General features: G+C 32.4%; 3 protein-coding genes and 1 long non-coding RNA gene across 12 annotated transcripts in view; 3 read left to right on the forward strand and 1 right to left on the reverse strand.

The window, feature by feature from the left end:
* Positions 1-2,271: 2,271 nt before the first annotated feature.
* On the forward strand, positions 2,272-8,079 carry LOC105228422 (fas apoptotic inhibitory molecule 1). 4 transcript variants are annotated; one of them, XM_049453639.1, is made up of 4 exons: positions 2,272-2,289; positions 6,809-7,050; positions 7,373-7,645; positions 7,714-8,079. In XM_049453639.1, the coding sequence occupies exons 2-4, from the start codon at positions 6,847-6,849 to the stop codon at positions 7,903-7,905; spliced, it is 669 nt and encodes a 222-aa protein (XP_049309596.1). In that variant the 5' UTR covers positions 2,272-2,289; positions 6,809-6,846; the 3' UTR covers positions 7,906-8,079. The 4 variants fall into 4 exon arrangements, with proteins under 4 accessions (XP_049309596.1, XP_049309597.1, XP_049309595.1 ...); XM_049453640.1 differs by lacking the exon at positions 2,272-2,289 and adding an exon at positions 2,361-2,547 and having other exon boundaries at positions 6,844-7,050; XM_049453638.1 differs by lacking the exon at positions 2,272-2,289 and adding an exon at positions 2,362-2,564.
* Positions 8,080-17,394: 9,315 nt separating this feature from the next.
* Positions 17,395-58,507, reverse strand: LOC105228480 (atypical protein kinase C). Of its 5 annotated transcripts, none has more exons than XM_049453613.1 (10): positions 58,217-58,507; positions 56,392-56,680; positions 56,210-56,330; positions 23,374-23,424; positions 23,175-23,260; positions 22,093-23,106; positions 21,830-22,024; positions 21,044-21,165; positions 17,947-18,073; positions 17,395-17,857 (listed from the first exon to the last, which is right to left on the reverse strand). In XM_049453613.1, exons 2-9 carry the CDS (start codon positions 56,569-56,571, stop codon positions 17,986-17,988), a joined length of 1,857 nt encoding a protein of 618 aa, XP_049309570.1. In that variant the 5' UTR covers positions 56,572-56,680; positions 58,217-58,507; the 3' UTR covers positions 17,395-17,857; positions 17,947-17,985. The 5 variants fall into 5 exon arrangements, with proteins under 5 accessions (XP_049309570.1, XP_049309567.1, XP_049309569.1 ...); XM_049453610.1 differs by lacking the exons at positions 56,210-56,330; positions 56,392-56,680; positions 58,217-58,507 and adding exons at positions 36,489-37,680; positions 38,601-39,327; positions 47,597-47,820; XM_049453612.1 differs by lacking the exons at positions 56,210-56,330; positions 56,392-56,680; positions 58,217-58,507 and adding exons at positions 36,489-37,659; positions 38,601-39,327; positions 47,597-47,819.
* A 528-nt stretch (positions 58,508-59,035) lies between these two features.
* On the forward strand, positions 59,036-120,722 carry LOC105228423 (CDK5 and ABL1 enzyme substrate 1). 2 transcript variants are annotated; one of them, XM_049453615.1, is made up of 10 exons: positions 59,036-59,810; positions 66,605-68,933; positions 110,396-110,773; positions 112,181-112,304; positions 112,370-112,524; positions 116,070-116,102; positions 117,824-117,938; positions 119,280-119,470; positions 119,551-119,755; positions 119,830-120,722. In XM_049453615.1, exons 2-10 carry the CDS (start codon positions 67,939-67,941, stop codon positions 119,968-119,970), a joined length of 2,337 nt encoding a protein of 778 aa, XP_049309572.1. In that variant the 5' UTR covers positions 59,036-59,810; positions 66,605-67,938; the 3' UTR covers positions 119,971-120,722. The 2 variants fall into 2 exon arrangements, with proteins under 2 accessions (XP_049309572.1, XP_049309573.1); XM_049453616.1 differs by lacking the exon at positions 116,070-116,102.
* A 22,563-nt stretch (positions 120,723-143,285) lies between these two features.
* Positions 143,286-144,179, forward strand: part of LOC105228424 (uncharacterized) — a 1,122-nt gene continuing 228 nt past the window's right edge. The window contains exons 1-2 of the long non-coding RNA XR_007422416.1: positions 143,286-143,918; positions 143,996-144,179. The exon at positions 143,996-144,179 is cut by the window's right edge and continues 228 nt beyond it. This is a non-coding gene — a long non-coding RNA (uncharacterized LOC105228424). The remainder of the gene's footprint in view (positions 143,919-143,995) is intronic.

The following is a 144,179-nucleotide window of genomic DNA, read 5'->3' on the forward strand; positions in this document are numbered from 1 at the left end:
CTTACTCTAAAAAGCCACATTTTAGCAACTCAACTCAAGACGCTTAAGCAATTGGTTGGAAATTATTGAGCTGCAGTACATAACTCTTACCACTACCGACATTTCATGAGCCTAGTTTGCTCTTGCCAGTTTTCTTTTTTAACTGCTGAGCGCTGCAAAACACAAATATGCCGAATTCACCGTTGTAATAGCCAATTATAAGGTAAGCCACTGCAGCCAAGTATTATATAAATACAATTTGAACTCAACACTTCGGTGAAGAAACCTTGCAGGCCAACTTATAGCCGACTTTTTTCACATTTTTGTGTGCAAAAGTATGCATACGAGTATAACATATAGTGAGTGTGTGTGGTAGCCGCAAAGAGGCCAGTCTTTGCGCGCAGATCAAAACCTGTCCGAAAACAAACAGACAAACAAACGAACAAGCGAATAAATAAACAAATGAACCATAAGAGCCAGGAGCCAAAATATGAAGGAAACCAGCAAGAACAAGTGCTATATAAATTGGTAAGTGAGTGTTGGTTGGTGTGCCGCGCTGAAAAGACAGTTAAAGTTGCGCGCCAATTCAGGGCAATAAATACTCATGCCACTACTAAAGCCATTTAAATATATTTATATATGCATATATTTGTATTTGTACTCATATGTGTATGTATGTGAACTCATATGTGCTTGTATGTGGGCATATGAGTGATAGCCGGTATAAGGCTATGCGCCTTACTCTGTGCTTGTGTTGGTAAAGGAAAAAAGGCACCCAAATGGAATGACGAAATGAATAGAAAGCTCAAGAGTTTTTATTGTCTAACCGCAACTAAGTATGACTTAACAAAAAAAGCTGTTTAGAGCCATTACCTTTTGATTCAAGTTTTTAGAAATCGCTAAAATAACCTTTTTCCTAGTCTGAGGTACCTAAAAACCTAGAAATAAAAACACTTTGTATTGCAAAAATGCCAAAAAATATATATTGGTGCCATCGAACTTGATCTCCAGATCCAGTTCAAAGATGGCTCAGATAGATCCATCATCAACAATTCAAACTGACTTGAGATATCCTTGAATTGTTGGTATCTGTTGGTATTAACCGAAACTGCATGCTCGAAGGTAAAATATGTATATATTTCCCGGTTTTTTGAGCTCAGCCTGAACTAAAATATTATCTCAAGCTTCCCTCTCAGAGATAAACAGATAGAGATAGATAGACAGATACTAATTGAAGTTGGCATCGCTATCGAAGGTCTATGTGCCCTCCCCTCTGTCAGAACGCCTCACATAGCCCAAGCACATTGATAAATTTCGGGTAAATGACTCCAAGGGCTTTAATCATTCGTCAGCCGACTGCTGTGCAGTATAGCATCTGGTGCTCGAAAGTTTCCGTCTGCATGTCGTAGAACCGACAGTCTGCAGAAGAGGCTAGGCCCACGTTGAATAAGTACTTATAGCAATGACCAGTGTAAAAATAGCCGGATTATGTTCCTCGGAAGGTTAGTTACCTTTCTAAACCTGCTGAGGTTGCAACTTAGCAACTTGAGCTTACGCTTGATTTGGAGTTGTTGCCAATACTTCTCCCTGCCGACTCTTTCCTCCTTGCGGAGCAATCGTCAGAGACCCTTATATACTATTTGAACGGAAAAGCAACTCGACAACATGGACTTGAATTAATTGTATCTGAAAGCTCTCAGAGTAACACCCCAAAAAGCCTTCAGTAAGCTGTATTTAAACTCATCCTTAGCTCTCCTATGCTATGCTGCTGAGAGCGAATTCCGTTGAGAGAGAAAATATTGACTTCACCCGGATACCCATTCATAGGATCGCTTTTCCTTTTCCGGAGATATAATCAAATCAAAAAGTGATTTCTGCAGATAACTGTAGTGAACTTCATTAAGAAATCTTCAAGCAAGGATGATTTACGGACTTAGTACTATTATTTCAAAATGAGACTAAGGTCTGGCTCACATATTTAGTTTCCAAATGGGTGGCAATTACAACAAAATGTGCATGTCTGACAATGATACTCCTAGTAGAGTCGCAGTTGTAGTTGTAGTAATACTAGTAGTAGTTGTAGTAGTACCAACACCGCTGTGCCAGCGTATATGTCTGCCAGCATATGTGCTAGCGAGCAGTATCGAAACTTGCCGGTTGGCTGCAGCCGTTTGGCGCCCACTTTTCATTGTGCCAATGCCACCATTAGCGTGGTCGATGCAAGGCAACGACAGGAATAGCGGTTCCATGGCGTTGTTGACGGCGGCGACAACGAGTTCAACGCGAATAATAGTTTATTAGCGGACACTTGTAACTGTGTGTATGTGTTTGTACGTGCATATGTGTTGGCTGTTGCATACCGTAAGGCGCTAACATGTTTTCACCAAAGTCCATTCATTCAGTACGTTGCTGACGGCTCAACGAAACGGTTTCGTATTTTGGAAGCGAACGCGTGAATAAAGAAAGTAAAAGAGTTTCGCTTTTCGGTGGAAATAATTTAGAATTCATTACCCTTTGTTGGCTAAATAACTGAGTGCAATTAGTAAATTTATGGAGCGCATTTGAAATGTTAGTGTGAAAAATTTGTGAATTTTTATAAAAGCGAAATTATGAATTTTACTCATTTTTTTAATGTTTTTAAGGCTTTATAAATATAACGGTAGACGTATAGAGCAAAATATGCATTTATTAGGAAATTTATTAAAGTAAAAGAAGATGCACGAAACAAATAGATTTATGTTAATAGAAATGAGGAGCAAAAATTAATTAGTTTTTGGAAAACTAAAAAAAAGAATAAACATTAATTATTAAATATACTACGATTTATAATATATAAAAAATTATATTTTTAAAATAGAAAAAATAGAGACTTTATAAAATTTAAGTATTCAGTGATTTTGACTATTAAAACAGCAATTAAATTAATTAAATGTGAAATAATAATTATAAAATTTATTAAAAAAAAAATAAAAAAATTAAAAATTAATTAAATTGGAAAACAAATTTTTATATCAAAATTAACAGATATGTAAATGTTATATAAAAAATTGGAATACATATAAAAAATAATAAAAAATATTGAATAAAAAATAAAAAAAAACTTAAACTTAAAAACTTAACTTAAAAATACATAAACTTACCAAAAAAAACTTTTGAACAAAAAAAATTAACCATAAACAATTTTTATAAAAATGTATAAAAAATTATTTTAAAAAATTTTTTTCTGAAAAAAAATATATTTGTAAAATTTTTTTCCAAATAATGAAATTGCTTACAATTTTGAAAAATCCACATTCGAAAACGGCATATTTGACGCCAACCAGCTTAATGAAATAGTTCAATATTTCAAAAATAAAAATTCGAAAAGTTTATACTTTAAAAATTTAAATTTTTCTTCGTTATTAAAAACTGAATTGTCTCAAAAAAATACATTTATTTATTAATAATTTGAATATTGAATTTTTTCGTAAACATAATATTTGAAAATTTTTTCAAAATATTAATATTCGAATAAACTTGAAAAAGTCACAAATTTGCTGTTTTAGGTAAATATAATAAATTTTGTAAAATATTTCCAAAATATTTAAATTGCTTAAAATTTTGAAAAATCAAATTTCGAAAACTGCATATTTGCAGCCGTCCAAGTTAATGAAATATCGAAAATTCTAAATTTTTTTTTTTCAAAAAATTATATTACTAATTTCAATATTTGAAACTTTTTGTAAACATTATATATGTATATGTTTGAAACTTTGGTATTCGAACGGACTTGAAAAAGTATCAACTTCTTTGTTAAAATTGGTAATTAGAATTTTCTGAAATTTTTTTAAAACTAAAAATTTTTTGTTAAAATTGGTTATTAAAATTTTCTCACATTTTTTAAAACTAAAAATTTTTTGTTAAAATTGGTAATTAGAATTTTCTGAAATTTTTTTAAAACTAAAAATTTTATTAAAAAATGTTTTTCAGAGTTCCTTAAAATCAAAAAATAAAAGTTCGAAAATTTAAATTTTTTTCTCAAAAAAAAAAATTTTTCTCAAAAAAAAAATTTCTAAAAAAAAAATTTCAAAATAAAATTGAAAATTTTTGTAAAACTTTAATATTTGAAAAAAAAATTGAAAAAGTCTCAAGTTTTTGTTAAAACTAGATATTAAAATTTTCTAAAATTTTTATATAAAATTTTAATATAAAAATTTTTTATAACTGAAAATTTTATTAAAAAATATTTTCCAGGGTTTCCTTAAATTAAATTAAAAAAAGTCCAAAGAAAATTTAATTAATTAATTTCTACTTGCTTGATGGCGACTTATTTTATTACAGAGTTATGTGCGCCTGAAAGTAGATTACTCGCTTTGAAAATCATGATTTAAATAGTTTTTAGTAACTTTTTGTCAAAAGTCCAGTAAATCACGATAACACATATTAAACTAATTGCCATCAAAGCAAATATCCACAAAAATTAACCAAAAACCAGAATGCTATTAACTATTTAATAGCACACACACGCTGATTTGCATATTTTTTGAAAGCATATTTCGCGTGGCACACAAATTCATTAACATTTAACGGTTTTCAACTTCCGTTGGTGATGCGGGCAGCCATGAACTGCATTCGCTATTAAAAATTTTAATGCCTAAAAATCCGTTTCGGCATTCATAAATGCCGTAAACATTTATAAAAGCGAGCGTGATAAAACCGTTTGCTGCTACGAACGTGTATTTCGCTTTATTATCAGCTCCCCAACGGCGATGGAAGCTATTTGCCGTCTGTCGGCTAATCAAAATTTAGCTTTGTAATGTTTTTCTTGCAGTTTCAGACGAAACACACACAAGCATAATGCCGTTTCACGTTAATCCTTTATACTTTTCACCATATGTACATATATTTGTTCATATGCATGTATGTGTGAGTGACTGTGGAAGGACGTATATAAGTATGTGTGTGTATGAGTTTCTGCGAATGCACTGTAATTGCATACGAGCCACACAAAAAGCTATAAAATCAATAGATGGCAATACTCGTGCTGGCGAAAAGAAATTAAACAATAACAAAAACAACAACAAAAACAATAACAAAACAACATTAAGCTAAATTATACATATCGAGATAATTAAATGATTAAGCAAACATGTGTACTTAGTATATTCATATGTGTATTCAAAGCATACAAAGACACGTCAACCTCCTGAGTATTTGTATATTTGTGGGTGTGTACGTATGTCTGTATAGTATGTTTGTTTACCTATGGTGTGCGAAAGCATACTGCTGTTTTATAAATACATACATATCTGCTGAAAAGAAACGCTAAGGTTAAGGCGAGCTGTTGACACTTTTCTTGGCTCGTTGGCAAATATTGAGTTTGTGGATTAAATTTTTTTAGAAAAAAAAAAAAAAATTGGATTACCAACATCTGAAAAAAAGTTCTAAAACTTTTTTTATAAAATTGAAATAAAATTGAAAATGTTAAAAAAATATGTAAAAAATTGAATTTTTTTTTTTCAATATTGAAATAAATAATAATTTGGTTTTTTAAGAAAAATATTTATAACTTTCGATTTTGTATTTTTTTAAGTATTAAAGTATATTTCATTAGGTTGGACGACTTTAAATATGCAGTTTTCTAATTTTGATTTTTCAAAAATTTTATACTGTTGCATTATTTTGAAAAAATTTTGTTTGTCTGTTTCCAACAAAGTGTGAACAATTGTGAGGCTTTTTCAAATTTAGTCAAATATTCAGATTTAAAAATGTTTTCGAATATTTTTATAACAAAAAAATTTCAAAATTTTAATTTTTAAAAATTTATTTTTTTTTTTAATTATAAATTCAAATTTGGGTAGTGAAATTGGTTTCAAGTTTTGAAAATATAAAGTTTTAGAAATAGTTATACTGGAAATTTCGAACTGTTTCAAATTCGAATTTCTACTTGCCTCAATTGTCAACTATTTCATTATTTCGAAAAACGTTTTAGAAAATTTTCGAAATTTTTTATGTTTATTTTTAAGAAAAATTTTGAATCTTATTAAAATTTATTCAGATATTCAAGTTTTAAACATTTTTTCAAATATTTTGATAACAAAAAATTTAAAAATTTGAGATTTTTTGTTTTTTATTTTGAAATTATAAATTCAAATTTGAACAATGGATATTTTTTAAAATTTTCAAATATAAAATTCCGAAATATTTGTTTTCGAAATTTTTAATACATAATTTCAGTACAATGCATTTTCGAAAAATTCTGTATTTTTAAAAAGTCTAATTGATAAATTCTAATTTGAAAATTGGAAAGTTTTAAAATTTTAAAATTAAAAAAAATAGCGTTTTCAAAAATTTTGTGTTCGAAATGTGAATAATTTCATAAATATGCAGTTTCGAATATTTTTGCAATTTCTAGTATTTGTGGATATATAGAAACTTGAAGAAAGCAAATGCATTTTTTGAAGACCCTATCGTAGATACAACCTTAAAATCATGAATTTCGATGAGTATATCAAAATTTATAGGACCTAGAAGAACATATTGCCTACATTTAAGCGCAGAGGTAAGATTATAACCGCCAAGGAAAACATATTGCCTACATTTAAGCGCATATTGAAAATTTAAAGGATTCTATATCAAGGCAAATATTTAAAAATCGTTTAAAGATCAATAAATCAACATAAAAAAATGCCTAAAAACATGCAAAGAAAACTCTTTCTTTCTACTAAAAAACCAAGCAGTGGTTATTAAGTTAAATTAAAATACTATATTTTGTTCCAAAACCAATCTATGGATGTTCTATATTAAAACATTGATTCCTCGAAACACATTGATGCTTAATATTTTATAGAATTTTGTCGCCATTAAAACTTAAGATCCCTGCAGAAAATGTCTTTCCTATCGCCATCCTTACGGCTAGAGAATCTGCCAAACGAACCCATTATGACACTCGATCATATACCGGAAGAGAAACGTTACAACAAAAACAATATTGTGGCCAAATGGTGTGCGCCGATAAATGGCAAAATGTATCGTATCGAATTGGAGCATGGAACCACCACGGGACGACGCATGATATGGGTTAACGGGAAGGTAAGTAAAACGAAGGTAAAATATATATTAGAAGCAGAGATGTCAAAAATAAAAACGGTAAACAAAAATCTTTAGAACAAAAAATTTCCGAACAAAATTGCATTAGCTAAAAATCAGTATTCTCAAATATTTAAAAAAAAGAGAAATAAAGCGCCCTCATTGGCTGAATTAAGGCGCAATGACTCTCTACAATGCTTATATTTTACTGAAAGCGAGAAAGAGCGTTTAACAAAAGAACAGCGCAACCCGTGCTTTCATAAAAGAGAGAATGGATTATGATTTTATACTAATTAAGGCCTTTACTTTCCCCACATATTTCCAGGAAGTCCTACGTCGTGACTGGATGTTCAAATTGGTGGGCGAAGATGCATTTTATATCGATCAGTCGCGTTGCATTATACGCGTCGATCCAGCACCAGGTTTCAGATACGAATATTCGCTCTACATCGATGGCAAACCGCACGAACAGTATACCGACGAGCTGACGAAGCATTATCGCTTGTGGTTGGTCAGCATAGAAGATAACGAATACCGCATAATGTTAGAATTGGATACACTCAACTTGTGTGTGAATGATCAATTGCGTGCAGAAACGGTGAGTATTCACTAACTCATGATTAAAGTTTTTTTTGCAAAAACAAATAATTTATTTGCACTCTTCAGGGTGAATTCGTCGATGGCGGCACGGACACCAAGTTTGCGGAGAATGGCAATGAGTTTGTGCTGCAAGCGCGTTCGAGTGGCAATAAATTGGATGGCTTGACGCACACTCTGCTGGCGAATGGTGAGGTGATACCTGAGGCTAAGATCATAGAAGTCATGCAGGAGCCTTTCTCGATTTTATCATCCACTTAATGCATGAGCGGTTTTTGAGAGGCCGCCGCTGTGAGTTGTTGTTTAAGTATAAATAAAGTGATGTGATAGCGTAGTGCTAGTTTTGTGCTAAAAATTTTATGAGTTTTAATGAAAATAAAGTGAATAAAATAAATGATAAAGGAATAGTCGAAATAAATAATGGAAGAAATGGAATTGGTGTTTTTGTTAATAATTGCTGAGCGCGATTTTTTATAAGGTTGAGTCCGAGAATAGTTTAACAAATCTGTCATGATTTAAGAACCTGTGCACCCACGTAATGGCTATCACTTTACGTCCGCCTAAGGTGGCAATTCGAAGTCCAATTGATGGTTTTTTGCCATCCTTATCTCCGACTTGAGACAAGATGCATTGTCTTGGAGAAACAGTACTCGATTTTTCTTCAAATACGGCCGTTTTTCGTCGATTTCATCCTTTAAATGATCTAATAACGCCATGTAGTAGTCGCACTTGACCATCCTTCCTATTTCAAGGTAGTAAATGAATTATTCCATGCGCATCACAAAATGCAGACGCCATAACCTTGTTAGCCGTCGGTTGCGTTTTTCAACGCTTTGGAGTAGGTTCATCGTGTGCAGTCCAACCGGATGACTGTGGATTAGACTTCGGAGTGAAATGATGTAGCCATATATCATCCATTGCCACATATCGACGCAAAACCTCGGGTTTATTAGACTGGTGAACCGAAGCAAATCCAGAAAAAGATGCAAATTCATTGCGAAGATCCTATTTAACAATTTGGTCCACAGTCTAAGGTTTGCTCTTTAAAATCTTTGTCTCTGCTTTTATAAGAACTAACTGTATAGAATCGCAACCGAGACCAAGAGTAAATATTCTGATTACTCTAATTTGCTTTGATTGATTTTTTTTTTTTATATTCAAAACTGCCTTAGTCAATCATCCTTGTATAATTCCCTACAAAGGCAGTCGCGTTCAAAATCCGTCAACAAATATCTAGATACCATAGTAGCATCATATAATCACACATCACTGATCACGGTGGCTCTCTGCACCGTGGGCAGGCACTTTCTTATATATGCATGGCGGCCGAGTGGAAAATTTTCATGTCACGTCAACAAATCACCAGCCGGCACGGTGCCTGGTTAGTGCTTAGGTGATGCTCACGCCGCGAGGTGAAGTGACTTAACAGTCATAATGTTATGGCTCGGGATGCTGGCTGTTAGCTGCCTCTATAAAAGTAAAGCAGACACCATACCTAGCCAGTGCTTAGGTGACGATCGCGCCGCAAAGTGATGTGATTGGAAAGTCACGAGTGACTTCAACGGTTGCTGGCTGCCAGCCAGCATATATAATTCAGTGTATATCGGAGATCTACTGTACAAAACAAGTTTTTCCTTAGCTAAGTTCATCTTTACACAGTCGTAAGTGTTCTTACTGAACACTGCCCAACACACATTCATCCACTAAGGCTAAAAATCTTGTCAGACGTCGTAGTTGTCACATTTTTGTGATGGAGTATGGAATGAAAACATCCAGGCACTTTATCCTTCATTGTCCAGCCTTCGCGAGACTGAGGTTGAAATAACTCCATAGTCTTACCTTCGATGAACTGGAAGACATATCCGAAACTGACATTGGTGATTTCAACAAACTTGTGATAGGTTCAAGTTGATTTGTAGAGGTTTTATAATCCGGTTTATAAAAATGCCTTGGGAAGTGCTGTTGAGGTAAAAATTAAGGTGAGAGGTCGATCCTAACAGGGATGAATCTTACTTGTACATCTTAGAACGCCGGTCTGTTCTGGTATCTTGAATGATGCCCTAAAGCTTTCTAAGCTTTGAGCTTTTCATGTAGTCGCTTTAAGTATGAAATTATAAAGCAAATATTCCAAACTTTTTTGAAGCTTTTAAAAATATGTTTTTCCACGATATGAAGACATTTTTTTAAAAGCTTAAACTGTAAAAGTTTTTTTTTCAAGATATAGTTTTTGAGAGCTTTCCAAAAATGTCTAACATATTGTATAAAGGTTTAATTTTTCAAAGAATCGGAGATTTTTTCAAATACTTCCATAAATAAACTTAACCTGTGAAATCGATCCAAACAGCTTTTTGATATTTTTAAATATTTTTCGTAATTTTTATTTTTGCTTAATTTATGTATGTAAGTATATATAATTAGTTCTCAACCTCGTTAGTTGTCTTTCATTATCATTTTAAATGTTTTTTTGCTTTCGCGTTTTCGCTTTCGTTTTTGTCTATGCCAAATTGAAAACTTCCTGTCAATACAAATAAAGACCTTCGCTATTTTGTTAATTATCTCCCTCGATATATATCTTTATCGTTTTGTTTTTGTATATTTAAGAATTGTATGCTTGAATGTTTATATAATTTTCGAAGTGTGTGTCTTGGTCTTTTAAGTATATCGTTAATCGTAGGTATATTGTATAATTTAATAATTTCTCCTTACTAATACAATAATAATAACACTATGTATATATATATTTAATAATAATAATAAAAAGAATAACGGTAACTAAAGATGAATATACGATCACATACAAAGATACGAGTTTGCTGTAATATACAGTTACATAGCTTTAAGTTAATTAAAATTCGAAGGCATGTTAGCAACGGACGAGTGAGTACATCAGGTAAATAGTGTGTGCAAAAAGTATGAGTATGAGAAATACGAACTTAGTAACACACATACATAGATATTTAAGGAGATGCTGTCGGTTTTGTTCGAAATAATTCGTTTTATTTTAGAACAGCAATGAAATTTCAATATTTTTGAAAATTATTTAAGGAAAAAAAATCTAATAATTTTGAAAATTATTTAAGAAAAAAAATCTAATAATTTTGAAAATTAATTCGGGAAAAAAACTGACAATTTTGAAAATTCATTTTCGAAACAAAATCATTGCTGTGTTGCTAAGCCTGGAAGCGGTGTGTTGGAATAACGCTACTACGATTTAAAACTGAAAAATCAGCGTTATTTTAAAAAACCCGTAAAATTTCGAATTTTGAAATCAAACTGCACATCTTTATAAATAACGTATGTATATGGAATAGTCAAAACTTTGAAAAATATTTAACACACTTGTTTACAAAATTCGAACCTCAAAATTTCATAGTATTCGTTAGTATTCGAAAATAAAAAAATTAAAAAAATTTCGAAAAGAAAATTTTTTCGAACAACCGGAATTTAGAAATACATTTCATCACTCGAAAAAATTCGAAAAGTTATATTTTCGAAAATAGAAATAGAAGTAATTTTTCCGAATAACCGAAAATAAAAATAGCTATTTTCGAAAACAAAAATTTCAATAATCGCAGTTTTTGAATAAAACTGCTGAACGCTTTTACAAAAACTTCGTTAAAAACTGAAAATAAAAGTATGTTTTTGAAAAAAAGTTGTCGGAAAAATAGTGTTCCAAAAAACTCAAAAAAAAAAATGCGAATAACCCGAATTTTAGAATTTTTTTTCTTATTAATTGAAAATTAATATTTTTTTTTTTTCGAAAATGAAAATAGAAAATTTCATGTAATCGGAAGTTTTGAATAAAGCAACTGTGTGCGGGTTTTTATATTCGAAATATGCAAAAAAAATGTTTGCTCCCACATTCGGTAATAACGGAAAACAAATAATTTTTTGAAAAATAAAATTTTTTAAATATTTTTCGAACACCCGAAATTTCAAAATTTGTACTCGTTAATAACTGAAACCAAAAATAACTTTTTTTTTAATAAAACAAAAAAATTTCGAGCACCTGAAATTAATATTCAAAAATAAAAAATAGATCAACCGGAAATATGCCAATTCTAAAGAATCTTACCTTTTTTGTGAAATCCTTTCATACCGCTTCAATTTTTATGTCAAAAAATCTGCAAGAGTTGTTTTAAAAACAGGTTTCGCAAGCCCAGTAGGAATTACTTCCAATTAATGGTTTTTGAAAAAACTTTAAAATTCCACTTTCGAAATTAATTGATTTGAAAATATTTTTTTTTTTTGTATTGAAAATTTATATACATCCATAAATCAAGTATTATTACAGAATTTTGTGTATACGTTTTTTATCACCCGTTTGATTCCTTACACACCGCTCCCTAATAGTCAAAGTCCGATTTTTTGTTTAATAAAATTACATTTTTTAATTTTAATACTATTTAGTTTTATAAACAAATATTTTTTTGTGCATAACAAATATTTAGTTTGCATGAGTTGAGACTCGGTATATAATTTTTTTTGTGTAACTTTTTAACTTAGCCTTAACTAAAACCGCATTTATGCAAGCCATATATGAGGGGTGTTACGTTTTTAAAATTATGATTTTTTTGAAGTTCGAATTTTTTTATTTAAATTTTTGGTTGAATTTAGAAATTTTAAAATTCAAAATTTTGTTTAATTTCGAAAGAATTTTAATTTCGAATTTTTTTTTTAGTTTCGAAAATAGTTTGAATTCTGAAATCTTTTAGTTCATAATTTTTTTTTTATGAAATTTTTTTTCGAATTTCGAATTTTCTTTTGTAGATCAAACTCAATTTGAATAAAGACAAATGTATTTTTATAAACTCTACAGCAACAAATTTTTACTAACCACAGTGTTAAAACCTTATTTAAAATAATTATTTTCGAAGTTAAAAAAAATTTAAATTTTAAATAAAAACAAACATCTTTAAAAGCACTTAACCATTATGTGGGGCCTAAAATTTCTTTGAGCTACGCATCTCCCCTATGTACATATGTATGTCTATGACTTGCATAAATGTGACATTATTACATTTCGATTTCACCTCCTTCCGCTGGCAAAAGTCTCAAATAATAATGCTGACAACTGGTGCTCACAAATTTCTCCATCCTGTAGGTAGTATGGTGCACACACAAACACATTGTTTAACAAAAACAAAAATAAAAACATACATGTATGTATGTATGTGAGTGTTGAAATTCACAGTTTACTTTTAACTATTTTCGGTTTTAGAATTATTTTTCGAACTTAATTATCGAGTTGTTAGCATAAGAGTATGTATGTAATTGTAATTATGTATTTTTTATGTCTTAGCTTAATCGAAACATTAAAAGTTGCCCTTGCACTGCGCACTAAACTTTGATTTCAAGTTTTGTTTATCATTAAGTTTTGTGATTTTTTTACTTTGTTCATCTTGTTTCTAGTAATAATAATAATAATAATGTTAAGGGTGTTGCTTCTTTTAGAATATTCATGTTTTATATTAATTTTACGCTTAAATCACTACTACTTAATTAAATTATATTCATAACATTGCATGTGTGGATGTAGTATGTGTGTATGTAATTTACGTGTAACATAATATTTCACAAAAATACTTTTTATTTGGGAGTGAAATTTAGATAAATATATAAAATAACACCGCTTTAAGTACAGTTGGAATGTTTTTTCGAAGTTCGAAATTTCGGAATGCTTTTCGAAGTTCGAAATTTTCGTTTTTTTTTGCAATAATTACATATACTTATGAGAATATAAATTTTTTTTAGAAAACGCACTTGTTTTTCGTTAGAATTGTTTAGAAACATATCTTTCGAATTTATCATTTCTAACTTTTAGCTCTCTGAAACAGATTTCGAACGTATAAACAAGAAAACACGATAACGGACATAAATTTTCAAGAATCTGCGCATGTGTACTGCTGAAAATCTGTAAATAATTTTAATTTGGTTGATTTACTGAGTACGAATTTCGGAAAATCGTTGGAAAAATAATGCATAAGAATAAATAAAATATTAACTCGAAAAAGGTGTTCAAAAATTGTTGAAAAATAAGACATAAAAATCAACAAAATTTTAACTCGAAAAAAGTGTTCGAAACATTTTCGAAATTTTAATAATGTTGGAAAAGTTAATTTTTGGAAAATAAGACATAAATAAAATTTCAGCACGAAAAAAGTTTTCGAAATATGTTCGAAATTTGACTAACGAAGTAAAAGTTTAAGATTGCTTGAATAGCTAATAAACTTAAAAAAAAATTGATTTTAATTCGGAAATAATGTTCGAAAGATATTCGAAATTTTCCTAACGAAGTAAAAGGTGATTTTATGCTTGTATGGTTGATAAACTTTTTAAGAGAAATAAAATTTCAGCACGAAAAAAGTGTTCGAAAGATTTTCGAAATTCGACTAACGAAATCCATTATATTTTTTCCGCCCAACCGTCTGCCGCTGTACACATGTGCATTATGTAATATTGCAACAAAAATTAAAAAAAATTATGAATAATATATTTGCGTTTTTTGAATTGTTTTAGAATTTACTTTCTGGCTTACATATTAATATTTAGTAATAATAGTAGTTTTGCTGTAGTCGTAGTTGTAGTACAATACATAGTTTTATTTAATTAATTTGTTTTTTTTTATTTTTCATTTATTTAGCAATAAATCTAGACTAAAGTACCATCGTATGTGTGTGTATATGTGAGTGAATGTGGTGTTTTAAAAAGTAAAATATTTTGAAAACTCTATTTTCACATAATTTTCATTACTCGCGCTAATTGTTTTCGTTTTTTTTTTCTTTTCTGTTTTAGTGTTGCACGCTTGCCGCCTATTCGCTACAAACATACAGTTCAATTGCAATTACATAATTACTTGGCATGCCTTAAATTAATTTTTTGTGTGTGTGTGTGAAATTTTTTTGAATTTATATGTGTATGTAAGTGGTGATTTATGTTAATTTACGCCAACATGCTTTGCTAAAATGTCACAATATTGTATTTAGTTGTTCGTTTTGCGTTTTTAATTAATTTTCTATTAATTTTTTCTTAATTTTTCTTAATTTTTTTAATTTTTTTTTTAATTATTTTTTAATTTTTCTTATTATTTCATTAATTTATGTTTTATGCTAATATTAAAAAACCTTTCAGTTGCGTCTTAACATTAACTGCCACTAACTCCGCATGCACACATAATTGTAACAGCTGGTTTTCTTACAAATTTCCTATTGACCACTTTATTTTTTTGTTTTTCTTTTTATTTTTGTTATTCAGCAGCTGCAACAACGTCAGTTTTTTACCTGTAGCATTTTTAATTTTTTCTTCATTTCATTTGTTTAGTTAGCAGGCATTGAAATTTCTCACTAGTTGGCAGCACTGTCCAATGTTTTCCTCAATTATGCATTAGCTCGCGTTATTTTAGGTTCAATTAAAGTTTGCTTACGAAAAATAGGGCTGAAATACACGCCAGCCTCTAAAATATATCAAAATTTCTATAGCGTTGCATACTTTTCAGCTGAAAGAAAAAAAAATCGACTAAATTTGCATCTTGCCGCCATAACTCTAATTTATGAGGCTGCAATCAGTCAAAACGGTTCGAAATTTCTAAACTGTTGCATACTTTTCAGATGAAAGAAGAAAAAATTAACACAGAGTTTCAAATTTACACGGTAGAACTACAATTCGACACGATGACTTTTTTTCTCGACTAAAAAAGTATTTTTCATTTTTATAGAATATTAAACATATTAGATTATTTAAAAACGCAGCCCTAACCTATTATAGAAAAAATTAAATCAAGTCTTTGTGATAAACTTTCGCATGCATAAAATTCCTACGAGCAGCTAAAACAACAAATAAACTTAATAATAATTACAGTTAAATTTTTTGGCATAAAAATTCACCATAAAATCATGGAAATTGAATAAAACTTGGCTTACTAAAAAACGGTAAATATCAATAAAAAAAAAAATTTCCATAGAAACAATATTTTCGAATAAATTTTTAATTTAATTTTTAAAATTTAAAATTCGCATCAGCCAAAAATCTAATTTTTGCATGACCAACCCTAAAAGTATGCAAAGGTTTTAAAAACATTTTAGGCGCAGTGAAAAATGTTGTTTGAAAACATTTTTTTCGACCAATGCATTGCTCCGTTTGATATTTTCGAATTTAATGCTTAGAACAACATATTATTTTAGTATCCTTATTTTCAAACTTCGTTTTTAACTTTCTTCTGGTAATAATAATTCAGTGGAAAAGTCTAAAAATATACAGATTTTTGAAAAATACACAGTAAAAGACTTCAGATTTGGAATCACTATTTCCGTCTAAAATTTTAAAATTACGAAACATGCATTATTTTAAAATTTTTGAATCTCTGTACTTAAAAAAATGTATTATTTTAGTATCAGACTTTGCTTGCATTTAAACAGCCTAAAACTATGCAACGTTTTATGTAACAAGAAATTTTCGAACTTAGTTTTTAACTTTCGTATTTTTTTGTACCGCAATAACTTTTCCGTAGGAAATCCTAAATATGGGTAAGATTTAAAAAATTGTTTTGCGTAGTAACAAAAATTTGGGGTCTGAAAACATTTGTTTCGAACATTTAATTTTTTTTCTTTAAAGTATCGAATTTCTGACTTAGAGCATTAAATTTTCAATTCCGAGCTTCGTATTTACTTTTTTCATGGAAAAATTTGCTTGCATGCAAAACCCTGAAAGTATGCATCGGTTTGGGTAACAAGAGAAATCTCAATAGTGTGAGGATAAAATCTTACTCTCGGCATTTGCTGCATTTTCCTTAAATAATTATTTTTCAATACGACAAAACATTTTTAAACTAAATTCGAAACAATTTGAAAATTTTCAAAACCACAAAAATAAAGCACCACCTAACAATTTAAAACAAAATTATTTCGAAAATTTTTTTTACTGTTTTTGAAAACTATGTAAAAATTATTTTTGAGCATCGCAAAACAATTTGAAATAAAATGCGAAACAATTTGGAAGCTTTTGAATTGTTTTTGAAAAATTGTGTTAAATAATTATTTTTCAACACCAAAAAATAAATTCGAAACATTTTGAAATGGTTTTTGGAAATTTGTTACGCTAGGCTTTTGCTGTTTTTTGCTTAAATAATTATTTTTCAACACCAAAAAACATTTTAAAATGAAATTCAAAACATTTCGAAAATTTTTGAATTGTTTTTGAAAATCTTCACAAACGGCTTTTGCTGTATTTTGGTTAAGTAGTTATTTTTCAACACCACAAAACATTTTAAATTCAATTTGAAACATTTTGAAAATTTTTCATTTTTTTTTTGAATTTTTATTATATTTTTTTTTAATTATTTAAAAAATTTCAAAAAATTTTTCAAAATGTTCCACACCATTAAACAGTTGCAACAAATTTCGAATGTATTTTTTCGAAAATTATTTTTAAAAAATTTTAAGTATTTTACTCTACAATTATTTACACTTTACTCTTAATTTTTCGAACCTAATGCTTGCTTTCTCTCTTTCTTCGTTAAAAGAACGCTAATGCACGTTTAATTATTCTTCAATGCCTTTCGAAAACTCCTAATTGCTGCCTGCCTTAAACTTACACACACACACGCAACAAAAACATATACAAATAGCTGTTGTTGTATATTCGTGTACGTAGTAGTAGTAATTGTGGTTGTTGTGGTTGCTGCGCTAGGCTTGTTGTTCATATGTGCTGTTAGTGTTTCATCCGCTCTAGCTGTTTTTGTTGTAATTTATTTCGTATTTTGTTTTTATTTTTCGTTTCTTACTTGCATCTTCAATGTTTACTTTCACTTTATGCTTGACATTATTGGTTTCTGATTTACTGTTTGCTTTTTTTATTATTTTTGTTTTCATTATTTTTTGTTTTTTTACTTTTTGTTTCTGCAATTTTCTTGTTTACTTTAATTTAATGGAAGGCAAAACATGTGCTGCAGTAGACTTTTATTATTATTGGAATTATGATTATGATTATTATTGTTACCGTTATGATGATTATTCTGACTATGATTGGGATTCTGATTTAGCGGCGGCATTTGTTGATGCTGCTGTTGGTGATGTTGTTGTAAATGTTGTTGTTGTTGCTGCTGCATGCGTATATTCGTTAGATTATTGTTAGCGGTTGTTGGTGGCGGTGCGTGCAATTGCAAAATACTTAAATCATCAGCTACTGAGTCATAATCACTGGAGTCCTCGCCATACAACTGCAATGAGAGCAAGGAGCATATGAGGAAATTTGAAAATAATTGTGGAAGATTTAAAATTTTGCGAAATTATAAAAGTATACACCTACACGCATATTATAGGGATGCAAATCACATGACTCGTGGTGTCAGACGCAATCCTCTAAGGACATCAGCAGCGGATTCACATACTCGAATCCTTCGAACTCCGATTGATCTATCTTGTCAATGACACGACTGCGTAGCGAAAGAAAAAAAATATATATTTAATATTAATAAAGGAATATAGCAACAAGTTAGATGACAAAAACAACATTTATGGCAATGAGTTGTGATTAAAAACTAAAAACAAAAACAAAACAATTCGACTTCCAACATCAAAACAGAGAATAAGCAAAAATATCCGATTTACACCCAAAAAACCAACAACAATTACGTGCTACTTACTCATCATCGGGCGTCAGCTGCACAGCTTCCTCTGTGAATTCGGGTGGGAAATTGGCTAGATCGCGGTCAGAGTCTAAGCGTGGTTTGAATGGTGGCGAAACTTGTTTGCGTTCGAGCTACAGTTGCGCACAACGCACGTTCGGCAATGGCAAATGCATTTAGGTGAGTGCCAATTAATGATGGATTGCATAGTTGTATGTGTGATGGATGGTTAAGACGATGTTTGGTAGTAGAAGAGATTGATATACGATGTGTGTAACACGTGACAGTTCCAATAGAGTTAGATGGTTTTGTGTGGCGCAGAAAGAAAGTCGTAGGCGGAAAAAAAGAAAATCAAATTAAAATAATTAGTGGCGAAATAAAATATAAACAAATAAGGTACAGTTTAGCAGCGAGTTGCGAGAAATTTCGAAAACTAGTCTGAATTGCATAAAATAACTGTTGGTTTGGAAACTATTTGAGTTCAAAACAAACATTGATGAAAATATTTTATAGTTCAGTCCAAGAAAAATATATGCCGATGAAAATAATAATTGCAAAGCGCTTTTTTTCGTTGGAATTTCAATTTTTTTACGAAAATAATACAGAGCTTAGGTTGTCTTTAAAGTCTTCGTTAAGATTTGTATTTTTTAATGCGTTCTTTTCGTTTTTCTTTCTTATGAGAAGTGTCTCAAATGCATTTGTGAAATAATGATGATTATATTTTGGATTTTAGTTTGCAGTTGAAAAACTTGTATGTAAATATTAAACATAATCTTAAATAAAAGTTTTCAAATAAGGTACATCGCCTAAAAGATGCTGCAGTAAACGTTTGTATGGTAATAATGTGAAAATGCAATAATGCTTGCTTAATATAGGTATACCTTTAGGCGCACATCTACTACATAAGTTATCGGGAACAGGAAAGCTATGACATACACATATATTTTAAAAATAATATATTTTTTAAACTTGAGGAAAAGTTGAGTTTTTAAAGAAAAATATATTTCTTTAAACTTGAGTAAAGTCAGTAATAATTTTAATAATTAATTTTAATTAATATTAATATTTTATATTTATTTTTTAACTTATATTTTCTTTCAATTTACAATTTTTTGATGAATTTTATTTTTAATTAGCAACTTTTTAAATTTTTTATTTTTTTTTTGATTAAATTTTCTTTTATTTAAATTAACACCGATAAATTTTTATTTTAAAAACGTATAATATGTGGGTGTGCGAATTCAAGCGTTTTTTTTTTGTTAATCGAATTGGAATAAAATCTGTTTTCGAAAAATTGCATTGAATCAAAATCTGAAAATTACCAGAACTTGTTGGAATGTTTTATAGAATATATCGACTTGTTTTATTTTAAAAGGTTCATACACCAAGGTTTTTACTATATCTGAAAATGAAACGGAATCGAAAAACCCGAATCTATTTTCGAAAAATTTCATTGAATCGAAACGCTAACTTACCAGAATATTTATTTTTTAAATAACCCTATATACTAAGTTTAATGTTCTGTATAATTATTTAAACTAATTTTATAATTAATTATTAAAAAATAAACAATAATTATTGAAAATATAGTAAATTAAAGTTATTTGCGATTTAAGTAGAAAGATGTGCTACTAAATGATAAAAGAGGAAAGACAATGTGTTTACATTAATAAAAAGCAGCATGCAGTTATTATTTTTTAATTAATTATTTTATGTACCAAAAAATTAAATTTAAAAATTCTTTAATTTAGTTTAATTTTATAAAAAAAAAATTTAATATTAAACAAAATTTTGTTTGATAAAAAATAATTATTTTCTTTTATTAAATTAAATTAATTACATATTTATTATATAAATATTATTATTTTTTAATTAAATTATTTTTAATTTTTTTTTTTTAATATTTTTTTACTAATATACAAAATTTTATATAAATAATTTTATAGTATGTAACAAAAAAAATTATTTTCAATAGGAAAAAGAGTAAAATTTATATTCAAAACTAAGTTTCTAATTAATTTTTTTTTTTATAATTTTATTTGTATTTTTAAAACAATTTTTTAGTAATTATTTAATAAAAAAAAACTATTTAATTTTATTAAATTTAATTTTTTTTAATAATTTTTAAATATTTGCTATTTTGTTTTATATAAAACTTTATTTTTTAATTAATTAAATTATTTTTTTTTTTTAATATTTACTTTTTTCTTATAATATAAAATATATAATAATATATTTAATAAAAAAAAACATTTACTTTTATTAAATTTTTAACTTTTTTTCATTTTTAAAATATTTCTTTTTTTAATATAAAAAATATTTTTAATAATATTATTCAAAAAAATTATTTTCAAAAAGAAAGAAAATTCTAAAATTAAGTTTCTATTAAAGCGAGTTTTTACTTGCTTTTTAGGCACATTTAAGACACAGTAGTGGACAAAGAAGTGAAGTTAGTGAAAATATATTGAACACTTACGTTTAAATTTATAAGAAAAAAATCAATTAAACTTATTACTGACATTTTCACAGAAACAATTGCATCAAAAAACTAGAAAGTAATTTCTTTATATAAAAAGAGCTTATTAAGCAGATACAAATTTACTTTATAATTAAAATTAATTAATATTTCAACAAAAAAATGTTAAATAAAATTTAAAAAACTTCAAATAAAAATTAAAAAAAAATCAAATAAAAATTTAATTAAAAATTAAAAAAAAATATTCCAAAAATTATGACAAGCGCATAAACCAGCTCACACGACCCACTAAAAACACTTACGGATCATCTGGTGTCAGCTCGGCTGGCTCCCTAGTAAATTGCGTATCGAAATTTGTGGCCATATATGGATCGCCAGGATCAAATGTTGGCTTATATGGTGGCTGTACCTCCTTTTGTGCGATCTTAGTGGTATATATTAAATATTGTTTTTTTTTTTTTTGTTTTCAACATTTAAATAAAATAAAAAACTTTGCATAGTTAATTTGTTAATATTGGGAAAACGCTGAAAAACCAGGTAAAAGCGCGTATTTTGTTTTCGAATGCTTTAATGGGAATATTAAAAGTTGAATTTATAACAGAATTTGTATAGAATTTCGAATTCATACATTTTTTGTATTGAATTTCGAATTAATAAAAAAATTGTGTATAATTTCGAATTTTTAAAAGCTTTCGTACACAATTTCGAATTTGTAAGATTTTTTCTACCGATTTTTGAATTTATTAGATAACTTAACCCTTATTGCCACTCAAAAAGTTTGCCTTAAACTTCTGCTTACTTTGCCGCAACTTCGGCTTCGTGTACGTGCGCCGAGTTATATAGAAAACCTGAATATTTTTGGTTTTTTCAATGCATACAAATGTTAACTAACTACTATACATATGTATGCATGTATATAAGTACATTGTGCTATAATCATCAATTTTCACACATGCAATTCGTTTTAGGTTGCTTCTCAACAGTATGCGCAGACCCAGCCGCACACATTTAATCGAAATTTTCTGCACTCGACTCGCATTTTGAAACCAATAATAAGTAAAGCATAAACTAGCAACAAACTCGCTTACCATTTCCCAGTCGATACTCTTGAAGAACGGATGATTCACAATGTCCATGAAAGCGGACTCACGATGGCAACCCAAGCGATCAGCTGGATTTTTATTAAGGAAACCTTTCAATACAGACGCGGCCTTGACGCTCAGCGAACGCGGTATACGTATGGTCTTTTCCAAAATCACTTGGAACAGATAATCTTCAGTGTTCTGCGTGAAAGAGAGAAAAAAAATATAAGCAATTTTAACAATTTAGAGCAAACTGCACAGCCACTTACCTGATCGGGATTCTCCGATGCGCCGGCTATATCGAATGGACTACGGCCGGCCAACATCTCGTACAATAGCACGCCCAGCGCCCACCAATCCACTGAGAAACCATAGTCTTCGCCACGCAAAATCTCCGGCGCTATATAGTTGGGTGTGCCGCAGAAGGTGGAGGTCGTGTCACCGGGACGTATACCCTCCTTACACATGCCATAATCGGTCAACTTAATGTGACCCTCATGGTCGAGCAGGACATTGTCCAACTTCAAGTCACGATAAATAATGCCCTTCTCATGCAAAAAGTTCAATGCCAAACTGATTTCCGCCGCATAGAAGCGCGCATGCTCCTCGGGTAGACGACGTTGTCGCTGCATATGGAACATAAGATCACCGCCGCGCACAAACTCAATCACAAAGAATAGACGTGACGGTGTCTGGAAGCACGAATGCAAACCGACCAAGAACGGATGATTCGATGCCGTCTCGAAGACATGCTTCTCCGTTTGCACCCAATCGATGTCCTCATCGTCGGTGACGAGCGCCTTCTTAATCACTTTCATGGCATAAATACGCCCGGTATTCTTCAGTTCGACCATCAAGACCTTGGCATAGCTGCCACGTCCAATGACGCGTATCAATTCGAAATCGTTAATGGAGTATTGCCGTTGAGTGCCCGGCTCCAATTGTTCTTCAATATTTTGATGTTGTTGCTGTTGCTGCTGCAACTGTCCATCGTGCGGCTGTAGTTCAAGCGCTGCCAACGGATCGCTGGCATCCACCATGCCACTGTGACCACTGCCACTCGCCTGCGACGCATAATCGGGCAACGGTGGCAACACCTGCGGCAGCTGTTCGGCGAAAGCGTCGTCACGCTCCTTCACTAACGGCTCCACATGTTCGTTGGTGCAGTGCTTCTGTACGAGTTTATGGCATTTTTTGTGCACCAACAATTTGCATTGTATGCACTTGAAACCTTGCCGTCCCAAGCCCCAGATGCGGTCCTGACAGTAAGCGCAGAAGGCGCGCTGCGCGATATTATGATGAAATTGTACATTGATTAGTGTGTTATTAGCGCTTGTTGTTGTGTACTTACTCGATTGAAGCGTTTGGCTTGGAAAATGTGTCCGTTGACTCGATAGAGTTTGCGCCATCTGCGTGCGCCACGTCTGTAGATGCTGCCTGCAAGTGGGTGGAGAGTGGTGTGAGTGTTGCGTAATGTAAATTAGTTTAATTAACAGTTATGAAATTAAAAAACTACAACAACAGCAACACTATGTGTGTATTGGACTTACGATCTTCGCCATCACAGGACAGGCCAGGTGCAGAAGGTACATTTGGAAATACTGTAAAACGTGAAGAGCAAAGGTAAAATTGATTAAAAAAAATTATTTAGAAAAATTATTAAAAAATTAAACAAAACAATTTTAAAAGTTTGAAAAAAAATTATTAAAAAATGTATTAAAAATAATTATTAAAATAGTTATAGAAAAAAAACATATTAATAAATAAGAAAAAAACAATTATTATATACATTTTTTTTAATTTCTTTTAATTTATGTATAATATATATATTAAAGCATACATTTTCATTTTTAAAGCACTCACACTGCCACAGCTTATTATTGTTGCTATGTACATATTTTTATTGAAAATTATCAAGGAAAAAAATTCTCGTAATAATTTATTAGTTCATAATTCCCCGAATTACTAAAAGAATAATAAAAAAAAAATAAATAAATAAAATTTATAGTATAAAGTAAGAGCGTCGCGGCGAATGAGTAGTCTAGCTGAGTGCCATTCAGTCTACACATTCAACAATCGAAACAATTAATTTATGGAATTATTTTTTATTCAGCTCTATATACACGTACTTTCGGGGCAACCCCATTTCACTTGCGAGCTTATGCGATTAAAGAGTTTATTTCCTATTCATTGACTCAATATTAATTAAAACGTCAAATTGTCAACTTCCTTCTTCAATACAAATGCATAAATTATTTAATAAAAAAGACAGTAGGGAACATACAAGACTATATACAAACTGTATAGCATAGATTAGAGTATATGTAGTGCTTTGCAGCCATGTGGCGCATAAGTGCATGCTTTTGTGGGCACCACATGGGGTGTCAACTGTCTGTGCAGTGAGTATAGCTGCCTTAAAGGGTTTTATAAATACATATGTATGTGAATAAAAAAATCGATTTTTCATTATTTTAAAATTCGTAATTTATTCTTCAATACCTATACTTTAAAGTAATAAAAATATATATTAAAAAGTCTTACTATTTTTTGCCCACACTAATATACCAAATGTACTATGCATACTATTTAAAAAAATATTCTAAGAACAATTGAAAATCCGTCGGCAAATATTGCGGATATCAGTGTATTTGAAAGACTTTTTTTCAACTGAGTTCCAACAAAGCGTAATCGGTTCCCTAAACTGTAAACGCATTTTTCGCGAAATGCTGTTTTCAGAGTCAGTATTAGTTCTGGTTATCAGGTAGTAGCCGAAGAAATGAGACTTTTAGTTTTTTTAGCCACTCAGGAGTTAAATTTTTTTCACAAAAAACTACCTTTTTTGGAAATCTTCAATTTTTTCAAAAATCAAAATTTTTTAAATCATTGCTCATCATCGAGTCTTAAAGTACATTCAATTCTGTAAATGTATATTAGTTTTATTAATTTATTAAATAAAATGTTTATACAAAAAAATATCGAAAAAAGCATTTGATCTGATTTGTATGTGGATATAGCCTTTTAATAAGAAACCGAAGTCCAAAAATAATTTTAAATATAAAAAAAACTTTGAATAACAATAATTAACTAAGAAACTAAAATCACTAAAATACGTTTTTTTAATAAAAATATTGGAATATTACAAAAATATTAAACTGCATACTCAATATATTTTTTTTATATGTAAATGTTCAAATTTTTTCTAATTATTATTTAAATAATTTCCAATTAATTATTAAAAAAAAAATAAATAAATTTTGAAAATTCTAATAATTATTATTTTTTATTTAAATAATTACAAAAAAAATATTTTGAAATTATTTAAATAATAATTAAAAAAAATTTTAACATTTACATATAAAAAAAAAATATATTGAATATGCAGTTTAATATTTTTGTAACATTCTAATATTTTTATTAAAAAACGTATTTTAGTGACTTTACGTTTGAAAGTTTAAATAATTAAAAAAAATTGTTGAAAAAATATTTTTAAAAATTCCATAATTCACAAAAACATTTTCGAATTATTATTTAAATAATTTCGAAGTAATTTTTTTTATAATTTTTTAAATAAAAAAAATATTCAAATTTTCAAAATTTATTTATTTTTTTTTTTAACTTTGAAAATGTTTTTTTGAAGTATACAATTTTAAAAAAATATTTTTTCCAACAGATTTTTTTTGATTATTTAAACTTTCAAAATATTTTTTTACTTATATAAATTTTGAAAATGTTTTTTTAGTTAATTAAATTTTCAATTTTTTAATTATTTAAATTTACAAAAATTTTTTGGAGTATTTAAGTCTTAAAAATATTTTTTTTTTTTGAATATATATAAATTTTCAAAACATTATGATTTTTTAATAATACAATATTTTTTTTTATTATTTAAATTTTCAAAATTTAATTATTTTTATATTTTAATTTTAAAAATGTTTTTTTTTTGAATTTCGAAATTTTTAAAAATATTTTTTAAATTATTTAAACTTTTAAAATATTTTTTTTTTTAGATTTTTAATTTAAAATATTGTTTTTATTTATTGGAATTTTATAAATTTTAATCTGGTTTGGTGTGGAAGAATTATAATTTTAATCATATAAAATTCTTGGTATTTTTATTTTATCTTTTGCTTTATTGCCGTTTCATTGGATGAGTATTTTCAATTTCTAATCGTCCTGTCGGTTATTTTTAATGTAATTTTTCGCTCATAATAATCTTTCAACTGTACTCGCTATTCGTCAAATTGTTGAAAATTTCGATCGTACATTTTCTGTACACAATGTTCCAGTGCCAATAAGACAAATAAACGCTCGAAGTAATGAAAATATTGCTGCCGTTCAGGCAAGTGTTTCAGAAGACCGTAATTTGTCGATTCCATGACGTTTTCAAGAATTGAACATGTCTCAAATCCGAACCTGGTGGATTTTGAGAAAGGTTTTGGGCTTGCATTCTAATAAAATTATTCACACTCAAGAACTGAAGCCATTGGACTACCGTAAACGTCGTGAATTTGCTGATTTTGGCTTGGAACAACTTGAAAACGATAATGATTTTTTTAAGAAAATCATCTTCTCCGATAAGACTCACTTTCATCTGAGTGGTGCGATAAATAAAGAATACTGTGTAATTTTTGAAAATATCAATCACTTTATTATCTTTATAATGTGTGTGTCATAACAAGAGCTATATCACGAAATATGCGGAAATGATCACCTATAAAAATATACCGATTACGCTATTAAAATCATAAAATAAAAAATAAATCATAAAAAAAAAAATAAATCATAAAAAAAAAAATAAATCATAAAAAATAAAAATAAAAAACTGCAATAAAACGCGAATCAACAAACAAAATGCACACAAGCGCAATCAGGATAAATGTCATTGAATTTAGTGCCTGAAGAGGCGATTGATGGGTTCAAAAGGCATGTTTTGTTGATAACTCAATCAGAGTGACCAAAGTGCTTCGAAAAATTCGTTCAAACGCTTACAAAAGTATAAAGACCTTTAAGGAGAATATTTCGAAAAATCACAAAACTATTTTTGATGATTAATATTTGTTTTTGTTCACTAATGCCGAAGTATAAAAGACAACTCTCGTACAAAATATTAAAAAAAAAAATATAAAAAATATATAAAAAAAAATAAAAAATATTAAAAAAATATTTAAAAAAAAGCAATAAAATATATGAAAAATAAAATGAAATTATTTTTCACGTGAATTTGAAAAAAAAAATTAAATAAAATGTTAGGTTGTAAATAAATACATATAAATAGATATATTACTCCATTTATATGGGACGAAAATGTAAGTAACCAGTTTCATGCTTAAAAAAAAAACAAAAAACATAAAAATTTCAGTCAAAGTTTTCTAAGACGACCCAATAATATATAATTTATTATATCAAATAATGGAATCAATAGTCATATGAAGCGAAAATAGCGCCTTATCAACTAAACACACACACAGATAGGCACGCACAAGCGCACACAATTCACACCAATCAATGGCAGATACTTATAGTTAAACATTTGTAGCTGAGAGCGTTGACGGCGTCCAACCGGCGAGGGGCGCCCCGCGCAGATGTAGTTAAAAGGCAAGCGTTTTACGACGCTTGAGGATTTGTTTGGCACAAAATATATGTATGCGTATTTAAATATGTATGCGCATGCAGTTAATAACGAAGATAACAGCAATAAGACCAAAATGTATATAGAAGACGGACTGATTTCGATTTTTAAATTTCCACTAAATGCACTGCGTCTTGCCATACATTAAAGTGAGTCTTCAATAAATTTGTTTAATTTTATTTCACATTTTATTTTCAACACTGTACTATATACGCGCGTACATACACACGCACACAAACAACAAGGTGTGAGAGAAAAAACAAGTTTTCGCATTGTTATCTGCGCCGCGACACATTTGCATGCATTTGGTAAACACAGTGCTCCAAATCACCGCCGTTAGGATCACGCCGACGGTACTAGCGGCCCCTTGCTTCCTGCTCGCGTCGACAACAACACACCGGCCGCCGATATTCGTAACTGAAGTGGCCGCCAAGCAAAACTCTATCGATATGCAGCTAAGGTACAAAAATGAGAGTTGCTGGCAAGTCGACCGAAGTTGCGGCAGCGTGCGCGAGTGGAGCAACACACACACATATATATATATATATAAATATATGTATATATGTATATATATGTAAGTTGTTTGGCTTTGAGTGCCTTTACATTTTACCACAATCGAACGGCATTTATTTGTCATTGATTTCCTTATCACTATATCAACGTGGGCTACCCACTACGCCGCCGTATGAGCGCTTTGCTCTCTCTCTCGCTGTGCACTGTTATATTTTTACCCTCATTAATGTGTATGAATGTATGTAAAAGCCTTAATGAGACTTGCTAAACAATTGTTCAATTCATAAATGTAAATAATAAATGTGTGTCTGACTTTCTGGGGACGACAGTGTGTCAAGCGGTAGGGGGGGGGAGGAAGTGCGACGCAGCAACTAAACATGCACTAATTTGTCGCTACAGATGCAAGCGCCGCACGCCAGTGACCGATTTCGGGACTGTAAGTTCAAATTTTTAGGTTTTGAAAGCACTGGTTGAAGATATCGAAAAAATTAGAATCTTGCCAACAGTTTGTTACACAGAAAATTATATATATAATCCATTATATTATAATAAAAAAAATACAAGCGACCTTACTTCTTACCAGCAATAATTAGTTTAATAATTTCAAAGTTTTGAAAGCACTGGATGAAGATATCGAAAGAATTAGAATAGTAGAAAGAGTTTCTTAAACAGAAAATTGTCCTTATATATAAATTGTGTGGTGTTTTATAATATAATCTTTCTTCTTTATCGGACTTTGGTTCATATTTGACCCACATCGAACTGTAAATACGAAATTCTTCACTTTTTTCCATAGAACGACATCTATCGAGCATTTTTTTAATTGTGTTGAAATTATTCTTTTATACTCGCTGTACACATAAAAGGTCCTCAATTATCGAAAACGTCCATATTAGACCACTATAGCATATAGCTGTCATACAAAGTGCTCGTTCACTCAAGTCCTTTTATGAAAACTTTTTTGCTTTACAAGGTATCTTCAGGAAATTTGACATGCATATAGCTGTCATACAAACTGCTTGATGAAACTCAAGTCCTTGTATGGAAAACTTTTTTGCTTTACAAGGTATCTTCAGGAAATTTGACATAAAGTATTGTCCAAAGGGATGCTAAGATCTCCGAAGATATTGTTTCAGATCGTACCACTTTAGCATATAGCTGTCATACAAACTGCTCGATGAAACTCAAGTCCTTGTATGAAAAACTTTTTTGTTTTACGAGGTATCTACACGAAATTTGGCAAAAATTATTGTCCAAGGGAATGCCACAATCTCCCAACATATTATTCAAATCGGACCACTTTAGCATATAGCTGTCATACAAACTGCTCAATGAAACTGAAGTCCTTGTAAGAAAAACTTTTTTATATTTCAAGGTATCTTCAAGAAATTTGGCACAAATTATTGCCCAAGGAAATACTACCATCACTGAACATATGATTCAGATCGGATCAATATAGCCATACAAACTTAATGTTTTTTCTTATTTGAAACTTAAATATTGAGTTAAAAAAGACAAAATATCTTTAATAAAAAGCGAAACGCTCGTGAAACATTTTTTAATTACATATTTTTTTACTTTTTTAATTATTCTTTTATGAAATTTATAAGCTCCAAAGTTTCTGCATGAATATTGCTCATAAATAATCGTTACATACCCGTATAAGTAACCGCAACATACCCGCTTTATAACCAAAATAGAATATATACTCCGCAACAAACTCAAAACTATGTAACGCATATTTTGAATCCCTACAAAAACAACAATTAAATAGCTTAAAGTGTAAAAAAAAATTATCAACTTATAAACCACAACGCCACAACGCCACAGCGATCTACTACTTGACTAACCCACGTGCACTTGACTTGTATAAAATTCACACACAATTTTGCTGTCGCGACTTTTCCCAAATACATGTACGTATGTATGCGTGTGCATATATTAAATTTAGCATTAAATTACCGCGTTTTTTGCGTTGCTTTCTTTCATATCTGTAACTACCAGCGGTCAATCGGTTCATTATTTTCCTCTTTTATTGAAGCAAGGTCATTTCAATTGCGCGCCCAACAACACTGCTAACTACTACTTGCGTATATATACGAAAAAAAAACAAGAAATTATATTATCGTAAGAATTACTTGATCGATTGTGCTTTGCATTTGGCGTATTTTATTTTAATTTATAACTGTGCGCGTTGCTAATAACGGACAGCATATCTGTTGTTGTAAGAAATGCATTTCCGGTTAATTAAAAATTATTGTGGCTAGGATTTGTGTGAGCTAGGTAGTTTTACTTTGTGTGTGTGCTTGTGTATGTGAGTTTTTATGAAGAGGTTGTTCAAGTTGAGATTAATGTTTGCTTGGTTGGAAGTGAAAAATTTTTACTTAACGGCATAAAATTATTTAAAATATTTTTTTAAATTTTTTCTTGTAAAAATGAAAACAAATTAAAAAAGATTGATAGCATTAAAAAATAATAATAGCAAATTAATTTTAATATTGTTTAATTAATTAACTAAAATTAAGAAAAAAATTTTAATTTTTAATTACATACCAAAATTTACTAATTCGTAAATTAATAACATTAAAAAATAATAAAACTTAATTAAATTTAATTTTCTTTAATTAATTAATTAAAATTAAGAAAATAAATTAAATTACAAATTTAAATAACAATAAAAATAAACAAGAATTAAAAAAATATAATTAACTAATTTTTAATAAATTAATTTAAATAAAGAAAATTAATTAAAGTTACAAACAACAAACGTTAAAAAAAATGGTAAAGAAAAGGAAAAAATATTAATATTAACTATTTTTTTTAACTTTTATTTACGTACCAAAATTTACTAGATCGCAAATTAATAAAATTAAAAAAATAATAATAGTTAATTAATTTTAATTTTGTTTAACTAATTAATTTAAATTAAAAAAATTATGACCTAATTTTTATAATTTTTTATAAATTAATTAAGATTAGAAAACTAATTAAAATTTCGAAAAAATAACATAAAAATATATGGTAAATAAAATAAAAATAATAATTAACTAATTTTTTTACCATAATTTACTAATCTTAATTAATCAATTTAAATCAAATAAAATTACGAAAATTAAATTAACAAAGAAATTTTAGTTTTTAACTAATTTTTAAAATGTTTTAATAATTAAAAGTAAATAAAACTACAAAAATAAATAACATAAAAAATAAATTAGATTAACAAAAAAAATTTAATTAACTAATTATTTTTAATTTTTATTAAATAACATAATTTTTTAATTAATATAAGTAATTTTTCTTTTATTCATAGAACACTCCAGGAACACTATAAAGTCAATTATCCATAAATTTCCAACAATTTCGACCCTCACCGGCAACTATGCACTATGGATTATTCGCCGAAAACTTCAGAAAAATTATGAGCATCATCAATATACCCGACATACACAAATATTATCCAATGCAAACCAGTTAGTATCGGTATTTATTGTCACAGCACAAAATTAAAATTAAATTTGGTACAATATTTTTAGCAATTTATTCAAACGAAAATGTTGAATTCGGCACGAATATGAGTTCATAAATGAATGTAGAACACTCGTTTCAACATTTTACTACTGTCACTTTAATTGATGTCTTCAAGTGACAGCATACGACGATATCAATAACAAACAGTAATTGTCTGCACAAGTGCCTAAATTAAGATGTTATAAGATGGCGAGACGAAAACGATGAATAAGCAACGGCCACCGGAGGCCTGTTTGGGTATAGACAGAAGTGAGCACATAAATATTTATGCATGTCGGTACACATTAAAATACGAATATGTGAGTATGTATGTGCGCATGTATTTAGATAACCCGTTAGTACTAGTTCAATCCTAACCCAAATTAGACGATAAATTTAATGAAGGATGGAAATTTAGCTTGCAGAAGAACAAATAAGAATGAGGAGACTTGAAAAAGAGGGTACTAAACTTTATGACGGGATGGGTAATGGGCTGTAAGGAGCCAAATAGGCCATGTATAGCTTTGGAGGAAATTAAATAAATTATAAAAAAAATATACATATGTGACCTGGCCTACGGAAAGGGGGCTTAAGTGTCAAAAAATCAATTTTCACTTTTTAGTTGATTCGGATGGAAGATGAGATGCTTTTTTCCTAGAAAACTAGTTTTCGCACGTTAGCTCCCTTTTCGTAGACCAGGTCACATATAAAAAATTAAAAAAATATTAAAAAAAAAAATGTTTTATTTGGAAAAATTTTAATGATTAAAAAAAATTTCAGTATGTATATTAATGAAAAAATGTATACTTTCGAAAAAAAATTAAAAAATTGGAAAAAATAAAAATATAATGATTTTAAAATAATTAATAAAAAAAAATTAATATAAAAAATAATTTCTCTTTTTCGATAAAATGTAATGAAATTAGCGAAATTTTATACAAAAAAAATAAATAAAAATAAGAAAAAAATTAATAATGATTAAAAAAATTAAAAATAATTTTAAAAAATTGGTAAAGTTTTGGAAAAATTTTGGAAAAAAATAAAAATACAATGATTAAAAAATAATTAATTTTGATTTATCCAATTATTTAACTACCCATGAAAGGAAATAAAGTGGAAAAGATGTAGACTTCAATATTAACGCAGAAATTAAAAAAAAAAAAATATTACCGAAAATAAATATCACAATTATACAAGCATTAACCCATCGACATCGTTTTTAATCAAATTTTCTATAAATATGTTTTTATTAGAAATACAATCCGTGAATAAAAGACATTCTCGCACTTATTAACTATCCAACAAACACACAGGTGTCTTTTTGGCACACTTCAAGCAAACACTGAAAAGCTGTGCTGAAACTAACGGAATTTTCGAAAATGTAACGCTTTCCAAATTTTTTTCAGTATTTTAAATTATTTTTAATATTTCCTAATTTTTTTTTAATAATTTCTAATATTTTTTTAATAATAATATTTTCTAATATAAAAAAAAAATTGAAATTAAAATTAGTAATTAGAATTTTTTTTTTTTAATTTTTTTTTTTTTAATATTTTCTAATAATTTTTTAATATTTTCTACTATTTTTTTAATTTTTCCTTTTTTTCATTATTTTCTAATTTTTTTTTAATAATGATATATTTTTAAATTTTTTTCCAACACTTTCAACCTTTTTGTTGCTTTTTCTAATTCTATTTTCCAATTGAAAAATCATTAGCATTGTAATATTTTGAGCACTTAATTATTTACTATTTTATACAAATTGGAATAATAACACAGATACTAACTTACGCCACCGCCGCTCATGAAGAACGCTGACGTTTGTAGGCCATAAAGCGACGCAACCTCACAAATACCACTCCACATAATCATCATTTGCGGCTGCGCGGGTGCGTGAACTCTAATCCCATCAGCGGCGCAATGACCGCAAAGCAGCACAGTTTTCTTTAAAGCGCTTTTTTACTTATTTTTTTTTATAAATATATTCTTGCAAATATTTCTTTTTTATTAGCACAATAACACAAACTTATATTAATGCTCATTAAAGGCAATCGTGCCCTGTGGTTGGAGCAAGCTGGACACTTTGCAGCAGCAACAAACACAATAAAATTTAACCGATTACCGATTTGCTATTATTTTTTTAACGCTTTTTGCATTTTGTTCAGCGCTTCTATTTTGTTTTTGTTGTTTTCTTTTCCTTTACAACGCGCTTATCAGCTGATTTACACACTCAACACTTTCTTGTGACTAGAGGTAGTGGTGATTTCCCTGCGATATGTTGATAAGACTATTGTGTGTTTACGATCTTCGTTTGGCGAACGCAACGCAAAAAAAAACTAAAACAGTGTAAAAGAATTGTTTTTATTCTTCTTCGGCGACATCTGCACTTTCTACGCGTGGCGACAACGCGACTTCGCGCACGAAACACGCTTACTGGAGAGTTCTTGCCCGACAACTAGTTTTCAATTGATACAATAATCGAGCATAAACCCACCGAAAATGTGGAAATAAATTATGACAACAATAAACAACAACAAGCAAAAGCAATCATACAATACAAAGTGTCGCCAATACAAATTTCGAGTGCAAAGACAGTATGCAGAAGAGAATGAGCGTTAAGATGGGACACAAACAAATAAGAAATGAATTGAAATTAAATGCCAGCGATATTTTATCACATCGATATGTGTGTATGTGTGATATGTGTGAGGGAATGTATGGGTATAATTGAGTGTTGGGTTAAGTATGCATATGTGGTGGCTTGATGATTCTATTCATAAGAATTTCACTCAGGCGAAGGGGACAAAATGTCTTCAAAATTATAGACCCTCCCCCAAATGTTTCATTTTGCTTTTTATGCAAAATAAATGAAACAAGTAAAAATGTTAGCCTCAAAGCTATAATACCCTTTACAGGTGCAATTTTAATAGAGTAAAAGAGTATAACAATATATTTTTTTTGATTTTGGTCGGTCAGTTTGTATGGTAGCTATAAGCTATAGTGGTCCGATCTGAACAATATTTTCAGATATTGTAGTGATACTTGAGATAATAATTTATGCCGAATTTCGTGTAGATATATTTTCAAATAAAAAAGTTTCCATACAAAGACTTGAGTTTGGCCGATTAATTTGTATGGCAGCTATATGTTATATTTGTCCGATTTGAACAATATTTGCGTAGATTATAGCAATACCTGGAATAATACTATACGACGAATTTCGTGAAGATATCTTTTGATATAAAAAAGTTTTTCATATAAGGTCTTGAATTTGACCGATCAGTTTGTATGACAGCTATATGCTATAGTTGTCCGATCTGAACAATATAATCAGAGATTGGAGTGATACCTAAGATAGTAATTTGTGCCAAATTTCATGAAGATATCTTTTCTAATAAGAAAGTTTTCCATACAAGGACTCAAGCTTGACCGGCAAAGAAGGTTCTTTGTAAAATAAAGAAGTTGTTATACCGTGTGCAGGGTATAAAAATATTGTAAAATGGTTGCAGAGTTATTTGTAGCCACAATTCTTATTACCTAAGCAATCAAGAACAACTAAGAAGTTCACTGTCGTTCTTGGTTGTGTAAGATATGTTTAGCAAGGTTCCAAACCATAAGCCAAAAATGCAATCCATATAAATTTGACAAGAACGGTTATGGTAGATAACGATTTTAAGGTTTATATACGATACATATTTAGTATTAAAAGCTATTTCTAGTCTAGCATTACTCTAGCAGTAAGCAAAGATAATTTTCTACAAGATAAGATATATACGACGTGCTTGAAAATATTTTAGAGTACAAATATGAATGTTACACGTGAACACTGCTAGGTAAAGTGTGGGTTAATAACCTCAAAGTGTCTAACTAGACAGTTTAGATGGTTCGTATACCAAGAAATTATTAGAAACTCAACTGCACCGCCACCTATAGGTTAAATTGTTTAAGTGACCGCTCTAATTCAAGTTCTTATATGAAAAACTTTTTTCTTTGACAAGATATCTTCACGAAATTTGGCATGGGTTATTGTCTAAGATAATGGTGTAATCTGAGAAATTGTTCAGTTCTGAGAATCTTTTTCCAAGCAAGTTATGTGCGTATGGCTACCATACAAACTAACCAATCGGAAGCAAGTTAAAAATACTTTTATACCCTTCACATTATACAGAATTAAATCGTGAAAGGTTTTTTAGCTTCGATACAGCCGAAGTTGATATTTTTTTTATTATTTTTTAACCTTTCATATACTTAAAATATATATATATTTTTTTTTTAATTATGACGCAGAGTACAAGGGTTAAAGTTTTCTAAACTTTTTAAAATCAAATTTCGTAGCAAAATTTGGTTTTTATCGTCTTTGATGATTTTTATAAATATACATATGTATCTATATTTTAAATATTATGTCGTAGAATGCAAGGGTTAATGTAATGAAAAATATATAATTTTAATATTTTCTAGCAGATTGTAATGGTTAATATAACAGAAGTGCTCCTTACACTAAAAAAAAAAACACTTTTTAGAAAAAAAAAATTACAAAAAAAAAACTTTCAAGGGTTAATGTTTCCACTTTTTTCACATTTAATCATTGTGTTTTCGAATTTTAGTACTATTTAAGCAGAGATACACCAATTAAAACGCCGTTCTTCTTAAAAATCTATGCGTAGATAAACTTTAGGTAGTCAAGGGTTAATGTTTAGAGCATGAGAATTTTTTTTAAATAAACTTTAATCGCACTTTTTCTGAGATAATCGAAAAAAATATAGTCTTAGAACTTTAATACTACAAAACTACTACTCACAACACAACAACAAAAAGTGAAAATGTACCGCAAACACACAAAATCTCAACCACAACACAAACATTAAGCCACACAATGAGGAGAAACAAAACAAAGAATGCCGTCAAGTGGTTTGAGGACATACTTATCGCAATTACACTTGGTGGCGATAGTAACCACAGACATGTGCAGCCACACACGCCTACGCACACAGTCAAACTTACGTGGGTACCTACCTGTTGCATAGGCTGGTTCGATTTCTTCTTCGGAATGCAAGTGTTGTTGCTGTTGCTGTTGTATTGGCACAGTCGGTATAGGAACAGGTATAGGTAGACGCTCGTAGTGTATACATTCATGGTGATATTGATGATGATGATGTCCATTATGTATGGTGCCGAGTGTGCTGCTGCGACCACCAACACTACCGCCACTGCCACCGCTACCGCCCATGCCACACACATTTAAGCCGCTACCTTCGCTGCCGTGCAAGCTGCTGCGATGTGGATTCTCCATTATGCCGCCAACCATGCCGCCACCGCCGACATTGATGCCAACAACGCCCACACCGACACCAAGGCCGACGCCACCACTCGTGGCTGGGCCCATGCGACAGCTGCCCATGAAAACGCTGCCACCACTACCACCGCTGCCACCGCCCGAATCATCAGTGGTGGTGGTGGTGGTGTTTGTTGTTGTATTCATTGTATTATGACAACGACTAGAACAGCGTCCCAACGAACCGCTGCCACCGCTATGATGATGACCACTCATGCCAGCAGCGCCAATCATGCCCATGCCCATGGCCACACCAACACCAATACCACCACCGCCACCGCCCATCATATGGCCAGCATGACCGCTGCCAATGCTCATGCCGCCCATGCCATGTACAACACCACCGCCGCCGATGCCACCACCCATTGTAGAGCCGCAACCTTGACTCGAGTCTGAGCCCGAATCATGACCCGGACAAGCACCGGCCGAGCCGGGTCGTGAACCGATCAAACTCATTGTGGAATGTGGCGGCGTTATCGATGTCGATGTCTGCATATAATGATGCGTATAGGGATGCGGATGCGGTACATCATAGTCGCCGGTATCAATTGCGCCCGACAGCATGCCGACGCTGCCGCTGGTGCTAGCGCCACCCATGCCGCCGCCAATGCCACCGGCGCCCATCAAATGTCCCATGCTGCCCTGCAGACATCCCATGGAGCCGTGCGCGCTGCCAGTTCCACCGCCTCCGACGCCGCCGCCATAGCTGCCGTGATGACTGCCACCATGAATACTGCCGTGGGCGCTACCGCTGCGGCTGTGCAGTGAGACGCCGCGCGTCAACGTGTTGTTGGCCGATTGTATGGATGAGACGACGGCGCCGCGACACAATATATCCGACAGTTGATTGGCCTGCAGACCAAAATATTTCGACTGAGCATATGGTAGTAACACAAAAATATGGTGATGTGGGAACGATGGAGTTGAAGTCGGATGAAATGGTCGTCCAAAACATGTTTTCAGATTTTTTTGTGAGTTTTCCAATCGATGAGCGCCGATGAGAGTTGTCAATGAGCAATGTTGAATCCATGCAGCAATTAATGAAATGTTTTATTGAAATTGAGTGTGTGTGTACGTATTACTTCTGGGTTTTTATATACGAATAAGTCTAAGTTAGAGGCGGATTTGTGATTTCTAATGCATTTTTTTAGTTTACGACGGTGAAAACTTAGTCACCAAGGAAGATATCGTGACATAAATTTATCACTCGTGTCAGCAAAGCGCTGGCAGACAGTTCAAAAGACTCTGTGGTTCATTATCCTGTACGAGAAAGCTACCAGTTTTTAAGACAATTCGACAAAGCTGCGGCATCGTTTCAAGACCATCGACGAAGCATGAATCCATTGTTAAACGCCAGCGACCAAGGAGTAGTCGAACAATTAGACTTCACTAGCAAACTCGATCCGCGGAATGCGAAGGTTGTTCTATCGTTAGGGAAAGTTAAGACCGCTATTTCTCCAGATTTGATCCAAGCGACTGTGTTATCGGGCGACCACCGCATTCTCAGATTTGTTCCGAGCGACTACTTATTGTTTCTAAACTTGAAAAACACAGTCGCCTGGTAAAAATTAAATAGAGATCTTATTGCAGCCATAGATAGAACTTAAAACTTTAATATAAGAAAAGTAGGCGTGGTTATAGACTGATTTCGTACAATGCGTGCATAAAGGAATCACAAATCCGCCAAATAACAACTTGATAGACTACTTTGCAAGTTATCAAGTCTACGTTGTGGATATGAAGGTGCTCGTGAGTAACTACAATGTTCGCCTCTCCATCACATGCACACTTACCTGTGGACTATCCAGCCGATCCAACGATTGCCGCCGCGACGGATAATCATCCAAATTGAGTATTTGCTGTGCGGCCGGGCAATTCTTATTCGAATGCTGATGCAAATGCTGTTGCGACGATGTCAATTGTGGCGGCGGTGGCGGTGTTATCGAGCCGCATGGACTACCCGGACACGGACTGCCCGGGCAGGGACTACTGCAGCGACTGCGACACGTTGGACTGTAGCAGAGATTCGCTTGCGTGCCGGATGGTGTATTCGGGCAAGTATTCGAGTTGCCACCGCCGCCACCACCGCTGCCATTGCCGGTATTGCTGTTCGTTGCCGAGGCTGCAGCGGCTGCTGACGCATTTTGCGTGCTGTTGTCCTCTTCTTGTTGCATCAAATTCACCGGTAACGGTGTACATTGCGTATTGCGTCGTGGCGAACGTCCACGATCTACTGTAGTGGCGCTCCAGTAACCCCAAGCCATGTTGCGGTCAAATACTACGATTGCGTGTTGTTGCTGACGCTTACACACTTATTGTGTGGGGTTTTGGGTAGGAGAGTTGTAGAAAAATTTATTTGTTTTTGTTGGGTTGTTTTTGTAGATGTATTGCACAGCGCGGTTGTTTCTTGGTTTTTAATCACTTTATTTTGCTTTAATCACACTTCGGTTTTTGTTAACAACACGATTATATATAGATTATATATATAATATTTTTCACAACAAGCAGGGATAAAGCAGCCTTTAAAGAAATTTTGGACTTTTTGTTATATATATTTATTATTTATACATATAATACATGTCGTGTTACAATGAAAATCACTCATACGCCACGATGCACAAAAATTGCTATAGCACAAATGTTACTCATACCACGTGTAGCACAAAAACTTGTTTTCGGTTCTTGCTTTTTGGAAGTTTCAATAGTTTTATGTACATATAGGTTCATATGATATTTATTATTTTATTTCATAAATATTTTGAAATACCCAAATATTGAGAATAAAAATAAATAAATAAATTTATATGCATAACAACCAGCAACGTCAAAGCAAAGTAGAAAAATAAATCAGAACTATTTAACATAAATATGTTAATTTATTAAAACGTACATATGTATATGTATAGGCAATAAAATTGCATACCAATAATTTTTTAATTTTTCTAAAAGCAAATAAATTTTGAAAAAAAAAATTTCTATCTTTCTTGTTGGCAACTTTTTTATAAATTTTTTAGTTTTTCTCGTTATCGTATTTTATTTATTTTTATTATTTTCAAAATTTTTTTTTTAATTTTTATTTTTTATTTGTTTTTTTTTTTATTTTTTTATATTTATTTTTAAATTATATATTTTTTTTAATTTTTATAATTTTTAATTTTTTATAATTTTTTTTTTTAATTTTTTTATATTTTTATAACTTTTTATTTATATTTTTTTATAGCTTTAATTTAATTATAATTTAATATTTGTTTTCAGCATCACTCATACGCCCAGTGGCCCTCGGAGCAAATACAAAATACCAAAAACAAAAATCATTTATAACAAACTTGACTGCAGTCACACCTTGTTGGCATGTGACACCATAAGAAATGTCCAAAAAGTCAACGAAGAAAAACAAATAACACGTAAAAACTGTCGAACAAGCAAAAACAGATGCCATCCTACAGGCCGTTAATTTAGACAACAAAAATAAGGCATGAACAAAAACACTGAAACTAGAAAAATAAAAACCAAAATATATACGCTGCGAAACCGGGTGGATGGAATACCGAAGAAAGAGTGGCAGAGTGGCTTACAGAATGAGAGCGTGTTTAAAGGACATAGAGAGCAAGAGAGAGAGAGAGAGAAAGGGAGAAATATAGAGTTTGAAATTAAAGAGTTAGCTCCGAAATTCAATCAGAGTTGCCGAACAGCAAAATTTGGTGAAGGAAAATATAGTTTTAAAACGCCAAACTTGAGACAATTTTGAACTAGGTTAAAAGAAAAATTAAAAATAAATTAATTTTCGCAACAAAATATTTAGTGAAACTTGGAAATAAAAACGGTGTGAAGCCAGAATTATTTCAAAATATTTTTATAAAAATAAAAAAAAAACATCTGGCAACCTCAACCCCCAATTTACATGAGAAAATTCGGCAATTTGTTAAGCACAATCAAAACGAGAGAGCGCAGGCCACCAGAGAGAGAGAGAGAGAGTGAACATGTTGGAGCATACGACCAAGTAGCGAGTGCTGAAGAAAGTATGTGCTCAGGTAGAGCCATAGAGAATTAATAAATGAAATATATATGTATATGTTGCAAGTCGCACAAATTTCGAGCGATTTTCGATAGAACTGCTCAGATATCTTTAATTTTTCTTCAAAAATTTCAAAGAACTTATATTAACGCGAGAAAAAACAAAAACAATTGTTTGTATTAAACAGAATTTTCAAATAATATTTTAGGGTGTGGTTCACGCAGTGAAAAAAAAACGTAAAATTTAAAGTAGGCCAAAGGAATTAGCTTTCAGCACAAGAAAACTTAAAAAAATTTTAATTAACTTAAAAAATTAAAAATTAATTAAAAAAAATTAAAAATCGATAGTTAATGATATTAAATAAAGTAAAATTTTGTATTATAAAATCAAAAAAAGTTTAAAATTTTTCCAAAAAAATTCAAAAAAAAAATTTCAAAAAAATTTCAACGTTTTTTCCAAAAAAAAAATCTTCCAAAAATTTAATATTTTTTAACAAAATACCACCTATATGTTTATAACCACCTTTAATCTTCATTTTCATTGCTATGCCATTTAATTATTATATGTTTAAAACGCCAGCAAAAACGGCTGAATTCCCAGGTTTGCGCTGCTATTGACGTCAACAACGTCGACAGCAAAGTGCCAAGCGCCAAAGGAAGGACGCCCAAGCACTTAAAACAGATGATGTTGGCCAAAATGAGTGAAGCGAGAAAAACAAAAAACACTTACACTTACCCATACACAAACACAAACAAATGTACCTAAAAGGCATCCACGACTTCACCACCAACCGTCAAGTAAATACAAATATACTTGTAAACAGTGGTTAGAAAATTTGTATGCAAACAAATAACTTCTGTTGCAGATTTCATTCGTATGCATTGATTGGTTTGTGGCAAGCGAAATTTTTCCAGACGACTGCATTTAAATGTCACAGCAACCACATGAGCTTATGGGTATATATTTTAGTGAAGGTGAAAATGACAAAGTTAATAGTGTTTTTTGGGAATTTACTGAATTTTTAGAAATTTAAGGGATTTTTGGAAATTAGCGAAATTTTTGGAAGACTTTGGAGATTAGAGCCAGTTTTTTAAATGTAAATTTCAGTTCTTAGAGAATTAGTATTATTTAAGAAAACCTAAACCTTGCTTAAATTAGTCTTCAATAAGAAAGAAAATCACCGTACCTGACAAAAAAGTTTAATTTCTAGCTTTATTTAAACGAGTTTTTGAGCTTCGAATTCGTTATTGACCTCTATCGAAACATTTTTAACACTTATTCAACAAATATGGAATATCGTAAGTCGGTTCTTAGAAGCAGAACGAAGCGACAGAAAGGTTATGGTATAACCACATTACTGTTAGAAACCTTTGGAAAGAGGATTGCATTCAGAAATATTGTTCTATTACATCTACTGAGTTCATAAGCTTCAACACAAGTTCTGGTTCGAGGGAACGAGTTAAGAAACAAGGAAAAATTAAAAAAATAAAGTCTTCGAAACAAGTTTTGATTCATACGAACAAGCCAAAAGGCATAAGAAAAATAAAAGAATATAAAATTATCGAAACCCGAGTCAAAGTTAACTGCTTTCGTACCACTTTTAAGGAGTTTTTCGAAAAATATGGATCACTTGAAGTTTATTAATTGTAACAGAACGATGCGACAGAATGTTAGATTACTGAGAAACCTTTGAAAAGAAGATTATATTCCAAAATTTTGCGCTACTACATCTTGCAACTTCGTAAGCTTCAACACAAGTTTTGATTCGTTCACACGAAAATGTGAAAAAATTTAAGAAAAATCAAAGAATATAAAATTTTGAATTCCGGGTCAAAATTATTCACTATCGTACCATTTTTGAAGACTTTTCCGAAAAATATAGAACACTTGAAGTTTCTTAACTGTAGCAGGGCGATGCGTCGTAAAGCTTGCTATATAACTACATTACTGTTATAAACCTTTGTTATGAAGATTATATTCAAAAATTTTGCTCTATGACATCTACCAAGGTCATAAGCTTCAACGTAACTTTTGCTTAGCACGAACAAGTCAAAAATAAAATATAAAAATATTCAAAAGAAGTTTTCGATTTAAAAAAAAAAAAATTCACTTGATTCTCAGACTACTTTTGTACAGTACAAGATACTCAATGGAAATAGAACTGCCAGTTTATATTGTATCAAAATATTATGAGAGAACAGCACCACTTGCAGCTGCTGTTAATATTATTTACTAAAGAACTTAATTCTTAAAAGGTGATCTATTTATAAATAAAAGAAATAAAAGACTGTTTCTATAAAATTATAAATAAATAAGCAGTCAATCAGCGTCATACAAGTGTTTATTTTTTTAAATGCGAAACCATTTTGGAAGCGGAAGTATTCTTAGCGCCCTTAAATCTATTGCCTGATACTCGAATACATTATGACTTTGTAACACACTATCGCAGCGACTAAAACAAGCGAAACCCACAACAATTAATCTGCACAAATATGTTCGGTGTCCGACTCATCAATTTTTCACGTTATTGGCGTGACCCTATTACGTATTTACAAGCACCCACAGAGTCACTAATATGCGCTAAAAAATATCATATCAAATAAGAACCATCCCAACGGGATAACACATATTTAGGAGAATATGAGAACCCACTACATTTTCCATGGAATACTCAATAGGGCGTGAAGAGTGGGTTGTATACAGTTACAAGTAGGCAACAGACGTTGAGGAGCCAAAAAGGTAACGAGCCAATACGCCAGTTGGGCGTGAGGACGAGCGGGTGGGCCAAAATGTATCGTTAAATGAGCGCAAAGGATAAGCACGACGACTTATGTACATACATATGAGCGAGCGAGTGTATTAGTAAATATATTACAGAAAGCGATTTGTACATTATTTATGCGAAGCAAACAGGAAAATAAGTAGTAAAATGAGGAGTGAAAACGCCAATACAACGATCAAGCTGAAATTTAAGCCGAACACAAAAAAAATGCCAACAAAAATGGAATGAAACAAATAAACAGCGGCAGAAGAGGACCACTACTGCGGCCACTCGAGCGTTCATTCTCAAAAGGCAGTCACGATTGAGATTTTTTTGTTGTTGCTTTTTTGTTTTCTTCTTAATTGAAAAAGGAGGTGAAACGCTCGTAAAATAAAACAGAAATGTTGCGCTATAAAGGTTGCGTTGCGGTTGGCTGAATTGTGAAAAAATTAATACCTTTTAAATGGAACGAAGTGTTTGAAGCAAAAGAGGTGGATTCGGTGAATCGATTTGCAATTCGCGCAACATAAAAACGCACATAAAAAGCGATGAGTTTAATGTGTAGTACGAAATGAGCTAAAATCAAGGAGGATTCATAAAATCAAATATGATTTGATAGATAAAGAGAATATTTGATTTAAATGTGAAAATATCGAAAGGTATGAAAAGAAATAAAAAAATATGGCTAAAAAAATAATAATCTAAAGAACCAATCTGAAAATTACAAGTTATGCGAAACGATACTTTGACTAAACACATCTAGTACTGGGTGCATCCACGGGTTGCCAATATGAAAAAATTAATTGATTAAAAATATCCTATGTCAGCTTTAAGGTTAATTGAGGCCGGACAGTTCCGACGGCAAATGAATTCTTGTGAGACGTTTGCATGAGTTTCAAAACTGCATAAATCAAATTTGTATAACAATCTTGAGAATTTCAAATATAGAAAAAAACTAAAAAAAAAAAAAAAATTAAATAAAAAAAATAATAAAAAAAAAAAATAATAAAAAATTAAAAAAAAAATTAATAAAAAATAATAATAATAAAAAAAATAAATAATAAAAAAAAATAAATAATAAAAAAAAATAAATAATAAAAAAAATAAATAATAAAAAAATAAATAATAAAAAAAAATAAAAAAATTGATTAAAAATATTAGAAAAAATTAAAAAGCAAATTTAAACCGTTAGGGTGTAAATTCCAATATTTTTTCTTCTCAGCAAACTAAAATAAGCTAACTGAGGAATAAAAGCCAAATTTTCGTCAAAATACATAAAAAATTTGAAACAACCCTAGATGTATGCTATGAATGAAAATCCGCCTGAAAGTAGATTACACAAAATAATAACTTTTGTACAAAAATTTTTAAATAGCTGTAAGTTTTCAAAAATCCGCCTGAAAGTAGATTAGTAAACTGTAACAAAAATGAAGAAAAAATATGCACGATTATTTTTCGTTTAAAAATTTTTTAAATCTATATGAATTTAGAAAACAAAATGAAAAATAAATTTTAACGACCCTAAATGTATGATATGAACGAAAATCCGCCTAAAAGTAGACTAGTAAACAGTATCAAAACTGTTCGTTTCAAATTTTCAGAAAATTTTGTGAATTTAAAAAATAAAATGGGAAAAATCCTAAAAGTATGCTATAACAAACCGTCATAAAATGACAAACTTACTTAGTTCCCCTAAAAAATTTATCAAAATTGTACAAAATTTTCACAATTAATTTCTAATCAGCAATATCTAAAATATTCATTATTTTTCATCCAAAAAGATTAAAAAATTATGAACAAAATTTTAATCAAAAAAATTTTAATACAAAAATTTTTCGAAACAAGCGAAAACAAAAAAATAAATTTGAACTAAAATTCAAATAAAAACACTTTAAATAAATTGAAAAGAAATTTAAAAGTATTTGGATACAAAAATGTTCGAAAAAAATTAAAAAAAAAATTAAAAAAAAAATTAAATTTAAAACATTTAATACAAACAATATTGTTTTTTATACTAACAGCTGACAATTACAGCAAAATCACATATCTATATACGAGTATATGTAAGCCAGCGCAAACCCCGCAGCAGCATAAGCAAGAGATTTACAAACTCATGTAGCCACATACAGTACTAAAGTCAAGGACATCTTTGGTGATAAATTACAACCAAAGAAGGCGGAGGTCAGTCGACAATTCCAAATGCTTCGCAGGCGGACAACAAATGCGTTATTTGAGGGAGGGCCAAGTGCTACAAAGGTGAGTGTGCAAATATGTTCGTATATAATACAAGTATGTATGTATGCGTGTATGTATGTGTTGGACATTCGTTGTAACACTCGGCACAAATGAACGCGAAAGAAACTTGATTTCAAAGTAAACGCCCAGGGTATTGCTGCTTTGGCTGTCTGTGACTGTGTTATAAATATATGAGATATATGATTTGACAGGGAAAAGAAAGTTGCAGTGGGAATATTGAGCAGATATATGTAGTATAGTGTAAGTGAATGCATTGAGGATGTGTGAAAGTGTATCTAGTGATAAATAATTATTTTTTTTTTAAGAAATAAATCAAATTTTTTTTAAGAATAATTATTACTTTTAAAATTCATATTTAATATGTTTATTTTTATTTTTTAATATTTTTTCTTTAATAATATTTTTTTTTATTTAAAAAAAATTATTTTTAATAATTTAATAATTGTTCTATATTTTAGTAAATGAAATTTAATTAATTAATTTTTTATTTTTTAATATTTTTTCTTTAATAATATTTTTTTTTATTTAAAAAAAATTATTTTTAATAATTTAATTTTTTTATTTCTTAATAAATCAAACTTAATGATTTATTTGTTATATCATCATCATAAATCAATCGTTTTTTAAGAGTTACTATTTTTTTTAAGATACTTTATATTTAAAACTGTCAATTTTATTTTTTAATATTTTTTCATTAATAATATTTTTTTTGTTTTTAAATAATCTAATTTTTTTTTATTTTTTTAATAAAAGAAATTTAATTATTTATCTTTTTTTATTTTAAATAATATTTTTTTCGTTTAAAAAAAAATAATATTTAATACTTTCATTTTTATTTTAAATATTTTTTCTTTAATAAGATTATTATTTTGTTTTCAAATAATTTTATTTTTAATAATTTAATTTTTTTATTTCTAAACAAATTAAATTTAATGATTTAATGATTTAATTTTTTATTTTTTTTATTTTTTGTATTCTTTTATTTTTTTTTTAATTTTTAATTATTCTTTTTATTTTTTAATACTTTTTTTTTATTTTTTAATACTTTAAAAATATTTCTTTGTATATATTAATTTTTTTATAATATTTTTTTAATATTTTTTTTTCAATATTTTTTTTGCAAAATATTTTAAGTTTTTCATTTTTTTTTTAATTTTTGCCTTGCTAAAACTCTAGCTTTCTTGCTAAAAAAAAACACCGTTAAAGTTGTTCCGCCTCACTGCATTTGAGTTGCTGGCCAAGTCAGACCCCGTTTATTTTTTATTTTATTTTTTACTTCTGCAACGCGCTTATGCAAAACCGCCATCGATTAGCGTGAAAATGTAACGAAACGAAAGCCGCCCGGATATCGCCAGACACACACGCACCAACACACGCCAGTATATGTAAGCGCAGATGCATGAGACAGACAGCCGAAAAGTATGCAATGCTTGAAAATTTCACTGAATTACACTACTTGCTGCTTTTCACCGTTAATTTTCCGCAATGCATATAGCAACTTTTGCACTTTGGCCGTTCAATTCATCATGTGAGCACTTCAACTTGGCACAACGCCTAAAAGTAGGCACTCGTTTTAATCAATACACAGCTACACCAACGCAGGCGTGTTTTCTGCATAGTTTTGCAAAAAATAATTTCGCGTGAAAACGCCTTTTTCAAAATACACAAAAAAAATAACCGCACAGCACTTCACTTGGAGAGGTATTTTTCGGAAGAATATTATAATTAAAAATCACACAAGATTTTGAAAAGTATACCTCAATAAAAAAATAAAGCCAGTATCGGTGTATCGCAATTTGCCCCAAAGCGCTCACGAAACGTCCATTTTCAGCTGAAACCCGTGCGCGAATGTGCGCCGAGACGATGGCACACAGAGTGCCTAAGAGTGTTTTTCGGCGCACAACGGAGAAGTGCCAAAAACAACAACAACAACAACAATGATGATGAGGATGAAAACAACAAAGCTAACGGCAACAGCAGCAACTTCGCGAGCGTCCAAGCAATGCGCAGCGCCAAGTGATTGCGAGAGCAGCGCTCAGTGCACACACGTTTTGTATACATATGTGAATGTATGTGTGTGTGTTTGTGGGTATATGCGCACTTGTAAGGACATGTATGACAGCAAAAACAAGCAATAATAGAGCAGCTAGCAAAAGAACATTGAATTATTCAATGTCAGTCAGTCAGAGCCAAGTAGCAAAGCCATCAACAACAGCCAAACACACACGCGCCCACACACATACACTGGCAGGCAGCTTGCTTTGCCTCGTCACTCAACCACAAGTCCAGGCGCGTTGGTGGCAAAGCTGCTGCAATTCAAATAAAACACTCGTCATAAAGCACATGCCGTCTGCCATTCACGCAGCAAACGCGCATTGTGTGTGCGCTGCTCGCGTTGCTGCTGGTGCTGGTGCTGGTGCAGAGCGCAGCATTTGTGTGTGCATCTTTTAGGCGCTCTCCGCAGTTGTAGCCAAAGATATGTGTAATTACATGAAGACACACACATACATATGTGTATGTATGAGTGAGTGTGTGTTTGTGTACTTGTTGTTGCATTTGCTTTAGCTGCCCACAAAGCCGCAAGCTCGCCTGGGCGTTTTGTATAGTTGATTGGAGGCGACGGCGCCTAAACAACCGCTAGGCGAGCGCCAGCTACGCTGTGGGGAGCGTTCAAAGGTGAAGTGTATGCTGACGCTTACCGTTATGTCTACACACACACCCAAGCAGCATTATGCAAAATGAAAACACAAAAATAACAAAAAACAACAAAACTTAGCATAGCAGTGGGCACAACAACAACAGCAAACACAAATGAAGTACAGCAGTATGTGGCGCGTCTGTAGCGAATGGGCGAAAAAACATCAACTGCAGCGCAAAAAACGTTTACAACAACAACAAATACAATGCGACCCAGCGATAGCAGGCGAGAGCGCAACGACAGCGTGCACACAAAGAACTTTGAAAGCACGGCGAGAGTCGATAAGCGGAAACTCCTTTTTATGACTGCGAACACAAATATACGAACCGTGCATGTGTGTGTGTTTACAACTGTCCGTGTGTGTTGTTGCATGGTTGTGCGTGCGCTGCATTGGCAGCCAGCCAATACAAGTTCAGTGTGGCACCTAAAAACCAAAAATATGCAATGCAGACGCATAGTTGCACAGCGTGACACACTTACCAGATGTTAGGGGACGCTCCTCAATGCTGACCGTTTAATGTCATTAAGCTTAATTAAGGTAGGCTGGAGATTTTTAAAACCCACCAACAAATTTTTTTTCTTTTATTTCAAGTAGTTTTTCGCTAAACAAGTGGGTGCGATGAGGTCTAATGGTTATATTTATGACCGACTTCTGCCAATAAACATTTCAATTGTACTTCTAGTATTTTTCAAGCAAATTTCCAATATTTTTTTAAATCATTTTCGAACTACTTTCTCAAACAAGTGTCAAAAACGTGACAGAAAGCAGAAGTCGAAGGGTTAAAATTAAAAAAACAACAACTATAATAAATAAATAAAAGCAAAACCGTTAACTTTGGCTACATCGAAGCTTAATACCCTTCACAGCTACATTGCTTGTAGCATAAAAGAGTATAAAATGATATTTTTCTGAAATAACCTGTACATCGGTTACTTTGTATGACAGCTACCTGTACAACGGTTACTTTGTATGCCATGGTGACCCGAGATGAACAATTTCTACGGAGATTACACCATTGCCTTAGATAATAACTCTTGCCAAAATTTCATAAAGATAGCTTGTCAACTAAAGAAGTTTTCCATACAAGAATTCGGTATGGATGGGTTAGTTTGTATGGCAGCTATGTACCATAGTGGTCCGATCTGAACAATTTCTTCGGAGATGAGAGTCTTGCCTTGGATAAAACTCCATGTCGAATTTCGTGAAGATAGCTCGTCAACTGAAAGTGTTTTTCATACAATAATTTGATATGGATCGGTTACTTTGTATGACAGCTATATACTATAGTGGTCCGATCTGAAAAATTTCTTCGTAGATTGTAGGGTTTTCTCGGAGAATATTTCTTGCCTAACTTCACGAAGCTATCTCATCAAATAAAAAAGTTTTCCATACAGGCACTTGATGACCATCGTTCAGTTTGTATGGCAACTACATGCTATAGTGATCCGTTATCAGCGATTTCGACAAATGAGCAGCTTCTTACGAAAAAACGGAAGTATGCAAAATTTCATATCAATAACTCAAAAACTGAGGAACTAGTGGCTATATATAGAGAAGGTTGGCCAGAGAGGCGTACCATGAGCTATTCTGAACTCGAGTTTAAACCGCATAAGTTTCAGAAAATAAATTTCAAGCACCGTTATTTAACATCTCTAAAGAAAAATATCATCAAAATCCCATAACCTCAAATAAAATCCTCAAGCCTAATGGCAACACTCACGTCTCGCCATGGAGCTTTCACAAAAGCTAAACACACAAACATACAGACGCCTTTTATGCGGAATAGGAGATAATACGTATAAAACCTGGTCAGCTGAGAGCCTCGAACTCGGTATAGACGAAGTATCTGTAGAACGGATTATGCGTAGGAAGGAAACACGAAGGAATTGCGCCACTTGTCGGCTTGTTTTTGTTTTACTGACAACACGAAGGGTGTCCAACTCGGACGAGACATGCGTGCATTAGCACAAAAATTGAGCGCGCTCACGCGGCAACTCACACTGGCACTCTCGCGCACTCTCACGCTTTTCTTCACGCTCCGCTCGCATTCGGCTAACTTCAATTTTCACTCGCACACCTGGACGCTGCTGATAATATAACGGTATATAATGGAAAAACACGTATAATCGCCACTTTGGCGTGGATTTGTGAGAAATCGAAATACATTTAATAGGTATTATCGACCAGCTACAAGCAGGGTCTTACATATACACACACACATACACCGGTATATATGAATGCGAAGAAGTAGGGCAAAACAGGGTGGGGAGTTGTCGAGTTTCGAATGCGCAAAGCGAGACCTACAAAGCGCCACCATTTGCTGCATGCAACTGCACCCAACTTGCTTTGTGCCATGGCATACCGTTACTGCAGTGAGAGCGCACCCAACGCAAACCTCCCTAAAAAAAAGTACGTAAGGCAGTGACGAAATTCTAGTTTCGCCTTTTGTTTTTGTTTTTTCTTTCGTTTCGGAAAAACTTTAGCGTCATTGCAAGTTTAAAAGTGCCTGTCCCTTCCACCACACCCTACCCCCGCTCCTAGAAATGCAGTGGAGTGCATGCATTGGCGGACTTCTGCGCGTTGGGAACGCCAGCTCCCCTTGTGTGGCCATTAATAATGCAATGGCATGACACGACGCGCGTACGATTTCGTTGCGGCAGGCAGGCAAGCAACGGCAGGGCTCTGCTGCGCCAGTGACAGGATAATCGAGAGACAAGTGGATGAGATATGCTGAACTATAGAAATTGAAACAATTGAGGTTAGTAACAGCAAATTCAACGGCAGCAGCGACAGCGACGGCGACGGCAGCAACGGGGTGAAAAAAGAGGACTAATGCGACAGTTAAACAAACAAACAAACATGCACGCACACACACATACAGAGGCAACATATTTGCACAAAGTGCATGGCACGGAAATGGGTATATGGTTTAATGCAGCGTTAAATTTAATCGTATCCCACTTAACTATTGAGTGGAAATAATACAATCAGCTGGGGATCCAGTGAGTTTGCTGGATTTAAAAGTAGACAAGATTAATTGGAAAGTTTTGAAGTTGAGCTGAGTAGTATTGCATCGCAAACAAACGGCTATAATACCCTTCACAGTTGCATTTCTGATAGCATAAAAGTATATAAAATGGTCTGCATCCTGATTTTGATCGTTCAGTTTGTATGGCAACTATATGCTATAGTGATCCAATCTGAACAATTTGTTCGTAGATTGTAGCGTTGCCTCGGACAATGAGCCATGCCAAATTTCTTGAAGATACCTCGACAAATAAAAAAGTTTCTCATACAAGTACTTAACTTTGGTCGACCTGTTTGTATGGCAGCTATATGCTATAGTGGTCCGATCTGAACAATTTCTTCAGAGATTACATTATTACCTTGGATAATGAGCCATGCCAAATTTCGTGAAGATTTCTCGTCAAATAAAAGAGTTTCTCATACAAGTACTTAACTTTGGTCGGCCTGTTTGTATGGCAGCTATATGCTATAGTTGACCGATCTGAACGATTTCTTCGGAGATTACATTATTATCTTAAATAAAGAACCATTCCAAATTTCGGGAAGATATCTCGTCAAATGAAAAGATTGTCCATACAAGGGCTCGATTTTGATGTATCAGTTTGTATGGCAGCTATATGCTATAGTGGTCCGATCTGAACAATTTCTTCGGAGATTATATTATTATTTTAAATAATGATTCATTCCAAATTTCGTGAAGATATCTCGTCAAATAAAAGAGGTTTTCATACAAGGACTTGTTCCATAATGGTCCAATATCGATTCGACCAATGACCGTCAATTCGGTTAAATTCATCGAAATCACTTCAGTCAGTGTAGGGGGGATAAAGCTAAGATCCAGATTTAAATCAATTTATTTTCAAGTTTCTGAAAATCGGAAAATTTTAGCTTAATTTTGAAATCACTGCCAGTTTTAGCATTATACACAGCCAACAAACGACTTGGGTAGTTGCAGTCTCAGGATAATTTCCATGGCGAAAATTTACTGTTATAAAAAGTGAGTTAGCTGCCAAGCTATTGTATTTTTAAACATCCTTCATAACATAAATTATTAAACGAAAAACCGCTGATGACACCATTTACGGGCGTTTGGCATAAGCCAGCCAAGTGATATCAAAGTAAATGACACACACACACATGTGCATAAACAAAGGCAGGCAAGTAACGGAATGCAAAGTGATATACGTATGTATGAATGTTTTTAATGGGGAGAAAAGCGCAATGTCAGCACTAAGCGCTTACATATTATGATGAGCCTTGAGGCCACGAAAACAGCAGAGGCAATAACAGGCATAGGCGCAAAAATATAAAAAAATAAGAGAAAAAAACAAGAAAAAAATACAAGAACTTAAAAAAATACAAAAAACTTAAAAATAAATTTAAAAAATTAATACAAAAAAAATTAAATAAAAAAAATTAATAAAAAAATTTAAAAAAATTAAATAAAAAAAATTAATTAAAAAAATTAAAAATCGAATTACAAAAAAAAATATATTAAAAAAATTAAATTAGATAAAATTAAAAAAAAATTTAAAAAATTACAACGAAACAGCAGAGGCAATAACAGACACAGGCGCAAAAAAATAAAAACAATAAGAAAAAACAGCAAAAAAAAAAATACAAAAAACTTAAAAATAAATTTAAAAAATTAACAAAAAAAAATTTAAAAAATTAATAAAAAAAAGTAAAAATCGAATTACAAGAAAAAATTATATTAAAAAAATTAAATTAAAAAAAATATAAAAATAATTTTAAAAAATACAACGAAACAGCAGAGGCAATAACAGTCACAGGCGCAAAAAAATAAAAACAATAAGAAAACGACAACAAGAAATAAATACCAAATTAAACAAGCAAGAACTTAAAATAATAGCAAAAAATTTAAAAACAAAATTAGATTTAAAAAATTGTATTTAATTCAAAAAAAATAAATAATTAAAAAAAAATTAAAAAATTACAAGAAAATAAAATTAAATCAAATATAGAAAAATTAACTTAAACAAATTTAAAGAAAAATTACCAAAAATTAAAAAAATGCAAAAAAACTAAGAAAAATACAAAAATTAAAAAAGGACAAAAAATATAAAAACATTACAAAATAAGGAAAAATAAAAAAATTAAAAGATATTAAAAAAATTTTAAAAATTATAAAAAAAATAAAATAAAAAATTACAAGAAATTAAAAAAAAATTAAAAACTACAAAAAGTTATAAAAAAAAACAAAATTTAAACTAAAGACAAAGTTCGCAAAAAAATATAATTGAATATTAAAAAAATTCCAAAAAATTAAAAATAATTACAAAAATTAAAAAAATATAAAGAAAATTAAATACAATTTCATTAGAATTTCAAAATTTATAAAAATTATATAAAAAAATACAAAAAAAAAATTAAATTAATAAAAATTAACTTAAAAAAATTAAATAAAATTGAAAAAATAACCAAACATTAAAATTTGCAAAGAAAATAAAAAAGTACAAAATATTAAAAAAAAACAAGGTATTAAAAAAAATAAGGTAAAATTACAAAAATTTTAAAAATAATAATATAAAATTACAAAAAAAATAAAAAAATAAAAAAAAATAAAAAAATAAAAAAAAAAATAAAAAAAAAAATTATAAAAATTAATAAAATAAAAAAATACAAAAAATATGAAAAATAACAAAAAATTAGAAAATAGCAAACAAAAAAATTTAAAAAATAACCAAAAAATTACAAAAACAAACCACTGCAATGTCAAAAGTTGAGAAAAAGTATAAAGGAAACGGCGAGCAATAAATCACTAGAGCGTACTTATAAACAAAATAAGGCGATTTGGAAACAATAAAAGAATCGCGAGGAGAACAAAGAAAAATCAACGAAGGATAGGCCTTTATAACTACATATCACAACATACAGATTTATATACATATGTATGTATATGTATATAACCTCCTCCAAAATTTACATGCCGCTGAAGCTGCGCTTCTCGCAATGTAGAAATCAAAATACCTGCTACCAAAGTGCTAAAGCATAACAACGCTGAGACACACATACATACAAAAAAAGGTATGCATCTGCCTATGCATATGTATATGTAAATCACACGCTATGAACATTTGTACATATTTATATACCCCCAGTTTCACACACAGGCTCTGCATTACAAAGATAGCTACATTTTAAATTAAGTTTTCGCCACTCAACTAAACCAGTTGAGGAAAAGTCATTTGCACAGCGCTAGAGTGGGTGGTAATTGCTTGTAATCTCACTTTCATTTCAGCCATATATGCGTTATGTGCCCATTACATTGTTGTTATACGCATATTCATAAACATACTTATGTATATATGTATATCTTTATGCAGGCATATAGTCGCACACATTTACACGTACTAATAATTTAAAATAATAGCGGAATTACTGAAAGGATGTGCGTGTAGTTTATTATTATTTGTGTAAGCATATTTATATAACGGCGCTTTTAAGGCTTCAATTGTAGTGCGTTGTGACTGCCATATGCAAATAGTATGGTATTACATTAAAATATTATTTATACATGCATGTTTAAAATTTTTATTGTTGAAGAAAATCATGAAAAGTGGATGTATGTACATATGTATGTATATTAAATAATATGTATATATGTATATTAAATAAAAAAAAATGTTTTCATAGAATTTTTCAAATCAGTTTGTATGGCAGCTACATATGTATGTATGTACATAACATAGTTTTCCGAACTGAGCAGTTCGTTCGTGGATTGGAGCGTTGCCTTGGACAATAAACTAAGCCAAGTTTCAGGAAGATATCATGTCAAATAAAAAGTTTTCTATATAAGAACTTAATTTGGAGAGATCAGTTTGCATGGCAGCTATGTGTTATAGTTGTCCGATCTGTACCAATTCTTCGGAGATTGTATCCTTGTTTTAAGCAATAATATATGCCAAATTTGAAGAAGTTATCTTGTCAAATATAAAAGTCTCCCATACAAAGACTTTATTTTCAAGAATTAGTATGACAGCTATATGCTATAGTGACCCAATCTGCACAATATACTCGGAGATTGCAGTGTTGTCTTCGACAATAATCTGTGCAAAATTTAATGAAGATATCTTGTTAAATAAACATAAATAAACATAAATACACAACTTCACTTCAAGTAACAACGTAAGCAATTGTCGTTAAAAAACCATATTTTCGGTGAAACTTTGATTATAAATACGCAATAATATTCAGTGACACTCTAAAATGTATGCAGACAAATGTAATTGCATAAAATACATAAAATAAAACTATACAAGCTTACGCGTATGAAAAAATATTTCCATGAACTGTATTTGTCGGTGAATTAAAGGAAACTACCACAAAAATTTAGATTAAAATAGATAAAACGGCTGCTATCAATTCGTACAGATAACACACTGACATACAAACATACATACAATATACACATATACACTGTTAACAATAAGCGGATCTTATCTCCAAATAAAGGAAGGGGAGCACAGTATAAAGGCGTAATCTTTTCTATTATAATTTCGGATTTCCTAACAAAATCAAAGCAAAATTAATAGAGCTAGTGGCAGTTGATAGCACTCCTCACTTTCCTCGTCAACACCTTACTCCAACTTAGTTACTAACTTACACAAATTAACTACTCACCATGAATAACCAATTCGGAATCGCGATTTATTTCGTACAGACGTATAGCTTCGTCCAATTCCATTTGTGTTGATATCGTGCACGGATCATTCTCTTCGTCCACCCACTTGATGGTGAAGGGCTGCAAAGAATTTTAAGTAAATTTAAATAAATATTTCCCAAAAATTTATGTAATTGTTTACCTGATCGGATGGAAAGCGGCATATACCACGTATCTCATGGCATAGATTTTCATAAGTGATATTTTCATCTATATAAGTGATCATTATTTCGCCATTGTAGGCAGTTTTGACCTTAATCTCATTGGTGGCACTGTTGGCATTGGTGCCGTCCGGAATAATTTGCGAAGGCATTTTCTGCATTTGTAATTAAGCGTTAAATGGATGCGTATTTCTTTGATGGCGTGGAATATGCTTAAAGCAGAAGATTTTCGCTGGCGACGTTTAGTTTCTGGTCACAAATAAACAGTGGCTGAAAAGAGAGAATAATTTATAAATGTAATTGTTATTTTTCATCTATAAATAAAAAGTCTTGTTGTTCTTTTTCATTGGGAGCGTTTTTTACGTGGCGGGTCCCAAGCCCAGCGCACAACCCTGCGGAGGAGATGTTTCGCCTTGTTACTTTAGTTCGCCTTCAAACGAATGTTCTTAGGCTACCCAGAGAATACTTGGTCAAAGACCGGAAGTCGTGAACTACTTAGGCCATATGTAAAAGAATCGTTTATGGCCACTCTCTGGTGATCAGAGAACTTTCCTCACTTGCGTGAACTTCTACATATGATTCCAAAAATAAGACATAATTTGGTGAAATGGTTCTTTTTTCTACACAATTTAATTTTTTTAATTGAGAAAAAAATAGTCTGCATTGTAAAAACTTAAGTTTTTCATAATAACTTTTGGTATAATTTTAATTTTTCATTTTTATTATTATTTTCATAGTTTTCTTCATAGTTTTAGTAAACACTGTAATTCACATGCTTCTCTGCCGCTTTACATATACAAGATTCGAGTGGGCGATAAATACAAGTACATTTACGCCAGCAGCATCCCACCTCCCTGCATCAGTGTGTATATGTATGTATATTAAGCGCTACAACAAAAACGTTCATGATGTTGTTGAAATACGAAATGTAAACAAATGCGTGAATCCACAAGTGGTCATACGGGTAAGGTATATAAATATAAACACGACAACGCGGCAAATATGTATGTATGTCACAAGCTAGCTATTATTTAGTTTTAAACAGAGTGAAATTGGCGTATATTTAATCAAAACTTTTAATTACAACTATATAATTTTTTGCATGTTAATTATTTTCGCACTTTAACACACATTTAAAACACTGTGGCAACACTTGCGACAGTAATTTGACTGCCCTTCATTACTGCCTTTCGTTGCCTAGCCAGCCGGCAATGAATCATGCAACAAGTTGATTTCGTTAAAATGCCTCACTGTGCTGACGTAAAACACCAATAGTACAACGATTAACACATTCCAAATCTTAGATAAATTAGTATTTAGCACAACCACCAACTGCACGCAGTTAATAAATACACGTTTTGACTTTTAACACATTTCTTTGCAAATAAGTGCTGATATGCGAAAAATTACAGCGGTCTCTAATTATTTGCTATTGCAATACTTATACCAGCCAGCGTGGTGTTCCACTTAATTGATTGCATATTTTGTCGTACATTGACCACTTGTGGGATGATAATATATAGAAAGTCGTAGTGCTTCCGATCTGTTTGTGCTTGTCTATAATTCGCAGCTTATTTCTTACAGCTTATTGGTACTTATGTTACATTACTCAACAGCAATTCTTCCATTATAACGATTTCCTGCGTATTAGTTGCATTCTACCACACATATTTTATGCGCTTATTCCACACCCCAACTATGTACTGTTGGCCAATAGGTATTAAGTAGTATGTGAACGTACTTGGTTAACTTGCCGTTTTAGGCCAAGTCTACTGTTATTCCACCTTTTTTCCACAAATTTTTTACCTTTCTTCACTCTGCGTACACTTCTTTATGTTCACATTTGCCACTGCTTGCTATTCTTATTTTTTTCTATTCTCATTCACAAATTTATAGCGAATATAATGTCTCAAATGTAATTAATTCGCATTATTAGAATTTAAAACAACATAAAACAAAAACACAATAAACTCAAGTAAACAAAACTAAAATTAATTAAGATTTTAATTAGAAAGAGGCCAACAAATTTATTTAGTTTAATTGGGTGAGCGGCACGACAACCGTAAACAAGATAAAACTTCGAGTGTGCGAAGAAAAATGGTAGATGTGCAGAGTTGCCAGTTATTTGCAGCAAAGTTGCATGACAGTGGCACATCCTCCTACGAGCGAAAAATAGTTATTTTCAGAAATAGTAAGTTTATTAAAGTTAGTAGACCTTAAAAATAACTAAAATTTATATAATGTCTAATCCATAACCGTCAAGTTTTCGCTTAAAAAAATGTAATAGCTAAAGGTATATACTTGACAGCGTAAATAAGCAGAGAACGTAAATGATATACGTTGTCTGTAATAAGCCCAACCAATTGGCAGCATATGTAAAAAATAGATATATTTTGTGTTTGTAGCTTTATTAAGAAAGATATTACATTCAAATATCAAATTGTAATTATTCTACATATATTCTTATTATTTTTGTATATTACATCCAAGTTTAATAACAGTTATTATGCAAATACGATAAATACCCTTTTGTCATCCACGGTTGGCAACGCAACGCGGCACCTAAACTTGGCAGCACTTTTTTTGATATTTTGTTTTGCACTCTTTCTTCGTTTAGAGTTGTCAGATTATTTCATCAGTCCGAAAAATTCTCTCTCCTGGAAAAGTTCACATCTGTTTTTAGTGTTGTGTGATAACAGTTTATAATCTGTTATTTTCCATAAAATTATCTAAAAATTGCATATTAAATACGTGTGTATTGTGTCTTAATTGTATATGTAACATTTAATGTTTGAAAAATAAAACAACGAATAAGCTAAATTTGTATTTTGTGAGACAATCGTAATCGTAAGGTGGACATTGGCACGGGTACGTACGAAGAGACTCGCAACGAGTAGATAAATAGCGAAAGCGTGTGCGATTTTCGTAAATAACAGAGAAGAAAACGAACTTGATGTCCACCGTTTTTCCGGAGACCAAACTTGTGGGCGTAGAGTACAAATTAGTTTGACGAAAAACGCAAGGAATTACTGCATCAGTAAAGAAACTTACTGTTAAAGAATTATATTGGAAATTAGCCGTGTTGTAATAATGTGCAAGTGCAGTAATTTAACAGCAAATTTCCACTTACGGTTTTGTGCCGAACGCGTATTGTAAACCTTTGTCAACAAGCGATTTTTCATAGCAAGTGTATACAAAAATAGACAAAATGATTCGCCTGAAACAATTTTAACTTAATACAAAATAAACCATTAAAATATATATAAATAACGCAACTTTACGTCACAACCACTGTTGCTGGGCTAAACGAACGCGTGTGCATTTATATTTTAAAACAAAGTGTGTGGTTTCTTTTTGAAGTGTTTGCCAAAATATCGAAAATAAATTAGAAACATTGTTGGTAAGTGGAAACAAATATAAGTTATGCAAATTTTCTGCTTATTACATATGTGCATATACATATGTATATTTGTATATATAAAATACATATGTATTTATGTCGTATAAACATTTCTAATCCTACTTCACACACCCAGTAATTTTCTTTGCCATTTGGCTGTAATTTACATGAACACGTAAGTATAACTGCACGTAGCAGGGTAAAACTTTCCGGAATTTTCCACTGGTCATCTCCATCTCCTTTTTATGCCGTTTTGCCATCCGCTATTTGCGGCTATCGTTCGTGCATGAGTTATACTCTTCCCTTTTTTGTTTTGATCTTTTTATTCTATTTTGTTTCCATTACTTTTTGTTGCAACCTTCGCCACTACGACAGCGGCTGCTATTTACGAAGGAATGCAGGCGAAGAAAATCGATTTTCTTCACAAAAATAAAGATGATATAGTGGAAATAGATGTGTACACACATACATATGTTCGAACGTATGTGAATACAGTAGAGGCCCGTTAATCCGGATCAATTAAAACCGGCCCCTATCCGGAATATAAGGGAATCCGGATTACCAAAGACATATCAGAACTACGTATTAAGAAAAAATATTTATAAATTTCTGTTTGTTTATTATAACAAATAATACACATATTCCAAAAAAAGACTTAAAACAATCCATTGAAAATAAACGTTAGAAATTTGTATGTATTAAGCGGTGTAATATAAATTCTAAATTTAATTGAAAAAAAAAACGGTTAATTTTGTTGGGCGAACGCTTTTTTGTTTAGCCTCCATTGCTCGCTGCCGTAGCGTTCTAAGAAGCGAATGTAGTGAATAATAAACGTGTGATCCGGAGTAGAGAATACGGATAGAGAATGTCGGTCCGGATTACAAGGGACATAATAGAAAATTTGAATTTTTTAATCCTGTCCGGATTACAGTGGAATCCGGATTAGGCCGTGTCCGGATTAGCGGGCCTCTACTGTACATGTGCAGACCTGAAATGTGTCGTCTTGGGTTTAGTGATATTTTTGCTTGCTATCAGATTTTCAAAAGCCCTTGAAAATTTGCTAACAGTTTTTAATATACATAAATGTTTCGCTTTCCGTATCATTCACAAGAGTTTACCTTGTATATCATCTGAAGCGAATTGGAAAACCATTAAACCGCAGTTCACATATGTATGTTCCCAAGCCTCCTCTTGTATGTAACTAAATTGCAAAAACAAATCTCCAAACAAATAATCGCAAATGTTGTGTTGCTAAGTGCCAACATGGACTTCGGAAAATCGATCAAATTCATAATGAGCAAACATACAACAAATGCGAACAACCGTTACATTGTAAAATCACATGAAACTTTTCGCCAATATACAAAAGGCAATAGCAACAAACCAACCGACTGGCTGCTTACTCCACTACATGCCTATCGTCATATATGCATACTACACATTTAGGCATATAAGTGAAATTCATCGTATCATTCCTGTTTTTCTGGCACGTTCCATTCAACGAATCGTCAGCCAGTCGGCAAGCCAATAAGCCGGTCGATTGTCTAGCCTGACGGCGTTTCAGTATTGTCTGCTTACATCGTTCGTTGTCTTCTGTAATATTCACAAGTCTTGTGACTGCATAACTAGTGCAACGTTCCCAACAATAATAAAAAAAAAATCTATATGATGAAATTACTAAAAAAAAGAAAAGACGTTAACTATACCTTTCACAAATGAAAAAGCTTTAATATACATACATACATAAGAACTAGATTTTCAACAATCAATTTGTAAGGGAGCTGTAGGCTACAGTAGTCCGATATGGAATTTTTTTCTGAGATTATAGTATTCTCTTAGACAATAATCTAAGCCAGATTTTGGGAAGGTATCTCGACAAAGGAGGATGGAGTCATGTGTAGAAGTTCACGCAATTAAGGAAAGTTCTCTTATTGTCATTCACTTGGGAGTGGCCAGAAACGATCCTTTAACATATGGCTCAATCAGCTCATGACTCCCGGTCTTAGACTAAGTATCCTCTGGGTAGGCAAAAAACATTCGTTTGAAGGCGAGCTAAAGTGAGAAGGCGTACCATCCCGCCCCTGGTTGTGCGCTGGGTTTGAGACCCGCCACGTGAAAAACGTAACCAATGAAAAAGATACGAACTTGGTTCTGGATATAAATATATATACATATGTATGTGCGTTAAACCAAATAGGGAGCGAGGCCACGCCCATTTCTTTAAATTTTTAGAACACAAGATCCCCTGAATCAAATTACAGTTCTATATCTTTCTTTACAAGTTTATTTAAACCTATTCTGGAATACTGATTCTATAAATAAGAGACAATCACGAAGAACAATGACTCACATATATAATTCAAAACCTCAGACACCTAGAATTTTGCCCGTCAATTACATTTATAATGGATTCACAACTAAATAAATAATGCCGTGATATATTATCAACACCTGTAAGCTAAACTAATTGAAAGATGCGCCCATATGCCACACCCACTAGTTCACTAGCACACGCTAGTTCAACACCTCATTGTTTGTAGTGCAGCCCAACGAGTTCGAACTACGCAGTTTAGCTCGACACCTCACAGACAAACCTGCAATTGGCTGACTAGGTGGCGTGTCGGTTTAGTATACCTTTAATGCCGATTAGAGCCAGTTGTTATTGATATGAATCGAATTGCAGCATAGAAATTATCTCATTCAACTTTATTGGCGCTCCCGCTCTCACCTTCCCTACTATGAGTATAAAAGTTTGCTCTCAATGCAGTTTTTGTGGACAAACACGCGGACAAACATATGCAATTTGCTTGTCAATTCATTGATTATTACTCATTTTACCCACATTCGTCACATACTTCATAACCATTCGTCTGCACATAGTTCGCGTATATTTGTTCGGCCGGTTGGTCGGTCGGTCGGTCGGTTGCTTCTCAATGATGGCCATGTGAAGCTCATTGCACTTTGTGCAGCAAAAATGCATGCAACTTTTTAGCCGGCCTAGAGTGAGTGAGTGCCCGGCCGCCGACGCCGTTGCCAAGAGACCGCAACAACGACGTATTATTCACGAACACACAATGTTGTCGAACTTGGTCAACGGACATGCGTACAAATATTATAATATATACATATGCGATAACATTCCTATGGTTCCACCCAGCTGTCTGGTAGTGCAGTTTGTGAAATATAGGGTGTTCCAAGAATTATTATAGAGAGTGAAAAAGCGTAATGTCAAAGTTGAGGGAAGGAGTAATCGATCGAAATGCCATCGAACTATTTAAATTAAGTTAGGTTGTGTTGGTAATAGGGTTGATCCAAAATGGATGGATCTCATTTGACACTTATTTGTCAAGCAGGATAATATCAATCTGGTAGAATCGGAAAATGTGTATCTATTGAGATATTTCAATCTCAGTCTAGCAAAAGCCGGACAATAGAGGAAGTGACGATATGATTCCACCTCGCCTTCCTTCATACAGCTTGTGTGAACCCATGAACCAGAAGAATCATTGGACAACTGACGCCAATCATTACTTCTTTTCGCTATTTGGTGCCAATTAGAGATACCAAGTGCAACCAAGTCCTTCACCTGATCTCTTCAACAAAGTGGAGGTCTTCCTCTGCTTCATGTTGTTGTGTTCTCTTCCCTCCAACTAGGCCAATGTCGCCGTATAACTCGTACAGCTTAGCATTCGATCGACTGCGAAATTCACCCTTGTCAATGCGCAAAGGACCATAAATCTTCCGCAAAACCTTTCTCTCGAACACTCCTAAGGCCAACTCATCGGATGATGTCATTGTCACTTCCATTCGGATGAAATTGGAATAAGTTCCCTAGCAAGGTCATCGGCTTTGCAGTTTCCCGCGAATCCGCTGTAACCGGGCACCCATACAAGTCGAATAAAGAAGAAGCTTGGAGATATTACTAATCAGGCCATCAAGTATAGGCGCTCGGTAACGGAGTGAATGCATAATTTTCCGAAGGAAGCTTCGGTACATCTACTGCTGTTTTGATGGCAGTGGTCTGGTAGTCTGCAACCAGAGTTGATGGAGAACTCCCGATAGAAGATCTCACCACTTACTTTCCCTTTTAACTTTGATTCGTGAAAGAAGCTCTCTGTGGACCCTTTCTCCAAGCGCTTCGACCCGCCCACAAATCCTTCGTAAGTGTGTAAGCCGAGAAGGAACCGTCAGGAGATGTTTCTGCGATACAATGACCCCGTAAAACATTATTGGCTTAAATAAGACCTCTTTCTAATAATTGCTCTTCTACAACAATATAAAATGACCAATGCCTTCCTCAGTCTCTCCTCGATGTTTGGCTTCCATTAAAGCTTCTCACCCAAGTATTTGACCTTGTCCAACGGTTAAAGAATAGAGCCTGCCACGAAAGGAACTGTTCATCGCTTGCGGAGAACAGTTCTTTCAAATGTTTCAAGTTCTTTTTGGTTTCGTCCATGATTCTGCGCCGTCAAATACGACAGGAATGATAAAATACTTATAGAGCATGATTTTTGTTTTTACCTACCAATCCCAAAGTAGCAGCGGTTAGCAAGAGGTTTTATGCGCTTGATCTCTAAGATTTAGTGTTTATTCTGGTTCCGATAAAGACAAAGTCCTACAGTTTTTCACACATTACACTCCATGACTAATTTTGAGCGCACCTTGTATCGATTTGCATTACTTTTGATCACACTTTATTACATACAGTGACTCACACGTCTAACCGGACGCGCGCATTGCCAATGATGGAACCCTCCAATCATATAGTGAACATCTTAAAAATGATACATATGATACATCAAATTAAAGGAAAAATCTTCTATTTTATTTTAAGAAACTTAAAAATAGTAATAAATTTATTCACTGCGTAAAATTTAGAGAAATAGCTCGCAACATATAAAATTCGTTCCACACAACTAACCGGATTTTTTAAAAAGCTAATGATTACTTATATTTCGTAGCATATCCTTTTGCAGATAAAACTGCTTCTAGTCGCCTTGGTATAGAGGCGACAAGTTTTTGACAAAATTCTGGTGGTATTGTGTTCCAAGCCTCCAAAATAGACCTTTTGAGCCCAGCAACATTGGAATACTGTCTTTAGTACACTTTTCGACTGACTTCTTGTCATACGTGCTCAATAACGTTCAGATCTGGGGATTGGGCAGGTGTCCCCAGTACATGAGGGCAGTTGTATATTTACCAAATACGAGCAATCTCCGATTTGTGCTTCGGATCGTTGTCTTGGTAAATTGTAAAATTGTCTTTAATTCCCAATGTGACACATGACTGCTTTAAAATTTCCTTTAAAATGTCGACATATTGGAAACCATACATAATACCTTGCACAAAATGCAGGCTGCCCCTTCCTTTAGCCGATATGCATCCTAAAACCATTACTGGCCCACCACCGTGCTTAAGTGTTGCCCTAGTATGTTTTGGCAAGTAAGCTTCGTTGGGACGCCGCCATACAAAACTTCAGCCATCAGATCCCTGCAAGTTAAACTTGCTTTCGTGTGTGAAAAGAACCTTGAAAAAGAAGTAATAATACGGTTTTATGATTACTAAATCAAAATTATGCCATTTGCCCTTTGTCAAAACTCATCAAGCCTTTTTAAATACAATTTCGCAAATTCTAGCCTATTCATTCTATTTTTTTCGTGTATGTACGGCTTTTTTACAACTGCTGTACCATGTAAATCGAAGCTTCTAAGTGTGCGGCGAATTGTTTCAGCTGAAACCTTCTTCCCTTTTTCATTTTCCAATATGTTTCTTACATTTTCCGCAGAGGAAAATGGATTTTTTTCAACAATTTTCAGTGTAAACTTTTCTTCGGCTTGTGTTAGCTTCTTTCCTTGACCAGCTCTACTAATATTATTGATCCTATTTTCCTTCTCAAACTTTTTTATAATATCGAAGACAGTTGAATTAGTTCTTTTCACAATCTCCGAAATATCTTTAATGGTTTTTCTTTCTTCCCATAACTGAATAATTAGCTTCAGAATTTCGATACAAGAATGAGCACGTGGGGGTGTCATATTGTTGTGTGGCTTACTCACAGACTTACCGGTAACTACTAATATGCTGAAAATAATATTCAGTGTTTATTCCAGTGGAATTCCACAACGATCAGAAGTATCGTTACTTGTAGAAGGTTACTTCTTGTAATTTTCCGGTTAGTTGTGTGGAACAAAATTTATATGTTGCGAGCTATTTCTCTAAATTTTACGCAGTGAATAAATTTATTACTATTTTTAAGTTTCTAAAAATAAAATAGAAGATTTTTCCTTTAATTTGATGTATCATATGTATCATTTTTAAAATGTTCACCATATGATTGGAGGGTGCCATCATTGGCAATGCACGCGTCCGGTTAGACGTGTGAGTCACTGTATATTATATGCTTCTCTGCTGTTCATTGTCGACGCCGTTGCCATCGCACGCAGTGGTGTGGATGCCACAACAACCAGAACCACCTCGACATAGCTCAATTGTTGTCGCGATATGTATGCACAACGGCACGATGCTGTTGCATGGTCCGGCTCATTCATGCCAGCTCTGGCTCTCTCCAAGTAAGCGCGCGCGTGCTCACTCTCAAACGTTTTCTGCAATATCTCTGGCCACATGCATGCGCTGCCTGGGTCTACTGCAGGCATATTTTCTCTACCAATTGCTGTCTGCACTATCCACATTATTTATACATATGTATGCACGCTTTGTTATTGTAGTACTTGTTGTTGTTGTTGTCAGTGCTTATAATGCAACTTATATAGTGTTTACTTAATTTTTAATTCTAGAATTTTTCCGACAACCACCACTCTGAGTTTGCATTCGAAAGCGTACACACGAAGCGCACGACGCAGCGAGCAGCAGCAGCACAACCACGGCGAAATCCAAAAGCGCATAATAAATATTGGAAATTTCCAACTAATGAAGCTGAAGCTTGTGACAGCGGCCAACGACCAGTGAGCAACAACAATTCGCATTTTATTGCAATTCAACGAAAAATCATAACTGTGTATGTGAGTGTGTGTTAGTGAAATCTTAACTGTATTTGCGTAGAAATTTTCACGGTTTAAAGAAAATAAATATTATTTTCGATAATTTTACATTTTAAGTTTTGACACTTCGAAAGTTGTTACAGTTAGAAAAAATCAGCAACAAAATGTCGCGTTTAAGTAAATCGAATTTGTCTAAAAAAGTGTCGCTTTTAAAGACTAAAAAGTTTATGTGATATTCGTATACGTTCGAAAGTCATATAATAACAACAGCAACAAGCAGCAAAATAAGCAATTATTTAGCGAAAAGGTCGTGCAGTCGAAACACTGCGTATATAGCGAGAAATTTGTAGCAAAACGCTAAAGTCGACCCAACACTGTGTGGTAATTTTTACAAAACGACTGGGCGCTTTAAGAAAATTTTGCGAATTTTATAAAAAAAAAAAATTTGAAAATTCCAAAAATTCTAAAATCAAAGAAAAAAACAATAAAATTTCATTTAAAAAGTTATAAATTTCATAAAAGAAAAGTTTTGAAAAATCCAAAAAATCAAAACTCTTAAAAACAATAAACTTTCATAAAAACATTGAAATTTCACAATTTAATTTTAAATTAAAAAGTGCGTTTTTCGAGCGAGTCTGCGTGAGTTTCGTTAAAAAGCTAACGAAATCAGACCCAAAACAGAAATTTTCAACTTCGAATTTCTGTGTGGTAGAAGCTCTACTGAAAATAAACCGTTAAAATAGCTAGATAATTTTTTGAAAAAAAAAAATTGTATCAAAAAATTCCCAAAAAAGCTCTTTTGCACCACTTTCAAGCACAAAAGTTTGGGAAAAACTTTAAAGAGTGCTTAAAAAAAGCGAACGGCCTTTAAATTGCACCGTGCCCCCAACGACCCTAGAGTTACAGACCCCCATACATTCCATAACAAGTCTAGCACAGAGTAAACACTGCGCGACAAGCAAGACCAGCAAACATAGCTGACAGACCGCGGTACGTGGGCAAAAGAAGAAGAAGAGACAGCAACAGTAGCAGCAGCAGCAGAAGCAGCTCAAGTGCAAATATCAAGCGACGCGTTCCATAACCAAATAGACGCCTTAAAGTTGAAAGACACCAATTGCCGTCACTGCCTAATGGCAAGTTCGCTCAATAAAACGAGACACAGGCGCAGATTGACTGCGATCTCGTTTCTATCGAATATTTCATTAGATGGCACACATCGGGATACTAAATTTGGAGCAACAATTGGCATTTGTGGCAACGCGGCTACAACGTACAACGCAACGGCAGCGGGATTACAAAGTGGCGCAACGACTGGCGGCGGTATCGGATACGGCGGCAGCGGCGGCGGCGGCGGCAAACAGCAGCATCAGCACCAACACTTCAACTACAATCGCAATAATCGACATCCACGGCAACAGCAGCAGCATCAACAACATTACCATCAACATCACTACTATACGCAACATCATACGAATGGCGCAGGTTGCAATGTGGGTAACGGCAACGCCGGCGGCACTGGCATGGCTTCGGCAGCCATGTATCTCGCCAATTGCGATGATACGCACATGGACCTCATGGGCGGCGGCAGCGGTAGTTGTTGTGGTGCTGGTGGTGAAGGCGGCGGTGGCACTGGCAGCGATGGCTGTGCCGATAGTACCGGCAGCGCCGATGGTGATGGGCATTTTAGTGAAATTGAAAATATGGGTCAACACTTGATAAATGCACGGCCAGGCAACGCTTACAAGGGCGATGGTGGCAATACAAAAGCAGCAACAGCAACTGTCGCAGCCAGGTCGACAGTCAAGCATATGGATGAATCCGCTGGTGACTACGACATCATCAGCGGCAGCGATGGTGGCGGCGGCATCGGCGTTGGCGTTGGTGGTGGTGCAACTGTGACTGAGAAGCGCAATGTTAAGCGACCAACATCGAGTAGTCGGCAACAGTGCAATCATAATTGCAGGCAAACTTCTAAGCATGGCACAATGGGTATTGCCAGCAAGCAACAGTTGGCCGGCGGTAGCGGCGGTTCGGGCGCCGAGAGCGGCAGCGATTCGGATAGCGTCAAAATACCAATGAAAGTTTCCAGTTTGGGTGCTGGCATACTAATGCCGTTGCGTGAAAGGTGAGTGCAAATAAAACCGTTATTACTTTACACGAAATATCAAATTGCTATTTAAGTGTGTGTTGGAAACGCAATGCTTCCAAGACATGTGTTTGAAATGATGCCAAGAGCGTTGACTTGTCATAAATCGTCTGTCCTTTTCACTTTACTAAATATAGCGGGAAAACTGCGTTGGGAAAAATCGAACGAAGTCGAATTTAAAATTTAATTTAAAAAGAAATTATGAAAATTTAAAAAAATATATTATAAAAATTAACAAAAAAACTTATAAAAATTAAAAAAAAAAATTATAAAAACAAAAAAAATTATAAAAAAAAAAAAATTATAAAAAAAAATGAAACCAAAATTTATAAAAAAAATTATAAAAAAAAATTAAACCAAAATTTATGAATTTAAAAAAAAATTATAAAAAAAAATGAAACCAAAATTTATAAATTTAAAAAAAAAGTATAAAAGTTAAAAAAAAAAATTAAAGAAAATTTATAAATTAAAAATAAAAAAATGTATAAAAAATAAAATATTTATAAAACAAATAAAAATGTTTATAAAAAAAAAATATTAAATAAATATATTAAAATTGCTAATGTGAAGGAAGTTTTAAACGAACACTTGCTTGTAACGGGTGATTTTTTTGAGGTTAGGATTTTCATGCATTAGTATTTGACAGATCACGTGGGATTTCAGACATGGTGCCAAAGAGAAAGATGCTCAGTATGCTTTGACATTTCATCATGAATAGACTTACTAACGAGCAACGCTTGCAAATCATTGAATTTTATTACCAAAATCAGTGTTCGGTTCGAAATGTGTTTCGCGCTTTACGTCCGATTTATGGTCTACATAATCGACCAAGTGAGCAAACAATTAATGCGATTGTGACCAAGTTTCGCACTCAGTTTACTTTATTGGACATTAAACCAACCACACGAATGCGTACAGTGCGTACAGAAGAGAATATTGCGTCTGTTTCTGAGAATGTGGCTGAAGACCGTGAAATGTCGATTCGTCGCCGTTCGCAGCAATTGGGTTTGTGTTATTCGACCACATGGAAGATTTTACGCAAAGATCTTGGTGTAAAACCGTATAAAATACAGCTCGTGCAAGAACTGAAGCCGAACGATCTGCCACAACGTCGAATTTTCAGTGAATGGGCCCTAGAAAAGTTGGCAGAAAATCCGCTTTTTTATCGACAAATTTTGTTCAGCGATGAGGCTCATTTCTGGTTGAATGGCTACGTAAATAAGCAAAATTGCCGCATTTGGGGTGAAGAGCAACCAGAAGCCGTTCAAGAACTGCCCATGCATCCCGAAAAATGCACTGTTTGGTGTGGTTTGTACGCTGGTGGAATCATTGGACCGTATTTTTTCAAAGATGCTGTTGGACGCAACGTTACGGTGAATGGCGATCGCTATCGTTCGATGCTAACAAACTTTTTGTTGCCAAAAATGGAAGAACTGAACTTGGTTGACATGTGGTTTCAACAAGATGGCGCTACATGCCACACAGCTCGCGATTCTATGGCCATTTTGAGGGAAAACTTCGGACAACAATTCATCTCAAGAAATGGATCCGTAAGTTGGCCACCAAGATCATGCGATTTAACGCCTTTAGACTATTTTTTGTGGGGCTACGTCAAGTCTAAAGTCTACAGAAATAAGCCAGCAACTATTCCAGCTTTGGAAGACAACATTTCCTAAGAAATTCGGGCTATTCCGGCCGAAATGCTCGAAAAAGTTGCCCAAAATTGGACTTTCCGAATGGACCACCTAAGACGCAGCCGCGGTCAACATTTAAATGAAATTATCTTCAAAAAGTAAATGTCATGAACCAATCTAACGTTTCAAATAAAGAACCGATGAGATTTTGCAAATTTTATGCGTTTTTTTTTAAAAAAAAGTTATCAAGCTCTTAAAAAATCACCCTTTACATACATACATCTATATTTTTATATACATCACAGTTTCAATTTAGTTTTTCCCATTTCCTTGTGACGCACCAAAAATTCGCCAATTATCCAATTTCGTACAAAATCATAAAATCATTGTTCGCAGCGCTTCACAAATAAAATATGTCGAGGACTTATTCAAGCACTGCGCATAATTGATAAGATAAGGAAGAACCTGTTGTTGTTGTAAATTGTTATAAAATATAATTCTTTTGGACAAATTTAATAAAATTGGCAGCAATTTCTGCTTTCCAATTTCATTTGGCAAAGCCACTTAAGCCTTAACTACCGCACAAAAACGGCAATCTCAAAATTTCCACTTGAATTGTATCGCTGCTCGATTGTAATGCGAGTATTACGTAAATAATTTGCGCTACCGTATTTTTTTCTACTTTTTTCGGCGAAACAGACGACAATGCAACGCACGCCACTTGACAACACGGAAAATTGCGCTTACCTGCGTAAATACAGATGTTTGTGTGCATGTGTGTGCTATAATTGATTATATTAATCATGTGATATTTATTTGTTGTTGTTACAATAATTATTATTTTTATATATTTGCCATAATTTGCTGCCTCGCGTTGGCTGCACTTTTTTCCATGGCACACGGTACTTTTATTATAAAATTCGTCATATACTCCACATATTTGCAAATAAATTCTTAAAAAAATTCAATAAATTATGAAATTAGAGTGAAATGCCAAATGACCTTAAATGCTGACATAAATATGCATGAGTGTGTCATTACTGTCGATATTAGCCCTGTAGGAAAAAATCACTGTTATGAAAAATACTGCCAATTTGTGGGAAATTGTAATTTAGTTATCCTAAATTAATAGATTAAAAACTAAATTTTGTAGAATTCTTCCAAAATAATTTCTATAAAATTTAAAAAAATTTTGAAAGATTAATTTTTTAAAATTTTTGTATTATTTTCCATTTTTAAATTTTTGGCCTTAAATCAAATAAATATTAAAATATCAATTACTTAAAATTTTTTTTACTAATTAAATGTAGAAAAATTAGATTTAGTAGATATTTATACAACTTTTAAATTTTTACTGTAATTACTTTCAAACTTAAAATGTTTGTTCTTAAATATTGTCGAAATGAAAAAAAAATAATAATTTTACAAATACCGGAAAAATTTTGTTTGATTATTTTTTTAATAGTTTTTACAAAATTTTTGAAATATGAATTTTAGAAAACTTTTTAAAATTTTTGAAATTCATTTCATATTTTTCAAATTTTTACTGTATTTATTTTCAATCTCAAAATTCTTTTCCTTAAATTTTTGCCAAATTTAAAAAAAAAAATTATTTTACAAATTTAATAAAATTTAAAAAAAAATTGAAATACGAATTTTTGAAATTTGAATTTTATAAATTTTTTAAATTTTTATACTAATTATTTTAAATTTTATAAATTTATTTTACAAATACATATTTCAAGAATTTAATTTTGAATAATTTTTTTGTATGAAATTTTAAACATTTTTGAAATTTGAGTTTTATAAATTTCTTAAGTTTTACCAGTAATTATTTTCAATCTCAAAATTTTATACAAATTTTTTAAATTAATTTTACAAATTTTTCAAGATTTTAATTTGTAGAATTTTTTCAAAATGTTTTTATAAAATTTTAAAAAATTTTGAAATTTCAGTTTTATAAATTTTTTTTAATTTTTTTTATCTTAAAATTTTGAAAACTATCTTTACAAGTTTTTTTTTAATTTAAATGTTCTAAAAATTTTTCAAGAAACTTTTTTTAAAAACTCATTTATTTATCGTTATTTTTAATCTTAAACCCATTACCATGCCTTAAAAATGATCATTGGGTGGAAAAATATGTTTTAAATAGTTGTAAATATTTCTTGTAAGCAAAAACGAAAAATATATTCAAAAAATCCCCCCTTCAGCCACGCTCGTATGACTTTACTTAATTGTTATCAAGCTTCGCTCTCATTGAAAGCAAATTTTCTTTTCAAGTCAGCACTTTCCTACAGGGTATATTTCCATAAAAATCCATACATATCACATTCACTTGATATGCTATTTTGTCTATGCGGCGCCGTAAAAATTCACATGAATCATAATTGATGCCGTGACGCATGGTAGGCACGCGACACAACGCCAGTCATGTAAAGCGTTTAGCTTACTCGCATTTAAGTCGGCTGACCACTCACCGCTTGGTTGGGAGCGCACACTGCCACACTGCGATATTTTCATGCTTATTTACATATGTACATGTGACTGGTATTTGTTAACTATTTATTTATATATATGTATGTATGTATTTCTGTGTAAATTTCTACGCAAAGATTCCGTCAATAAATGGGAAAATCATTTGACGCTTTTCATTTCCAACTGTTTACCTTTAATTGAAACTGCAATTTGTTTAAATCGCGTATTTTCTATTTCCTGCAAACATGTGTGCGTGTGTTAGTATGTATAAATATATTTTTTCGTTTTCCTATTTCTTTATCCGATCTTAAATAATCCACCACGTGTTTTGCAAATGCATATCAGAACAAACATACATATGTATGTGTGCTTATGGATGTGTATGTGCTTAATTTACATTCAGCTAAATTTAGCCGCAAAATTTCAGTTCAAAAATTTAATTCAACAAATTAAAAATAATGTGACATTCATTGTGACTTTAATTGGAATTATAAATTTATTTCATTTGACAAATTTACGCTAAATACTATGTATGATGGGCACAGCTATGTAATCTATAGTATTAATTATTATTATATATTTTTTTGGCAAATGCATTTCTTTCGAAAGTATTGATTAACATAGAAAACGAATATACTTATGTATACTTTATTTGTATGTAATGGCCCTGGAATAGCTTAGAAGGCCCGCTTGTTGATTTATCATAACCAGTATCTAAGGTATTCCACCTGATCAAATTTGACTCGGACTGACAAAAAAAACAAACATTTTCATGTTTTTGATGATATTAGACAGCTGATAAATTGCAGAAATGCATATGCAAATTGCAGACATTAAGAAAACACGCTTGCCAATCATTCCACAGCAATATTTTGACCAGCAAACCTTTTTTTGCAAAAAAAAATTAATTCCAACAAACCAACTGGCAAACGGTGAATACAATTTTTAAGTGGCATAACTAGGCATAACGTTTAGAAACTTATATTACAATAATTAGGCTTTGAACTGCAAATGAGCATAAAGAAACATTTTGTATAGCATACCTTAAGGCGCTGCAGTTTCTTTGTGAATTGAAATGTGTGTTTTTTTTAACTGTAGAATATATAATATTTAATTTAGCTTTAGTTGTGGCAAAATATATTGAGCTCTCACTAAATTTCGCATTTTTATAGCATATCTTCAGGCGCAGCAGCTTTTTTAAAACTAAAATGTATGTTTTTATCTGAAAATTACATTATTTAATTTATATGTATATTTTGTGTCGTAATGTCAGTATATTGGGCTCTCACTAAATTTAACATTTTTATAGCACATCTTCAGGCGCAGTAGCTTCTATTTGAACTAAAAGTATCATTTTTTTAATCTGTAAAAAATTCAATATTTTATTAGTTTTTATTTTTGTCAAAACGCCAGTGTTGAGCTGTCATTTAATTTCGCATTTTTATAGCGTATATTCAGGCGCAACAGGCTTTTTTTTTAAATAAAATGTATGCATAATTTAATCTGTAAAAATGATATATTTCAATTATAATTTTTATGACAAAATGTCAGTGCATTGAGCTCTCACTAAATCCCGCATTTTCATAGCATATCTTCAGGCGCATCAACTTCTTGTTTATAAATAAAAACTTGATGATTTTACTAATTTTGTTTTTAATACTTCATTTACATAATTTTTGTTTTTAAATGTCAGCATATTGAGCTCTCATTAAATTTCGCATTCTTAGTATATATTCAGGCGCTGCAACTTTTTGTACAAATTCGAGGATTTTTTAATTCAATATTTTATTTTTATATATACATACATATATTTTTTGTTAAAATGTCAGTATATTGAGCTGTCGCTTTATTTCACACTTTAAAGCATATCTGCAGGCGAAGCAGTCTTTGCTTTACATTTTTAAAATTTATTTGAATATGTAAAAATAACTTTTTTTCTATTAAATAATCAAAAAATAGATTATTAACATCAATCCGTTGCGCTGTCAAATAATTTCTCATTTTTTTAGCATACATGCAGGCGCAAAATTTTTATTTTTTATGAAACAGGCTTTTTTTTTGCAGATTTCAAAGCATTTTTTTATTTTAATTTTTCCTGAACTCATTTCATCTCATCTCATCTCGATTCAATATCAAATTCGTTTTTGCTTATTTAGCTGAAAATTTCGCAAATCAACACCAAAATCGGTTGAAATGTTTGCCAAAAAATGTTTGCTATTCAAGTAAGAACTTTGGCACCGCCATAACCTTACGTCGGCAAGCGCCTTCACGAACATAGCAAAAATTGTAAATTTCTATGAATATTTTTGTTGTTTTTGTTTTCTATTTGCTTTTTTTGTTTTTATTTTATTTTTTTTTATGTTTTTTATTTTATTTTATTTTTTTTTATATTTTTTTTTTTTTTCTTGTTTTGTTCAGCGACGGCCAATGCACTGGCGCTTGATTTTTTTTTTCACTCGGTATTTTGATTTGCAGCCAATTTTCACTGGCTATTTGGTGCATACTTGCAGTTTGATGCAAAATAAGTGCTACAAATTATACTAGTACTTAGTTATACGTATATATGTATGTATGTATATTAGGGTGCATCGAAATAAAACGAATATTTTGAATTTTTGCTTGTTACTCCGAAAAATTATGCGATTTATAATGATTCTTTTTTCATGCTCAATCACCCAGCTGCCAAATCTGCTCCACAGCAATACCTTGCATTATTTATGCCCGCTCTTTGTATTCACTTTTAAATTGCTTGTTTATAAATAATTCAAAAATAATTGCAGTAAATTTTTGCTCGTTTCAATTTTTTCAAATTTTTCTTTAATGTATGCGTATTTTATTGCTCGCTATTATATCGTCGTTAATACCGTAATTCGTGTTGAATGGAAGTGTGCGCGACGCGAGTCTGCATGTATGTATGTATGTGGACTAGAAGTACCCGCCAGACCGTTAAACAAATAAAAAAAGAACAGCAACAACACAAAACATTTGCCATAAATTTGCTAAATTGAATTATTTTATTCATGGCAATTTACTCGCCTGAGCACAATGTACTCGTATCGCACTCTAAATACTAAATTAGAAGCACAACAAAACGCAAACAAATTCATTTTCAAGTCGCCGCAAGCTGGCACTTTTTTAGCAGAATGATGTAGTGTAGTTTATATTATTGTGTATGTATGTACATATGTACATATGTGCTAATGTGCATACCTTTTGACGTAGTGCGCCAAATTAGTAAAAAAATGCTAGTGTTTTATTCGGCTCGTTTATTTTTAGTTAATTTTCAGTTAATTGTACTGAATGTTGCACGTTCTTTTCGTGATTTATTACCCGTTAATTCGGTATGTTTTCAAATAAAAAATTTTAAATATTTTTTTGACACGCAAAGCGGCAATCAATCATTCAATACCTGTAATTTGAAAATTAAATCGGATTTTAATCTAACTGTTGCTTTCTTTAACTAAGTAGAGGAGTTAACGAGGTTGTGTACTCGGTAAGAGCTCGACTAAAATTTTTTAAAGGCTTTTCCTAACGAAGAAACACTTTTTTTGACAGAACGTGGCACGTAGTGGACTAAAGAGTAGTCTTTGTTTTAGTTGGCTGTCATTACACATAAATCTATAAACTTCTAGAGGGTCTTGGCACCCAAACTAGCATTAGACTTGAACATTTTGTGACGTTTTCTTGCGATTTCCCTCTTAGATCTTGTATATTGGGTAGTCGAAAAAGTCTTTTCGTATATTGGTCGACCACTTTTAGTCATTTTTTCGCTTGAGACATTATTCCATTAGTGTAAAACTTTTCTGGTTTCTCGGCGAAAAGCTGCGGCAAGTAATTTTCACAGGCTTCACCATTAAAAGAGTTCTGCATTGACCGAAACAAATGGTAGTGCAAGGTCAGCACTATATGGTGGCTGCATCAAAACTTCCCAGTCAAGCTCTCCCAGTTTTTGCCGAGTCATCAAAAATGTCTGGTCTGGTCTAGCGTTGTGCTGATGGAAGTCGAAGCCCTTTCTGTTGATCAGTTCTGGCCGTTTTTTCGATTGCTTGCTTCAATCTCATCGGTTGTTGACAGTAAAAAGCAGAATCAATCGCTCGATCAGGCTGGAATAGCTCATAGTTGATGATTCCCACCAAACACTCAGCATAACCTTTGGAGGCGTCAATCCTAGCTTTGCGACCATTTGTTGAGCTTCACCACGCTTGGATCATGACCTTTTTCACACATTGTTGTCGTGTTTGATACACTTTTCGTCTCCTGTTACCATTCGCTTCAGAAATGGTTCGATTTCATTTCGTTTTAGCAAAGAATGGCAGACTTTAATTCGGTCCATTAAATTTTTCATCGAATTTTTCAACGATAGGTCGACCAAAGCGTGGTGCATCTTTCAATTCGAATTACCCGAATACATCGAGGATTTACTAGCAGTGTATCCTGGGTTCTAGAAAGCATAAGCTTTAAGTTTTCAGCAAAAGTTCGAAAAGTTCTGCCTCCTATAAAAGCTTGCTTTAATACAATCTTTTAGAAAATATTACCTAAATACATCGAGGATCATCTGGCAGTCACATAAAGCACACTAAGCTGCTTGCGCCACTGTTTGCTCAGTTAAGGGCTTTAGTATGTCCAGGATAAGTCCTCAACCAACTCATAAAGTCGTTGAGTGCTAACAATTTAAGGCATTACATAACCTCTCCGTTTTTTTCCTTCACATTGCCGTTTGTTATCGATTCTCGCCGCTTTCATTGCACCGCGTGAACTAGGTGTCGGGCTAACTGCCAATGGGTCAACAAATTTCTCAACCCAGTCGCTTCGACGTTGCCTTATTGCAATACACAGTCTACAGTAGCCAAAAATAAGTCGAGAACACAACAAAAAAAAAATACAAAAACAACTGTAGAAGACTTTTAAATGAGCACAGACAAAAAAGTGTCGCTTATTTTTGCCACATTCACGAGCCTGCAACATACATAAATCAACGGCAAATTGCATTAGCATTACAACCTCGTAGCGCTGAGGCGACGAGGGTCTTTAAACTTCCTTGAACTCGTCGGCCGCGCCAAGCAATGCACTGCACTCAAAACATGCAAGTATGCAAGACGCCTACCCAGCTACCCCGCTAGCGGCGCACTTTTTGCTACTGCAACGCTGCCAAATGGAAAAGTGACAATAAAAAATGCAACATTCAAAAAGCTCTCGTGCATTTTTCTAATGCTTACTGCGAGCTCTGACGATGGAAAGAGAGAGTGTGAGATACCATGCAGAGAGCGTAAAGCTGCTGAGCGCATAGTGCAATTTTATTGTTGTGGCTGCGACGCTGCAAAAGCGCTTTGCCGGCACGACTGCTGTTTCGCCATTTTTTATGCTTTTTGTTACTGTAATTCTGCTAAATTCTTATTGTTTTTGCATTGTGGTAGGTCCAGGGTTTCGCCGCTGCTTTTGCTCGCGTTTCTAGAAAGCTCTATGGCGAAATTTCCAAAACGGCTGCATAATACTGCTGTTCTACCGCCACACCTGCGCTCTCTCACCTGCTCGCCAATTTTTCAATGCCTCGGCAGCTGGGAAGCGTTGAACTCTTTGAAATCTCCGTATGTCTATGAGGTACATGTGAACACTTGCGGCGAGTGACATTGATTTTCTTTTAGCGACACGAGCGAAATAATATTTTTTTGTGTTTACAATGTGCAACATTCGGTGGTACATTGTGACTAGTTGTGGACTAGTTCATCACTGCCAAATGAGATTTGAAGTTAACTCCTAGCTTCTGACTAAAATTTAAGCTTCAAATTAGTTTTCTAGAAAACTATCAAAACAAAGTTTTGAGTTTTCATTCAATTCTTTTTCTTCGTTCTGTAATTCTCAACCGGTTTACAAAATGAAGAATTCGTTTAAAAAATGCGCTAATGAGCACATTATCACTTATATTTATTAAAATCTACAAATTCCAAAAAATTTCAACCAGTACTTGTCGATATTTTTTCAACTAACAAACTAGGAAAAGCCTCTTACGGCCGGAGGTCCGATTTTGTTGTGCTCCAAGGGCAAAAATATTGCTACCAACCCAGCCACAACTTCGTTCATTTGATCTCTTATTGACGAAAAACTTTTGACCAACAACAAAAGAAAGCCCTTTCGCAATTCTCACATCGTTGCATTTACCACACTTTAACATTTTACCGTTAAGTCTCAACGATTTGCAAACTGTCAAACAAGAAGAAGCAGCAATAAATCCCAAGTTTTGTCAGTTTCAAACATTTCGTCGGACTAACCCAACAACACAGCGCACCACACCCTTCGACACAAGTTCACACCTTTTCTGTCGCGTATAAAATACCGTTAAATGCAATTATTAAGCGACTTGCTTGCAATGCTTGGCAACAGCTGCTTCAGATTCGTAACCAAAACAAAACAAGTCAACTGCCATCAAAGCTAATCAAGACAACGGCCACGACATCGTTGTCGATGCGAACCGACACGAGCGTTTAGCAGCGCCAACGAGCGCATAACCGTTGTCATATATCGTTTTAAAAACTGTCAGCAGCAGCTGTGACAATGTTGTTGACACCAACTTGCCATATACGATTGTTACATATTTATTTTGGCCGACTTTACCGAACATGACAAATTGGTGGTTGTCGGCAGACGCAAATATTTGCTAACACAAGTAAATAGCTGTATAATTTCTATGGCTACGACAAGTCGGCTGAAATGGCGGCGGCCACGAGTCTTGAGTTAGATGTGTTTATGTATGGCAAACATTGCTGACTGCGTTTATATAACTGTTTGTGTGAAAAAGATGCAGTTTAAAGCATGCCATGAGCCTCTATGCTGTTTTAGTTGGTTTAAGATTTTTTGGAAGTTTGTGCTTTGAAGTTTGTTTGAAAACACGTTGGGAAAGATCTGTGTCTAATAATGAGTTTTTTAGGCAGTTTATTTTTATTTTTGATGTGCAATTTCCCACATGTGTTTTTCTCCACAAGAACCTGCTCATTTGTTGGTACCGCCGATATGCAAACACTTGGAGATATAACTGCCTCACAAACTGATTGATCAAAATCAAGTACTTATATGAAAAAGTTATTTATTTGGAAATATATCTTCGCGAAATTTGGAATAGATTATTACCTTAAGCAGTGCTACAATATCCGAACATATTGTTGAGATCAGAGCATTATAGCTTATAGCTGTCATACAAACTTATCTATAAAAATCAAGTCCTTCCTAGAAAACTTTTTTATATGACATAATATCTTTAAGACATTTAGCATAAATTATTGTCTAACGGAACGCTACAATCTCCGAACATATGGTTCAGTTCGAAACACTGTAGCATAAAGCTGCCATACAAACTGACCGATCAAAGTCAAGCCCTTCCATAGAATATTTTCTTATTTGACATGATATCTTCACGAAAAAGATCTGACTGATTCTTTTACTTGACAAATTATCTTCTCGACAGAGATCTGACTGATATTTAATAGATAATTGTATATAATATTCAGGCAACGCTGCTTCGAACTACACACAGTGAGGTGTATGAAATGCTCCGAATCTACAAATATACCTTCAAGCACAGTCTCATCAGTACCTTTAAGCGTCTGTGGCGGGGTTTGAATGCTTTTACAACAAAAATAACAACAATCGCTTTATATAAAGACAAGTAGAATATTTCTGGAATTTTCTTATCGCGTGAGGGTACCACTCAAAGTGTTTCTTATACGTGTTCTTCGAATTTTTGCCTTATAAATTCCAACATTTATGATTTATTTATAATTTTGATGGTCAAAAATATATTTTTCAAACATAATGTATATACATATATTAATATGACATATCGCTCCTTTGCTGCAAGACCGGCATAAGTCAAAAAAATCGATTCTCCAGAAAACGCGTTTAAAGTTTTCAACTGACTACAACCTTACACCTCTTCTCAAGCGGAACATATACTTAAGAGGTATTTATATGAATTTTTCACTCAACATGAAGTATGATATAACGAACAATTCTGCAGCATTAACTCAAAAATCACGTTTTTTGATTTATGCCGGTCTTGCAGCAAATGAGCGATATGTATATGTATATATTATAAGTATAAATTATATGTATGTACCTATGTATGTATGTTCCTATTGGCTATACAACTCATAATTTTGTCTTGTCTGTAGAAAATATTCACTTTGACAATCAGCAGCACGTTTTTGTTGTATTTATTTTTAAATTTTTTATTGCCTGATACTCGTATTTTTACGCTCGAGCGGCTTAGTTATTGTTTTTGTACAGTGAACCATTGTATAATGCTTTTTTTTTTCAATTCAAAAATAGTTACGTACATATTCATAGACCTTTAATCTTATATTGAGCTTTGCAGTCTCTAATTAAATGCCTAATGCACCGACAATACTTTTCATTATTAATTAGCTGCCGTCTGCTGTGGCCCAGTCACTGCGCGTATTTTTTTAATTAATATTGTTTTATGCATGCTTGCAGATTTTTGGCTGCCACTCGTTTTTAATTTATATATTTTAACGCGTCAATTAGTATAAACTGCAGCGGTATGGGGTAGTAAAAAATTTAAAAATTTTAAAATAAAATGTATATAAAACTTGTTTTGAGAAGATTTTCGTATAAATATATGCATGTTACTGCATGTCTTATAATAAATTTGAAGTTTTTTGACTGCTGCTAACAGCTGTTTAAAATGTAATATTTTGATTATAAAGCTGAAAAATGTTTGTAAATGAAAATACTGCCTTTTCATTTATATTTATTGTTGTTTAATATTTTTTATGCATTTATAATAAAAAAAATATTTTTGATCCATTGTGAAAATAATTTTCTGTGTTAATTTTTTAAAATAATAATAATTATTATTTATTTCTTTTTTTAAATTCATATATTTTGTTATATAAATTTCTTTATTCTTTTATATAAATGAAAATATAATTTACAAAAAATTAATATTTTAATTTATGTAAATTTTTATTTATAGATTTTTTATTTAAATAATTCTGTTTACATATTTTTTGTTTCTTTTTATATTTCTTGCATTATTTTTATAATTATATAATTTTTTTTTTAATTAATTTATTTTATTTTTAATTAATTATAATAGTTTTTTATTATAAAATTATTTTTTTAATTAATTAATAATTTATTTTTTTAATTTAAGTACATGAAAATAAAAAAAAAAACATTTTTGATAAATTTACAAAAAAAATTGCATATTTTAATTTATGTAAATTTGTAATATATTGCTGTACATCTATATACATATGTACATATATTTATTTATTTTCTCCAAAAAATATTTTTCCAAAAAAATTTTTTTCTAAAAATATTTTTCTTACAAAATTTTTTTCTAAATATATTTTTCCTCAAAACTTATCAGCACAACATCTATCAATGCACTTTTCTAATTCTTGAAACACACTTTAGTACAAACATGCTTTCATTAATCAAACCAAATTAGCAACCCTTTTTCGATTTCGCACAAAAACATGCAGAATTAATTCGAACAGCTGCATCACTTGGCGGCATATTTACAAACAAATTATTATGCATAAACAAATTGCAAAATAAAAGTGAAAATTTGCATGCTAAAATTAACAAAACGGAAAGTGGAACAAATGTTGGCACAGAGAAAATGCGATTTATGCAAATTTGCCTTATATGAAGAGAAAAACCAAATCACATCACATCGATTCATGAGAGTCACTCGAGCACTGTCCAGGCACGATACCTTCTTTTCTTATCTTACCTAACCGAACTTCCTCCGCTTGAAATTCCATCTCCAATTGTTGTTTATCTGTTTATTAATTGTCACATCTCGGCTTTGTTTACTGAAATTAATTCAAATTCCCACAGTAGTCATATTGGTCGTGGGGACGTTTCATGCCAGCCATGGCGGCGTCGTCACAGCAGCGGAAGTTTTTATTATTTTGAGTTTGTTTTGATTCTTCAGTCAGCAAAATGCTGACTATAGCGCATTCCAATGCAATGAAAATATTTTGAAGAAAAAAATTTAAGAATAACAACAACAATCATTGCAACACAATACCGGTGAATAATAACTTATGAAAACAAATAACGAAAAATTTGCATATGTGATGATTTTCTATCACGAATCGCATAAGCTCGTGTGAAATTTTGAAAAAAAAGTTTAATAAAATTTAAAACTAAAAAAAAATTAATTAAAATTTAAAATAAAAAAAAATACTATTAAAAAATTTTAAATTCACACGAGTTTATGCGGTGCGCAAATTTAAATTTCTTTTAAATGAATTTAAGATTTGTTAAAATATTTTTTTTTTTATATTCTTTTATATTTTTTTTTTATTTTATTTAAATAAAAAATTTGAAAATTTTATAATTATATTTTTTTTGAAAAAAATTTAAGTAATCCATTATAAAAAAATTTATTTACATTATTGCTTCTAAAAAGTTTAAATTTTTTTACACTTAAATTTTTTAATACATTTTTATGTTAAATTTTATTTTTTTACTGTTTTTTTTATTTTTTGATATTTAAAACTTTCCAAACGCTGCACTCATTTCAGCCTCATAAGTATTATTTCATTATTATTGTTATTTTAGATTGTTAAATTGTAAAATTAAAATTGTTTTTCTATTTTTTTTCTAATTTTTTTTTTAATATTTTTTTAATTTTTTTAATGTCTTTTTTCTATTTTTTTTTAATTTTTGTATAATTTTTTATATTTTTTTCTATTTTTTCATTTTTTTTTATTTTTTTTTTAATATGTTTTCTATTCTTTTAATTTTTTATTGTTTTTTTATATATTTTTTTCTATTTTTTTTCATTTTTATTTGTTTTTGTAATTGTTTTCCTTATATTTTTTTTATATTTAAAATTCTAAAAATCATTTTTTTATTTTAAAATTAATCTTTGTTTGTTGATCCTAAAACTTAAATTTTTTCAAATAAGTTAATTTTTTATTCTATTTTAAATATTTGTGTGCCACTCACATTTCAGTTCCCAGCTTTGCGTGGCAGCTTCTGAGGTATTATTATTTCATTTGTATTGTTTTGCCACAAAGTTGTTTACTATACAACTACCCAATGCTGTTGTTTTTGTAATTTGATGTGGCATATACAAAATAAAATAAGCTGAAATCACAAAAACAAATCAAAACAAAAACAAGCACTCAACGGACTTCATTCATAATTGGCTTTCGCACAACTTTTGATTCTTCGAGGAACTGCAGAATTGACGCACAACCGCAGCGCGCAAAAGAATGCCGTGACCGGCATAAGAACGTAAACAAAGTTTGCCATTTTTCAAATTCATTTTTTGTTTTATTTTCATGGGTTCAACTTTTTGTTTATTTCTACGGCACTTCACTTAAGCCTTTCTTCATGCTTATGCGCGCATAAATTTTGTTACATACTTTTGTTTTGCAGTGTTGAATTTCAAAAGGAGGAAGTCTTTCAAGCGTTTTTCATACAAAAGCACAAATCATTGGCGACTCTAAATCACTCGCTGTCTTTCGTGCGAAATTGCGTCATAACTTTATATAATGCCTACGAACTTAGAATGTTCGTGTGGCAAGCGGAATGGCAATAAAAAATACCGGCTTTACCGGCATTTTAATGCTAATTTTTTACACTTAATTTTATGATTCTCTTTTTATGTTGTTTTCGTGATTTTTGCAAAACAACAACACCTGAAAAATATTACGATTTCTTTTGTACTGTGTCGCACCTGGAATTAATATTTTTGTTATGTGAAATTCTTCTTAAGTTTCAACCCTTCTGCATGCGCTTTTTTGATTATGTATGCTGCTTTACAAACTCCAACTTGAAAAACTTCAAGGTTAACGCGTTTTTAAGGCTTCATGCGTCAATGCGCACTGCATTCGAACTTGACCGAGAACTTGAAAAGACATGCATAAACATATGCACAGCTTTTAAGGCTTTGAAATGCGTTGAGAAACTTAATAATATGTGGTTGCCACATTATGGGATACAGTAAACTACTGCATACGCCTAAAAGTAGGCTAGTGAGTCACTTGGCGCTCAATATTCGGGGGTCTCGCGCTTACGAACAACAGAGTAGTAGTTTACTCTACCGCTTGTATATTCCTAAAATACATCAGAAAATTGTTTTGACAATTTTTTTTATTTATAAATAAACCAGAACTTTCTAAAAACTACTAAATCAGCATCAATACAGCTTTTGTCAAAGGTCTTACGGGGTTTGGCAAAAATACCGAATAAAAAACCGATCATTACCCAATAAAAAACTGATCATTACCCAATAAATAACCGATCAATACCTAATAAGAAACCGATCATTACCCAGTAAATAACCGATCATTACCCAATAAAAAACTGATCATTACCCAATAAATAACCGATCAATACCTAATAAGAAACCGATCATTACCCAGTAAATAACCGATCAATACCTAATAAGAAACCGATCATTACCCAAATAAAAAACCCCCAAAAAATGGAAAAGTACTCAAATTTTAAGTCGTATAAAGCATGAAAAGGCTTCAGCTGACTACCCAAAGAATTTCGTGCTAATATCTTAAACTTCAGATCTTTAACACTTTTTAGGCTTTACCTAGTGATTTAGTGAAATGCTCAAGTGTCATTGTATGGCGAAATCTTTTGCTGTATTTTCACTTTTTTATATAAATTTTGCGCTTTAAAAACCACCAATCTGGCTACCTTCTTGCAACCGCACTTCATTTATGCATACTTTGACATCACATACACACATAAATCTGTTTACAAAATTTATTTGAATACTCGTTAACCATTTTCAATGTCACGGCTTCCTGCCGCCACAGCCGCAAACAAGTTGCCGCTGCAGCGCTCGCTTAAGTCTCGATTCTAGCTTTTATTACGTGTTTTGCTCAAGCATATAAAATTATTTTTTTTACCCTTTATTATATGCATTTTATTTATATTTTTTCTGCATTGCTTTGGTGTGCTGGCATGCAGGCATATTTCTTTCATACCTTCCACCACTTTTGTATGACACTTGAAAAGTGGGTAACCTTGAAATGCAGCCACCACGACCGTGTGCTGCCTGAAACTTGAGCACATGCCTGCTGAGCTTTTCTTTTTTCATCCTTTTAGTAAATTGTTGCATCTACTGCGCAGACATTTGCCAATCCTTGTAGCCTTTCTTTCCTCTGCTCTGTGCACTCCCTGCAAGTCCTCACTTTGCTATTGCGCCGTACTTTTTGAATTCCGCAGCGTATACTCGTTTTCTTGTCCCACTTAATTTATGGTCTTAAGTAGGCAAGCACATTATGTTCTCAGGAAGAATTCTTTGCCAATTGCAGGTGCAAGTTTGTACAATGCTTTACTTCGTTTTATCTCTGAGATTTGATAGTTTTTTTGGTTTTGAACTTGAATGAGTTCTTTTTGTATTGATATAAATATACATATGTATACATATGGGATTCTCTGATTTTTAGTGCCTAATAAAGTTTAGTCTTTTAAAGATTTATGGAACCTACAAACATCTGAGCAAATTTATATTGCTTACAATATTCTTACATTAAATTAGTGACGATATTCTTTACTTTAGCGGCTCCCCTCGCTCACTGAATTCGTTCAATATAAGTTATCGAGTTTTAGTCACACAAAAGACGACAATGCTCCCACGATATCATTGAGATATTGTACATATAGGGTTTTTAATAGAGAATTACAAAGCTAGGGCTGAAAGAGGCATTTGGGGCCGCAAAACCAATTAAAATTCTCATGAACTACGTAACAGCACTCCATCTGGCATCACCTAGGACCATAGCTGGCTATGCGTGGCTCACGAGCCTATCAGACTAATTTAGCTTAACTCAAATATGTTGATAGAGGTTTTCCAAAATGGTTATTGAGGTATATGCCAATTTTCGTAATTTCAAATGTCAACCGGACAGTGCAGTATCAAAGGATCTTTGAGTCAAGCTTCAATAGTTGGGTGATTCATTTAAATACTATATCTTGGCATCTTGTATTGAAAGTCCACAAAGTAAATCAATCAACTTATGAATGTTCAAAATGGTATATATTTTTCCTCAGTTTTGGAGATTTGTAGCTAAATTTTACACACGTCCGTTTCTCCACAAGAAGCTGTTCACTTGGTGGAGTCATCGATATTGTACCATTTTATAGATAATTTGTCGAGATGATTCACGAAATGACTTCACGAAATTTGGCATAGATGATGGTCTAAGGGAATATTACAATTTCTGAACATATTTTTTAGATCGGACCTCTATAGTATATAGCTATTATACAAACTGATCGTTGAAAATCTAGTTCTTATATGGAGAACTTTTTTATATGATGAGATATTGTCTCAAAATTTGGTGTGGATTATTTTCAAAAGCAACGCTATGATCTCCGAAGAAATTATCTAGGTCGCACTACTATGTCATATAGCTGTCATACAAATTCTTCGACCAAAATCAAGATAACGAAATTTGTTACACTTTTAGGCTTTAAGAAAAGCTCCTGTGTAGGGTATTATAGCTTCGGTCCAGCCGAAGTTAAAAACTTTTTTATTACTTTTTATTTTTGTAAAAGTCGTTAACAAACTTTACTTACAACTAACAAATGACTAGTTGAGAGAACAGCAATTACTTAATTATATAGCTGATATAAAGAAAAAGTAATAGATTAGTATATAACGGTATATATACATATGTATGTATATGCATTTAAGTATGTGTGCATTGACTTGTAAAGGACTTTGCTTTATCAGCAGCCGCGGAGCCATAAAATCATGCAGCCATCGAGAGACCTTCCTTCTCTTCACACAGCTGTATTTATTGTTATTATTGTGTTATTGTTGGTTTTGCATTTATTTATGTTTATTTCGCAAACAGTACCGTCGCTGATAAGCATTTTATATTTTATGAGTAGCCAACAATTGCAGGTTTTATATGAGCATTTGCTGGCGTTTTTACAAGCGTTGTGAACAAAGCGAGTTGAGTTGAGTTGAAAAGCAAACGCACAAAATCAGCACAGATGATAAAGTGCGAAAACATACATACACATACACATGTGTAGTTACATATATATTTGCACGGATTTATTGGTACAACATCATGATAGCGAAAATCTGGCAAAGAAGTCAATGAGTAAATCACAGGCTGACGGACGGACGGACGGACAGATAGACTCACTGACTGACGAGTGCATGTCAAGCGCGCTTTCACAGCTGTGTGCGTGTACCTGTGTGTGAAGCACGAGCTTTGTGGTTTGTCGACCGACCAGCAGACAGACAGGCGCAACAACAAACAACAAAAGCAGTCAATGGCTTATTTTTGCAAAAATTTTTGCATACTTTTGCTAACTGTTAATACTTAAAAATACATATATTTGTATATATATATGTATAGTATGTCAGCCAACAGCAATCTCATGTGATGATCGTCTGTTATATACATATGTATATATAGCTAAAGCACGGGCAACCAGTTGTAATCGGTTCTGATCGGTTAGCAGCGGTCACAGCTGGTTCGTTGTGTTGACTGAAGAAGTTGGAGATTTCTTACTGCATCTGTGTGGGTGGTGTCATAAAAAATGAAAAATTGCCAAGTTGTCGATTTGCGTTGTTTACGCTTAAAGTTTTATTTATTTAATTTTTCTTTTTTTTTGCACTCTTCTTGTTCATCTTATTTGGCTGCTTTGCCCACTTTTGGCATGTTGTTTCACTAATTATTTTGCAGGTTTGTTGTTTGTTTGTGCTTTGTGTGAACACGCCATAAAGCCACATGTGGGCGTTGTTAGTAAGATGTGAAGTGGTTTTTGGCCATTTTGCGAATTTTTTTGCATTTAACCGAAAGCTTTTGCGATATTTTTTTACAAAAAAAAATGTTTATCTAAGAAATTTTAAATGTTTTAAATAAGTACATATACATATATTAATAAAAAATATTTAAAATAATTTAAAAAAAAAATATAAATTATTTGATTTAAAATAATAAAAAAAATCAAATTATTAAACAAAATAAAATTTCTTAAAAAACTTAAAATTAATTTAAAAAATTTTAAATTTTTAAAAATGAAAAAAAAAAAAATAAAATTATCTAAAAAGTTTATGAATTACAAAAAATATTTAAAATATTTGTATGTATACATATATCGCTCATTTGCTGCAAGATCGGCATAAGTCAAAAAAATCGATTCGCCAGAAAACGCGTTTAAAGTTTTCAACTGACTACAACCTTACACGGTGACTCAAACCTTACACCTCTTCTCAAGCGGAGCATATGAGAGGTATTCATATGAATTTTTCACTCAACATGAAGTATGATATAACGAACAATTCTGCAGCATTAACTCCAAAATCACGTTTTTTGAATTATGCCGGTCTTGCAGCAATTGAGCGATATGAACAAGTTTAAAAAAATGAAATTATTTAAAAAAAATTAAATTAATAAAAAATATTTAATATACAAATTAACGCAATTAATAGTTTATATTTACAAAAATAAGACAAAAAATAATTTAAAAAAAAATATTTTATATAAAATTATTTATAAATTATTTAAAAAAATTATAGTTATTTCAAAAAAAAAAATTAATTTAAAAAATAATATATACATATAATTGAAATCTTTTATTTTTTTATTTAAAAATTTCTTTAACTTCGGTAAATATTCTGAACAAAAGTAAACTTGACTGCAGCAATCACCTAATAATATTTTCCATAGTATGTAGTTATGTATTTATAAATTTATGACAGTTTGTAGAATGCCTTGTCAGCATGCTTCGATTACTTAAGTAATATTTTTATTATTTTTTATTGCTTTTGTATTATTATTATATTTTTTTATTCTTTTTTTTAATTACTTGATTGATAAGCTGGAAGTAGGTAGGAATTTTCAATTTACTTCCTCAACAATATTTATATAGAAATAATTATTTTGCATTTGTACACTATAACGGACTCTTTTCTATAAATACATGTATGTATATTATAACGGTACATATTTCCGTTACATTTATTTCCTATTTGCAAAGCTACTTATTCCATAATATTTTTTTTTACTTTGACTATTCACCACCCGCGCTTAACCTTGACTAATGACCGGAATTGCGACTGCGGTTAATTTTAGCTCTCGCATTAATCAAGTAATGCACTATATAAGCTGTAAATAGAATGTAAATAATATCGATTTTTTGCGCTATTATTGTTGCAACGTATTCAAAAGGCAACAAGTTAGATATAAACTGTGTAAGCCAAGTTTTAGGCAGCGTTTGGGTAGCTGAGCGGAAGTATTTTATATTTTTTTAAATATACATATATTTTATATATTTTTTTTTTGCTTTTTTTATATGTATAATTTTTATATACATATTTCTTATCATATATTTTTTATATTTTTTTCATGTGTATTTTTAATTTTTTTTATATATGTTTTTATGTTTTAAATATTTTTTATATTATTTTGCCTTACTTGTTTGATATATTTTTATATATCGTTTTTAATCTTTTTTTTAAATATATATTTTTATATATAATTTTATGTATTTTTTAAAATTTTTTATTATAATTTTTATGTTTTTTTTTTAATATTTTTTATTATAATTGTTATTATTTTAATTTTTTTAATATTTTTAGTTATTTTTTATATTTTTTAAATATACATTGTTTATTAATAAATATTTTTATATTTTTCTTTATTTTTCATATTTTTCATATTTTTTTTAATTTTTGTTTAGTTTTTTGTATATATTGTTTTTTTTAATTTTGTTATATATTTTTCTCATATTTTGCTTTCATTTTTTTTATATATATTTTTACGTTTTTTTTATATATTTTTAAATATTTTTTTTTAATTTTAATACTCTTTTCTTTAATATAATTTTTATGTTTTTTATTTTAATTTTTATTTCATATACTTGTCCTTTTTTATATTTTTTACTTTTATTTAAGTTCACTAATTTATTTTTAGACACCATGCTCACAGCACTTTTACGTTTTGCGCCAATCTACTATTCACACCAAGAAAAGTGGTTATCTAATAAACACGCAAACGCTCAGAATTGCAAACATTTGTACATAATAGTACATTTTGTGACTAATTTTAGTTATTTTGTCATTGAAAGCCCACTAAATAAATCAATAGCTCTGGAAAAAAGAGGTGAATGCTTAAAAGCTAAAATATGTGCTTGGGCACTAACTTAAAATAGCCTAAATCGGCTTAAGGCAAGGCAGGTACTTGCTTGTCTCACAAAAATGTAGAAGGGTGCGCTTACATAATTTTGACATAATATCAAACTTTGACTACTCAGATATTATATTTTATGAAACCCAATTTCGACTTTCAAATAAATTGTTGAAAGAGCTCAAATTGCAGCCATTTAACTAAAGTCGACTTATGCTCTATTAACAGATACTCACTGATAATGTATATCATCATATTTTATGTCAATATAATATTGTACATTTTTATATACGGTTTTTACGTTCATTCTCTTTGGACCAAAAACAACAACTGCATGAAATTCCACTTAATTCGAAAAAATCCCTTTGGTTTCCATTAATTGGTTCTGTTTAAAAAAGGAACAAATTTTTCAACAAGAAAAACTGGACAATTTAGTAACCGATGACACTCAGGTAATACAGGGGTTCATGAAAGCTGCCTTGTTGCTTAGGTAGAACGCAAAAATTGCGTGTGCAAATTATTTTAAATATCTTTTTCTCGTTTTAAGCTGAGTTACTGCTCCGATTGCGTAAGTTCGCTAATTATTCGGTCACCTTTCCATGCCTTAATAATAAATTTAATTCATACATATGAGTCATCCGTGACGCTGGAATTTCTTTGAAATTGTTTAATAATATAAATTTGGTGCAGCACAAAAAAAGGCAATCCCAAATGCAGCAGTGACGTCAATAATAAGCACAAGTAGGTAGGTAGGTAGGTTTTTTAACAGTTGAAATAAAATTTTTGCTGTAACTGGAGTCTAAAGGACTGTGTACTGATTATAGTGATCCTTCAACTTTTCGATACCATTTTTGTAGTACGTTTTGTATCTTGAGTCAAAACAAATTCCAGTTTCGGTGACCACCTCTTCATTCGACGAAAATTTCTTCTCAACGATTTTTTCTAGATCTCAGAACAGACTCTGTGGTCTCACTATCGATACCTCCTCTGGTGTATCATACCGTGGGGACCCCAGATGCATACAGCGTAATCTTGCTAATGCGGGACAAGCGTACAAGAGATGTTCCATTGTTTCTCTGGTGCCTTGCTCTAGACATTTTCCGCAGTCTTCTCGATCTGCCAGTTTGAGAAATGTTTATACTCTGTAAATTTATCATCTATATATAATTAGTATAATTATTTTAATACTTTTTTCCTTCATTTTAATGCTGTAACCTTTGCAGAGCTACTTTCAAGCACTTTTTATTCTTGCTTACTTCAAAGCACATCTTTCCAAATAGCAGCTACCTAACATGGATTCACTTACTTATGTATGCATATGCTTCTAGCTGTCAATCTGGATCAAATAACCAACCATAGCAACAACAAAAATTCCTATTTTGTTTTCACTTTGATATTTGTTTACGAAAAACGTGCATAAAGCATAAGCGCCAATAGATATTATAAAAGGAGGTATACTCCATAGCATAACCAGCCGGCAAAATTTCAAAATTTGTAAGACACAAAGCTTGTTGTTCTTGTTTTTTTTTTTTTTTTTTTTTAATATCAACTGAGCAAATCTATATATTTTTTCATGTTATTATTCATATTTTTTTCTAGTTGTAATTCATATTTTTCCATGTTGCTTGTGAATTTTTATCTCGTTTTAGTAGTTAGATTGCAGCCTTGTTGTGAAATCGTGAAGAAAAAGATATATGTATATATAATTGTTTTTGTGTTATATTTCTATGCAATGTTCTTGCTTTCATGTTAAGTGTTTTGCTGCAGCCTTATTGAAGGCTTGTTTACACTTTTCAACCACTACAACGCATTTGGAGTGTTGTGTAAATTTCTTATCGACTGCTTTTTATCATTTTGCTTTTTGTTTTATTTTCAGTTTCTACTTCATTTCTATTTTTGTTTTAAGGTTTTACCACAAAAGCGATTAGTAATTTATAAATTAGATGAAGTTCTTGCCTCATAGCTTACTGATAAAATTGTTGGTGGCATTGTTTATATGCTTACGTACTGTACTGTTGTCGGCACGTGCCTAGTTTTTGCCGTTTCGTTTATTTCTTTATAATATTATATACAATTTATGAGTACTCACCAATTTTAATATCGATAGTAATACTTAATAGTTTACAATTATATCGATAAATGTATCGTAAGTGTTTTTCACAGCAGCTGTCAATATACTTGAAATATTTTATTAATTTTTGAAATGTTCTCATAGTTTAATCGTTAGTTTAGGTTAGTTTGGTAAGCCAATGAGTAACGCATAGACCAGTTATGGTTCTATGCGCTACTAGATGGGATCAGTTACTAGGTCCATGAGGAGTAGTCATCATTTACGTATTTCAACAGACTCTGTAGCCTCACTGTCGATATCTCTTTCAGTGTATCATAATGTGGGGACCTCAGATGTTTATAGTGTAATCTTGCTAATGCCAAACAAATGCACAAGAGTTACTTAATCATTTTGATAGTATAATTTTTCTTTACTAAAATTGTAAATTTTCAAAATCGTATTCAAAGTTATTTTTCGGTTTATAACAATTTTAATTTTTAATATTTGTAATATAAAATGTCTAATGTACTAGTTCGCGGAGCCACTTGTGTGTATATTCAAAAACATTTGTATAATTTTTTTCGTTTTTCTTTGTTTTCTACGAACCGCCTTGTTCCCAATAGTCTCTTTTTGTACCTCTTTCGGCTATTATATTCGGCTTACTACTTTTTATAGCAAATCTTTTCAATAACTTGTTTGAAAATATTAAAAATGATAATGTATCTGAGCTCACTGACAGCTTTTTCGCTCTTAAAACCTATAAAATTTACTTCTACAACAATAAATTTAAATTATATTTATACCCATACATAAATGAATATGTATATAAAGAATGAATAATGACAATGGCAAAGTATAAGAATAAAAAAGTTAATTTCGAAGCTATAATACCCCACACAAATACGAGAGATGCCTTAGAAGTACTTTATTTCAATTGTGCAGCTTGTATGACAGCTATATAAAATAGTAATCCGATCTGAACAATTTCTTCACAGTTGGCACCATTGCCTTAGACAATAACCCATGCCAAATTTCATGAAGATATCTCGTCAAATAAAAAAGCTTTCCATACAAAAACTGGATTATGGTCGATCAGCTTGTATGCCAGCTATTTGCTATAGTGGTAAGATAACGTCAGTTCCGACCAATGAGCAGCTTCTTGGGGAGCAAATAGCGTGTGCCGAATTTCAGATCGAAATCTCAAAAACTGATGGACTAATTCGCGTATTTACAGGCAAAATTAATATATGTATTTACTTCAGGGTATAAAATTTGTTATATAAAACTGTGAATAATTGTGCAAACAGTTTATTAAATACATTTATTATTATTATTTAGTTATTCATATGTACATATGTATACAACAAGAATAGTTGACTTTAGTATGTTCACAAACAAATATTGTATAGTATTTGAACACGTGATGATAGCATTAATATTCATTGGGTATTTTGCATACAAGACACAAATACATACATACTTGTACTTTTACTCAGTACTGTGCAGAGTCATACAAAGTTATAAAATGCACCTTGTAGGAATATGCGACAACGCTGAGCTGATGTGAAATTGCACGCTCTTGTACTCTTTTTACCAAATCTTCACAGCTCGTGCTAATATGAATTTTGTTATAACGAATGTTTTTTTTTGATTAAAAATAATAAAACTAACAAAAAAATTTTGTATGAAAAAACAAATTTTTTATGGCGAAAAAGAATAAATTTCAGTGTGAAAAAAATGTTTACCGTTTGTGAATTCAAAATATAATTTGTTTCAACTTTTTGCTTTGCTGTATTAATTAAATTTTTGTATGTAAAAATTGCTGAGCTTTTGAAAATTCAAAATTTTAAATATTTTTATAAATTTCCTACAGGCATTTTGTTTATAAACTTTAAATAACAAAATTACCGCAACATATTCAATTAAACTGGTATGTCTACAATATGTCTACAATAAAGCAAAAAACAAAAAAAAAAAACAAATATGAACAGTTCCAAATCATCTATTTGTCTTCACAGTTTTCATTTCCAATGGTGTCTATAAAAACTTACAAATTGACAGTTATAAGTGAGTGAAATTGGTTCTAATTTAGCACATTGCGCTCAATGTTATACAAAGCTTTCAAATTAATTATTTGATTGCACAATTCTATTGAAATCAATAAAATAATTTGATTATGCAAAATATTTTGATGGCTTTAATTAAATAAGTCTAACAAAAATGTGTATTGTTGTTATTATTTTTGGTCAATTATATGCTCGTTTAAAATTTTCCGTCCATAATTAACTACTAAGTATTTTTTATTTGTTGAATTTTGTATATATTAATTTTTTTTATATTTTCATTTATTTATTTATTTTTTTTGGATCTTCTATCTTTTTTAATTTTTTCTTATTATCTTATTTTTTTTTATTTGTATTCTTTGTTGTTTTAGTATTTTTTATATTTATTTTTTCAATATTCTTTATTTTCACTTATTTTTTATTTTCATTATTTTTTTTATATTTTCATTTACATATTATTTATTTTATTTTGGATTTTCTATATTTATTTTTTTATATTCGTTAATTTTTTTTTAATATTTTCTTATTATTATTATTTTTTTTTCTTCCTGTTAATTATTTTTTATTTGCATTTTTTGTATTTTTTTTTATATTTTTTCTTATTATCTTTTTTTTATTTGTATTTTTTATTGTTTTTGCATTTTTTATATTTATTTTTTCAATATTCTTTATTTTCACTTATTTTTTATATTCGTTAATTTTTTTATATTTTCATTTACATATTATTTATTTTATTTTGGATTTTCTATATTTATTTTTTTATATTCGTTAATTTTTTGTTTAATATTTTCTTATTATTACTTTTATTTTTTTCTTCCTATTATTCATTTTTTAATTGCATTTTTGAATTTTTTTATATTTTGTTATATTATTTAATTTTTTCTTATTATTATTTTTCTTTTTTTACTATTATTTTTATTTTTTTCTTACTATTCTTTTTTTAGTTTTTATTTTTTTGTTGACCCCCTGCGGCTTACCTTTCATTTCACTGATTTTGTTTTGCTCTACAAATTTGTTTACGAAAATTCGTGTTAACTGTGCCTCAGTTCGACCTTCTTTTTGTGATTTCTTGTTTCGCCATTGTTTACCTTTCTACAACTAACGAATTTACATACATGACAAGTAACTGTAATTATGTGCTACGTGCTTTAGTCTATGAAATAGTTGCCATTTCGGAAGTTTCTCCGGTCACTGACCACTTGTTTACATCGTTAAAGTGTAGTGATCTGGCATTTTCACTGCGATCGTTAGTTTGTTTACACAAAAAGGTACTCTTCAAGGCTTTTTCTTCAAAGTAATTGAGATGTTTTTGGACGTAATGTATTCAGAGAAGAGTAGTGGATATTTGTTAATAAAAACTTAAACAAATTTTCTGTAAAGCTCAGCAAGATCACTAAAAGCTTACGACAAGTAAGGAGAAGTATTCAGGCTTAATTTCTAAAGATTTTGATATGGAATATTTATATTCTCACTAGTCTATTGAGGATTTTAGTTCATTACCATCAGTTAGCAAAATTTTGACACATAGTATCTATATTCTAATTAGTCTATTGTGGCTGAACACCTTTAACCCTTCCTATGGTATTGAACTAATCATCAGTCAACAAAAGTCTTGTTATATAGGGCTTGTAGCCGCTCTCAATCAATAAAGTAGGATCCTTCCCTCAGCCTCTCTTGCTTTCATTGCGAACTTTTAACCGCTAGATTATGGCAAAAATTATAGCAACCTGTAATTGATCCTCGCTGAGAGCGTACGTTCTCTGATGCACTTTTCGGACAGTGCTGCCAAGCGCAATTTTTTAACGCCTGCTGAAGAACTGTTACAAAAACTTGTCGCTAGATGTCGTTTCAACTATAATGATACAATTTCTTGTGCAACCAATTCTGTGCTATAAAAAGTTGTTTTTACAATATTCTTCAGTGGTATTTTTTGAAGGTATACAAAATTTAAAAACTTCATCTAAAAGTTTGATAATTATAAATAAACAAGCTGTAGTGTTTTACAAATTTTTCTTCATAACCTGCAAAAAGTCGTTTAATACGTCCACTTAAGCGCTACCAACCACCCCAAGCGTTGTTAATACTATAAAATTATCTGTCCCATTTGAAGTGGCCAATAAATTCTCGACTTTTAAATCACTTACTACTAATTTTTGCAACACAATGCAAATATCCACTTTTTAAAGCAAATAGTGCGAAATTTTACTCATTATATTCACATATTTTTTAATTATTTTTACTACTCATGCCAGCTGCTTGTGAAAAATGTGAAATTATCACGTTTTATTGCTTATGTAATACTTTTGGCTACCAGTTTCAGCTGATTTGCATTGGTATTAACCGATTAAAATATTTTTTTATTAACTTTATTGTTTATTTGTGCATTGTATTTGTAGTGATTTGCTTTGGTTTGCTTTTTATAATTTATTTCGCTTTTTTTTTTTATATTATTATTTCTTTTTTCATTATTATTTCTTTGTGTTTTTTGCATTTAAAATCGCAATTTTTTCACATTTTATTCAAGAAATTTATATTAAAAAAAATTCTTGTTATTTTTATACTCTGAGCAGGGCATATTAAATTTGCTATGAAGTTTGTAACACACTGGAAAATGTCGGAGATGCTATAAAGTATACGAGTATACATATTGAAACGATCAGCGTCACGTGCTGAGTTGCTTTAGCGAGGTTCGTCTGGCTATCCGCCTCTGCGTCTGTAGATCCAGAACTAATCACTCAGTTTTTCTGTTCTTTTCTCTTTAAAAAGCTACTCATTTGTTGGAATCCCCGGCATCTGACCATTATAGCATATACATATGTACTGGGCACAATAGACCCAAGGTCGCAGTGCATACTTCAATTAATTCTATATGTACTTAGCTGCCATACAAACTGACCAGACCAAATGCAGTCCTTGTATGGAAAACTTCTTTATTTAACAAGATATCTTCACGAAACTTGACATAGATTATTATGGAAGACAGGACTACAATGTCCAAACAAACTATTCAGATCGGCCCTCTATATGCTATAGCTGCCATACAAACTGAGCATCCAAAAGCAAGTTCTTGTGTGGAAAACCGTTTTATTTGACGAGATATCTTCACGAAATTCTGCATAGATTATTATAAGAGACAACACTACAATCTCCGAACATATTGTTCAGATCGGTTCAATATAGCATATAGCTGCCATACAAACTGAGTGCTCAAAATCAAGACCTTATAAGGAAAACTTCTTTATTTGACGAGATATCTTTAAAAAATCAAATTCTTGCTTCAAATTTTTTTTGTTATTTGTGTAGTGTATTTTACCCTTTGCGATTTTTCTATTTTTTTTTATTGTTTTCCCCCACCTTATTTACAATCCATTGTTCGCTAATCAATCGATTGTCACCGTGATAATCACGTTTTGCAATCAACAAATGTTTCATTTCTCAAACAGCTGTAATCTGCCAACAGCATGTGTGTGTTTTATTGTTATTTTTGTATACACAACCTTTATGTAGATACAATTAATTTATTTATGTATTAAGTGGCGATGTCACAGTGCGAAAATGATAAACAAGACTTTTTTGCAAATATTATTGCGCTAATCAGCGCTGTTATTGAAGGTAATTTATATGTGTCCATAAATATACAAACATACATACATATATTCAATGCTAGCACTGTATTTATATGTGTACATACATTAGTGATTGCTTTGTTTTGAGTGCTGTGACGCACAGTGCGGACTTTCTTATCGCATTGGCTCTTTAAATAACCTCAAATAACACTTTTCTACTATGTAGTATAGTTCATAAACCGATCACACACACATACACACAAAATTATATTTATAATTAAATTTAAATATTTATATTCCATTGAGCTTTCTATTGCTCTCACCAGCAAATCGATTTGTCAATATAATTTGTGCATATGTAAGTACATATGTGTGAGTAAATATATTTTCCGCTTTGTTTACTTATTTCGTTACAAACTATGTGTTTGCTTTTGCCCTTATCAGCCCTGTGTTGTTGTTATTCTTTACAAATATGACATTCGATATGTGTAAACAGAAGCTTATTGGCTGCAAGACAGATTTGCTTAACATATTTTCGATTTATTGTGCTCGTATTTAATATGTAACAGCTTTGTTGTTGCAATCGCACATTCGCTTTGTGCTGAGTTTTTAATGGACATGCCCAATTACTTCCTCTCGCACCAATTTTGGCTTCGCTAATCGCATATAATTACTGCTTTGTATTTAAAGTGGTTTAAGCCATTGAAATGTGCGTCAGGTGTGTATGTATGTATGTATGTATGTGTGCGGATTGACTATAATTGTTCTAATAATTTGTTTGTGCTACGATTAGAGAGTACAAATGAATAGAAGTAGTTGATAGTCACGTGCGTCATTTTCGCACTTTTAACACGTCAATTGTTACCGTTTTGGTCGATTGCCATTCAAGAGGGTTTGTTTTGTATATATGTATGTATGTACATATGTATTATAGCTTGTTTGTATTATAGCTTTTATGTACTATATTCTTTGCTTTATTTGCTATTATTGAAATAATTTTGTTCTACTTAATTTATTTTACAATTAAAATTTCAAATATGAAAGGATTTCAGACAAAGAAAAGCTCCAAAGAATTCGGTAAAATAAAATCAGTTCATATTATGCACATTTTTTTACGAGAATGAAAAAAATTGAATTCAATGAACGTTCCGAAAAAATGAATAAATTAAAGATATTTTTTGCCATCGATTATTGTCGATTACTAATTCGATAACATGTTATCGATTTTTTAATTTCGATTTTTACAATTTTGTTCTACTTAATTAATTTATTTTTATGAAAATTCCGTGTGTGAAAAATTTTGAGAGGAACTAATAGTGTTCATTTTATGCACAATTTTTTCCCTAAAATTAAGTAAAATTTAATTCAATAATATGTACTAAAAGAAGATAAATAAATAATATTTTTATATTCACATTTATCGATTATTGATTGCTATCGATTACAACTTCGATAACGTGTTATCGATTTTTTACAATTCAATTTTACAATTTTTTTTTTGTCCGAAATCAGTTAAATCAACTTTATTTATTTTACTATAAAAATTCCTTGTGTGAAATGGTTTCGGACCATCAAAAGCTTCTTAGAAATTGATCGAACTAAAAGTAGTTAATTTTTTGCATATTTTTTCACCAAATTTTAATAAGCATTAATTTAATAGAAGTACCAAAAAAATAATAAATAAATACTATTTTTTGTTATCGATTTTTGTCGATTACTAAATCGATAACACCCTTTTTTAATAATTGGCTATGATGGATAAAATTACCGATAAATTTTTGTCGATATTTTATTTCAATAATCGGATATGATCGATAAAATTATCGATTAAGGGAACACGAAACATTTTTTTTTTGAAAAATGGCGACTGCCTGAAAATTAAAATAATTTTTTACGCTTTTTTTTTAATTCTTGATTTTTTTTTAAATATTAAAAAACAAAGGATTAAGGATTATATGTATAAAGATCAAGGATAATACCGGGCTAGGTACTTCGTCCCTAAAGTAACTGTAGCTCTTAAAATAATTTCAATTTTTAAAAATCCTTTGGAGGATATGTTCTTAAGGGTCTAAACATTAAATATATGAAAAAAATCGAATTCAAGTCAGAAACTTTCAAAAATATGGAAAAAAATGTAGCCTGGATTTTCGTTCTTAGTTTGTCGCAAGTTAGAGAATGTTTTCTACTTCCAAATTATTTTAGTATTCAGAATAACGCTTTGACTCTAAATACATAAACTTCAAAAAAATTATTTTTCATTGTAATGTAAGTCAATTAAGAAAACTTAAAAACATTATTCAAAAGTAATTCGAAATTCTTATACCTCCAGAAACTCTCGAAAAAATATTCGTGGTAAGTGGGATCGTGGTTGAGTATTTAGTTCTGCTACAATTTATAGTGACTATACAAGTTATGATAACGATATATGTTCTCATTTTCTTTATTTCTAAAAAAATCACTAAAAAGTCAGCGTAGTCAATTGCGATTCTTATGATTTTTTTTTTCTAAATTTTCAAAAAATTTTTCTAAATGTTTACATATTTTTATGAATTTTTTTTCTAAATTTTTATGAATTTTTCTAAATTTTTATTAAATGAACATAAAAAGGCTCTTGACAAAAAATGTTCATTCGTTAAGGCTCTATGTTTGAAAATAAATCTCTTTGAATAAATCCATTATATTCAATTCTCTCTCGTCTTTCAAACTTTTTAGGTAAGAAATGTGTAAAATATATTTAAATTTCTTTAAAGTTTCAATAGGCAAACAGAAAATACAACAAGCATTTGCTTCGGTTTGCTTTTTTAAGAGTTTGATAGTGAAACAACAATAGCAAAAATAGTGTATCAACTTTAAGAGACTCCATATGAATTGCATAAGTGCGTCATGTGTATGCACGCCTACATACTATATACATACATACAAAAGTACATACTTGTATTGTATATGTGTAAGTTATCAAACGAAAATCGAAAACACACTTGTGAGGTCATCAAACTACAAGCATACACACATATACATACTTATATAAGTATATACATATACAAACATACATACGTGTGCATATACGAAAAGTCAATCAGTCTCAAAGGCGCTGCTTGTGTATTTATATGCTCTTCTTGTATACATATGTATGTGTGTATATTTTTAAGTATATGTGCACTTGTACTGCACATTCGAGCAGCTAACAGCAACTAGACTTTCAACAATAGCATTAGAAACCAGCACAATGAAGAATCTCAATTCACTTGCAGTCGACTGTTCTTTTGGAAATTCCTAAGCATTTGGTATTAAACATTTTGTGTGTAAAGCGTATGAGTATATACTCAAAATATACCCTGTGAGAAATTTTTCGGTGGAGGTCTTCCTCTTCCTCGACTTCCCCCCGCGGGTAGGGCGTCGAATACGTTCAGAGCTGGCCTTAGCCGCTGTCTCTTAACTCACTGAACGGTGTCAATGTCGTCGAATATCTCGTACAGTCCATCGTTCCATCGGCTGAGGTATTCGCCGTTTCAAATGCGCTAAAGAACCATAGATCCTCCGCAGAACCTTTTCCCCGCCGGCCCCCGCCGCTTTGTTGTTCTTCAGACGGGTAATTGCTATTCAGACATCTTCATGGCCGGCAATGGAACGTCTGCTCCATCGTTATTGATTGAGGAATCCAACCTGCCATTCAGCAGGATGGAGAACTCTTCCCTCCATAATTTCAGTATGGTCTGGACGCAAATCACTAGATTATCTCTGGGGGTTCTTCAAGAGTCTTGTGGAAGGTTTTGAAAAGGTCGGTTTCTTGAATATAGAGTCCGAAAATTAATGCTCGGATTTCGCTAATGTCTCCATGGTTTAAAATTCCTATTTGGTCATGTACAAAAAATCGGTATTGTATTTTTGGAAAAGAAAAGAATACTTTCAAACGTAGAATGACGAAAACAAACACTTGTTTGAAATTGGGATCTCACACACACACATTTACACTCCCATATGTATGTATGTGGAAATACGCTTAACGGAACAACTAGTGGTCTACAGAATCGCATACCGCTCACTTATCAACAATTGTTTTTGTTTACTTATATGTATGTTGTTGTTGAAACTTCGAAGTCTCAGTTATATATGTATGTACGTACGTACTACACTCAAAAATCAACCGAAAACTAAACTGCGTACCAACACGCACGCAACACTGTCCCTCCGTAGCTCCCCCGCCACCACCAACACCAGCACAAACGCATTGCATTTTTCCATTTCTCGCTTGATTCGCTAAGCGTGCAAGCGACTTGCTGTTTGTCCATTCATTTGTGCGCTCGCATTTCCGCTTTCCACGTAAAACATTTTCCATACACCTACACACACACACACATATGTACATACATATACATATATACGACTACATATGTATTGCCGACCACAGAAGCAAGAAAATTTTTCGCGTTGCGTCGAGTCGAGTCATCGCGCGCTGTGCCACTTGTGCCGCATTGCTGGGCGCCTGTTCTTTTACTCCAACTAATTAACAGTTTATAATTGTTACCTCAAACCGTTAGCCGACCGCCAACGCGCCCACAATGCGGGTGCGTGTGCTTGTGTGGCCGCCAATGTTGACACTTGACACCCGAGTCTTAATTAATTGTTAAATGGCCGAAAATGCAGCAGGAGTAGCGGGGAAGCGGGCGGTGGTAGGTATAAGAAAAACACACACACACACAGGCGCGCAAGCAGAAATTGCATTAATTGCCTTTTCCAACACACATACCCACCCACAATCTCGAAAGTTGCTTTTAGCTGTGATGGCTGCGTTTTCGGTTGAGTGTAGGTAAGTATGTATGAGTTCGTGCTTGTATGTGTGTAAGCACGCCAGCAGCAGCCATTTTTAATTGTTACGCCCCATGCGTTGTTGCTGCCTCCTCACACAACTCCCCAACTAGACAAAACTGCCATCGCCAGCAAGCAAACAAACCTCTCTCTCTATTTCCACCAGCCTTCGCCACAAGTTCGTCCAATTAGCCGAGTTTTGTTTCCACATCACAAAGTCCAAACTCCAATTGGCCATATCAAAGTATTTTTATGCCATTTTTATATGCCTCTTCCCCTTCGCATACCGCTTAATTGCTACCACAATACTTCCCTCAGCTGTTTTCCGCCTCGCTGCACCCGCTTTTCGTCGTACCGCCTGAAGATTCGTGCTCATCGCAACGCATCGCTTTTCTCACTGCGAAAGCAGCTTTTCCATCACACCCTACCCCACTGCATTTCCGTCTCAACACACACTGTTATCGACACACTTCTATTCTAACCGTTATTTACCGCATACATTCACACATCCACCCAGCTGCTGGTCTAACTAACTGATCCAACACTATCTCTTTGCCCTTCAAGCATACACACATACACACATATGCATATCCATGACTCACATCACTATCTTTCATCCAAGGCATGCATGCGTTGTTCGCATGTCCATCAGTTTAGTTTCGCTATTTGATTCATTAAATTTTGTAGCCTCGACCTAGACCAATTAACTCAGGGTGATTTGCTGGGCGCTCAGACTTTTGTGCTGCACTGTTTTTCTCTTATTTTTTTTCCTCAAAATATTTTTTCCCTTTCATTTTGTGTGGTGTTTCTTCTTGTTTCGTCACTAAGTTTTTCATTGCCAGCAAACCATTTTTCGGCTACACACTCTGCCTTGCCTTGCCTATGCCGTGCTATGCTATTTCGGTTGGTTGGCCCACCACTCGGCTCCACCGCACACTCCATGCGGCTGCGTTTCGTTTCGTCTTGTAATTAAAAACACAACTTTTCTTTCCTAATACTGATAACGTCATTTAGCTTCGCTTCGTCTCTCTACTTCTCTTTCCCCCTATAGCTTCTTTTTGGCGTTTGTAGTTATGGTAGGACGCGGTCCCTTGTTGAATAGCCAATCTTTTATCTTCGCTCATTCAATTTGTAAATGTTTCCATTCTGCGTGTGTAGCGTGTTTTTGTGTTTTCCTTTGCTTCAATTTAATTTCATGATTTTAAGTGTCCTACAGTGAAGGTTCTTAAAAGTGTAGATTTCGTAGGAAAAAAAATCTTTGAAGCTTTTTCAAGACAGCTTTTCTCAGTTTTATATCATTGTTCCAAAATGATTTGCAATGGACGACTGTCCAAGTGAGATCCCTGTTCCGATCAATCTCTTAATCCTAACCTAACCTCTGAAAATATCTCTAGATATCTTATTTGTTTGAGGTTATAAATGAAAAAAATTAGTTTTTAATATTTTAATAAGATTGTGTTGGTTATATCTGATAAGTATTTGGAGTATATTCGTTTCAAACCCTGTTCTGTGCCATCTCAAACAGGAAATCATCATAATTTCTGCTTTTCACTTCGAATATTTGGTTTAGCCTTTTTTCATTTTCCATTTTCTTAGGTTCTAAATATCAGTTTTTTTATCAAGTACTATTCTAGTCAACAAAAAGATATTGGGTTTCCTTCCTTTTTATTTGAAATTTTCAAGTTAACTACAATTTCTGAAATTTTGGAAAAAATTTTACTATAGAAACTACGGAGTTATGTACTATATGTACATATATATAAATAGTCATCCATTTCGATGTTCCCTACTTTTTTGAAGAAAAAACACAGAAATTACAAATGTAATGGGGAATGTCGCCATTGACGGTTACGTTCTTATCGACACCATTTTATGGACCGATGAATTCATCCGTTGCTTTTTCTGGATAAAATGACAACTCTTGAATCCATCCAGTGTGCTCTTCGTCTTAAATGCGCCAATTTTGCCCGGTTACATACCCGTTGAGCCAGGAATCACATTCATCCTCATGGCTGAACAAAATTAGGCTCGAAAATATCAGATCTTCCTAGAACTTTCCAAGAGCCCATAGAACGAAGAAGTTCGAGCGGCTTCGGTTCTTACACAAGCTATATTTTGTACGCTTTCAATCTTAACGTAAAATGCGGCAAGTTTTTCCATATGTCAGTCCGAGTTGCTGCGCACAACGTCGAATCGCCTCTCCGCAGTCTCAGTGTAAGTGTCGCGTGATCTGTCAAAAACGGCTACTGAAAAAGTAATATACAAAATGTCTTAAGATTAATTAAGAAACAAATTCACTATTTAAATATCTACGACCGCCACTGTAGACAAAGTAAATAAAAGAGAAAGACACGTTGCAGTAAAGAAAAGGCAATAAAAAATAAGAATATATACTCGTGTGTCTATCCCATTGGATCTCTAAAATTGAATGCACCTCTGTGCCCATAATCAACACTATTTAATGAGCAGCAACAACAAGCGTCCAACAACCACCATCAGCTAGCAGTGAAACACTTGCTTACGATCAACGACAAGTGTTTTCGAAAACGAAACAGCAAAATGAGCAAGAACAACTTATTTATGTACTCGCCTTGTGTGTAGGTCGAAAATAGCCGCGCCGCCGACTGCGCAAAGGGCCACTACATGCAATTCGATAATGAAAATTGCCGACAATCGTAGGGAGCGCGACGTTTGTGGTGCTGTGTCTGCTTGTCGTCTCTTCTGTGTGCCTGGTTGTGGCTGTTCGCTCGACGGCTGCCAAATTCACCATACGCCACGATCACCCAAAACGACGTACGCGCGTCTCGAGCGATCGCTTGGGGCCAATTTTGGGGCGTTCGTTTCAGCTGCTAGCCAGCAGATAAAAGTAGCTGTTGGTTGACGTAAAAAGTGCGTGAGGTCATGCAATGCCCATACGATTTTTGTTGTTGCGGTCTCCAGCTGTACGCATGATCAATCGATCGATCGCTTGATTGCTTTGGCCCCCACTATTATTTCCCTTACCGTTGTTGTTTTGTTGTTGGTAGTGCATTCCGTTGGTCGTTGTTCGATTATGTTTTCGTATTGACTGTTACTGCCTATGACTTGCTGTGTGCCTGTTCGAAAATCGATCGATTTGGAAGGGGTGTTTTTGTTATTAGTGTCCCAAATCAGCCATTTGCATATTAGTGACATTTAATGGCGCATAAATAATTTTTTTCGAGTTGTGAACATACAAATTTGTTGTACAAAAGTCGTTTAGTAATATTTTTAATATTGCTTTTTTGGTTTTTTTTTGTGTTTTTAAAGTGGATTTGCGCTCTTAAATGGTACACTGAAAAAAATTATTGGTAGGAATTTAAAATTTTTTAGTTTTCCCCCAAAAAAATTAATTGTTTTTGCTCGAGCATGTGTTTAACTTAGTATACATACACTGTGGGAAATTTTGGAAAATTTTGTTTAAAAATAATAGTAAAATTTAAATAAATTATCTGTTTGCCTTTATATACGCGTACTAGCCTCAAAATTTTTGAGCTATCTACCTGAAATTTTCCACACACCCTTTTCTGCTCAAGAAGCCGCTCCTTAGTTGGAATTGTGGATATCGGAATACTGTAGCATATAGCTGCCATACAAACTGATCTATCAAAATCAAGTCTTTATATGGAAAACTTTTTTATTTCCATAGATATATTGATGAAATTTGCCACGAATTATTGTTTAAGGCAATTCTATAACCTCTGAAATTTTTTGTCAGATCGGACCACTATAACACATAGCTGCCATACAAACTGAGCGCTCAATATCAAGTCCTTGTATGGAAAACTTTTTTATTTGACATGATATAATAACTAGATTTGGCACAGATCATGGTTTTAAGCAATGGTACAGTTTCCGAATATATCAATCAGATCGGACCACTATAGCATATAGCTGACATACAAACTGATCGATCAAAAGCACAATAAACATCTTTCTATACACTTTTATTCAATATAAAATTTTATTTTCAGTGTATTTATCTTGTACCAAAATTACTTAATTTTTATTGTTGTTTTTGCATGCAAGTGATCCTCTAATGATCTGCAATCTCTTTCTGAATATACAGAGCACTGCATACTACTATTTATGTATATATGTACATACCATCATGTGTATGCACATACTGACTTATCATATGTATGAACATAAGGTTACTAAGGGTTCAGCTAAGACTATATTACTTGCTGTTGTTGTTTTTTGTTTCACTTATTGCCTTCGCTTCCTCATTCGCGCATTGTATGCTATTGACTTAAATTGTGACTGCACACAAGTCAAACACAATATTTATAAATAAAAACAACAAAAAAATCTCAAGGCCCTTTATCACGCTGTACGCTGTGTGTGCGGGGCATTATTATTTCATTGCTACGTTTACTAAATGAAAACTTTTCGGTTAAACGCCCGGCATTTTGAAAAAACACAGACACACTAAGGCTGCATAACATAAAATAAGGTTTACCTTTGTTTTTGTTGTGGGTATATTTTTGGTTTTGATGTTTAACCAAAAAAAAAACACACAAACATTTTGAGTTTCAGTAACCTTAAGAAACACGCATGAAATTATGCATAAACTCTGCGCACACAAACAAACACACAGACAGACTCATTGTACTCATAGTTTTTGAAGTACTTTAGCTGGTTGCTGTTGAGTTTTGGGCGCCTGCTGCCCGCTAGATTGTTGCGTAAGATTAAAAGTTCTCGCCACACAGAACGGAAGTCGATTCTAACAAGAAAAGCAACACATACAAATCATATGCATGTATGTATGTATGTGTATGTATTACTTATGAAGCGTGAGGATCGCTTGCAGTTGCTCGATCGCGGGCTGCTTACTGCTTCTGTCGAACCTTTGTTCGCCTGGCACGTTTTCTTGACCAAAAAGATCTGCTTTTTGAGTGTTCTTCTGCCGTATTCTTATGCTTCTTCTTCTTCTTTTGGCGCATAACTCACAGCTCATTAAGCGCTGGCATGCTTCTTGTGCTACAAAATGTTATAATTTGTTTACTTTTGTTTACTTCGCCATCTCGCCAAAATCTTTTGAGCAAAAATTATTTTTTCTGTTACTTTTCAGTCCTGCGATTATAAGAAGTTTTTGAAGCGCGCTCCATTTCCAAAACAACATTTTTTTATTTAATATATTTGGAGAAAATTTTGTAAATTTTGTTTTTATTTTAATATTTTTGGACTTTACAAAATTTGTGATTTCAAAAATATTTCTCTATAGCTGCGAAACGCAAATTTAAGAAAATATTAAAAAATCAATAAATTAAATCACGAAATGCCATTTTTTATAAAAAAAAAGTTGATAAAGTTGCCAATTAAAATAGCTATAAAAATTATTTGGCAACTCTACAATTTTTTTTAACAAAACTGAAGTTTTAGCAATTATTTTTTTTACATAATAATATAAATTTTTGTAAAAAAAAGTAAAGACTTGCCAACTTTAAATCCAAACAAAATTGGTTGGCAACTCTGACATTTTTTTTTTAATTTTGCGTTTCTTAAATTTTTTTTCGCTTAACTTACAAAACATCAATTTTTGAAAAAAAAAATAGAGTTGCCAAATTTTTGTAAAAAACTGAAAGAGTTGCCAACTTAGCTATACAAAATTAGCTGTCTGCTCTACCACTATTTCTTATACTGTAATGATGTTTTGTGAATTATTTTATATCTGGCTTTATTCAAAAATATCAATTAAAAAAAAAAGAAATTATAGAGTTGCCAACTATAATAACAATAAAAATTATTTGCACTTCGATCAAGATTTTTTTCATACAAAACTTAACATTTTGTGAATTTTTTCATAAATTAATTAAACATTGCTTTTAATTTTAATGTATTTTAGGATATATGGCAACTCTGTTTTATGAAACTTTTGCTTTTTATGAAAAAAAAATATTTTCTGGGATTTTTCTAGGATTTTTGTAATAATTCTATTTCGATTGCTCTTTTAACAATTTTAATAAAAATTACTAATCGAGTGTATGGCAACCCTATCAAAAATTCACGAAACATAAAAACATTTCAAGGCAAGACAAGTTTAAATTTCAAACAACAAAATATTTTCAAACAAATTTCATTAATTTTTTTTTTTAGTTTTCAATTGAAATATTAAAATAGTTGGCAATAATGTTGGGAAACAGTAAAATATATTCAGCTTACTGGCACTTGTGTGTTTTCTTATTAAAACAATTTGCTTTTGCGAAAATATGGCATTTATTCGTAATTGTTATCTGTAATGCGGTTTGGCGCGCTCTTTCTGGCTCTCACTCTCTGTTTACATAAATTCTAATTAGAAGCTCGATAAAATGTTGGCAAGATAAGAACTTAATGCTTAGCAAACTGGTGCATAGCACACAAAGCAAATGATTTCGCTGCAGAAATTGCGTAAAACAGCAGTGTAACATATTTTGCGGATTAAACGAAAAATTTATTTAGAAAAATGTATTAATTTCTTTAAAAAAATATAAATTTATGTTAAAAAACATGTGTATCGCAAATAAATAATAAAGTTTAAGGAAAATCATGAAAAAATTAATGAAAAAGTAAAAGCAAACGCACACAAACATGTTGACCAATTTTATAGGTTATGTGGTGGTGATAACTCATATAAACATAATAACAATAACAAATATTGCAACATGAAATTCAAATATCTTTTTGTTTTGTTTCAGAACTTTCAGCAATGGCGCCAACGATGCCAATATCATGCCGGAGCGTCGCGCCCGCCTCAATACGGCACCGGGTATGCGTATCGGCGTCGGCGGCAGTGCTGGTGGCAAGCGACCGTGCAACATAATACACGGTTCCACGCACATAACCGACGATAGCAGTACGGAGAGTTTGACGCCCGGCAGTTTTCCGGGCAGCTTTACTGGACGCGGCAGCATCAGCAAGAGTGTGCAGATCAACGATGCTAAGGACTTACGCATCCTCAATGCACAAGCGCACAAACAGCATCAGTACAAGGATGAGCGTGTGGTGTTGACGTCACGTAAGGTGCCATTTTTTATATTCTCGGCATTGCCATACTACAAGGGTAAAAATGGCAGGTGAGTTATAAATTGTTTTAATGTTTTTTTAGTTAAATTTTTTTTTATTAAATTTTAAATTCATTTATATATAATTTTATATATGTATATTTAATATAATATTAAATAAATTTTCGATTTTATAAAATATTTCTAACTAATTTTATAATTATTTGATTAAAATGTTTTTTTTTTAAATATATATAATTTAATTTAATTAATTTTTTTTATTAAAATTTTTTATTTTTTACGAAAACATTTTAGTTAAATAGTTAACTTTATATTTTATTTAATTTTTTTTACTTTTGTAATTAATATTTTTTAAATAATTTGTTTTTTTTTTTTAATTTTATTTCATTTTGTTTTGAGTTTTAATAATTATTTTGAATATTATTAGTTTTTTTTGTTATTATTAGATATTTTTTTATTATTATTATTTTTATTATTATTCTTTATTTTACTTATTATATTAATTGAAATATTATTTTTTTATTATAATAGCATATATGTATTTTTTAATTTAATTCTTATTTAATTTAGTTGTGAGTTTTAGTAATTTTTTGAATTTTATTTTTTTATTAATATTTGATTTGTTTTTTAATTAATATTTTAGTTCAAATATTTGCTTTTTAATTAAAATATTTCTTGATTAGTTTTTTAAATTGTTTGAGCTTTAAGTGCTATTTTTTAAAATTATAATTTTTTTTAGTATTAAATGAAATATTTAATTTTTAATTAAAATATCTTATATTAATTATTATTTTTATATTTAATTTTTATTTTTCTTTTATAAATTGTTTTTAAAAAATTTTTGTTCAGTTTATTATAAGCTTTAATTATTATTTTTTTAATTTGGTATTTTTTTTTTAATTTTTTAATTATTGTTGGAAATTTTTTTATGAATTTTTATTTAATTTTGTTATTCTTTTTTTATATATGTATATATTTTTTTTTTACTTTCTATCATTTTTAATTATTAAGTTTTATATACATACATATATTTAATTAAAATAATTCTTAAATATTTTTTCACTATTTTTGTTATGCGTTTTAATTTTTATTTTGAATATTGTAATCCTTGTATTATTAAATAAAATATTTATTTTTTAATTATTATTTTTTGTTTAATTTTTAATATTTTGTATATATGAAGATATTTTTTTGGCTTATCAAAAATTTTAATTATAATTTTTATGCTAATAAACTATATTTTATACATTTTTAATACTTTTTTTTTATTTTTCTTACATATTTTTTATTTTTACTTAACTTGAAAACTATAATTCTTCCTTATTTTATTTTATTTTTTATTATATACTACACAATTTTATTTTTTATTAATAAAAATATTTAATTTTATTAGAAGTTTTATTATGTAACACTACCTTTAATAATGAAAATATTACATATTTCTCTCCTACTACACAGAGCCGAACTACGCAAGGAGGGTCGTCGACGCAATCCATCCGGTTCGCGTCCCCTATCCGCAATCAACGATGCACCCTTCGATCCATTCGATTTGCTGGGCATCGAAAAGGGTGAAAGTGGGCAGGTGGGTAACCGTTATTCTGCACATTACACATTTATCACATATTTCATGCCGTTGCTGCTTTACAGGAAATCTCCTATGGACATCTACTCATACCCACACGCCATTATGGCAAAGAGAGCAAGAGCAAGCATGGCGGTGGCACTTCAGGCAACACATCGCTATTGGATAGCCAAATCGAAATTACGAGTACAGCAGCACTTAAAAATCACGGCATCGCCAGGTGAGTGTGTTGTTGGGTTTTTAGGGGGTGGTGAGGGGCGTCTGTGTGTGTCTATATGCAGATACACAGTGACCTTGAACTGTGCTGTCACACATATAGCGCTCCTGCAGAAAAATCTCACATATACACGCACACAACCACACTTTTCCATATACATAAGCCGCTCTTCGTCATCACTCAACGCTTTAGCAGCTTTCGCCACCCATCTAATGTGCTTACAGTACTAACCAATCAGCCTCATGTTGCTAAAACTATGCAAATCATCTAGTTTAATGTTCATAAAATTGTGCAGAAACATCCATCAGTTTAGTTTGCTTGCATTCAGTGGTAGTTAAAAGCGAGAAATTAAAAGCGAAACGCAATAGCGAGCGCCGCGCAACAACGCATATACAAGTTATTGATTTCTACGCTTTTGCCGCCGGCAACACAGCACACACTTTCAACCGCATACAAATGTTTGTACGCCCACGCAACCGCATTGACGTCGTGTTCAAAGCATTTCATTGCCAGCATTTACAACATTTTCATGTTTTCAGCGTTTTGTTTTAGTCTCGTCGCTCAAAAGCCGGTATTTGTGCGAAGTGTGAGCTTTAGCGCCACCAAGCGGCTTGTACATATGCATACATATGTATAGAAATATAGATAGCTTTCTCATGATATATACATACATATACTTATATTATATATCGTCTTGCATTAAATAACTTCTATTACGAGCCTTGTAGCTAGACACGCAATTTCTTTTTATTTTTTGTGGGTGTGTTTATACCCTATTTAAGTAGCCTCAAATCGTTGACCAGCCTGTGTGCCTTCGCCTAATCTAGGCATGACCTCACCCAATAGAGATTTTATAGCTAAAAGAAAATTGTTTCTTCAACTGACAAGTCAATAGCGTTTAAGGATATATCAAGTGGCTTAGTATTGCTCTGTCAGTTACTAAGTGTCAGCAAGAAAGTGAAGCGCAGAAAAGTGAATTTCTGTTCCAGTTTTGTCGGAAAAGTTTTGTAGAGTTTGGACTTAATTAAAAAAGGTTTTACATTTAATAAAAAAAACAATAATATTTTAATTTTTAAATATTTTTTTAATTTGTTTAAATTTTTTTGTAAGAGTATTTCTTTCCATAAATGAATTTTGTATCACTGATGGGTTGATTTAATTCAATGTAATTTAATTTTTGCTCTTTAATTTAATTTTCTATTTTTATTTTTTATTTATTTATTTTTTTTAATTTTAATTTTTTTAATTTTATTTTTTTTTTTAATTTTAATTTTTATTTTGTTTTTTATTTTTTTTTATTTTTATTTTTTATGTTTTTTTTGAATTTTCTTTAATTCATTTTTTCTTAATTTTAATTTTTTTTAATTTAGTTTTTAACCTTTAATTTTTTTAAATTAAATTTATTTGTTTTTAATTTTTTTAATTTTTTTTTATTTAATACATTTTTTGGTTTATTTCGTAGACATTATAAAAAGTCTATCGTCTACTTGAACTGAGTGATTTTTTCAGCGTTATGCATAGAATTCTACAGAGATATATAAATATGTGATCAGTGACCTTAATCGATTTGTTACTATATAGCAAAACTTTAGGTGAATTGACTAACTCCAAGCATTTTTTGTTTTTGTAATTATATCCTGAACCGCGTATATTAAGCTTGCCATGAAGCTTGTAACACGTAGCAGGAAAGGTTGGAGCATTTTTTGTTTTTGTAATTATACCCTGAAAAGGGGGGTCTCTCGTCCGAGGCTGTTTTTTTCTATGCAGGGGATGTTTCGCCTTCTCACTTTAGCTCGCCTTCAAACGGATGTTCTTAGGCTACCCAGAGGATACTTGGTCAAAGACCGGAAGTCGTGAGCTGCTTGAGCCATATGTAAAAGAATCGTTTCTGGCCGTCCCATGTGAATGGCGATCAGAGAACTTTCCTCACTTGCGTATACTTCTACACATGACTCCATCCTCCATGGAACGGAACGATGGAACGAGCTGTACGAGATATACGACGACATTGACATAGTTCAGCGAATTAAAAGACAGCGGCTACGCTGGCTAGGTCAGTAAAGAAGAAGAAGAATTATACCCTGAACCGCGTATATTAAGTTTGCCATGAAGTTTGTAACACGTAGGAAACGTCGGAGACACAAATACAAAAAATATTCGTATATGTGATCAGCTGAGTTGATTTTGCTATGTTCTTCTGTCTGTATATTCGCGAACCTAGTCCCTTAGCCTTTCAGAAATCATATAGCTGTCATGCTAACTGAATAATAGGAATAAAGTGTTTGTATGGAAAACTTTTTCATTTGACGAGATATCGTCCCGAAATTTGTCATGGATTATTGTTTCTGGCAATGTTACAATCTCCGAAGAAATTGTTAAAATCGGAATACTATAGCATATAGCTACCATACAAACTGAACGGTCGGTATTAAGGGCTTGTATGGAAAGCCTTTTTATTCTACGAGATATCTTAACGAAATTTGGCATCGGTTATTGTCTAAGGCAATGGTGCAATCTGCGAAGAAAGAAATTTTTAATATCGAGTTACTATAGCTCTTGTAAAAAATATTTTGTTTTAGTGAAGGCTTCAGTACAAACGAGAAGAATGTTTTTCTTCTTTTATAAAAGACTCGCAATTACCGAAATATTTTGCATCATCCAATAATTTTTTACTTGTTGCTGTTATTTCATTATTTATTTTTTCTTTTTTTGTTATGTAAATATTTTTCAGTAAAAAGTGTTGGCATCAGCTGTACGAGCCCCTTATGGCGTGGTTTATTATTGCTTTGCTGTTATTTTGTTCTGTTGCTTTTTAATTATTTTTTTTTACTACTTTTCACGCTTAACTACGCCGTAACTTATTGCATTTTGACACCTTGGTTTTTGTTATTGTTTACTTGTGACTACTTTTTTCACTCTTCAGTTGCCATTACAGCATAAAATGCTTTAAAAAAAAAAGAATTTAATTGCAAAGAAATATGAATCCCTTTGCTGATGCAAACTGTTCTACATTGTTTATATTTTTTCGATTTGGAATTTATAAAATTTTTTCATTGCTTTATGGCAGTAAAATTATGCCTTCATTGTTTTGGGCGTCATGTGACAAATATTTATGCTAATGGAAGTAGTGGCTACATAAATTTTATGATTTTTTTTTAAGTTTTCTTAAAGCATTTTTTTTATTTTTAAGTATTTTTTATTATTTTCAGTCAATTTAGCAAAAATGTGAATTTTTTTTTAATATTTTTTTGTTCATTTATTTTTATTATTTTTTTGATATTTAATTACCAAGTAAGTCACATGTTGTCGTAGGGCTTATCAATTCTGCCTCTCTTTAGGTATTTGCGCACAAAGCAAAATATGTCTATATGTACATATTTTATTTTAGTTTTCTTCTACGCTATCGCATTGCAAAGTGCACATTAGGCAAAATAATTACTACTAAACACACAAACAACTTGCAAGCACGGTATTATGCTGCCAAACTCAATAAAATGTAATCAAATTTTAATTTGGATTTTTTTTTTATTTGCGCTCTACATTTGCAGGACAAAAGTTATAACCTGGCAAAAGGGAAAATGGTAATTAAAAATAAAAAAATATTTTTTTACATTATTTAAGTGTAAAATATAGTTGCTGCCGCTAATCGTTAGAAGTAGAAGTTGTTGTTTGTAATAGTAATCAGTTGTCAGGTGTTTGAAGGAAAAAATTAAAAAAATATTTGAAGAAACCTAAAGTCTGTAATTGATTTTTAAACATAAATTGTAGCTTCGTTTTTAAACGTGATTTACAAAAAAATATTGTAAAGGAAAAAATTTAAATTAAAATTTTGTTGCATAGTGTAAAAAAATATTAAAATTTTAATAGTTGTGAATAAAAAAAATATATTTATTTTAAACTATATTACATTTAAAAATTAATTAAGTAATTTCAAAAATTCATTAAAAAGTAATAATTTAAAAATTAATTTTAATTAACAAAAAAAAAAATATTTTAATTAAAATTTTTTTTTAATTTTGACTTAAAAATTTTTAACAAAATATTTTTTTATTTCAAAATTGTTAAATTTTTTAAATTAAATAATTTATTAATATAAACATTTTTTAAAAATTTTAAATTTTATTTCCTGAAATTAATTTTTTTCCTCATTTTCGCAGATTATTCTTATTTTTTTAAAAAATCCTTTTTTTATTTGAAAAATTAGTTATTTTTCCTCAATTTTCCAAGTTTTTTAAACACTGTGCAACCATTTATAAATACAATACATAAACAGCTCTGCGAGTGCATGCAAAAAGTAATAAAAAAATTTATACAAAAATTAAATTGAAAACTAACATTGGCTACTAAAACAAAATAAAAAAGTAAATTTTATTAATTACAAAATTTGGAATTAATCTCTATAATTTAAATTAACTTGGCTTAGAGCAGTTAAATTTTAATAAAATAGCTTTAATAATGGAATATTTTTTTAATTAATGGAATCAACTTAATCTATTTTTAATTTTAATTAAATTAATTATTTTAATTAAAATTAAAAGTTTAATTATAATGTATTAATTAAATTGAGTAAATGCTGGTTAATAATTTAAATAAATTTTAAACATTACGATGAATAGAATTAATTAATTTCAGTGCATCAAATTAATTAAATCTAATTAATTAGAAATTTAGTTTTAATTGTATTGTGTTAATTAAATTAAGTCAATTAGAGGTAGTAATTTAAATAAATTTTAAATATTGCAGTGAATGAAATTAAATATCGCACAATTAAAGTACCATTAATTTCAGAAAAGCAAATAATTAATTAATTTTAAGTAAATTATTTATTGTATGTAGTTGTAAAATTAGCAGACTGTACGCAGCGCTCATAGTTTTGTATAATTAAACTAATGTCCGTCCTAATTATGTAATATAATATAAATTAATTAAAAGTATAGTCTACTTATAGGCGCAGTCAGTGGATTTGTTCACTTTTACTTTTCTTCATTCATTTGAATTTTGTTTCTATTTTGTTTTCAGCTATCAAATCACTAACATTTGCATACAACAAATACTAACAACATAATGTCATAACACACAACAACAATAACATCTTTGTAGTTCGGAAAATTTCGTTTTATATTTTTATATTACATAACACACTATCTTGATTTTCATACAAAATAAACAACAACTTTACTATATACTTTTTATTATTATTATTTTTTTTTTTATATTTGCATGTGTCTGTTTGCTAAACTAATCGAATCGTTTTTGTTTAATGTTAACATTAATTGTATTTTTTTTTTAAATTTCGCCTTAGGTGTTTTACTTATGACAACAACAATCGCAATAGTACCGCAAGTCCGACACCGGACCTCAAATTAGATTTGGATGATAGTTTATTGTTGAATACGGACGGCACACGCGGCATGCAGGTGAGTTGTGGAGATTGATACTTAATTTTTTTTATTAATTTTTTTAATTAAGTATTTTGAGACTCCATTTTTGAATTGTAATTAAATTTATTTAAATTAATTACTTCTTAATTATTATTAGTTTATTACATTTCTTTAAAATATAAATAATTTTTGTTTAAAATTTGATAAATTACTCTTTAATTAATATATAATTAATTTGTAATTAATTGAAAGTTTTGAAATGTAAAAATTTGATTTTTAAATTAATTAAATAACGAATAATTACTTAACTAATTAATTAATACTTAATTTATTCTTTAAAAATTTTACTATTTTTTGATTAAAGTTATATAATTAACTTTTTATAATTAATTTCAAATTTTGTAATGAAATATTTGAAAAAAATTTTGTAAACTAATTAATTATTACTTATAAATTAATATGGTATTACTAATTTATTGTTTTAAAATATAAGTACTTTTTAGTATATACTCCTTAATTATTATTTATATAAATTAATTACTACTTAATGACTATGGATTTGTTCACTGTTTAAAAATTTAAATAATGTTTTAATTACTAACTGCGAAATTACTGCTTGATTATTTTATAATAGTAATTAATTTGAAATTTTATTAAGTAAATAATTTTATTTTAATTAATTAACTGTTTAATTATTACTTTTAAATGAATTAATACTTAATAATTCAAATAAAATTATGAAATTTAAATATTATTTAATATATATTCTTTGTTTATTACTTACAAAATAATTACTACTTAATTAAATAAAAATTACTTAAAAATCTAAATAATTTTTTATTAAATATTGATAACTTACTCCTTAATTAATAACTTTTTGTAAGTAAATTTTGTTTTTTAAGTAAAAATAATTTTTTAACTACTTATAAATTAATTACTTCTTAATGACTATTAATTTCTTAAAAATCTAAATAATTTTTTGATTAAATATTGATAAATTACTCCTTAATTAATAACTTCTTGTAAGTAAATTTAGTTTTTTTAAGTCAAAATAATTTTTTAACTACTTATAAATTAATTACTACTTAATGACTATTAATTTCTTATATGATTTTTGATCAAATATTGATAAATTACTCCTTAATTATTGTAATTAATTTTTTTTTAAGTCAAATTATTGTTATTAATTAATTTACTAATTAATTATTGATTAATTACTACTTAATTATTATTAATTTTTTACATTATTTAAATATCCAAATAATTTTTAATATATACTCGTTAATTATAACGAAATTAATTAAAATTTAATGAATCTTAATTTACTATAATTTTTAAATTATTCTGTTCAATCTTTTCTGCCTTTCCGCCTTTCAGTTCCAATATTCCGCAAATATTTTGGATGATCCCGAATTGATTGCGGGCAAGCATCGCACTTTGCTCACATTCACGTCATACATGACTTCGGTGATCGATTATGTGCGTCCATCGGACTTGAAGAAGGAGCTGAATGATAAATTCCGTGAGAAGTTTCCACACATACAATTAACGCTGAGCAAATTACGAAGGTGAGCGCAAATCAACAATTTTAAGCTTGCACAAGTTGCTCACTGATATTTTGTTTTTGTTTTCTGTTCCACTCACACAGCATCAAGCGTGAAATGCGTCGCATCAACAAGTTGGACAGTCGCATTGATTTGGTCACCATATCGCAAGCATATGTCTACTTTGAGAAATTGATCTTGGCCAATCTGATTAACAAGAGTAATCGTAAGCTATGCGCGGGCTCTTGTCTGCTGCTAAGCGCCAAAATGAACGATGTCAAAGGTGAATCGCTGAAGAGCTTAATTGAGGTGTGTATGAGCTGCAATTAATTGCGTAATAAGTTAAAATGCTTAACTTAATTTAACGTTTTCTTTAACAATAGAAAACCGAGAGCGTTTTTCGTGTCAATCGCAAGGAGCTAATAGCTTCGGAATTCGCCGTGCTCGTGGCGTTGGAGTTCAGCTTGCACGTGCCCATGCATGAGGTATTGCCGCACTATCAGCGTTTGCTCTACGAATCCTAGAATTGGCCAAAACGCTTTGCCGAAAAGCGCTTAGTAGCGGTGACATCGCGTTATTACTTTCGGCATCGCAATAGCAGCAAGAAATGAAGGCGCTATCGGCGCGAAATGTATGTGGTAATGTAAAATGGAAATTTATGCGCGGAATGGTGTTTTAGTGGAAGCGTTGGCATGCTTGCATAGAACTTTAAGAAGTTGAACGAATTGATATTCAATTTGTTTGTGAGTCAGCTAGCGAAATATGTCAGCTGCATGCATTTTATGTATGAAGAAGTGTTTGAAATATGGAAATTTCGTATATAAGAGCAAGCAAAAACTATAACAAAATCAAATTTGTGGAAAAAACTTTAGGAGTGAAAAAATATGACCACACAATGATTTTTATCAAACGAAAATTTGTACTTAAACGCTAAGAGAGCAAACAAAAAACATTTTTTATAGCAAATAAGTTAGTGAAATAAGCATTTTGATTAAAATTTTTAACACTTTGTAAGAGCGCAAGAGAAATTTAAAGTTTGCTGTAGAGAAAAACGAAGGTTATATACAAATATTTTGTTTAATAAGTAATTTTTGACTTTATTATGACTATTTTTAAAACTTTTTTTTTTAATTTTTATGCCGATTTGATTAAAATTATTTTTTTGTGTAGCTTTTTTTTTAGATGTTTTAAACGTGTACGGCGTTAATTTAAGCTTAATTTTTTTTATGCGTAAACTGTGGTCGATTTTTCTTTAATATATATAGTAATGTAATATAATAATGTAAGTGAAAGTTATAAAGGTGGTAAAGGTTAATTTCAAAGATTACATTTTTTTATTGGACCTTTTTTTTAATTTTAATCTAAAAAAAAAATATATTTTTAAATGTAATTAAAAACATTTTTTTTTTAATTTCAAACTAAAAATATTTTTTTTTTTTTCAATTTCAAACAAAAAATATTTTTTTTTTTCAATTTCAAACAAAAAATATTTTTTTTTTTTTCAAATTAAAAATATTTTTTTTTTTTCAATTTCAAACAAAAAATATTTGTTTTTTATTTCAAATTAAAAATATTTTTTTTTTTTTCAATTTCAAGCAAAAAATATTTGTTTTTTATTTCAAATTAAAAATATTTTTTTTTTTCAATTTCAAGCAAAAAATATTTTTTTTTTCAATTTCAAACTAAAAATATTTTTTTTTTTTTCAATTTCAAACAAAACATTTTTTTTTTCAAAAAAATCTAAAAACATTTTTTCCTCTGAGCAAACGTATATATTTACATTTTATAAATTAGCACTTAATATACATAATATACACACATAAATATCTAGCTACACATAAATTAAGTGAACAATGAGCGACAAATTATTAGATAACACAATACAAAAACTTTTAAAAAGTAAACGAAATTTAACTGAAAATTAATGCAATACAAATGCTTTGCGAAAGTAAAAAAGAAAAAATATTAGCAAAATTCTGTTTTCGTCAAAAATACTTTGTAAACACAAACGAAATTTAGAAAAAAGATACCTGAGTCTAATTTTTTTAATTAATTTTGGAATATTACAACAAAATATAAAAATTATAACTTTCGAAAATTTAAGGAAATTAAAAGAGTTGTAGTATGTTAAGTAAAAAAAAATTTTTGGGAAAACTTAACGATGTTATACAAATAAAAATAATTTTGGAAAATTAAAAAAATAAAATAAAAAATTATAACTTTAAATCTTTAACTTTGAGGAATTTGAACGAAATTGGAAAAGTAATAATGTTATTAATTTGGAAAATTTAACGAAATTATGCTATAAATTAAAGTACTTTTGAAAAATTTTAGCAAGCATATCTATCGAAATTGAAAAAAAAAACTTTAATATCAAAAATATTTTTGGAAAATTGCACGAAATTTTAAAAATAATTTAATAACAACAGAAATACTTCGAAAAGAAATATACGAAATTTACTAAAACCGATATTAGAAATAAAATTTTTTTGCTAGGTGTAATTATTGAAAAAAAATGCAGAAACAAATTAAATATAATGCAAATTAAAGAGTTATTGTAGCCAACTTAATTGAAATAAATAGATCGAGTAAGCAAAAATTAAAACTTATTTTCGGGTAAGCAAAAAAAATGTAAAAAATTACTTAACTGAATATTTGCGCTTACAAGCCAAATAAATAAATAGAGCTGTAAAGAAAATGAGTATTCTATTTCGCAATTAATTAATTAAAAAAAAAAATTATTAAAAAAAGTAAATTATAACAAATTAAAAAAAAAAATAAACTAATTAAAAATTAAAAATAATTATTAAAAATTAAAAATAATTAATAATTAATTAATTATATATTAAAAAAAAAATTAAATAATAAATTAAAATAAGGCAACTTAAAAAAGTGAACTTCGTGTAAAAGCTACAAACTTAAATACAGTTTACAATAATATTTTTTTATAAAATTAAAAATTATAATAAATTAAATTAATATTTTTTTATGAAAAAAAAATTAAATAATTACTTAAACCAAGCATATGTTATTGAAATGTTAAGCACCAAACTATTAGCTACACATACATACATACATTTATATAAATAAATATATATATATTGATTACTAGCATAAAGCTTTCTTAATATAAAACACAAATAATCAATAGACATACATTTATATAGCATATAATATACATATATCCAACGTATTTAATGCGATGTTTACTTAATATTATGGAAAGGCGTTTTGATATTTGTATGTATTTAAGCTTAACTGTATAAAGTCCATGCCATGTAATTAAGTTTAGTGCGTGAGAGCAGAGCGTATGTACCACACTTGCAAGTTATATAATGTATTTGTATGTACAATATGTATTTGCTTGTTTTTGTATGTAAGAAATATATATACTTTAATGTCATTTGGCTTTGTTTTTCTAAAGTTCTTTATTTCGTACCAAAAAAAAAAAATTAAATCAAAAGGAAATGAAAATTGCATAGTATGTAACAAATATTTTAGATCAAAAAAAATTGTGAACTTTTTAACTGATTTTTTTATATGCTTTTAAAAATTCAAATTTTTTTAAATAAACTTATTTTATATTAAAATTTTTCCCGATTTTTTTTTTTTTTTTTTTTTTAAGTTCAAAAATTTTTTTTTGAAGTTCAAAATTCTTTTTTTTTTATTTTAAAACTTTTGTTTAAATTTTAATTCAAAAATTTTTTTAAGATCAAAACTGTTTTTTTAATTTCCAATTTTTTTTTAAAGTTCAATTTTTTTTTTTAAACTCAAATTTTTTTTTTTTTTTTAATTGAAAATTTTTTAAAATTGCAATTTGTTTTAAGTTGAAATTTCTTTTTAAATTCAATTTTTTTTAAGTTCAATAAACAAATATTTGAACATTTTATAATTTTTTTGTAAACATTTTTTTTTTAATATTATTAAAACATATTTTCTGTTTTGGTGCGTCTTTTATATGCCTTTAAAGCATTAATTTTGTGTATTAAGTGTCTTCTTTTTATTTAAATGTTTGCTTATATAAGCTTGTACTTAGCATATTTATATCATTAAGTTTGCTTATTTTGCTCAAACAAGTTTTAATGAAATGTTAATCATTTTATTGTGAGTTACAAATATATTTTTTATTTACAAAGAACAAAATTTTTCAAAATAAAAAGACAAATATCTATTATAAACGTTGTTTTGTTTATTTAGAAATACTATATGTCTTATGAACCATAAAATGCTGGGCCATTTTCAAGTGCTGGCAAGGTTCATTTGAAATTATAATAAATATAAAAAATATATATGTAATTTTTTAAATAATTAAAAATTATATACATATGTACATATATTGACGGAAAAAGGAATGCTGTAGCGTTTCTTAAAAATGAGTTCGAAAAATATGTGTAAAGGCAAGTTCTAGGCTTACAGCAATATAAAAAGTAAAAATCGTAGCATACACAAAGGGGCAAAAGCGGTGTAATATGGGTATGCTGTGTATGTAACTAAGCAAATAACTCAGTTTAGGTGGAATTATATATTAGATACATGATAACTACGGGTTTAATACAAAATAATGTAATACTTGTAAACGTTCTGGTCTTCTGAGAGGATATAAATTGTACTTTAATCCATGTTTTAAAAACCCAAGACGGGCCTTGGTTTTCAATGATCTTTCATTGGTTGGTTTATAGCTTAAAACATTATTCCATTTGTAGCATAGTGAAGGAAAACAGTCAAATATTTGCTGGTCCTGTAGTATTGAAGCGTTCGAACCAATAAAGGACATGCATAACTCTCATAAGAACTAATCGATGAAAGTCCTTCTATAGAAAACTTTCTTATTTGTTGAGATATCTTCACGAAATTTGGCACAGATTATTATCCAAGGCAAAGCTACACTCTCCGAAAAAATTGTTCAGATAGGATTACTATAACATATAGCTGTCATACAAAATATTCCACAAAAACCAAGTCCTTCTATGGAAAACTTTTTTATGTGACAAGGTATCTGCACGAAAATCGGTATAGTTTATACTTAAAGGCAACGCTATAATCTCCGAAAAATTTTGTGCAGATCGGATCACTATAGCATATAGCTACTATATAAACGGAACGATCATAATCAATTATTTATATGGAAAGCTTTTTTTTTTTTGATGAGATATCTACACAAAATTTGGCATGGGTTCTTTTCTAAGGCAATGGTGCAATCTGCGGAGAAACTGTTCAGTTCGGATTGCTATAGCATATGGCTGTCGTACAAACTAACCAAACAAAACCAAGATAAATATCTTTTAAGCTATAAAAATTGCACCTATGCAGGGTATTTATACCCTTTACGACATATTTGTTTTACCTTAGTGCGTTTTTGGGTCCCCTAGACTATAAAGTAGCATAACATAACCTAAAAAAATCATACCGAAAAGGCCATATTTTAGGAAGGCACTTAAAGTCTAATATCTAAGACAGATTGTCTAAGTATTTTATGTCAGAAAATAAGATTCTAAGCACGAAAATATTATCATTAAGGTATCCATAGAACTTTTTAGCTTTCGCTGGAACATACATACATACATAGCAAACACAATCATAAAAGTATATCGACATAAATATATAAACAGATAACTTCAACACCAAAAATTAAGTTTAAATGCTTCAAAATTTCTTCAATAGCAAAAGAGGATGGAGTCGAAAACAAGAAAACTTGCCTGAAGTCCCAAACGAAGTATGTGGATGTACATACAAATGTATGAATGCGTATACATATGTATGAATGTGTGTAAAGTGAACGCCACTGCGTGCTCCACTGCATTAAACAAGCGTTTGTATGTATGTACATATGTTTGCTCGCCCAAAGGCTTGGAGCACTCAAAAATTTAACACGAAATCTAAGCGCTGAGCCAAAAAGGGCTCCACGCAAGCGGTCTACAACAACACATGCATGTATATAAATGTATGTTTGTATATGTGTCGCTATGTAAAGTGCTTAGAAGTGAATTTATGAGCACTTGCCAAGCAGCGGGGGGAATGACCGCAGCATAAACCCAAACCGGCAAGCAAATGCACTATGACTTTGATTGTATGCGTGTTTTGTTGTTGTTTCGTTTCTTCAGCCGCTTGTTTGTTAACCAAATTTTATGGTTTTGAATATTTTAATATTAGTTTGGAGTTCTTTTTTCGGCTACGCCACCTGCTAAGCATACTGCGAGCCGCGCAGTTAAAGCTAACTAATCCGCTACATCAAAAAAAGTGTTATAATAATAATGTAAATTAAAAAAAAAATGTTTGTGAAAAGTAGGTAAAAAAATATACAAACACACATGTGTGGCTAAATGTGTGAATGCATGATATTTTAAGCCAAAAGCTAACAAAGTAAAGTTTTCGATTGATTTGCATTTGAAAGCAGACATATTTTCAAACACACATACATACATACATACATAGCTAGGCAACAACAAAAGGCGGAGAGCATATGTTTTGGTGAATTGATCGAGGCGTAGAAGCATACATACATACATACTTATGTGCATGAGTACGTATCATGCGTATTCGTATACGCATTTTTTATTTGATGAGATATCCACATGAAATTTGGCATAGATTTTTTACCAAAAAAAATGCTACAATCTCCGAGGAAATTATACAGATCGGACCACTATAGCATATAGCTGTCATACAAACTGAACGAACAAACCCAAGATACAAGCCATTTTTTGACCTATTTACCTTCTTTTATGTTATAGAAATTTCACTCGTGCAGGGTATTAAAGCTGCGCTGCAGCCGAAATAATCTTTTTGCTTGTATTTTCATTATTATTGTTTTTTATTACCGTTATTATTTGCTTTGTGCGCTCGCTCATCAATCAGAAATCAATAAATTATTTCGATCGATTATTTGTCATTTGATTAGGCGCACAGAAAGCAACAACTGCTAGACCCGAACAAGCTGTAACTTCACGTACACATACACACGTACACACGTACACGTGCATATTTGGCTCGGCAGTGGTAATTTGGTCGAGCGCAATGGCCGTGCGCAACGCGGAGCATTCCAAAAGCAAGCCAACAGAACTCAAGTGCCGGCTTGCATTCCTGCGCATTTACTTATGTACAAGGGACTGCTGTATGTGTTTGTATGTACATACTTATTACTGTAGGCATGTATGTATATATGTATGCATTTCGAACTTATTTGGCACACACATGGTGTGCTACCAGCGCCTATGCGACAGGCCACGCGTTCAGCCGACCGTGTGTGCTTTCCGCCACTTGCCACTGAAAGTCACATTGCTGTTGTTGTTGGGTGAGCATAGCTTTCATGTTTACCTTTATGTTATCGTGACTTTTCCTCCCCACACAACACCAACATCTTCACCGTTGGACTGTTGCATTCGCTGTCATGCTGCTTTTCCCCCAATTCTCCAATGGATCGACAAACTTTTTCGTCAAAGCATTTCTACTGTCGCTTTTGTTATACGCACACGTACACACATATACACCTATACACGCATGTTTAATATTTCTGTAATCCACTGCATTTATTTGCTGTCTAGCTGTCCGTCCGTCTGGTTGTTTGTATAGCTACTGCACGTGTTTCGCTGGCTCAGTGTGATTTCCCCCAGCGATAGATTTGGCTTTCTTATCGCTTTTTGCGCGCTGATAAGCTGCGTAACGTCAATGAACCGTTTGGTAGGCGCTGCCTACTCAGCGCCTTTGGCTCTTCCGCTCCACAAAACAAACAAACAAACAAATATTTACTTACATTTGAATAGACATATGACAAAGTGTGTGTGTATGCAGCGCTGCATTGCTGAGACCGCAAACATTTGTGCGCTGCCTGCGTTGATTTGTGCGCCTGGTGTTTTGCGGAAAAAAGTCGGTTGGAATAATGTCATATCATATGACTGATTGGGGACGACGACACGCTCTATGGATGGCCATCAAGCCAAACGGTCTAATAAATATTTATATAAAACATTCAGTAGTGAAAAATTTTAATAACAAAAGCTTTTGTTCAGTGGCTACCTGCCTATTTTGAGTAAGTCACTAGGGTGGTTCGATAAGTAGTTGAAAGTAAAAACCACAAACATACAACAAAAACGTTTTACTTTCGAAGCATTGTGTGTTTCTTTCAGACGAAGTTGAAATTTTAATTTTTCTATTACTATAGACACTTTTGGACCACCCTAATGACTACAAATGTTGTCATAAATCAACGGTGAAAAGCCTTAGATCGACACTTTTAAATGCGCGTGTAATATGCTCGTTTAATATTTTAATAACAGCACGTATTTTATTTTTTTTTTATTTTATCAAACAATAAGTTTTCGACCGAAAAACTAGAGAAAACCTTTACTTCAGGTTGGAGAGTTTCCATAAGTTTTATTAGGTTAAGTAAACTGGCTGATGCCTAGCTTCTTGTGCAAATTCCCGAATCTGGGACTTGAAGTATGAAACACCAGAACACCTGCTAATGGACTGCACAGCAGTCTGTAGGCGCAGAATTAAGGCCCTTGGATTCATGTTTTCAAATAGAGATCACATCGCCTCAATAGCACCTAGCAGTATATTGGAGCGTATCAATTTGATGGGGCTAGTTGAGACGTTCTGAGTTAGAAGAGGGCACAATAGACCCTAGATCGCCATGCAATCCTCACTTACTTATCTAATCTAACCAAAGACGGCTGATATCTTGTAAGGCCACGAGTAAGTCGACTTGGATAGCAGGAACGGTTGTTACTTGTGATGCTCAGAACTCCCAGGTATGGATCAAAAATACCGTCGCATGTCGACAAAACGCCTAGAGTCTTCCAGCAACTTTATTGAGGTTCCATTATCACTTCCAGCTATTTCGCCGGGTTCGGTAAAAGCTTGGCAACCGAGATACTTCAACCTTAGTATCTCTAAACTTGACAGTGAAATAAGTATCTAGATATTTCCATCTCTTCATCCTCATTACAACTTTGACAAGTTGTGTTCTCCGAAATCTTTCGCCTCACCGCGTTAGTGCGAATGGCACAGTATCCAGTTAGAACACCTTTCATTGCGGCGAAGTGAGCCTTCTTGCTAAGATACAGCAGTTCAATACAATTTTCACGTTCCACTCCGGGCCAGAAGGCCGAAAGGTTTTTGCAACTCCACAAGTGCTGCTTGCTAACCAACGCTTGTCGAGCTCGCGCGAAACCCAGAGATTCAGCGACCGAGTTTACAAAAAATAGAGGAACCGCTGATCGTCCCCATTCTGCCATTCCAATGGAATTTGGGTATGTGGATCTTACAACTTCCAAAGATTCTGCTGCGACCAACACCCAGACATTTTTAATATGGAATTCGACAAACCAGGCACTGGAACTAAGTTAGGTGCCTGCCAGTGGAAGCTGAGGTAGAGGAAGACCTCCACTCCTTTGGAAAGTCCAGATGGAGAAGGACCTGGCTACACTTGGATTGTCACCAAATAGCAAAAGAAAGAACGACTGGCGCGTTTTTGTAAACTCGGCTATAACCGCGTAAGCGATGCCTACGCCAATGAAGAAGAAGAAGACATTATAATGTGTCTCACTATCTGATGTAGGCGGTCATCGACTAGTGGTAGCACCATTTTCAAAACACGCGGTTTCATATAACCGGAACGGACCGGGTTTTTAATCGACCAAGTACTATCAACTCGTCCTCATCCCACCATATTACTTCAGGAATATTTTTTTCTGCTACAACAACCATAAAGTGCCAGGCATAGCTTCCACTAAAAATAGTTTTAAGCCTTAGTTCCGCTCAGAAGCAATATAGAAGGCGTATCTCAATATACATATGTACGTAATTTACGAAAAGATTACACAAATCCATCCAACATCTTGCAGAGCCTTCTGAGTGATATATTTCTCACTCCGTCTTCCCACATCCAAGCCTAGAATAGTCAATGCACTTATCCTGTACATCAAAGCAACCCATATGACTTATGCGCGCCCATCTTCTGAGTAGATTACTGTCTTAATTGCCTCTTTTATTATCTTTGTGCACGTTATTAAGATGATGACCATCTGGCAGAAGAAGCAGAGGCAAAAAGGCAACTCATGCTTTCGCTATGCACAGTTTCGCCCTCAGAGCCGTCCGCAGCAACCATCGACCGTAAACAGGCAAAGTTTTGGAGGGCATAAACGGTAAATAGGAAACAGTAGCAGCGACTTACGAATTGGATATAATGCAAGAAGCGTCCGCTTCACTCTTAATTAAGCGCCACGCCAAGTTGTGTCGGCGCAGCAGATAAGCAAGCAAGCGAGCGTGGCGTGGCACCAAGCCGCATGGGCACAAAGCAGCAGCGGTGACATGAGCTAATTAAACTTGAGATAAACTAAAAGAAATAATGGGCAATGTCTAAAGGGGACGCCGACGTTGGCCAATGCAACCACCAACTAACTAAGTCTGCGCTGAAAGCCATTAATAGTACGATAGCACTAGAAACTGAATAAAGACGAGTATAAAAGCTATAATGAAGTAGAACATACGAGCAAAGATATGTTTTTAGATTAATACATATATACATATAGTAGTTAATACATACATATGTACATATGTGTGTTTCGGAAAAGTTGTGCTAATCCGAGCCTGTGATGACCATTTGAGGTTAGGGTTAAGGTTAGGGTATGCTGTGGAACAACAAGCGTGTTCAAGAACACTAAAATTGAGACGTCAATTGAAAAATTTGCGGTCTACCATAGTAAAACGTATTTTTTGGCAAAATTTGTAGTCAAAATAGTTCCCTTAAAGAGTGATACACTGATTATAGCGAACCTCCAACTTTTTGATACAATCTTTGTAATACGATTTGTCCTTTGCTTCTGAGAACAGGAAATAGTCGCTGGTGGCAATATCTGGAGAACACGGTGGATGCAAAAGCAATTTGAATCCCATTTTTTTGGATTTTTCTAGCGTTTTTGGTCAAAAGTGACCTCGTGCGGCACCCACTTTGCACAGAGCTTCGTCAAAGCCAAATATTCGTGAATGATATAATGTTTATGACCAGTTGATATCTTCAGAGTCTCTTCTATCTCGACTAACTTCACTTTACGGTCATTAAAAATCATTTTGTGGATTTTTTCTATGTTTATTTTAGGGGTTCACTGTGTTCACCCAAAGAAGAAATTTTTAAATTCGACTCAGTCAGTACTTGAAGTTCTAGTTGCTTCCTCCTCAATTAACGTGAATTTTTATAAGAATTAATCTAATCAACTAGAGGTCTTTAGAAATCTTCTGCAACAGGTAAGTATTAAGAAAATTACTTGTACTCGACAGAACTATGATGTATATTAGTTCAAAGAAAAGTCTTTTGCCGTCTAATTACTAGAGTCTACTTAATTATTCAAGTTTAGACCAAGCACTCATATCCCAACAAACCAGTTCTGCAAATACTAAAACTACGAACTGAAGTCCTTGGAGATCTGAGATTTCAATAGACGTAAGCTATTGTCTGGATACAGCTTTAGCTAAAGGCTGCCATCAATTTTATGATGGTTTAGCTCTATGTTTCTGTATTTTTGGCAGCGGAACTGAGTTGAAGTATTCTGTGTCAATATCATTATATTCTATTTAAGGAATACTGGATGTTTTCTCCAAGATGACCGCTGGAGACGGACTTCCGCCTTAAAACCTGTGTTTCCTATATACAGAAATGAGATCTTTCTAAAATAGAGACTTCGCCGAATCAGCAAGAGCTTATACATCTCCAACCGAATGTACTGTGTTCATTTAGACCTAGTTTGATATTGTTGGAGCCACAGAAAAAATTCCTCAAGTAATTTTAAGGAATGGTGATGAGTTAAGTGCTCTTGGTCAGATAAAAATCCGGGTTCTTTCCAGTTACTTAAGCCCGACATCGTGGGAACGGTCACCTTGATTGTCGTTTAGGATGCTTCATAGTTAAGAATGACATTTCAAACATGAAATCTTCACCAGTTATCATTTAATCTAATCGTAGTGTGTTAAGCTTGTAGTTTTAGGTTATGTTCTCGTCATACTGTAAAACTCATCGTGAAGTAAAAAACAAAGGTATCAATTGCCAGTATTTTCAATTTCCTTTCATTTCTGAGCACCCCTAATGCACATACATCCGCACTCAGTTCTCGTATACAGAACGGAAAAGATATTTAATACATTCTTTATGACCGGGCTTGTGGTTATTATAGCTGCTTTCCCTTACCACTTGCCATGCGGGTTTTGTAGCTAATTAAAAATGCTTTTAACGTCCATGGTGCTCGAAGGAATGCGAATCCCATTAGGCGCCTTCCGTTTCAACGCAAAAAATAGTAGGAGGTAAAGGACGCACATTCCTTCCCATCATTCGGAAACTTTTATGGCTTGACTAGTCGTTCGTGTGTCCATTCATTAGCGCCCTTATTCACCGCTTCGTGGCAGCTTCCTCCTCATACTTTCAGGCATACAGATTCGCAAAGAGCAATTAAGCAACGCTCAGTGGACCACTTCCATTAGATCTCCCGCCATTTAATGTAAATGTTCAACCCCACACTTTCGCTTTCATAAAACTATGTACTTCAACTGGCCAACCCAGTCTCCGCGGCGCAGCCCGCTTCCCCTTTGCAGCGCATTGACCCTAAGCTAATTTGAGTTCGCTTGCTATTGCTCATTGCGTGTACACCAAGCAGGCTTTGTGGGTTTATGAGGGATACTGCTTCCCTTTACTCACATGTATGTATGTATGTATATGTGTGTGTATTATTGGCGCTTGCGTTAATTAATCACTTGCAAAAACCAACAATGCCGTAGTCCATTGAACAAAAACTACTTAAATTACCGCAATTCGCTGAAGCCGGCACCAACAGCCGCACATATCCAAAAAGTAGTGAGACGTGGGGGTGAGTGAGTACTGTAGTTTTGGCAGCGAAGGCAAGTTACGTCACGCGGCTTATTCATTGCAGCGTCGCAAAGTCTTAAGTATGCGCTACGCACCGGTCCATAATGATGACTCAACCGTTTGCATGATGTGTGGTTAGCGCTCCGCTCTCGCCCTCACTCTCGCCTTCCTTCAAGTACCGCCATGGACTGTAGAAAACGCCAGCCACTATGAAAGTGGCTCATCGTGCACGCCTCTAGCACCGGCGTCCACTTCACTTCACACAGTTTATCATTACATTTCACATACTCAGACGGTGCGCTCGCTTAGCGGCTAGGCGTCGTCAGCGTTATTCAAGTTCATTGCTCATTAGCACGCAGCGTTTTAGTTCTTTTCTTTCTCTACTCTTTTTTTGGTTGGTTTTCGGTTTCGCTTTGTCGCTACGGTCGCGACGTCTAGCTTCTTCGACCTTCTCAGCAGCACGTCGTAGCTGCAATCTCGGCATTTAATTTCATTAAGTCTCACTTTCGTTTGCTTTGGCTATTGCTATCTCGCACGCTGTTTTGTTGGCCAATACCCACTGCAGCTACCAGCTACGAGTCACTGCGATTGCCGGTACCGCTGCTACTGCCGCTTTTATTGCTGTCATTGTGACTATGCGGCGTTGTTGTTGTGTTGTCTATTGTGGTCTGACTGCGCGTCAGCGCCTTCGTCTAGTCATAACGTCAATGCAACCGTCACAACATTATGGTCGGTTGGTCAGTCTAGACGGTCGGCCAAACTCACCAACTTACTACCTGATGTCTGTCGTTACGTACTAAACGCCAACCATTTGTCCGTCCGATATTTGATCGTTGGTTCGACGCGCGCGCGCGCTCTCTTTCGCTTCTGCTGCTAACCTAACCCGTGTGAGGGCCAGAACCTGCGCTTGCTGCTGCTGCTGCTGCTGCCTGCCGTCGCCACCATTCATTGCGTCCATCCGTGCCTGTGCTGTACCGTCGCATGTCGTGCGGTGCTTGGCTGGCTGACTGGCTGCCTGCCTGCCTGCTTGCCTGCCTAACTTAGTTCGGCTGGGTTTGGCTGGGCCTGGCGTCCCGCACTGCGCCGCATTTCACACGGCCGCACCATCGGCAGCAACAGCAATGGCAGCAGCAGTACCAGCGCCAGCACCAGCACGGAACGCTCTGGCAGTGGCCTGTTATGCATTGCTGTGCGCCTGATACTACGCGACGAGTTAATTGGTTTGCAAACAAATTAACGTGGGCGTTGTGCGTCCTAATTAGCAGCTTTTGTAATTAAATATGCCCGCAGCCATATAGCGCAGTGTACGACAGACACACGCAACTATGTGGCTCTTATCATACCATATACACATACACACGCACACACGCTCACTGATATGTTTGAAAACTTAATTACTACAGCACATCATCACACAAACGCTCGAAAGCAGTGTTGTTGGTCTTAATGGTGGTGGTCGGAGACATGCCGACACACACAGTAATGATTCATGCGAACACGAAGTTACGCCATGCGCCATGCCCTCTGAGGCCATCACCGAGTTCCGCACCGAACTCACAGCGCCATTATCATTACGGCTGCTGCTGGCGCTGCCGCTACACAAAAGCCCAAAATGAAAATGCATTTTAATTAGGGTTTTTATGAAGTCGGTGTCTAATGTTGACGCAGGGTTGCCATACAGCATTTTTGGCGAACAGAAAATGATTATGACGGAATTTATTTTAGCAGCATTTACTTGCCTTTGAAGGGACATATTAGAAACAACAGAATTCTTTCGTTGTTTTGGATTGATAAAACTATATTTATATGCATACATAACTTTTCCAAAATCTATATAACTATCTTCAGGTCATACAGAGACAGCTTAGGACGTCGTTCAGTTGTATTATCTGAAACTCATATAAGATATGTAGATCATAAAGACTCTTGCAAATCGACAAAGCGCTTCAAGCCTATCGCAAATTTGTTGAGACAATGACAGATTCGGTTATGTCTCTTGGTTCGCCGAGGGTAAGGCTGTGAGATGTTTCATCTTATACTGGTCAATAGAGAAGAAAGTGCCTAGATCTTTCATCCTCTGTATGGAAAATTCTGGACAATGGAAGAAAAGTGTCCAGATGTTTCCACCTCACGTTTTACCATACAATATAATATGAATACCTATAGACCAAAGTTCAGTAAGAACCCCTACTATTGCGGCAACATGAACTTTTCTAAGGGTGAGTAATTCAGAAGATCTTCCACGCTCTACTCCAGGCAGCATCTTGTAGAAGTGTGTCGTCAAACAGCGTCTCCATTGATCCAGCGCTTTAGAACGCAAGAAGTAAATGGACATCCAACTCGGTCTGATTCCAAAGAAAGTGGGACAAGGCTTGTCGGATTTGCAACTACCAGCTACTCCGCTATGACCAGATATCCAAACGAGTATAATGAAGAAGTTTCTAGCTAGGACAGGTACTCCTTGCCTAGCTTAAAGCGCTAGTATTGCCATTCTGCTGTCATTCCTCTGAAAGAACCCTCTGGTTTCTATAGATTATATTTCTCAACTTGGAATACAAAGTATTCGGTCTTGGAGAAACTGGTCTCCACTGAAGTCGTCTATAAAAAGCTCCACCGTTATCATAAAATAAGTTGAAAACTGAGATCAAGACGGCCTTTGACAAACTGGGCTCCTGTGAAGTTATCTATAAAGAGCTGCAGCGTTTTCATAAAATAACTTGAAAACTGAATCCAAAACGAGATCTTATGAAGTAGTGCAGTGAAAGAGTGATTAAATCTATCTCAACATGTAAACCTCTTTAAAATACAACAAAAACTTACGTTCTTAACTTGTTATCAAACTTTAGAAGAGTAAAAACCTTACCTTTCTTGGTATGTAGTTTAAGGTTATGAAGTGCAGAGTTGATCGTTCTAGTAAGAGCAATGAGCACTCTAAGAAGATGCTTATCCAAGCGTCGCCTTCACGAGCAAACACCTACAAACTAAGTTCTTAAGCAATACCATGTCAAACTAATCCTATTTTTAATACACTTCTTACAATCTCGGCTGAGTTGGCTTTCAGTGCCTTCAGCGAGTTTTGATTTTTACGGTTTCGGCCATTCGTTAGATTGTTGGATAGTTTCGACATTATATTCATAAACCCACGTGTCGTCACCAGCAATAATGCGTTTGATAAATGTTTAGCCTGCAGCTACTTTATCAAGCATTACTTTAGGGGTCTCTATTTGACTTCAAAAGATCCGGGCTTTTAGGTACGACTCCACACGATTTGTTCAGATGGTTTATCAATAGGAACAGTAGAGTTTTGGATAAATCACACGTTCACTGGTCATTGGATTCATAGAATTGAATTATAAATTTTGCCGCACTCCGCAGTAAGTTGGCAACTCTATCATAAACTCTCATTCACAGGCCAACTACAGCGCAGTGAGGAATAGAGCGGCGTTGACATTGAGGGGGTAGCGGTCGGCTGCTGTGCGGTGCATGCTTTTGTAAATACCGTGGTACACATTTATGTACGTATGTATATATGTATGTATGTATGTATGTAGGTGAAGTGCGAACAGACAGGTAGCTAAACGCTGGCATGAGAGCGCGCCTAGCGCCACCTTGCGCCGAGAGTTTTCATTTCATTAACGAGGCAACAAAGATGGAGGAGCCGTGCCGCTATTGACGGACCAATGCGGGTACCTACTGCATTTGTACATACATATGTACATATATGTGTGTGGATTTTGGTTGGTCGACCTTTTTTGCTGCTGTTGCTGCTGCTGCGGCGGCGGCGACTAAATTGAAATGAATGTTCGTTGCCTACCTGACGGCGCTGTGGCGCGTTGTTGCTGCTGCTGCAGTCATGCTATTTGCTGTTATTGTTGTTGTTGGCGCATTGCTGCCGGGGACTGGCGCGCAAGCGAGTACGTTTGTATGTATGTATGTATGTATGAATGGTTATTTATGGTTTTGCTAGCGCTGCAATTGTATATGTTGCATGTAAATGTTGTTTTTGTTGTTGTTGCTGTTGTTTGCGTTCAATTCAATTTGTGAAAAGGGCCCAATTAAAAAGCCACAACAATTAACGAAGTGAGTTAACTTGGCATAAGTGGAAATTTAATTGGCAACAGGAAAATGAGCATTTTGTTGCACTAATGAACACTAATGAATGGAAGACAACGCCGCAACGAACGAACGAGCGAGCGCACGAGCAAAACAGTCAGCCAGCCAGCTAGCCGGCTAGTAATGAATATGGGTAGTGTGTCGGGGGGTCTGTGTAACCCAAGCGGGGGCAGGGCAGCTTGTATGTACATACATCGTACTCGTACATTACTTTGGGCAGGCGCTTGCATGCGCCGAGTAGTGAGGAATGGGGGCGGTGTGGAGTGTGGAGCAGGCGTATTGATGTGTGGCATGAACAGCACGCCACGGCGCGACACGTATGCACAGTTAGGGTATGGAAACGGATAATGAACGAATAAATGTTGGATGTTGCTAGTTGTTGTTGTTGTGTTGTTTGTAGTTGTTTTTGTTATCATTGTCGTTGTTGTTGCATTTCTTGTTGTTTTTTCTGTTGTTTGTTATTGTTTTTGTTCTCACTGTGCTGATTGTTGGCATTGTTGTTGGGTTTGTTGTTGTTGTTTGCTATTGTTTTTGCTGTCAGCGTGTTAATTGTTGTCATTGTTGTTGTTGTTGTCATTGATTTTGCTGCCGCTGCGTTGATTGTTGTCATTGTTGTTGTTGTTGTTGCCGTAGTTTTTCTTGTTGTTGTTGTTGTTGTTGTTGTTACTGCCAAAACGTTGATTGTTGCCATTGTTATTGTTGTTGTTATTACTTTTGTTGTTTTTGTTTTTGTTGCTGTTGTTATTGTTTTTGCTGTTGTTGCAACTACAACTATAGCTCAATGTTATTCGGGCGCTTTTAGTTATTGTTATTGGTTTTATTGTTAAGCTTAAATTTGTATGCTTGCCACTGCAACGCAACGTGCCACCGCACTCTCATTACTCCACTACACTCCACACACATATGTATGTATGTATGTAAGCGCCGACATCGCACAGCTCATCACAGTGATGGGGTGCATGCTGCCACCATTTTTCAGCTCGTTAGTACCGTTCATTCGTTATGTTGCCGCCTGTTGCCGGCGGTGCTGCCATTGCCGCAGCCATTGTTAGTGTTTTTATTGTTCTTGTTGCTGTTGCTGGTGATGTTTGCTGTATATTGTTGTTGCTGTTTTTTGTTAAATAATAATAACAAGTACAATTTGAAGGGGTTAAAAGTAAGCAATTAGTTGGATTTTCGAATAGGCGCACAGCAATCAGCAGCCAGACGATGCCTGGATAGCTGCTAACTGCCTGGCTGCCACGCTGCCTGCCTCTTCGACTGCCTCGCTGCCTGGCTGCCTGCCCGACGCTGATATTTTAACGACGAACGGACGGCAAACAGCCTGCAAGCGAGCTGCCTGCGCTCTAGCTCTTTGGCTTAGTTGGCTGATGCCGTTGGCCATAAGGCAACAGTACCGTAGCGCAACAACAACAAAACACACACATATATATGTATGTATATGTGCCAGCAACAACCAACCAACTGATAAGCGTTGCGGGAGCGGAGAAGATGTAGCGCGCGTTTGGCAGCAGCGGCAAGCGCGCTGGGTCACATGGGGTATGAGGAAGTTCATTAGTGAAAATTCAGTCACAGCCGACACACATACATACATACTTGTGCGTACGCGTCGCTATACCTGCTTGTGGGTATGTATGGGCGCTGTGCGCGCGTGCGTGTGTTTAGGGCCGCTAAAACGCTTACCTGTTGGCAGCTGCCGTAGCAGGCTAATGGCTGCCGCACGGGCTAACGGTGCGCGCCAAGCAATCAAACGTGCAAACAGCCAAGAATTCGGACAATCAAGGAGTCCAAGCACATACCGCTGTATATATTTACAAATACACGCACAAACATACATAAATATAAGCGCACAAAGCGACAGCACGCGTGGTAACCAAAAAACACACAGTACCCTCATGTATGTACATATATGTGTACATATGTATGTAACTATGTATGTATATGTATATATATATATGATTGCATATATTCCTGCATGTGCCAGCAATGTCATTGAGAGCGTGCGTTTTTCGACTATTTCCTACTAACGGATAGACAATCAACAGCAACAATCTTTGCTGGCAGTCGCCGCGCAGCCAAAAAGTCGGCCAACTATCGGGCCAAACAAAAAGCTGACTGAGTGCCAGCAACAGGCGGCTAGACAGGTCGGCACACAGGCTGTGAGCGCGGCAGACAAGCGGCACGTCAGTCGTAGCAACAGTACAACAATCAGACAGTCAGCCAGCGAGCCAGCGAGCCGAACCGACAGTCATCCCAGAGCAATTAATTGCTGTGCGAACACAGCGCTACAAACCAGCGAGGGAGCAAGCATCAGACACATATACACATGCGCCGGCATACAAGTGCAATAAACACACATTTATACATGCATACACACATATACACACACAAGCATCAAGCATTCCAACAGGCGAGCAATCTTTTTAATTGCCATAGAAAAAATCTTGAAAGTAAAAAGATCTACGCTGCCAATTATCGAAACCACCAAACACTGACAATACTCATATATCATGCACACATACACACACACGCACTGGCACACAAACACCGCATTGCATGCCAAACAAAAATAAGCAAAAACAACAAAGACGACAAGTTACAAGCTGGCGCAATCATTTGATATCCTTTTTGATAGCGTAAATTAATTTAATTGACCCTGATTTTTACCCAGCGCCCAGCAGACGCCAGCAACAAGCTGACAAACCGGCGCATAAAACATACGAAAGTACAACAACAAAAACTCCAGTAAAATTGTCTATGAATTTTTGTGCAATTTGCGAAAGTAATCGCCGCTTCTTCTTACCAACACTACAGCAACAAAGACAAAAAATTGCAAATCGCAAATTTTCGCAAGGATTAGAATCTGCCGCGGCACTAGGCGCACAGCGCAGCGCATAAGGGCGCTGAGACGAAATTAGAAGCACTGTTTCCAAATTGGTAAAAAAAAAAGTTGAATGAAAATGAATCTATTGAAGATCACTGATTTCACATTTCGGCGTCTCATTGTTAACTTTTCAATGACAACAAAGATAATGAAAGCAGAAAGGATGGCGATATCTTACAATGAGCCGCTTGAAAATCTACCCCTGAGGTAAGCGGGCAACTGGGAAAACAGCGTTTCAATTAGAATTCTTAAAGTGTTTGGCGCATAAAGAGAACGAAAAATGAAAATAGTAAGGGATTCACAACAACAATAGAAAGAGATCAACAAAAGAATTTTTCTTTTCATAAAAAAAAGGTCTGTTCAATAAAACCAGACTTTTCCCTCTTGCTCTTCTCTTTCAAACTGAACTAGTTTTGAAACTGTAATTTTAAGACACTTTATGACTTGATTTTGAGCCATCTGAATAATATGTTCGGGAATTATAACGTTATCTTGAAAAATAAGCTATGCAAAATTTCGGGAAGATACCTCGTCAAAAAACAGAGTTTTCCATACTAGAAGTAGACTTTAATATATGGTAGTCGAAAAAGTCTTTTCGTATTTCTAATCAAACTTCAACTTATATTTACTTATTTATAATGAACTTTAATGAACTATTTCGGTCGACCACTCTTTGCCATTTCTCCGTTAGAGGCATTATTCCATCAGTATTAAATTTTTCTGATTTTTCGTCGAAAAACTGCGACAAGTGAATTTCAAAGGCTGCTCTTGAAGTCAACTTTACTCCATTAAGGGAGTTCTGCATTGACCGAAATAAATGATAGTCCGATGGTGCGAGCTCAGCGCTATATAGTGGATACATAAAAACTTCCCAGCCAAGCTCTCTCAGTTTTTGCTGAGTCATCAAAGGTGTGTGTGATCTAGCGTTGTCCTCATGGAAGACGAAGTTCTTTGTGTTGATCAGTTCTGGCAGTTTTTTCCGATTGCTTGCTTCAATCTCATCAGTTGTTGCCAGTAAAATGTATAACCAATAGTTCGACCAGGCTGGAGCAGCTCATAGTGAATAATTCCATTCCAATCCCACCCAACACTCAGCATAACCTTTCGAGGCGTCAATCCTGGTTTGGCGATCATTTGTTGAGCTTCACCACGCTTAGGCCATGATCTTTTTCACACATTATTGTCGTATTTGATACACCTTTTGTCTCCATTCGCTTCAGAAATGGTTCGATTTCATTTCGTTTCAACAAAGAATCGCAGATGTTAATTCGGTCCATTAAATTTTTCACAGACAATTCATGTGGTACCTAAACATGGAGCTTTTTCGTGTTGCCAGCCGTTTTTAAATGGTTCAAAACCGTTTGATGATGAATGTTAAGTTCCTTAGCAATGTCATGACTGCTTATGTGACGGTCCTGGTCAATCTTTTCCATAATTTCATCGACTTTTTCAACGATAGGTCGACCAGAGCGAGGTGCAACTTCCACATCGAAATTTCCAGAACAGAAGCGAGCGAACCATTGTTATGCTACACGAACTGATACAGCATCGTTTCCGTAAACTTCACAAATTTCATTGGTCGTTCTTCCTTTTCGCTGCTTGGCGCCAATTGGAGATTACAAGCGAAGTCCAACGAAACGAAGGTCTTCCTCATTTTTTGCTTCCACCAGCGAGTAAGGCGTCGAATACTTTCAGAGCTGCAAGGGTTTCGTCCATTCGAACGACATGATCTAGACCATAACCGCAGTAGCCGCTGTCTTTTTAACTCGCTGACCTATGTCAAAGTATATCTCATTCAGCTTATCGTTCCATCGAATGCGATATTCGCCGTGGTCCTCTTTTAGATCCAATAATAAAGGATAAGTAGGTTGAAATCTTCAGTCAAATCAAAGTTTAACCCAAAAGCTTGGGATCGCTTTTCATAGTTAACTAAAACACAACTTTGTACGTAATCCACAGATTAAAGGCAATCATCATCATTACTTATACTCACCACTCACCTTTGGAATTTATTGGAATTTATTAATGAGTGAAGAGACTCAATCTGCTGACTGGAAATTGTCACAAGGAAAGAGTGGCGTACTTCGAAACAAATAATAGAAACGAAATTGAAATTTTATAAAGTTATACGTACCCTCAAATTAGGTCGAAATTATTTAAAGCAGCTTCCAATAGCACCCTAATTGAGTAGATAGATTGAACAACAAGCTACTTCAACTCCAATTAAAATCGAATCCTCCAAAATTAACAACATTCCAGCTCACTAATTGGAAGATTCTACCAGACGCGCAGCAAAACTAGCAGACGAACTGGAATAAATCACAAAATTACCGTAAGGAAGCCACATAAAATCCCAAAGAAGCGATCTTATGCGATCTACAAACAACAAAGGCATGCAAGAAAGGTTAATGGACTGAAAAGAAAATGCTTATGATACTGCAACGTTTTTCTGTGACTGCTGTTAAGGGATGAAAACTGCTCGTGATCTGCGAGCACACGAATACATAATCAGGATTCCACAAGAACAGGCAAGTCTAAAACCACTTTGGTGTAAAGAACACGATAGTCTCATTGCCACATCGCTCTACTGTGTGCGCAGCCTAAGCAACTGCCATATAGTATGGTATATAGATATGTATGTATGTATGTATATTTTCACTTTCGAGTCGCAGCCACACAATTTCGTGCTGTGTAATTTATAGCCATTGCAATTTATTTGCGCCCGGCTGTTGTTGGCGTGTTGAGTTGACGTTGAATTTCTCATTCTCAGTCCATTTAGAAGTGACTTATAAAATATTATGCATTTTACAAGAATACCAAAGCTAATTAGGACGTATAAAATACCACATGTCCTATTTAAATTACATCCCTAATTGGCTTCGTTTGTCGCTTTGTCTGTTCGTCTTGTCGTCGGTGTGGTCCGTCCGCTGTTTGTCTGTCCTCCATCCCGGCATGTTAATTGGAAGGTTCGACTAGGCGCACAGCGCACACGACAGCTGTGCAACTCTACGAGCGTGGCAAGTTACAAAAACAATATGAAGAAATAATTTCTTAGTGGATATTTTATACGAGACTGGAAACACAAACAACCACACACACATACGCAGCAATGAAATGCAAGATGCGGACGTGAGAAAGGAGAGGGAGGGAGGGTTTTTAATTTATTTAGGTAGCATTTATGCATTGTTAGCTAATTGGATGAATTCATTAGGCGCACAGAACTGGCAGCAAGACGCAACCTGGTAATTTACTAATTAGTTTTACGCTGGAGTTGTAGGAAGACAAGTAAGTGGGGGTTGTGTTCGAATAGTGCCGAAAATTTCATGGCTGCAAAATTCGCCAAAAATTGGAACCAAATTAGTTCTTGCAGACTGGCGTGGTTGTTGTGCTGAATTGACTTTTGGATAGAGTACCAGTCTTCACTGATTTATTCAAGAAACCTTGAAAATTGGGACCAAATTTGAGGCTACTTTGAAATATATGGAAAATTGTAATCACCCGGCCAAATGATATTTCAAAAAAAAAAATGTGTGTTGCTACGTGGGTAGTACTGTCCCTAATTACTATGCCTAATATTGGCGCGATCTGTCAACAAGTTTGTTTACAGCAGTTGCTTAAGTTAATGGGTCTCAGTAGTGCATTGAGATTTTTACAATAGATAATTTTAGATGTTTTTATATTTTTATCAAATTTTGTATTTCTGACCAAATTTCTTTTGTGGAATCGTTACGAATGTTGAGAGAGGCTTACGGTGATTCAGTTTATCAAAAACACAAACCTACGAGTGATAAAGATCCTTCAAAAACGGTCGACAGATCGTTGAAGATATTCCGCGCTCTGGACCTGCCAGCTCTTCAATATGGTTCGAAATGCGGCCAAAGCCACTCAAAAATCAAAGTGATGTCCATCGTGGATTGATGCATCATGAATTTGTCCCGGAGGGACAGACGGTCAGTAAGGAGTTTACGCGTTGATAATGCACCATCGCATCGAGTCACGATTGTGACCGAATTTAAAGCCAAAATCGCAACGAATACCATTGATCAACCACTGTGATCACCAGATTTGACTCCGTGTGATTTTTTCTTGTTCCTCAAACTGAAATCTGTGGACACTGTTAAAATTTCCCCCTCTGGGCTAGCTATGGTGGCAAACGCTCATCGCATTCTGTTAGCTTATCACAATTCACATGCTTGTCCGCAGTTAGTCTTTCTCTATAATTTACGTTCTCTGCTAAGTCTTATTAAACTTAACTTAACACTTTAACACACAAAAAAGGGAGACCAATTTAGAATGTCTGGTATTTAAGTGAATAAGCGATAATCGAAATTATTGAGAATTTTCGAAATCGTTTGACCTGTCAACAACTTTAAAGTGAAGTTTAATTCACAGAAAAATAAATATGAAATAAATATTATTTTTAATCAGGGCTAACCGAAAGAGATTACGAGCAGTATATAAAGCAACGCAGTCGATTTAAAATATTCATTTCGTGAAGTTCAACAGTTGGGTGCTAAGTGAAGTCACTAAATTTAAAACAATGAAATTGATCGCATTAATTATATTCGCCTTATTCAGCCTGGGACACTGCCGAGTAATAACGCATCCTTGCCCTTATAAAGGTAATATTTATTTTCAGTAATCAGTTATTTTATTAATTAGTTTATTTTTTTTTTAATATATTTGACATATACAACAGATTATCTTCACAATGCTCCGACACGTGATATCCTGGATAAATATTTACGTCCACAGAAGTATAATCTCCCAGACGTTCAGATAGATACAACAAATTATCCTCAACATGCTCCGGCACGTGATATCCTGGATACATATGTACGTTCACAGAAGAAGTCTAATAGTCCAGACGTTCAGATAGGTAC

Source organism: Bactrocera dorsalis, chromosome 3, assembly GCF_023373825.1.
Source record: "Bactrocera dorsalis isolate Fly_Bdor chromosome 3, ASM2337382v1, whole genome shotgun sequence".
NCBI lineage: Eukaryota > Metazoa > Arthropoda > Insecta > Diptera > Tephritidae > Bactrocera > Bactrocera dorsalis.

Bases quoted from the DNA above. Each gene is read 5' to 3' on its own strand.
- LOC105228480 (XM_049453610.1), bottom strand. From the start codon at position 39,071: ATGGCTTGGGGTTACTGGAGCGCCACTACAGTAGATCGTGGACGTTCG. The intron at 37,681-38,600 runs GTAAGTGTGCAT...CCATATGCTCAG, and splicing joins ATCGGCTGGATAGTCCACAG to TCGAAATATTTTGGTCTGCA. The intron at 22,025-22,092 runs GTAAGTGGCTGT...TCTTTCACGCAG, and splicing joins CATCGGAGAATCCCGATCAG to AACACTGAAGATTATCTGTT.
- LOC105228423 (XM_049453615.1), top strand. From the start codon at position 67,939: ATGGCAAGTTCGCTCAATAAAACGAGACACAGGCGCAGATTGACTGCG. The intron at 112,525-116,069 runs GTGAGTGTGTTG...CTACATTTGCAG, and splicing joins AAAAATCACGGCATCGCCAG to GACAAAAGTTATAACCTGGC. The intron at 116,103-117,823 runs GTAATTAAAAAT...ATTTCGCCTTAG, and splicing joins ACCTGGCAAAAGGGAAAATG to GTGTTTTACTTATGACAACA.
- LOC105228422 (XM_049453639.1), top strand. From the start codon at position 6,847: ATGTCTTTCCTATCGCCATCCTTACGGCTAGAGAATCTGCCAAACGAA. The intron at 7,051-7,372 runs GTAAGTAAAACG...ACATATTTCCAG, and splicing joins TGATATGGGTTAACGGGAAG to GAAGTCCTACGTCGTGACTG. The intron at 7,646-7,713 runs GTGAGTATTCAC...TGCACTCTTCAG, and splicing joins ATCAATTGCGTGCAGAAACG to GGTGAATTCGTCGATGGCGG.